We start from the raw sequence: 123483 nt of genomic DNA on the forward strand, positions 1-123483 counted from the left end.
CCAAAACAAACTGCAAATGCATCCAGCAAGTTTGGAGTCACAAGCTTGATGCAAACATTGCATGCTAGGAATATGGGACCAAATATTGAACATTTGACTACTTTAATACACAAGTTGATTTGTTCCCATACTTTTAATTTACTAAACTTGGGGGGCTAGGTACAAAAATAGCGGTGGAGTACAGAGCCAAAACAACAAAATTGTCACTGTCCAAATACTATTGGACCTCACTATGTCAAGTTCATGGCTCATATCCTCATCAACAGACAAAATACAGTAGGATACGGAGCCACTTCGAAACATTTCACTTACATTAAACTGAATCAAAACCAATAGGCTCAAGTAAAAGGAAGCTCAATTGAAATCATTCATGCTCTGATGAATGTCTGACGACCTAAAGCACAGCCTAAAGAAATTGTGTATTGATCCTGAGTGTGCGGAGATGAATTTTCCAGCTTCACAAACAGGTGCTCGTGCTCCTATACTGATCAAATTGATACACTGATACTGGCACCTTACTACCAACTGTGCTTTGTCAAAATCCCTAAGGCTCAAACTGTTGTTTATAAGTGAGATGTGTTGCCAAAACGTTCAAACCTGCAACCCACCTATTGTGTTTTTCCACACCACTGTTATGTTTAACATCCCATACTTGGTTACAGATAAGGCTCATGATATGGGATGGTAAAGAACTCTTGGACTGGAATATCCCCTTCCACCACAGGTTGGGCAGAAAAGTATAGTTCCATTGATTGTTTCAAAGTGAAAAGCAGGAAAAATGACGTATTACCAACAAACTGGCACAACATACAATTTGGCAAGGATTGTTAATATTTAGGCTAAACATTTTTTTTTTTAAACAATTGCCATTTTTCAAGTGAATAATTTTGCACGCCCAATTTTTCAGTTTTTGACTTGTTAAAAAAGTTTGAAATATCCAATAAATGTCGTTCCACTTCATGATTGTGTCCCACTTGTTGTTGATTCTTCACAAAAAAATACAGTTTTATATCTTTATGTTTGAAGCCTGAAATGTGGCAAAAGGTCGCAAAGTTCAAGGGGGCCGAATACTTTCGCAAGGCACTGTATTTGCAGGACATGTTACAGGTCTGTGTAACTGCTTTCGCTTTGAAACACAATCGTACAGTGGAACTATACTTTTCCACCCAACCTGTGGTGGGAGGGAATATTCCAGTTCTTAAGAGTTCTCTACCGCCCCTTATCTGTAAGCAACCAAGTAAAGTGGTGTGGGAAAACACCATAGGTGTTTTTTGAGGCAACGTCTTGGCAACACATATCTCCTCACTTATGAACAACAGTTTGAGCCTTAGGGATGTTACTGACAAAGCAGTTTTTCACCTCTCTGGAATATAGCATTAAAAAAATGAAATGTAACCCAACATGGCTGCATTCATATTATTTAAAATAAAGAAAACATCTGAAAGCAGAGGATCTTTCAAAACTAGTAATTTTATCTTTAAAATATATTTTTCAATGTAGACGTCAGTATACATTCTTTTGTGGTACCATGATGTAACATCTGACATCAAGCAGCTCATATTTCCCTATTTTAGTCTGTTTTCTCCTTGTTTCCTCCCCCTCACACGCTAGTTGAATTCTCTACATCTTCTGCCCCTTCCCTCTGTGGGAGGAGCCGGAGGTTCTCCTCGGCCAATGGCGAGGGAGAATCCTTAGGTATTCTATTCCTTTCCAGGTGCTCGTCCAATAGGGCGGCTACGGGGGTGTCACACTCCACAGTGCTGCACTTAGTGTATACGCCCCCCATGTCGGTTCCCAGGCCACTTCCTATGGAGTTGCGTCTAGCTCTGTTCCTCAGGGTGGAGTGGATGTAGCCCAGGGGAACAGGCAACGTGGCGAATATGATCAAAACAGCCAAGACACCCAGGGCCCAGTCAGGGTAGTCCAGAGTCTCCTCGGAGGCCTGAGGGAGAGACCGAGTTCATTAAATACAATTATAAACTGGGTGGTTCGAGCCTTGAATGCTGATTGGTTGACAGCAGTGGTATATCAGACCGTACACAACAGGTACGACAAAATATTTATTTTAACTTCTCTAATTACGTTTGTAACCAGTTTATAATATCAATAAGGCACCTCAGGGGTTTGTGATTATACGGCCAATATACCATGGCTAAGGCTGTGTCCAGGCACTCCGCGTTGCATCAAGCATAAGGACAGCCTTGTGTTGCCTAACCTTTTCTCTGTTCCAGGCAGTGTAGGTGGGCCGTTTGAAGCACATCTTTAGCAGGCTGGCTCCCAGCAGTCCCAGCATGGCCAGCAGACACACATACTTCCACAGGTACTTATAGACTACAGGAGGACGCCAGTGGAGCATCTTCTCTATGTCATCAAGGAACCTGATCATTCAGATATACAAGGCAATGATCAGTGAGAGACCAGGGGAAACAGACAGACACAGCGAGTCAACCTGAAGGATCAATTTTTGAGCCACTTTCGTTCTACCTTGAATAATTAAAGTCTGATTACATTTCTTCATTAAAGATATTCGCTGGTACTTTTGTACAATTTTTAGCCAGTAGTCCTGAAAGTAGCACCCACGAGGCAAAAGTGGTCCCTGAAAATTTCAAATATGTGCACCACGTCATAGCTCTCTCTCTGGCTCTACTGTGTGTGTCTTGCTAGCTGTCACTCAAATGGCAAGGGGCTGAAGTTCATTGGCTGAAACTCACATTGCTAGGGGGCTGGTCCATGTGGGGGTAAATGTAGGGAAAGTGTCACCGCACATCTTCCAAAAAACAATTGCTTTAAAACTAGGGATTTCGTGGCTAATTTAGGTAATCTGCTCATAGATTATGCATGTATGAACTACACATTGACACATCACTACAAAAGGGGAGGTTTCCAAAAAATACTTACTTGTCGCCAAAGTACCGGAGGATGTCTTTAATTAATATTCCGCTTTCGTGAAATAAATGGTCTCATCTAATTTCTGAAGTGTGCCATGCGGTTCATGCAGTCACTGTAGCTAATAGGTTCTTACCGGTCAGCGCCGTACACCCAGGACACACTGAAACACTCAAACACCACCACGATGATGAGGGGCAGGGTGGCTGAGTAGTCGTCAAACATCATCACAAAGTAGTTCCCACAGCGCTGCGTGAACAGCATTCCAATCAGGAAGCCGATGATGCAGCTACACACTGGGGGATAGAGAGAGAACATTACAGATCCCACACAGATATACTTGGCATATTTACTAAAGAGGGGTCAGGACTAACAGTCAGGCCCCATTATGATGACATCTTATAAAACGTAACCGCATATTCAAATTTGGTTTGCTCCTAGACAAAGCGAACGTCTGTGCCTCGCATACTCTATGAAAAGACCTTTGCTTGAACAAGAAAAAAAAGTGGCAATGTTTGTCCTTCTTGAGACACCATATCAACAACTTAGCCAGGATACACTTCCTCAAAATAGACAAATCAAGAAATCTGTAATTCATTGATGTTTTTACCAAGCAGGCCTTAGTCGGGCAAATTTACATCTAACTAAGATGTTTGGTTCAGTATTTCTCAAGTGAACAAATGTTGCATGAAAACTAGTCCTCATTAAATTACAAACACTTAATTGAAGAATCCCGTCCATAGGTCCCACTCCTACTGGGAGTAGTAAGTAGTTGACCAATCACTGACCAAGGGGCGTAGACTTCGGGCTACTGTTTTTCAAATCCCTTTTGAAATACTGACAGCCTTAAACACTAATTACAAGTTACCAAATCGGATGTGTTTGTTCAGACAGCAGTCATTTCCTGACATGGCTACACTAATTGTCATAGTAACGACAGGCGTGTTGTTACGGATATAGGTAGCCCTATTCACAGGTGCCGCCAATCAAATCAAATGTTATTTGTCACATACACATGGTTAGCAGATGATAATGCAAGTGTAGCGAAATGCTTGTGCTTCTAGTTCCGACAATGCAGTAATAATCCAACAAGTAATCTAACTAACAATTTTAAAAAAAACTACTGTCTTATACACAGTGTAAGGGGATAAAGAATATGTACATAAAGATATATGAATGAGTGATGGTACAGAGCAGCTTAGGCAAGATACAGTAGATGGTATTGAGTACAGTATATACATATGAGATGAGTATGTAAACAAAGTGGCTAGTGATACATGCATTACATAAGGATGCAGTAGATGATATAGAGTACAGTATATACGTATACATATGAGATGAATAATGTAGGGTATGTAAACATTATATTAGGTAGCATTGTTTAAAGTGGCTAGTGATATTTTACATCATTTCCCATCAATTCCCATTATTAAAGTGGCTGGAGTTGAGTCAGTGTGTTGGCAGCAGCCACTCAATGTTAGTGGTGGCTGTTTAACAGTCTGATGGCCTTGAGATAGAAGCTGTTTTTCAGTCGCTCGGTCCCAGCTTTGATGCACCTGTACTGACCTCGCCTTCTGGATGATAGCGGGGTGAACAGGCAGTGGCTCGGGTGGTTGTTGTCCTTGATGATCTTTATGGCCATCCTGTAACATCAGGTGGTGTAGGTGTCCTGGAGGGCAGGTAGTTTTCCCCCGGTGATGCGTTGTGCAGACCTCACTACCCTCTGGAGAGCCTTACGGTTGTGGGCGGAGCAGTTGCCGTACCAGGCGGTGATACAGCCCGCCAGGATGCTCTCGATTGTGCATCTGTAGAAGTTTCAGTGCTTTTGGTGACAAGCCAAATTTCTTCAGCCTCCTGAGGTTGAAGAGGCGCTGCTGCGCCTTCTTCACGATGCTGTCTGTGTGAGTGGACCAATTCAGTTTGTCTGTGATGTGTATGCCGAGGAACTTAAAACTTGCTACCCTCTCCACTACTGTTCCATCGATGTGGATAGGGGGGTGTTCCCTCTGCTGTTTCCTGAAGTCCACAATCATCTCCTTAGTTTTGTTGACGTTGAGTGTGAGGTTATTTTCCTGACACCACACTCCGAGGGCCCTCACCTCCTCCCTGTAGGCCGTCTCGTCGTTGTTGGTTAATCAAGCCTACCACTGTTGTGTCGTCCGCAAACTTGATGATTGAGTTGGAGGCGTGCGTGGCCACGCAGTCGTGGGTGAACAGGGAGTACAGGAGAGGGCTCAGAACGCACCCTTGTGGGGCCCTAGTGTTGAGGATCAGCGGGGTGGAGATGTTGTTGCCTACCCTCACCACCTGGGGGCGGCCCGTCAGGAAGTCCAGTACCCAGTTGCACAGGGCGGGGTCGAGACCCAGGGTCTTGAGCTTGATGACGAGCTTGGAGGGTACTATGGTGTTGAATGCCGAGTTGTAGTCGATGAACAGCATTCTCACATAGGTATTCCTCTTGTCCAGATGGGTTAGGACAGTGTGCAGTGTGGTTGAGATTGCATCGTCTGTGGACCTATTTGGGCGGTAAGCAAATTGGAGTGGGTCTAGGGTGTCATGTAGGGTGGAGGTGATATGGTCCTTGACTAGTCTCTCAAAGCACTTCATGATGACGGAAGTGAGTGCTACGGGGCGGTAGTCGTTTAGCTCAGTTACCTTAGCTTTCTTGGGAACAGGAACAATGGTGGCCCTCTTGAAGCATGTGGGAACAGCAGACTGGTATAGGGATTGATTGAATATGTCCGCAAACACACCAGCCAGCTGGTCTGCGCATGCTCTGAGGGCGCGGCTGGGGATGCCGTCTGGGCCTGCAGCCTTGCGAGGGTTAACACGTTTAAATGTTTTACTCACCTCGGCTGCAGTGAAGGAGAGTCCGCATGTTTTCGTTGCAGGCCGTGTCAGTGGCACTGTATTGTCCTCAAAGCGGGCAAAAAAGTTATTTAGTCTGCCTGGGAGCAAGACATCCTGGTCCGTGACTGGGCTGGTCTTCTTGTAGTCCGTGATTGACTGTAGACCCTGCCACATGCCTCTTGTGTCTGAGCCGTTGAATTGAGATTCTACTTTGTCTCTATACTGACGCTTAGCTTGTTTGATAGACTTGCGGAGGGAATAGCTGCACTGTTTATATTCGGTCATGTTACCAGTCACCTTGCCCTGATTAAAAGCAGTGGTTCACACTTTCAGTTTCATGCGAATGCTGCCATCAATCCACGGTTTCTGGTTAGGGAATGTTTTAATCGTTGCTATGGGAACGACATCTTCAACGCACATTCTAATGAACTCGCACACCGAATCAGCGTATTCGTCAATGTTGTTATCTGACGCAATACGAAACATATCCCAGTCCACGTGATGGAAGCAGTCTTGGAGTGTGGAATCAGCTTGGTCGGACCAGCGTTGGACAGGCCACAGCGTGGGAGCTTCTTGTTTTAGTTTCTGTCTGTAGGCAGGGATCAGCAAAATGGAGTCGTGGTCAGCTTTTCCGAAAGGAGGGCGGGGCAGGGCCTTATATGCGTTGCGGAAGTTAGAGTAACAATGATCCAAGGTTTTTTCAGCCCTGGTTGCGCAATCGATATGCTGATAAAATTTAGGGAGTCTTGTTTTCAGATTAGCCTTGTTAAAATCCCCAGCTACAATGAATGCAGCCTCAGGATGTATGGATTCCAGTTTGCAAAGAGTCAAATAAAGTTTGTTCAGAGCCATCGATGTGTCTGCTTGGGGGGGAATATATACGGCTGTGATTATAATCGAAGAGAATTCTCTTGGTAGATAATGCGGTCGACATTTGATTGTGAGGAATTCTAAAATCAGGTGAACAGAAGGATTTGATTTCCTGTATATTTCTGTGATCACACCACGTCTCGTTAGCCATAAGGCATACGCCCCCGCCCCTCTTCTTACCAGAAAGATGTTTGTTTCTGTCGGCGCGATGCGTGGAGAAACCCGCTGGCTGCACCGCCTCCGATAGCGTCTCTCCAGTGAGCCATGTTTCCGTGAAGCAAAGAACGTTACAGTCTCTGATGTCCGTCTGGAATGCTACCCTTGCTCGGATTTCATCAACCTTGTTGTCAAGAGACTGGACATTGGCGAGAAGAATGCTAGGGAGTGGTGCACGATGTGCCCGTCTCCGGAGTCTGACCAGAAGACCGCCTCGTTTCCCTCTTTTACGGAGTCGTTTTTTTGGGTCGCCGGCTGGGATCCATTCAGTTGTCCTGGTTGAAAGGCAGAACACAGGATCCGCTTCGTGAAAATCATATTCTTGGTCGTACTGATGGTGAGTTGACGCTGATCTTATATTCAGTAGTTCTTCTCGACTGTATGTAATGAAACCTAAGATGACCTGGGGTACTAATGTAAGAAATAACAATCAGTCACCAATCTGAAGACACACCTGCTCCTTTTCCCTTACCCAATCACATCCCCCCTTTAAAAAGCCAGTCAGTTGTTTTCTCAATAACTCAATCTCTGTCACTCAATGTCTCGCTGGATTGAGCTCTCTTTTTTATCTCCTACATGTCACATTTGTTCATTATTATGTGAGTATGTTTTGTTATGGTGTTTGACTTTGTTTGATGGTGGGAAAAGGGGGTACCAAGCCAAGTCGCCCATGGGCATACATTACCCGTAGGAATACTTTGTCTAAGAACACTAGTTAGAACTGGGCGGACCACCCGCTGTATTTTATTGGTTAGTTAGTTAGCTGTATTGAAGCAAGCAAGTCTAGCTTAGGGGTGTTTTGGGATATTTATTGTTTCTTTCCTTGGGTCCAGCTCAGCCCCTTTCCCCCTCACCGTGTGTTTAAACAATAAACTATGAGTGTTTGAAGGTAGATTTAAGTTGTCTGTGGTTATTAGTTCTCACCGTTATAATTTGCATGAGTTATGTTACGGGTCTCGTATCCACCCCCCTAGACTGCAGGGCCAAAGGGATTCGTAACACATGTGCACAGTGGTGTAGGCTGATTGGTGGTTGTTAACTCAATGACAAGTTTCCAATTTAACAACTTTTACTAAACTGTATTAGCACACTACATGGTTGCCATTGCACTCAGGCCAGGTTCATCAACAACAAGATTGCTGCGCAGGCGCACTAATAACAGAGTGATAGCCCCGTCATAATAGAAATATAGGGATACTTAAAACAACTTAACAGTGGTGCTCGTGCTTCCCATCACTCATGTAGCCTGCCATGGATGTTTCCCAGTTTCTTTAAAATGTTCAAAATCATAATGTAAGAACACTTAAAGCCTCAAAGGATAAGATGCACCCTCCTTCAAAACTTGAGACATCTGTGGCATTGGGTTGTGATAAAACTGCACATTTTAGAGTGGCCTTGTGTCCCCGGCACAAGGTGCACCTGTGTAATGATCATGCCATTTAATCAGCTTCTTGATATGCCACACCTGTCCAGTGGATTATCTTGGCAAAGGAGAAATGCTCAGTAACAGGAAGGTAAACAAATTTTGTGCACAACATTTCTTAGAAATTAGCTTTTTGTGAGAATGGAACATTTCTAGGATCTTATTTCAGCTCATGAAACATGGGACGAACACTTTACATGTTGCATTTTATATTTCTGTTTAACTTTATAGCACATTCAATACTTTGTTTGTAAACAATTAACAAGCTAGTTTGATAAATGTTCTTGTAAAAACTGTCAACAGTAGCTAGCAAGCAACAAGATATGCCAAATAAATCCGAGTCGCATGGACAGGAATCCGATTTTATGTATTTTTTATTTGACCTTTATTTAACTAGGCAAGTCAGTTAAGAACAAATTCTTATTTTCAATGACGGCCTAGGAACAGTGGGTTAACTGCCTGTTCAGGGGCAGAACGACAGATGTGTACTTTGTCAGCTCGGGGATATGAATTTGCAACCTTTCGGTTACTAGTCCAACGCTCTAACCACTAGGCTACCCTGCCGCCCCATCTGATTTCAAACCACCCACGAAGGTGGAAAAATATTGGATTTGAGGCACTTACCTGCCAACGTGAATAAGCCTTTATTGTACTTGACCTGTATAGTTTTCTTCCAGTGGTTCCCAAATAGGGTTTAATACCAGTAAACAGTATACCGAGATTTCCCGACCAAGCTCCTTCCTGTTTCCTGAGAGAAATAATGACGGGACCAATAATATACAATTGCTATACCACACTAATGCAAAATGGGCACGTGCGATTAGCTACATGAACTGGACAGAACTCTCTGGCTTCATTCATGCATACATAAGACCAGTCATCACAACGCTAACAGCCTGCAATATTTACTCGACATAAAATCCCCGATTGTCAGAAATTCAAGCCATGAAGTATTCTATCACGAATAGGCTACACGAGACCGACACAGTTACGGTAGACAATCTCCATACTACCTGTGTGGCAGGGCAGAGGCTCAAAATATGTGCGCTACTCGCTCACTGTTATCAAAACGGCTGATACAAATGTCTACGCTATTTCGGACCCAGTGTAACCTTGTTCCATGATTACATTACAAAAGCAAGAGCATGGCGGACTTAGTCAGATTCACTAGGAATTGATCAACCGCAGCGCTATCCATGGTGCTGAATCGCCGCTCCTTGCTTTGTTAAGAGGAGTATCTGATATGTTCCCTGTCAAAGTCTAAGCAGGTTATCATAAAGTAAAAACAGACCATTTTCACTAGGCTGTAATAACCTCAACAATTTACCAGTTGGCCAACAGTGCTTCACAGATTCCTACATAAAAACTAGGCTACATCAACGAAATATGGTGGGGACTTGGATTAAATAGCAACAAATACAGCGCATTCGGACCCCTTCTGTTTGTTCACATTTTGTTACGTTACAGCCTTATTTAAATATTTTTTTCTGCAAACAGAAATACCTTATTTACATAAGTATTCAGACCCTTTGCTATGAGACTCGAAATTGAGCTCAGGGGCATCCTGTTTCCATCGATCATCCTTGATGTTTCTACCTGGCATAAATTAAATTGATTGGACATCATTTGGAAAGGCACACACCTGTCTATATAAGGTCCCACAGTTGACAGTGCAAGTCAAAGCAAAAACCAAGCCATGAAGTAGACGGAATTGTCCATAATCCCTCCGAGACACGGTTATGTCGAGGCACAGATCTGGGGAAGGGTACCAAAACATATCTGCACCCTGCTTGTGCAGCACCAAAGGTGCTTCAACAAAGTACTGAGTATAGGGTCTGAATACATATTTAAATGTGATTTCAATTTCTAAACACCTGTTTTTGCTTTGTCATTGAAATTGATGAGAAAAAACAATCAATTTAATCCACTTTAGATTAAGGCTGTAATTTAACAAAAATGTGGAAAACGTCAAGGGGTCTGAATACTTTCCCAATGCACTGTACATCAAACAATTAGATCATTATGTATATTTCTCGATTTACAGTGGTATAGATAGTCATGTCAGATTTTTTGCGCTGGAATTATTTCTAAATTGCAGTTCTGTTTTGAACGGGAATCTATCAATTTTCTCATCAAGGAAAATTGGTAGATAAAAAATATTCACAAACTTGAGGTCAGAAACTCACGTTAGGCTGCCTGACTGGGTCACGAGACAGTCTTTACCTGTGAGTATGGTCTTGTGGCGCTTCAGCACTTTGAAGTTGTCGGTGAGGGGTGTGAGGATGCCCTCCATGGTGCCGAACATGGTGCTAAGACCCAGGTTGAGCAGCATGAGGAAGAACAAGGCTGACCAGAAGGGACTGCCCGGGAACAGAGTCATGGCCTCTGTGAAGGCTATGAACGCCAGCCCTGTGCCCTCCACACCCTGCGAGAGAGGAATGATAAGGCGAAATGGAAGGGGAGAGAGAAAGAGAGATTTACATTTATCGTGATATAGCATCTCAACAGATCCAAACTTTATCTTTACATTTTAGCAATAAACCTACTAAAATTTTATTTGTTAATTCATACTGAGTGGGAGGAGCAAACAGGCAGGTTAGTTTGGTTTCCAAATAAAGAGGGCAAAGCTGTAACTCCAAGAATATAGAGAGTGAGATGCAGTAAAAGAAGAGGCAGGCTTGAACGCAAGATCAACCGTTTACTTTGTTCATCTCATTCTCCAGGCTGCAGTCGGTGAGGTTGCCAGGGACATTGGCTCCGTGAACCTTGAACCAGCCCCTGTAGGCCTCCAGGGGATCCGAGCTGGGGTCAGAGATGTTGATCACGGGCAGCAGGTCCCGGTCAAGAGGGCCCACTGAGAACTGCTCCGACAGCTTCTCCAAGTTACTGATAGAGGGGAGGGTGAAGAACAAGCAGTCAGTTCATTGTACATTTTAGCAACGGCCCAGAGCCGAGTAGGTATGACATATAACAGATTATTCCAACTGGTGGCCCGTGAGCGATTTTATTAGGCCCCCAAGTTCTGAACAAAAAAACAACACAAAAAAAGCACACTCACTGAGTCACGCAGCGCATTGCGACTACCCTGGCGCGGAAGCCCAGCACGGCGAACACCACCAGCGTGGCGAGGACAGAGGTGAGAAAGTTGATGGTGGAGACAGTGAGGGCGTCGCGGTGGCAGTTGTTGCTGCGTGGGTTGTAGGAGGAATAGGCGATGACCGAGCCAAAGCCCAGGCCCAGGGCAAAGAAAACCTGCGTTGCCGCCTGGCGCCACACCTGCACTTCACCCCAGATCTCCAGCTGGAGGGAGAAAAGAGGGGGGGTGAAGAGAGCGAGGGGAAAAAAAGAGTGAGGGGGAGATAGTCAGTGGAGAAACAAAGTCAGTTAACCCTGCTAGATTTCTGCCCCGGTCAACTGTAAGAGCGGTCATTATGAAGTGGAAAAGTCTAGGAGCAACACCGGCTCAGACGCGAAGTGGTAGGCCACACAAGCTCACAGAACGGGACCGCCGTGCACTGAAGCGTATAAAATACGTCTGTACTCGGTTGCAACACTCGCTACCGAGTTCCAAACGGCCGCTGAAAGCAAGTCACCACAGCAATGTTCCAACGTCTAATGGAAAGTCTCATATTAATGTCCATGATTTTGGAATGAGATGTTCAATGAGCAGGTGTCTACATTCAATACATGACCAAAGTGAATCTAGTTTGTTATTCGCCATGGTTTCAAAAGCTGAGAAATTCTGAACCACATACCCCTTTGGAGCACGTCAGAAGAACAGTTACTAAACACACTAACAGGATTTGTTATAAGTGTGTGCTTAAGAACGCTGTATGGATTAGTATTAGCCAGGTTATCTGGCTTTCCAGACCCTCTATTTTCCCTTATAACTATCGTTCATACAAGCAGTGTGCTGGGTGGATGATGATGGTACCTTAGGGTAGAACATGTACTTGATGCCCTCTGCAGCCCCGTCCAGCATCAGCCCTCTGATGAGGAAACACAGCAGCACCACATACGGGAAGACCGAGGAGAAATACATCACCTTGGATGAGAAGAGAAGGAGGGGTAGATGAGGCTCACAGCAAAGAAAACGTTCATTTATAAACAGGGATGCAAACTGGTCAGGGCCCAAAAATGTGATACTTTCCCCCTCCACTGAAACACGCAGAAATTCCCTGCTACGGGGGGAAAATGCAGGTTTTAACTAATTAAACGACAAAGAATATGATCTACATGATCAGTCTGTGTGTAAAATAAAAAGTGGTTCATGTGAACCTAACTCACACCTAAAAAGAAAGCAATCCAATGTTATTTGTTGCCTAGACTTTACTGCAAATGACACTCAAGTCTTGAGAAAAAAACAATACACTAATATTGCAGTTAGCCATGACAGCCTTTATAATAGAATGCTTGTGACCACACACACATCTAAATACTGCATTTGGGGGGGACATCTTAAGTAGAAATAGAATGAAACAAGCAAGCATTCTATTTTCGCTCTATTATATAGCACAAGGTTACATATGTGCAAAAACACCGTTCACTGAGTAAAACATTAAATAAACCCCCCTCACTCACACACATCACTGTCAAGTTCAACACAACAAAAGCAATATCTTTGGGCTCCACTGCACATCATACACTTTCTTCCTGTGGACATCTGTTCTACAATGTGCCAGCAGATCATGATTCCCTTTGTTGGCATACTTGATCTCTTTCAGGCAGAGAGTACACCTGGCATACTTGATCTCTTTCAGGCAGAGAGTACACCTGGCATAACCCTTTTAATCCACTCCAGCTACACTTGATCCCTGAATCCACTTGTTTAACAAGCAACGCCTCATTTTCACCTAATTCTCTCATTCTGAAAATTAACCACATACTGTAGAGGGAAAACATTAGTTTACAGATAGTAGTTAGTTAGCTATTTAACATTTCATATTTTCCCCAGAGTCCAGTAAGAAACTAACACGTTATAACTTGAAGAACGGCAATGAGTCGTAACGTTATAAGTTAATACTATAGCGAATTGGTTAGGTGACTAACGTTAGCTCATCTGATGTTGTAACATTAGCTAGCTAACGTTAGCTGTCTGACTTGATTAGCCAGCAAATTTTAACACCATAAGCTCAATTTGATCAGTTAAGTAGGCTAATGTTGCTTAACATTTCTCTCGATAGCTATCCAGCTAGCAAGATACTTAACAATGCTAACAGCGCTTGTTCCACCACCTTTCTCCCTCACCTCAAAACTTTCCAAATGCCAGTTGTTTTTCGGTTACAGCTTATGTTATATAAATAATCTAATATAAAGCGTTACGAGCAGACCAAAGCTCTGGTTAAACCGGATGCCCTCAGACAACTCTGGGCCCAGTGTCCTCAGTCAAGTTTAGAGCCTACGTGCAATAACATGATTATCCGAAGGACACACAGCTGCCATCACGCAAATATACACCAATGTAAAACTACAAAGAGCAGCCTGCAACAATAACGAGCTTAGAAGTGCCAAGCTATCTCACTGACATTGACCCTTTCATGCACTCCTGCATAAACAGGAAACACCTGCGCCTAAAGCAGACACTGCTAGTTTCCCCTATCTTTCGTTCCTGGACACACAAACATCTCATGAAGCACTGTACACTCACACTCTACCCCCCCCTACTGGTCGGGTGCCAAGAGCAAAGGACTTTGCTGTGCACCAATGGGGCCCGCTCTGGCTAGAGCAAGGCCCGCCTCCAACTCTTCAGGACCAGTCAGAAGATCAACACGGGAGACTCCACCTACATTATTCTGTGTATACATTCTGTTGTAAACTCTGGCTGAGCAGCCTAATTATTCTGACTCCTCACAGAGTCACATTCCTTAGGTCCGTGCACGATGTAGAACAAGATAACTTTGACCAATAAACTGCCTTTTTGATACACCTGATTCCACTCTGTCCAGCGTCGTTGTTTTGCATTCCCTCTCCAGTATGAAACACCAACACTTATGAAGTCATTTGTTACGCTCCATCACCTTCTCACCCGTCTCCGTGGTCAGGCTTCTCACCTACCTCTTCGTTATCGTTCAGGGGACGCGCTGCTGTAAGTTAACTGGTAAACTGCCTTTCCACTCTTGCCAGAGCGCACGCTGATGCTGTAACTAGCAAATCGGTTGTCTCTTCAGTCGTGTGCTGCATTCTGTTGATATGTGAACGATTCGCTGAGCCCTGGATACAGTCAGTATTGCTCCAAACGTGCATCAGTCGTTCGCATACAGGCAGTAGTCATCCAAAGCCCCCCGCCACCAACTTTTCTCATCGGATCTACACGAATCACGTATGTCACCTATTTCGGATTCAAAGCGGCGAATTTAGCAGAAAGGTGACTAGTTTGCATTCCTGTTGTAAGGATCTCTTGAATCTCCATCGAGTTAGTCAACCATGAGTCTGATTACATATGCTCTGTGATTTTGATTGTAGTTCTCCATCTAGAGAAATTCTTTAGTACCGAAGGAATTTAAAGGCTTCCATGAAGTTCGACGTCAGTGGGATATTTCCAGATTGGGAACATTCCAAACATTTCCACAGACAGGCCTATGGCCATACTAAAATCTACAAATGTTTTTTTACCCAGCAAATAACCCTTATCGGAGTCTGACTCAGCCCACACATAAAAGTTACAGATTCAGTCATTCCATCAGACTGAAGCTGGGGGTATAGAAGTCCTTGCTTGGGTGGGTTGATTCAGATTTCCTGTTCCACCTGGGCCAAATGGACGAGTAAATTGCTAAACTTTACTGAATGAGCGCTTATTATAAACCTCTGAGCGGGACCGTTAGTGGGTTTATGTTTTTCACATTATCCCAAACCACTATTTAGCCTATGTTTATTTATCACAATGTTTTTGTGGATATTCTAATCTGCAATGTAAGGTGACACGATGCCTAATTGTCTCTCAACCCCGTCATATGCTCTACCTTGTTGAGCACCTAGGCCTATATGGCTACATAACATGGTGCAATGGTAACAACACAATAAGAACACCTCGAACGTCAAGAATTGGGCTACATGGCTTCGCACGCGTGCCTTGTCGCTTTCACTTGTCAAAACATGCCTTTGTATTTTGGCACTGCGCCATGGTAATACGGTAGCAACAGCTGTAACTTTTAGAATTCCTTCGGTTTTTCTGTCCCCATCATTTCAGATTGCGTATCTCATTCATATGCATAATTGCTTAAATGCTTGCCACACACACAGCGAGAGTATCGACAATTTCTAATTGCTACTAACCGTCTTCATCTTTGGATATTTTATCGAACAACAGTGACATTTGGGGTAGAGGGCAAACTCCACTGAACTAGACTCAATGTATGGAATCCCTTGGGAGTTAGTGGATTTTGGACGAACTTCCCCTTTAAGCGGAACACCAAGTACCTTGGCAGAGGATTTGATGCCCTTGAACATGCCCAAGCAGACGATGGTCCAGGCGGCCAGCAGGCAGCAGGTGATGACAGGGTTAAACTCGCCCGTCTGTTCGATGGAGTCGGTGATGTTAAGAGCCTTCCGGAACCAGAAGTAGGTGGTAGAACTGCTGGCCGCACATTCCTTTACTGAGATTAAGAAACAAAGCAATGGTCAGGTGAAAATATTAGGCAAAGAATATGGAAGAAGATTGTTGCAGCCGAAATGACAAACTATTCCTTATATAGTACACTTTATGTGCCGCCTTGCTCAAAAGTAGTGCACTATATAGGGCAGGGATGGGCAACTGGTGGCCCCCGGAGGATCAATTTCCACACAAAAAAATTATTATAAGAAATTATAAAATAAAAATTATATTTTTGGGGAAATCGGTCAGGGTCTCAACTTACTGTTTGTCGACAGTTAGAATACAGCAGGTGCAATTTCGAAACGTGGTTGTGCATCAGCAGTTTTTCGATTGTTATGTCAGTCACTGACAGTCACTCAATTAGCTCGTGTCAGCAACAAAAAAATTGACTGGTAAATTATCTAAACTTGCCATCAGCATGGTCGAATTACCGATTTGGGGGGGGGGTGCATTGACCATCAAATATCATTAAAAAAACACAAGACATTTGTCTCCACCCTATAGTAAAAATATGAAATTGCCCAAAAGCTTTTTTTGCCGCTATCAATCTGGGTACCGCAGACCCACGAACCACTGTGGCCCCTCATGATGAGTTCAGATTTTTTTTGTGGGCCCCACCCACATCAAAGATGCCCATCCCTGATAAAGGGAATACGACGGCTTTTCAGACACAGCTGATGGGTTATTGCTATGGGAGTGTTAACTTACCAGTTATGTTATCGTGTTTAGGACACTCATTCCAAGGTAGTGGATATTGAAATGAGTTTCCTAAGTAGAAAAGGCTCCAGCCGATGATCACGTTGTAGTAGAGAGCAACAAAAAAACACACCTGAAAAGGAGAAAAGTTTACATGGGTTAGTAACACATTGTTGTCTCCCTCAGGATATTTATAACATGTTCGGGATACAACTTTCAACTCTATTAGAACGCTCTCCAGTGAAGTGATGTTATGTAAAGTCAAATGCAATGCGCCCGTAGGATTTCAAATCTCGTGCTCAAACTGAAGCATTGATAATCCTTGACCTTGGGCCATGTGTGGTCAGGTCAGGGGTGTATTCATTACAGAATCCGTATAAAAACAAAACGATAGAAACTTGTTTGCTCTGGGACAAATTCAGGTAAACCCTGTTTCGTTTAAGAGTTTTTGAAACAGAATTGGCGCAATGAATCCGCCCCAGGTGACCGCGTTTGTATGACTAGCGGACAGCTACATTGTTAAATCTCTCACCACACAGCTGGAGTAGCCGATCCCCGCCAGCTTGGGAGAGATGTGCTTCCACACGCCGATGCTGCCCTGCCGGATGGACTGACCAGCCGCCAGCTCCAGGAAGAACAAGGGAATGCCCACCAGGATCATGAGCAGCACATACAAGAGGAGAAAGGCCCCTGTGGGAAGGAGAAAAAGATAGAAGTGTTCATGAGGGCTAAAAACAAAACTGGCCTTGTGCCAACTGTTAGTTAATATGACAGTGAGGATAGTAATTGAATCATATTGGCAAATCCATTAGGACATTTGAAGATGCACTAAAAAGGCATACTGAGTTATTGTTTTCCAAGACAAATGCATTCACAGCAAAGATTAGAGGAAAATGTTCAAGTAGTTTGCCACCTCAGACCTTTGCCAGTATTTATAACGTCTCAGAGTAGGAGTGCTGATCTAGGATCACGTCACCCTTATCCATGCAATCTTCTTCATTATGATCTAAAAAAAAAGGCTAAACTGATCCTAGACCAGGTATAGTCATCCAATATGCATTATGAGTATGGGCCCAGGTGAGAAAACAAATATGAAAATGTATGTACTCACTACTGTAAGACACTCTGGATAAGAGTGTCTGCTTAATGACTCAAATGTAAAACCCACTGATATTGACAGCATCCTCACCTCCTCCATTTTGATGGCAGAGGTAGGGGAACCTCCACACGTTACCCAGGCCAACGCTGAACCCCACCTGAGCCAGGAAATACTCCAGTTTACTGTCCCACCCATCCCGGGCGGGGGGCTCCACTATGCCCTCCTGACTATCCTCGCCAGCCAAGCTGTCCAGCTGAGTCTCTGGTGTCACTGACATGTAATCGTCATTGGGCAGGGGAGGCTTCTCCATCTATCAAAAGACGGAAACAATATAATTTAGTAGGGCCGGGACAATACCAGTATCGAGACACTCATTAGTATCATAGCAAGGAAACCAGACACGAAGCAGATTTAACTTATTTAGGGAAACAGCCCTGATGTTGGAAACCAAGATTAAATGTGTATCTGGATGACAATTTATTTTCCAAGCTACAGCACACAATATTTTACATGCAGCAGGTTTTCAAAGGAACAGAGTTGTCTGCTTCAATTTTTGCCATGGAAAAATATATTGCGATACTGGTATCATCCCAGCCATAAAGTTTAGTGTGGTTAGTAATATGCCACATGCATCTAGGCTACTACATGGGGTGAATCGAAAGTGGGCACACCAAGCAAAAAGTGCATTGTATAAATCCATTTGAATCACTTTTTGACAGCTTCCCTTTTGATTGAAAACTTTCCATAAATGTTTGCCCATGAAAGAAGGGGCCAGAAAGTGACTTTTTAGACCCGAATGCCAAAACATTCAAGAGCGAATGGTGCTAAAAGTTGACCTCTTTTGGAAAACCTGTTTCAGTCGGCTTTCCACCAGACACTGGGAGATAATTGTTCCCTTCAGCAGGACAATAACCTAAGGGAGAATCATGAAAATGGGTTTCTATGGCCGAGCAGCCACATACAAGCCTAAGATCACCCTGCACAATGCCAAGGGTTGGCTGGAGTGGTGTAAAGCTCACCGCCATTGGAATCTGGAAGCGCTTTTTCTGGAGTGACGAATCACGCTTCACCATTTGGCAGTCCAACAGACAAATCTGGCTGGGTTTGGCTGATGCCAGGAGAACTCTACCTGCTCCAATACATAGTGCCATCTGCAAATTTTGTTGGAGGATGCATAATGGTTTGGGGTTGTTTTTCATGGTTTGGGTAGGCCCCTTAGTTCCATTGAAGGGTAATCTTAACACTAAAGCATACAATGACATTGTAGACGATTCTGTGCTTCTAACTTTGTGGCAACAGTTTGGGGAAGGCCCTTTCCTGTTTCAGCATGACAATACCCCTGTGCACAAAGCAAAGTCCCTACAAAAATAGTTTGTCGAGATCAGTGTGGAAGAACTTGACTGGCCTGCACAGAGCCCTGACCTCAACCCCATCAAACATCTATAGGATGAATTGGAACGCAGACTGCGAGCCAGGCCTAATCCCCCAACATCTGTGCCCGATTTCACTAATGCTCATGGCTGAATGGAAGCAAGTCCCTGCAGCAATGTTCCAACATCTGGGTAAAAGCCCTCCCAGAAGAGTGGAGGCTGTTATACCCGAAAAGGGGGACAAACTTTATATTAATGCCCATGATCTTGGAATAAGATGTTCAAATGAGCAGGTGTCCACATACTTTTGGTCATGTAGTGTAAATTGGCTTGAAAATCTATTGCAAGACTTGATAAAGGCTGGTTAGCAATGACCAATAACAAACTTGACAGAGCTTGAATATTTTTTATTTTTTTTACAATTCATGTGCAAATATGTGTTAAGTTCATAGACTTACCCAGAAAGACTCACCGCAATTGCCAAAGATGATTCTAACATGTATTGACGCATGGGTGTGAATACTTATGTAAATTAGATATTTTTGTATTTCATTTTCAATACATTTGCAAAAATGTCATTGTGGGGTATTGTGTGTAGATGGGTGAGGGAAAATTATTATTTTTATTCAATTTTGAATTCAGGCTGTAGTGCAACAAAATGTGGAGTAAGTTAAGGTGTATGAATACTTTGAAGTCACTGTGTAGCTTAGACCCTATTTCACTTCTGAGGTTTTTGTGTTGTGCCCACCATCGGTTCAGACAACATGCTCTTGAATACAAGGTGGGTGTCATTTCAATCATAGAAATAGAATTCACAGAAGGACCTATCCTTTCAGACCACTGCAATTTAGCTGGTACGTCACTGAAATTGACATTTTTCCTACCACAAAGACGATTGCTGGTCCACCCACCGTCGACTGTCAACTTAAATGGTAATGTCTATTCTGTAGTCTTTATGATTTCAATAGGTTCCTATGGAGGATTGACAGCAATGTTCTCTCTAAACTGCGGGCACCAACCCAGAGACTGCCACGCAGCTCCCTGGGACTGAGCGCAGAAGAGAAGTACAAGATTGAACTTCACTCAACTTTCTAGTTTTCCCTGTTAGTTAACAGTATCAAAGTTGCCCTTTACTGTGGCAATTGTGATCGAATCAACGTATTAACCACTTTCAATGCAACATGCCGAAAACAAAACGAACTATGCCAGAGATGTTGTAGGCAGAACGCATAGGGATTCTATTTTGCATGACTGCCAGTACTCTACACATACCAGTGTGGCATGGCCAATCAGAGCTGCAGTAGGCCTATACGCAAATAGACCATTGCCATATATGGATCTGTGCCAATTACTTTGATCTGGACTGTGTTTAAAGTTATGGTCATGAGTAGATGCACTTGTTTTGAGATCAAGCAAGAGCTGCATGTAGCCACGTGTGCACATTGTGATCATATCCTTCGCTGGTTAGTGAGTTATTAGCCCAGTTATTGATAATTGTGCAAGCAATGGGGGGTGATTACTTAGCACAAAACGTGTACATTTCTAGACATCTTTGAAAAGCGAGTCAGGTAAAGAGTTGTCTTAAAGGGGCAGTGTTATATTTTGAGACAGGCTTGAATAAGCTAAGTAGCCAATAGGCGGAGGTAGTATAATATGTCTGATTCTCTGTAATAATGATATGGGAATAATAATGCATTTTGTAAAATGTTTTCTTGCATCAAACTAAATTTTCAGTCACCTCCTTGTCAGCCAAAACTCAACCCTGTATTCATGCGTCTCAACCGATGGCATGCACAACACAGAAACCTTAGACCATGTAAAATAGGGTCTAAGCCACATCAGCAAATATTAAATTAAATCAGAGTTTACATGACAATTTAGTGATGAAACACTTTTTTTCTAGAAATGATTAAACAGTTTGACAACCCTGTTTGTAAGCTGATATCAATCACCAACTTTTATCTTTTCCAGTATGAAGACATGGATGTCTCATGTTATGCAAGACGGGTCAACTAAGTACCTTTATCTTTTGGATGATTTGGCATTCAGGCCCAAAAAGTCACTGTCTAAGCACTTATACAATAGGGAAATGTGTGGAAGAATTCGTTCAAATCAAAAAGGGGTGCTGTCAAAATGTGATTGAATTCAAATAGACTTACCCTATTTGTAGTAGTCTCCCCCATCCCCTCATTGTCATGAATTCACCAAGTTCATAAAACTTCTCTGTTCGGTATTTCACTGTGGCAACATTTAGCTACAGGTAGGGTTGCAAAGGGTCGGAAACTTTCTGGTAAATGTCCAGATTTTTTTCTGAAATGTTCCATGGGGGGAGGGGGGGGGTTAAGCCCGGGAATTTTGCTTAAATTCATCAAAAAAGTTAGCTTATAACAGCAAACCTGTTTTGTGGGATACACATAAGACAATTTTAGTTCTTGTGGCATATTGTGGTTAAACTATCCCCAATTCAATGGAATTGCAACCCTCTGCATGCACAGTGTATTCTTCCATCACATGTACAGCTGATTCTCAAGATCTTGCACACTAATGAGAAGCTATTGAGCTCACACTACTACACTGTCTGAGCCAAGGACTACATGCTATCTGGTAAGTTTGGATTACAATACTGGGTGGGGTGAATATTTTATATGACCTACATGATTTTTTTGTTAACTAGTAAATAGTAGCCTACAGCAAAGTGTGTTTAAATCATTGTTAGCAATTTCTGCTAGTTAGTTTTTGCTACCATGTGGGTTTTAGCTTACTTGAGCCTGCCAACTGAGGAGTGTTAATTCACCTGTTTCCATACATGTTTCATTTAAAAACATTTATCTTACAAAGGAGTTGTTTAATCTAACTGCTTATCTGTATATGAAATTGTATTTGGATTGTTTTATTTGTTTTTTGTTTTTTTTACAGGAAAATGCCACAGGCACTATGTGATGTGTGGAGACATTTCACTGCAGCTAATGTAGAAGGAAAAGCTGTGTACATTTGCAAATTCTGTGCCAAATCATGTGAAGGAAGAAACAGAGATGCAGAATCATCTGGGCAAGTGCATAAAGTTCCCTCAGCGCTCACAACAAGCAACTGACAAAAGTTCCTCTACTTCTTTTTGAGGTGAAAATTATAAAAATCAGACACCTTATCGATAGCAACAGCTCACGGTCCTCTACTAAAACCGAAGTTTTGACTCAATGGAGGAACGTAGTCATACACAGCCTTTTCTCAAGCTGTGTATGCCTTGGATGCTCACAGGCAATGTGTGTTGGAAGAGTTTTCTGAATGTTCTTCTCCCAGCATACACTGGTGACAGACAATGCTGTGAACATGAAGGCTGCTTGGTCTAAAGTGGAAGAGTCCTACCCTCACATCAAACCCATTGGCTGTGCTGCTCATGCATTGAATATGCTCCTCAAGGACATTATGGCACTGAAAACATTGGATACACTCTACAAGAGAGCCAAGGAAATTGTTAGGTATGTGAAGAGTCATCAAGTTATAGCAGCAATCTACCTCACCAAGCAAAGTGAGAAGAATAAGAGACCACATTGAAGCTGCCCAGCAACACCCATTGGGGTGGAGTTGTCATCATGTTTGACAGTCTGTCTGAGGGGAAGGAGTCTCACCAAGAAATGGACATATCACAGTCTGCCAATATGGACAGCCCCATCAAGAGATTCCTCCTGGATGATGTATTTTGGGAGAGAGTGGTAATTAGCCTGAAACCTATAGCAGTAGCCATTGCACGGATTGAGGTAGACAATGCCATCCTGTCTGATGTTCAGACTCTGCTTGCAGACGTAAGAGAAGAAATCCATACTGCCCTGCCCACTTCACTGTTGCGCCAAGCAGAGGAAACTGCAGTTCTGAAATACATCAAAAAGCGTGAAGACTTCTGCCTGAAGCCCATACACGCCGGACCTCAAGTATGCTGGCAAGAGCATCCTGTCTGGTACAGAGATCAACAAGGCCTATGGTGTCATCAATACTGTGTCTCGCCACCTTGGCCTGGATTAGGGCAAGGTTCTTGGCAGTCTGGCGAAGTACACTTCCAAGCAAGTGCTTTGGGATGGAGATGCAATATGGCAGTCGTGCCAACATATGACATCAGCCACCTGGTAGAAGGGACTTTGTGGATCTGTTGCCTCAATCATCCTCCAAATCCAACCAACATCAGCTGCCTCAGAGCGCAACTGGTCCTTGTTCGGGAACATACACAGACCAAGGCACACAAAAGGCTGACCATTACAAGGGTTGAAAAAGTGTTTGCCATCTGGGCAAATTTTAGTCTTTTTGAGCCCGACAACAAGCTAACCTCAACAGGGTTGGAAAGCGACAGTGAAGATGAGGCCTAGGAGTCTGATGTTCAAGAGGTGGACATTGAGGAGGTCCAGGGAGAAGACATGGAAGCCTGAGGGGAAGACAACCAAAGCTTTAGTTTCTAGAATATCATTTTACAGATCATTGGGGGCATTCAATATTCCCTTTTGTTGTTCAGTGAAATCATCGCATGTGAAGTCAACTCATTTAATTAATGTTCAATTCGTAACTCAATTGTTTTTTTTTTCTATTGGAAGGATGTAATAATTTGCAATTATGTCTACTTATGATAAGGTAAAAGGTTTATGTTCGTCTCCAAATGATATGGTAAATATATCCAATGCAAAAAAACATCTACATTTAAATGGTATTAATATTCATTTGCATACATTTCCGTTAACTCCCATATATTCCCATGGAAGGTTTCCACCTCTGAATATTCCCCAAAATGTGCAACCCTAGCTACAGGGTTGTTCTATTTGATTTCAATCACTTTGACTGTACCCCTTTGGATTAGACGTATGATACATATTTGCCCATGGTAAAAGTGGTCAGAATATAACTTCTTGTACATGAATGCCACAATGTTTAGGAGATAGAGGGGCTCCAAGTTTTGCATACTCCACCCTACCATGAAACCACCATGTCTTCATCACTGGAAAAGATACATGGTTGAGTTGGTATTATTTAAAAGCTTACAAATAGGATTGTCAAACTATTTGATAATTTACTATTTTTTTATACCTTTAATGTCAATTATCAATGTTTTCTTCATATGCTGTAGCTTAGACCCTATTTTTCATCAGAGGTGTTTGTGTTGTGTCATCAGTTAAGTCAACATGCTCTTGAATACAGTGTGGTGTGTGTCATATTTAGACTGATAAACATACTAAAGTGGGTTTAAAACGTAAACATCAACATTCAAAATGGTGGCAGAAAGATCGTTGAACGTCCACACAGAGAATGTTGACTTAAATGACAATATCAGTTGTTTAAAATTATTGTTAAACTTCCATAGGAAACCGATAGAAATATAGATAATAGAATAGGCATTACCTTTTAGGTTGACATTCAACAGTGGATTGACAGGCAGCCATCTTTGTGATAGCAAATGGAAGCAAAAATGTAAATTCAATTAAAATATCAACGATGTACCAGCTAAATTGCAGTGGTCTGAAGGGATAGGTCATTCTATGAATTATATTTGTATTATTAAAATTACACCCACCCTGTATTCCAGAGTATGCGGTGTCTCAACCGATGGAGACATGGGTGTCTCATGGTAGGGTACTCAAAACAGGTCAACTTTGAGCAAAATGTGTTGGCATACAGGTCCAAAAAGTTATTTTCTGACCACTTCTACCATGGGCCAATACAGTGGGGCTGGAATTCTTGGATCCCTTGACAAAAATTAGCAAAAAAGACTGTATAAAATACAAATACTGAGCTATATTGTATTGAATGTTTTTTATTTTATTTTTTACATTACACTTTTTTCTACTTAATAATTGCTCAAAGAAAGATTGTTTGAGAAGTAATCAAATCTACAAGAGTCAAAATTATTGGAGCCCCTGTTTTCAATACTTCAGCACCCTCCCCTAATAGGCACAATTAAATGAAAGATGGGCATGGTTGTTATATGGGTACTTTGGGCATATGAACTCATGGCCAGAAAAGGTGATACTTGTTCATGAAGCTGTTAACCTTAACAAGGGCCTCAGAACCAGTGGAAGCAAAATAGCCCCATAACATCAAAGATCCACCAGCATATTTTACAGTAGGGACGATTTTTCCCCCCACATATTAATTGTTTTCTCTTAGGGCAAACCCACAAGTGGTGTGGGGGTTAATGCAATTTGTAATCCTTGGGACATCCTTACCCTAAATTCTAACCTTAACCATTTTAAAATGTCAACTTCAATGGGGTGACGTTAGAGTTGGGCCGTCCCAAGGATCCCGTTCATAGGTAGAGACGTTATTTTTGTCTATGTTATCCGGGATCCTTGGGACGGTCCTACCCCACTGAAGTTTACATTTAAAATTATTAAAGTAAGGGTTAGGGTAGGGGTTTTATACCTCAGTGGCCGAGGACCTCCATTTGTGTCACATAACCAATAAAAATGACCCTACAGCTAAATAACACTTATTTTGGGTTAGGGGCTCTATTATTATGTAGCCAGTTCCCACTGTAACACAGCACTGTACAACACCCAGACAATTCGGAGAGGGGCACTCACCACGTGACAACATAAAACATTGTCTCATCCAATTACCACTTGTGTTTTTTTAATCACCAGATAATCGCCAGTCTGTAGAAACTTATTATCACTAAACATTACAGGTGGCCTGCTACAGTAATAGCACATACAAGACATTGACAATGATGGGTGAAATGACCCGCTTGCATCAGCTAAGCGCAACACGCCACTCAGTTCAATTCCCGTTTGTCTAAAATTGCATGTCTTCAAGTTGAAAAAGACTCACCTGACCTCTATGTTAATTCAATATTGCCAGTGTAGGAACCGTGGGCAGCGACCGCCAGCGACGTAAAAAGAACTCCCAAGCTAGCTAACAGTAGTAACGAAACATGTGGCATCCACCAAATCCAACAATGCAGCTACAAGCAGATTCCCTGCGCAGTGATGTAGCTAGAAGTGGGATCAAAATGTGTGAGCGATCGCTTACAAATTCACATGAAAAGTCATTCTGGTTCGAACAATAGATCTAGTATAGATTATTAAACGATATTAATCATATTCATGAGGAACCTCAAAGAAACACGCGGGTTTCCTTTGTGGGCGTGTGTATGTCCACTGCCGCGTATTATGGGGAGGGGCTCCAATTGTTATTCGGCGCAACAAAATACTTCTGTACTGAATGTGAGAATTTTTGTCGGTTTATGTTTGAAACCACTCAATCAGCTTCAACAAATCCCTCCAACATGTTTTCCCCCATTTATTTCTGTCATAATTTCTTTAGAAATATTAACACAAAAATAAAATATTAACCTTATTTTTGCTGTCACTTGGACGATGGCGTTACTAAGCCCACTATTGTTGGGTTAAAATAAATACTCTCATCTGCGTATGTGAATCAACTATATTATGTGATTAATGTAAATGTTGCACAATAATATTACGGAACACGTTCAAATGTTTATAAACCACAAGCCATTGTCATTCGTTTAATATATATATATTAGACAAAACAATGTAAATAGCATATGGCATGATTACCCCATAATGATGCCACTGCTATTTAACAGTGTCATAGACCTTATATAATATTTTGTCCCCAAAGTAATTTGTTATGACTGCTGCTTGTCCACCCACATTTCCTTTTCCCATGGAACGGCAAATACCTACCTATACCACGTTGCAACTTTCTGCGTGTGCTGTTGTCCTCTGTCTTGTTTTTTCTTTAGCATTCTATTACATGGTTTAGAGTTAATACTCGGCCTACTTGAAAAAATATGAATGACGACTTCATCATTCCAGGTGGATATAATAGCACTACTCAAACTAGTCTAGTTTGGGAAGCAGGCTAAACTAAAGAATCTGATGTAACAACTGTTGAGGTTCACTAAGCAGAGGCGTCCAAGCCCAACAATGCAAACCCCCAAAAATGATGTGCTAAAGGCACACAAGTACGAAATAGATTAGGAAAAAAAGAGTAGCGAACATGCTCGCCAATTCTCATGTTATTTCAAAAGAAGGTAAAAACATGCACTTCAAAAAACATATATTTTACGCCATCTCAACAGTCTTGTCTGTTCCACTTAACATATTCCTTGTTTTTATTCTCAAATTAAAGCAACAATGCAACACAATATGATATTATGCTTTAAATGAATGACTATAAATACCTTGGCGTAACAGAATAGTTCTTTCTTTTAACTTTATCGAGTTCGACACAAACGCCACGTTGATACGAGGGCACTACTTCTTCTTTAAAGTTCTACGGCAGACTACACCTATTGCTGTATTGCCGCCACCTACTGTACGGGGTATTGAAACAATATCATACAAAAATAACCACCCCACTCCTTCAGTCACATTCAAATCACATCCCTACACAGGCTCAGGTGCCCGTGATTACGAAGCATTCATCAACACGATTCCTTGTAATGACTCAGCTGCAACGCTGGCGCAATTTTGGTTTTAGAAGTGTGGGTGACATAATATATATTTTTTTAATGGGGTAGATCAGCTTTAATATTGCAGACAGATTGTGGCTTCCATCAGTGTAATTTTCGCATAATTTCCAATCCCCCATAAATACACTGCTCCAAAAAATACAGGGAACACTAAAATAACACATCCTAGATCTGAATGAATGAAATATTCTTATTAAATACTTTTTTCTTTACATAGTTGAATGTGCTGACAACAAAATCACACAAAAATTATCAATGGAAATCAAATGTATCAACCCATGGAGGTCTGGATTTGGAGTCACACTCAAAATTAAAATGGAAAACCACACTACAGGCTGATCCAACTTTGATGTAATGTCCTTAAAACAGGTCAAAATTAGGCTCAGTAGTGTGTGTGGCCTCCACGTGCCTGTATGACCTCCCTACAATGCCTGGGCATGCTCCTGATGAGGTGGCGGATGGTCTCCTGAGGGATCTCCTCCCAGACCTGGACTAAAGCATCCTCCAACTCCTGGACAGTCTGTGGTGCAACGTGACGTTGGTGGATGGAGCAAGACATGATGTCCCAGATGTGCTCAATTGGATTCAGGTCTGGGGAACGGGCGGGCCAGTCCATAGCATCAATACCTTCCTCTTGCCTGACCTGCTGACACACTCCAGCCACATGAGGTCTAGCATTGTCTTGCATTAGGAGGAACCCAGGGCCAACCGCACTAGCATATGGTCTCACAAGGGGTCTGAGGATCTCATCTCGGTACCTAATGGCAGTCAGGCTACCTCTGGCGAGCACATGGAGGGCTGTGCGGCCCCCAAAAGAAATGCCACCCCACACCATGACTGACCCACCGCCAAACCGGTCATGCTGGAGGATGTTGCAGGCAGCAGAACGTTCTCCACGGCGTCTCCAGACTCTGTCACGTCAGTTATATGTGCTCAGTGTGAACCTGCTTTCATCTGTGAAGAGCACAGGGTGCCAGTGGCGAATTTGCCAATCTTGGTGTTCTCTGGCAAATGCCAAACGTCCTACACGGTGTTGGGCTGTAAGCACAACCCCCACCTGTGGACGTCGGGCCCTCACACCACCGTCATGGAGTCTGTTTCTGACCGTTTGAGCAGACACATGCACATTTGTGGCCTGCTGGAGGTCATTTTGCAGTGCTCTGGCAGTGCTCCTCCTGCTCCTCCTTGCACAAAGGCGGAGGTAGCGGTCCTGCTGCTGGGTTGTTGCCCTCCTACGGCCTCCTCCACGTCTCCTGATGTACTGGCCTGTCTCCTGGTAGCGCCTCCATGCTCTGGACACTACGCTGACAGACACAGCAAACCTTCTTGCCACAGCTCGCATTGATGTGCCATCCTGGATGAGCTGCACAACCTGAGCCACTTGTGTGGGTTGTAGACTCCGTCTCATGCTACCACTAGAGTGAAAGCACCGCCAGCATTCAAAAGTGACCAAAACATCAGCCAGGAAGCATAGGAACTGAGAAGTGGTCTGTGGTCACCACCTGCAGAACCACTCCTTTATTGGGGGTGTTTTGCTTAGCAACGGCAAATGCCTATAATTTCCACCTGTTGTCTATTCCATTTGCACAACAGCACGTGAAATTTATTGTCAATCTGTGTTGCTTCCTAAGTGGACAGTTTGATTTCACAGAAGTGTGATTGACTTGGAGTTACATTGTGTTGTTTAAGTGTTCCCTTTATTTTTTTGAGCAGTGTATATATATATATTTTTTTTTTCACCTAACCCTACCATCCCTCTCCTAACTGAAGTAAACTAATGGACAACATCCTTCAGCTCCACTCAACCCCTCCCATCTATCTCTGAAATCAAATCAAATTGTATTTGTCACACGCTCCAAATACAACAGGTGTAGACCGTACAGTGAAATTATTAAATACAAGCCCTTAACCAACAAAGTTTTAAGAAAAAATATAAAAAACAAATCATTAAAGAGCAGCAGTAAAATAACAATCCTCCTCTCTCGGAGGACCTGAGCCGTAGGACCATGCCTCAGGACTACCTGGCATGATGACTCTTTGCTGTCCCCAGTCCACCTGGCCGTGCTGCTGCTCCAGTTTCAACTGTTCTGCCTGCGGCTATGGAATCCTGGCCTGTTCACCGGACGTGCTACCTGTCCCAGACCTATTATTTGACCATGCTGGTCATTTATGAACATTTGAACATCTTGGCCATGTTCTGTTATAATCTCCACCCGACACAGCCAGAAGAGGACTGGCCACCCCTCATAACCTGGTTCTTCTCTAGGTTTCTTCCTAGGTTTTGGCCTTTCTAGGGAGTTTTTCCTAGCCATCGTGCTTCAACACCTGCATTGCTTGCTGTTTGGGGTTTTAGGATGGGTTTCTTTACAGCACTTTAAGATATCAGCTGATGTACGAAGGGCTATATTAATAAATGTGATTTGATTTGAATAGCAAGGCTATATACAGGGGGTACCGGTACAGAGTCAATGTGCGGGGTCACCGGTTAGTCGAGGTAATATGTAGACGTAGGTAGAGTTATCTAAGTGACTATGCATAGATTATAAACAGAGAGTAGCAGCAGAGTAAAATAAGGGGTGGGGGAGGGGGTGAAATGCAAATAGTCTGGTTAGCCATTTGATTAGATGTTGAGGAGTCTTATGGCTTGGGGGGGTAGATAGTGAAATTTAGCATACGCTCTTATTCAGAGTGACTTACAGTGGTGAGTGCATACATTCTCATACTTTTTTATATTCGTCCCCCATGGGAATCAAACCCACACCCATAGCATTGCAAGCACAATGCTCTACCACAGGGGTTCTAAAACTTTTTCAGCCTGGGACCCAAATGAGAAATTCTGTGTTTTCCTGGGACCCAAGCTTAGGAAAATATGCAACTATGCGTAAATATCGGTACATTTCATTTCCCTTATGCCTAAAAAAAAAGCAAAATAGACAAAAACAAATAACAATGAAATACCCATAAATATATTTTCATGTTTATTTTTTCCCCTTAAAAAAACTCTTACACACCTGTTCAGGTTGGAACTGTTGCTGTTAAAATACAATAAATAATTTAATTCTGAACTGTAATAAACAGATTGATCACATCACACAGATGTATTACAGAGCAGACACACACACACACACACAGGCTTTTTGATCATGCAACCCTAAGCAACAGTATAGATGAAAAAAAATATTTGGCCTACATCACTTCTTACTGTATAAATTATTGTTGATAGAAAGTCTAGTTTGGAACTGTTGCTCTTAAAATACACACTTTTTTATTCTGAACTGGAATAAACTGATTGATCACCTAACACAGAACACACAGTCCTTTTTATTACCTTTATTACCTTTTTGTTCACCTTTATTTAACCAGGTAGTCCTAATTAGAGGTGTGTGGCTGGTTGAAGTTTCCAACACGCATGTCTATTCTGGGCTCAGTTTTTAACAGTGCAACACTGAGGTCATGCTCAGCATTGGCATTATTTCTGTACTTGAGAAACCTGAATTGCATAGTTATGTGGTGCCAAACTGGATCAGAAAATCTACTGCTTTCCCAGTCAGGCAGGAGACGCTTCCTGCTGAAGATGAGCAACCAATAACTGTGTACGTGTTTGTCTCAAAAAGTATCTTGTAACAGCAACAGTTCCAACCTAGAATTGTTTTCAACAATAATTTGTACAATAAAATGTACAGTAGGCCTGATCATTTTTCATCTTCATCTGTACTGTTTCTTAGGGTTGCTAGTTAGCTTGCTTTGGCAAACGTTATTTGTTAGATGTGTAACGTTACAAGGCCAGGGATGATTTGAAAGTGAAACTCACATCTAGTACTATGAGAGATAATTAGTTACTACCTTATCTCTGCTTATCATCACCTGTTACAAAATGACAATACCTTGCTAGGTGAGTTAATTTCCCACTTTCGAAGCATGCTGCCCTGTTCTGAAAGAACTCCGTGAGTTTACCGTCATGTTGTGCCTGGCTGTTTGGTCGGGGCGTGTAGTTTTATTAATTTGCTCATTTTGAGACTCATGACTTAAGCACTTCCCCACACAACACACATTGTGAGCGCGCCTCGTTATTCCTCAAAGTTTCTATGAAAGAGACCAAACGTAATCACTATTTGCGTTTCATGACGATTGAGCTCAGTCAGAACTTGTGGCTAGCATGAGCCCATTTCATGACATCGGTGTGAGATGGCGAGCTGTGATAACAAGTCAGGGGCTTGAACGACAGCGCTGCAGCGTGTGGGTCGCGGAGTGATCTTCAACAAAACTGCAGAAAAAAAGGATCCGGTAAACAGCGAAACACATGGGTATCTCCCTCTCGCGCTGCTGCCAAACTGAGCAGAGACCGCTGAGAGCGCAGTTGCACTTGGCCGAAACAATCCCAGTAATTAGTGAAATAATTATACATTAACGTCGCGACCCACCATTAACAGGTCCGCGACCCATACTTTAAGAAACGCTGCTCTACCAACTGAGCCACAGGATCAGCTGGCATATGATACTCCTCCGGTCTACATACACTTGAAAAAATATATATAATTTAGCACACTGCATGGGTTTGGGCTCGAAGGCTCTCACAGGGAATCTCATAACCCAAATATACGTGAGAAGGGAGAGACTATCAAAAAAACAATAGAATGGATTGAGTGGACTTCAGCGCTCCATCCACCATTCGGATCGGTCATTGAGCACCAACCACTTGATCCAATTCTTCACGTACTGTGCACTACTTTTCAGTGCATTCGGAAAGTATTCAGACCCTTGATTTTTTTCACGTTTTGTTACGATTCAACGTTATTCTAAAATGTATTAAATTGTTTATGTCCCTCAACCTACACACAATACCCCATAATGACAAAGCAAAAACAGGTTTTTAGAAATGTTTGCAAATGTAATAATAAAAAATAGAAATATCAAATTCATATGTATTAAGACCATTTACTCAGTACTTTGTTGTAGTATCTTTTGACAGTGATTACAGCCTTGAGTCTGCTGGGTATGACTCTACAAGCTTTGCACACCTGTATTTGGGGAATTTCTTCCTTTCTTCTCTGCAGATCCTCTCAAGCTGTCAGGTTGGATGGGGAGCGTCACTGCACAGCTATTTTCAGGTCTATCCAGAGATGTTTGATTGGGTTCAAGTCCGGGCTCTGGCTGGGCCACTCAAGGATATTCAGAGACTTGTCCCAAAGCCACTGTTGCATTGTCTTGGCTGTGTGCTTATGGTTGTTGTTCTGTTGGAAGGTGAACCTTTGCCCCAGTCTGAGGTCTTGAGCACTCTGGAGCAGATTTTCATCAAGGATCTCTCTGTACTTTGCTCTGTGCATCTTTCTCTCGAACCTGACTAGTCTCCCGGTCCCTGCCGCTGAAAAACATCCCCACATCATGATGCTGCCACCACCATGCTTCACCGTCGGGATGGTGCCCGGTTTCCTCCAGACCTGACGATTGGCATTCAGGCCATAAAAGTTCAATCTTGGTTTCATCAGACCAGAGACTCTTGTTTCTCATGGTCTGAGAGTCTTTAGGTGCCTTTTGGCAAACTCCAAGCGGGCTGTCATGTGCCTTTTACCGAGGAGTGACTTCTGTCTGGCCACTCTACCATAAAGGCCTGATTGGTGGAGTGCTGCAGAGATAGAACTCTCTACCTCTTTCAGAGTGACAATTGGATTTTTGGTCACCTCCTTGACCAAGGCCCTTCTCCCCCGATTGCTCAGTTTGGCCGGGCGGCCAGCTCTCGGAAGAGTCTTGGTGGTGCCAAACTTCCATTCAAGAATGATGGAGGCCACTGTGTTCTTGGGGACCTTCAATGATGCAGACATTTTTTAGTACCCATCCCCAGATCTGTGCCTCAACACAATCCTATCTCAGAGCTTTACAGACAATTCCTTCGACCTTATGGCTTGGTTTTTGCTCTGACATGCACTGTCAACTGTGGGACCTTATTTAGACAGGTCTCTGCCTTTTCAAATCATGTCCAATCAATTGAATTTACCACAGGTGGACTCCAATCAAGTTGTATAAAGGATGAAACAGTATGCACCTGAGCTCAAATTCGAGTCTCATAGCAAAGTTTTTTTGTTTTTTTTTTGCAAAAAAATTAAAAAGCAGTTTTTGCTTTTCAATATGGGGTATAAAATGTGGAAAAAGTAATGTAACAACATTGATGCAAAAGCCTTATTCCAACCAAGAAAGACTTACTAGTTTTTACAGGTTTTCACTACCACTTTACTTCTCTTATTTCCTTTTGCATTCGCTTCCAGTCAGAAAATGTTGTGAATTTAACCATGGGCCATAACTTGGAACTTGGCCAAATCACCAAGCTCATTGACAGACATGGCTGGCAAGCTTTTGGCAATAGTGTCAGTGATGCCTCTGAATTATCATGGCTATAGTATTTAATCCTGTAGACATTTGTAGATCAACACTAGGCTAATCATCAGAGAGTGAGCCACCAGCAAAAAAAGAAAAACAAACGCACAAATGTATCTTATGACATATTCAGCTTCAAATAGTATTTGATATCTGTAGGACTCAAGGGGAATATGTGAAATCATGTGAAAACGTGTTTTTGGAGCACTTCACGTGACAACAAAAATGAGTAGTTACAATACACACACACAGTGCTTTTAACACAAAGTTATTTCAACATACATATTCATGAGACTTTGACATACATTACATATGTTTAGACAGTCCTTCTTATTCAACTTGTCCTCTCCCAGGATTTGAACTCACAACCCCCTGGTTCACAACATTCTTTCTGCTACGCTATCACCTCTATGTCAATGGCTGATTTCACGTGTATTTCTACACTTTGGACTTCAAGAGTAAATCTCAGCTTTGTTAAAAATACATGAATGAAAAACAATTGTATCTATCAAAATGATTCAGGAGTAACATTGAAACAAAATCACATGCCCTACCAACATTAGGAAACTATACCTGAAAACCCTCAAATTGCTGAAATAAGTAAATGAAATCAATGATGTGAGAAAAGTCAGATTAACTGATAGCTGAAATAGCAGTGCAGATGACAAATGACCCACTAAGTGTAGAGCTGCATTATATGTAATGAGTGTGGTACAGTGGGAAGCTCAGCACACTTCAAATCCAGAGGTTTTGAGTTCAAATCCCAGGTGAGGATGTGGGGTATTTTTTTTTTTTAGCTGAGCCGCATACTACTTACTTAAAAATCACCATGCCATTACTTTACCTATAATGGTTTGGTATGGTTTGGGACCTTTGGAGGCTGCTGAGTGGAGGACGGCTTATAATAATGTCAGAAACGGAGCTAAAAGAATGGTATAAACATATGGAAACATCATCCCCAATTAAGGTGTCACCAACCTCCTGTGTTTGGGACCATCTGGGACGATCACCTGACGTCCTGACAACTGGTAAAACAAATGTCTTGAGAACATCTTACAAAAAACCTAACATGGTCCTCACCATTACGGAAATAACACAGGAATTTAACCTGATCTCATGTGAAGTTAATGTGATAACGTGTGAAGTTAATGTGATAACGTGTGAAGTTAATGTGATAACGTGTGAAGTTAATGTGATAACGTGTGAAGTTAATGTGATAACGTGTGAAGTTAATGTGATAACGTGTGAAGTTCATGTGATAACGTGTGAAGTTCATGTGATAACACGTGACAACATATAAAGCAACATATGACAACATGAAACTAAGCGTGACGACATGTGAGAACGTGTGAAAACATAGAGGGAGTTCTAATAACCTGAGCCGAGGTTTACCCGCCTATGCCCTGTGACGTGAATGAGCAAAAGCGCTGAGGGAGGAGTACCCTTTGTTAAATGAACAGTAATCTGTTTCTTAGGTCATGTAAACAAAGCAGCATAGGGTTTTGTTTGGAGCCGAGCCTTGCCGTGGGCTTTGAACGGGGCACCGGGCTCACGCCCAGTAGGCAGCCTGGTCCCAAAACAAATGCAATCACTATTCACCCAGTTCAAACTCCTCCCACTGGAGCATCCCTGACCTGATAATCAAATTCCCACAAAATCTCATGTGAAGCGTTCCAAAGACATGTTTGCACATGTTTTCACATGTGAATTTTCACTTGCACATGATTTCACATGAAATTTAACAAATGTGAAGTGTTCCAAAAAATTCCCATAAAATAACAATATGTGTGTTATCACGCCACTAAAATAACAACAGTTGCGTTACTACGCAAAAAGTGCCCACTGAAATACCCTTATGGAAAAATCACATGAATTTCACGTGAACACATCTCATGTGATCACATTTCATGTCCCCCAAAACCCCTCACATAAAATCACATGATCACGTGACATTTTTTTCTGTAAGGGTCCTCAATATTCTGTTACCTGAAACTCCAGTAAAGAGGCGCTCCCTCACTTTGTTGACTATCCAAAAAGGCCCACCTTAAATGTACCTAGACATAAATAGCATTCCGTGTGTGTGTGTGTAAATGTTTAAGGCGGAGTGGCCTGGGCTGGGCTTGCCTGGGTTAGGTGACGCACCACTGGAAATCCTCGCCTTACAGAGAGTGACAGAGAGAGCAGGAACAGGATTAAGAAAGCTGCTGCCACACTGAACGAGACACATTTCTCAACTTTGGTATAAATATTTTGGACTTTTTGATTTACTAAAATAACACATATATCTAATAGAAGGCTAAATCAGAGGCCACTAACTTTTTCCTGATTTTGTTTGTTTACCTTTTGTTTGGGAACCAGTGGATTTCGGGTCAAGGGTCGGAGGTAAGGGATTAGAACGCACATAACATGCATTCACAGATTCAATACAACAATCATTATGCTGTAAAACAAATGTATTTATTCTCTCTTCGGAAGCATTGTCATGCACTCTCACAACGAGATTAACCCCAACATTGACGAGGTGGAAATAAGATGCTCTGGTAGATACGTAAAGATTGTATGAAATTTCACTGCGGTGGTATTGATTTCAGAAATGCTCTTGACAATATGTGAGATCTGTACATCATGGCACCTGCTGTACATTTCAACATCAGGTCTTAGGCCATATATTTACTATTACTATGATATATGCTAATGACATTTTGGTATGAAAACATGTGCAGAGAAACGGAATGCTCGTAGTCGTTATGTAGACTTACATGTGAAATAAGACCACATTATTATTATTATTATTATATTCCTGACTGCTGATGGGAACAGACTTGGGATGTTAAAAGATTTTTACGGAACATAAAACAAGTCATCAAGTATGAATGGATTTTATGCATGTGAGTTACTCAGACTTTTCCCGGAATGTGATTGGGGGAGTCGCTTGGGTTATCAGGCAGATCAATGACTGAGATATAACATGTGGCACTACAGTACTGTGGTCAAACTGGTTGGGTGGGTAAGTCACAGGTCAGTGGGTGAGGGACAGCACGACACTGACACAGGGAGGAACTCCAGGTGAGGACTTTCAGTTTCCTCTTGGGTCATCCAGGTGACATCATCTATGGTGAGAGGACAGTATATTCAGGACAGTTAATTGCTCAAATCAAAGCAGTTGGATTCTAAGACTCATTGATAACTGACAATACCAAATGAACTACACCCATCATAGACCAAAGTTCTTTTGGCTCCACCCTCTGTTACACAGTTCTAAATCCTTTATGAATGAGAGGCTCTGTAGTGTCATCATTCTTACAATGATCTTCATCATTACCAAGTAAGAATTTTCCTCAGACCGGTTTACTCTGCCTCCAGGAAAACCCAGATATCCGTCAAGTAACAGTCACATGATGACAGACGTCTCACGATATCTTATCAATGTAAGTGTTCTGAACATTATTTAAGTTGTATTATATCAGAACTTTTCAAGTGTTATACCCATGTAATTAAGATACAGACCTAGGAAGATCTTTTTTCTTTATTTCACTTCCCTGTGCAGCACCTGGTGACGTTCTCCCTGCAGGATGGGGAGGTGAATAGTGTGGATGAGGCCCAGTCTCGTCTGTCCCGACTGGCCCGAGCGGAGAAGCTGTGGAGCCAGCAGATAGTTCTGGAGATTAGCCCTGAGGCCCTCCGACTCAGAGACACACAGAGCCAGGTGGGTTGTGTAGCATGATCTACTACAGTACCCATAATGCTTTGCACATCTCCCTACCAATACATGTGGCATGATATATATGTAGGGGATGTGGACAGAGGAACAGAGAACTCCAACATGGGGGAGGGGGGTCACAATTAAACATTTGCTTTATATGAGATGCGTGAACAGTAGGACAATGCCTTATTAATTAACAAAGGCAAGTTACATTTCGGTTAAGGCTTGTACATATGACCTTCATGATGCTACTGATTTAAAAGCTCTCTAGTCTTCAGACCTTGTTTTCTAATTGACATTAGCCATGGTTATATGTGAGGCGTTGCAGTTCCAGTCATTTGAAATGTTGATTGTATTGTATTCATGCAGGATGAGTTGGAGAAGTATCCAGTTTCATCTATCCATCGCTGTGACGCCATCTTCACTGAGAAACGATTTCCATCCCTCCTGTTACTCGTTTGCCAAAGCGCACCTCTGATAAAGCCTGACGTTCTCTTCTTCAACTGTGAGACCGTAAGGGTGAGTGCAGCAGTATGGGTGTTTTATGGATGCTTCCGAAAACTCTGGGTCCTGGGAGATCAGGCCAGGCAAAACTCCTGACCCTAGTTACAGATGTAGGATGTTAATTTGAGTCAGTTTTCTACAGCAGGAAAATAATCCTGCAGCAACAGAAAATGTGAATTAGTATGTTTATTATAATTAATGGACACTTTTGTGGGGATTGAAAAAAAAATCATAAGGGAAAAACAAGTCTGAAATTTTAAAGTGGAAATTACATACTTAAATACATACTTAATTACATACTTCAGAAGCCTTTTTAAATCTCAATGCAGGATGGTCAAAATAAAATTCTACATCTGAATAATATGCTTTCTTAAACTATATGAGCCTGTCCTGTGATTACCTGATATGGTACGCATTCTAAATGGAAATGAACTGTCACTGTAGTTCAGGTTCAACCGGACAACAGTGATGTCTCTTATTGATGGTTGTGTTCGCAGGCAGAGCAAATTCGTGACGACATCACAAGGGCAGTGTCAGGTTACTCATCGAGGTCCAAGAAGCGCCCAGAGGCCCTCAGGTACTGTGATTGTTATTGTCCTTCATGGCGGAGAGAGCGAGAGCGAGAGGGGCACAGAGAGAGATTTAAAAGATGTAGGAAGGTCCCACGGCCACGACTGACTTATGTTGTTTACACAAAAAAAGCTGCTATCTAAAACTTCGGCTGTCCCCATAGGAGAACCCTTTGAAGAAGCATTTTTGGTGGCAGGTAGAACACTTTCTACAGAGGGTTCTACATGGAACCCAAAGGAGTTCACCCTGGAACCTAAAAGGGTTCTCCTATAGGGACAGCCAAAGAACCCTTTTGGAACCCTTTTTTCTAAGAGTGTACCGTCCACTGAGTTTCTATGTGAGTGAGTGAGTGAGTGAGTGAGTGAGAGTGAGAGAGAGAGTGAGAGAGAGAGTGAGAGAGAGTGAGAGAGAGAGAGAGAGAGAGAGAGAGAGAGAGAGAGAGAGAGAGAGAGAGGCTGAGAACGAGGGAGGACAGACTTGTTTGACTGGTTTCTACATAACTTAAGAAGGTGTGACAGAGAGAACAAGGCCATTGTGGTATGGAGGAGAGGAGAGAGCGAATGGTGCTGGTTCACTGATGCAGGCCTAAACTCAGAAATGCTTTGAAACACACAGTTAAATGACATTTAGAGGACACACAGAAAAGGTAGGCTATAACTAAGATGCTACCTGGGGTATATTTCTGAATTGCTGAATCGCATTGAAATGCATACTGTTGAGTAGGTGTTACTTTGTGGACAGTATGTTTGTCTTCGAGGGTTAGCAAACAGACCAATGTCAAACAATGCCTCGACCTACAAATGTGACAAATGTGACAGAACTCTATGTCTGTCTAAATCTTTTGTGCCAATTCTGACTAAACTTTGTCATTTTAGCTATAGAAAGTTGTATATGTGAGTTGACGTATGTTCGTCACAGCGGGCCTACGTTGATATTGATATGAGAACTAATCTGAGGACCTCTGCCTGTTAAATCTGACATTTTATGTTTAAAAAAGTTTATTTTCGCTAGATTAGCACAGATAGAGATTGTTTGTGCTTTCTTTTCAGTTTATCAGATGATCAGAAAATGACCTATTGATACTGGATTGTGCACATTTGACTCCATATGTCAATAATTCTTTACCAGGGAGATTCAATATGTTTCATATGCCTTTAGTGAAGGGCGTTTCTTATGGGGTTGAATGAATGGTTGTTATCAGCAACAGTCAGGATGACCTAAGAACAGCATTGACATTTTTGCATGAATCATATTCATGATAATGACAGGCCTTTGTTGCAAGTCAGGATATTGACCTTACTGACTACAGCTTAATTTGTGTTCTATCAGGTGAATTCCAACCATGAAGTCAAATGACAAAGTTGCTTTACAAAAACTATACTGGAAGGTAGAAAGGTGCATGATTTCTGAAAAATCTCTCTCCTTTTCCTACAGACTTCATCCGATAGACCCCGTTCTTCCTCAAAATACCAAAGCAGCGATGATGGACCCCTACGGAATTCCGAGTCCCCCCATTCCACATGCTCCCAATGCCCCGCCTGCCAACCCTCCACCCTACCCAGGAATCAGAGGCAAGAAGACAGGAACCATCTTGTTTGTGCATGCTCTGGCAATTTACGTATTTGCCAAGTCAATGAAATGCTTTGAAACAAATTGTCTAGGAGGGGAAGAGTGGGGAAAAGAGAGGATGAGCGAGAGTGAGGGAGATAGGGGGGAAATGAAGCACCGGTAGGGGTATTTCAACCGGCAATCAACAGTTGAAAAAATAACAAAGAGAACTCCCTGCCTTTCAGTAAAAGGGGATGGGGCTGGAGAAATGTAACCTCTCTCAAATTCATAGACAGAGCTATGGATGCAAGGACTGATCCTCCATGACATCAAATCAATGAGTACATAAATACTCATTGATATGAATACATATCAATGAGTATTTATCATTCCAAAAAAGAATGTAGCACTGCAGATTGCCCCTTTAAGGTGAAAGGTTCTCATGAGTATAGAGGTTGCATTGTGTGTGTTGGGGGAAGGTGTGTCCGGAGTTAGAGGGGGGCAGGAATTCTAAATGCAGGAAATTCCAACCAAGGTAATGAATGGAAATGGACGCTCTGACTCTTCTTCTATGTCCTCAACAGCGAATGGCGTCAACAGCGGGCAACAACCTGATAGCTCTTTTCTACGAGCTGAGAAAGAAGTGGTACGTAATAATACCATTAAATACTTTAAAATGTTTTAATCACAATTCTACTGTCGAGTTAACTCTTTTCTCATGCGTCTAAATTCCAGGGGATCCTTAATCACTGTTTCGATGACATTGAGGTCTTCATGGCAAAGCTCCAACAGACTGCAGAAGCTGCCTCGGTTTTAAGCCAGAGGAAGAAGAAGAAGAAAAGTCGCAAGCAAACAGCAGAGGGTAAGAGGGATAAGCAACTCACATACCCTATAGGGCTCGACGTTAAGGAAGTTCACTTCAGCAACAATAGGTTTGCTGGCCAAGTGACCTCCTAAACTGGCTCAACTCAAGATGCCGTTCAAAGCTGAAATCGCTGATCTTTTTGGGGTGTATTTTTTGTTGTTGTCTCTGTGTCTTTTCTCTCAAATACAGAGGACTTGCTTACTGCAAAAGCTCGCCCTCCACCTGAAGAAGAATTCATGGACATCTTCCAAAAATTGAAATACTGCTTCAGCCTACTGGTGAGTAAATGGATTATTGCCATGACTACTCCACACTTCTTTCAAGCTTTTGTTATGTCAACAAAACAGTTGAGATATTGTGTACCCACTCGTCATCTCTCATCCTCTTCCCAGGCTCGTCTCAAGTCTTCCATCTCCAACCCATCCTCAGAGGAGCTGCTCCACCATGTGTTCAAACCTCTGGATATGGTGAGTCAACATTGATAACCTTTATAACCATTGCTTACGCGCTGGTTATGAGCGGCCTGGAGGGAGAGAACTACGGGGACGACACACGTTGCTATTGCTGTCAACACAGGATTAGATATTTATAACTGGAAGGGGCAGAATAAAAGTAGCTAGTATCTTTTGACATAATAATAAGCATCCTTGTTATGTCTACTCAATTATGGAATTAGATTGTTGAAGAACAATCTGTCCTGAATGGCTGTGTACTCTTATAATGATGTCATGTTGATTTGTGACTTCCTTTTGTCGTATACTTACTAGACTATTGTATGTAGACTATATGCAGGCTCTGTCTATTTGTACATACAGTGTGTTTGCCCGTTTATAGTGTGTATTGCTACCCAAGTATGTACTGTGTTGAAACAATTGAATGGTTTTCAACACAGAGGGGAGGTAGTGTTACTGGAAGAAAAAAAAAACGTATATATTTTGAGTGCTGTTCAATATTTGCACAAGGTAGTGCCCAGTGTGTTATCACATTTTTTGACTTTGGTCACATAAATAATGTCGTATTTGTTAGCAAAAACATTATAAACAGACTCATTAAGACACAATTTAACCCAATAGTGTCATATGTCTGTGACGTAAAAATGTTTAAGTTGAAGTGTAATGGAAGATGGTAAAGATAAGCACAGGAAATATGTTCAGGTGTGCCAGGTACTCAGAGAGGGTTGGCACAGTGTAAGAACAGCCTGCCTATAAAACTATTGTATCACTACATGAAAGAATAGAGGGTGGAATTGGAAAAAAACAGGCAGCTTAGGTGTGTGTATCCTGGCACACCTTCATGGAAACAGGGAGAAACCAAGAGAGGTGTAACGGCTTGTTGATCTGTAGATTTCTGTCTGCTGAGAGGGATGAGAGGGTGAAACCGCACATGATCCACATTGAACAATCTTTTCACTATGGTGATATCTAATGACATGTAATAACATTCACATATTGGGTAATACCAGTCAGTGATTGGCAATATATTATAAGGCCTGTTTCCCCGGACACAGATTAAGCCTAGTCCTGGATTGAAAAGAGCTTTTCAATCTCAATTGAATATTATTTTTAGTCCAGTACTTTAATCTGTGTCTGGGAAAACCGACCTTTAGAGTTCATTAGGCCTAGATTGCCCTTCAAAATGAATCTACTGTTGCCAATTGTTCAGTCAACCCATTATTTCCAATGATCCTGATCTAAACTGTGGTCTGTTTACTCTGTGGCCTCAGCTGGTGAGGACTACCGGGGGCCCTGCCCTAGGGGCCTCAGTGACCAGTCCTGCCCTGACCAACTCAGCCGTAACCCTGCTTCAAGACAACCTGTCTGAGGAGGAGAGGCTGCTATGGACGGCTCTGGGGCCCCACTGGACACTCCCACGGTCAGTATTGACAACTACAGAACAGTTGATGCCCCCATAGACCCGTTTGATTGGGGCATTGAGTGTGGCAGTCGGTTGTCTCAGGTCATGTGCCAGTGTGCCAGACTCATAAAGGCTCTTCTTTGACTCTGTGGCTTATGGTCTGTGACGTTGGAGCAACATGACATGATGACACAGCATGACATGTCAATGTCAATGTTTATTCAGGCAGCCACGGAAATAGTACAGTATTTCAACTATGGAGAGAGATGGTTAAATTCCTTTCTAGGCTATGTCTACACTGGCTATACTATTCGTTAGAATATTTGTTTGTTAAGGTCAGCAATTTCTCTCTCTCCTCTCAGTTCCCAGCTCAAAGGGCCAGTGGCCCCATACACACCGGTATTTCTGGACGGGTGGAAGCCAGAGGCCTCCAGGGCAGACAGGCAGGTTTATGAGGATCCAGTTGAGTCACAACACAAACATGAAGCCCTGAGAGAAAAACAAGAGGTTTGTGATAAGAGAGATGTACATTCATGTACATCATGTACATTGAGGAGTTGACAAAGAGTGTAACATCATATGAATGTGCCCTTTACTGTCCTGACCTCTTCCTCAACCCCCTCCCTTTTTCTCTCCCTCTCTCTCTAATTCAGTTGCAGCCTACTCAGCCAGTTGGACCTCCAGTCACCCCTAAGAGCAATGAAATGTACGTTTTCAAGTCAAACATATTTTTTTTGTATTTTTGTATTGTTGACTTTTATTTTGCAGTTATATCAATAATACACTAATTTCCTCTCAGGGATAGCAGTGTCCTACCCCCCGAGGGAGAGAGGATGTACAGTTGCAGCTATGACTTTGTGGCCCGCAACAACAGTGAGCTGTCAGTACAACAGGGAGATACACTGGAGGTAAACATCTGAAAAGTCATTAAGTGACATTAGGTAATATTACACAACAGACAAATTCAGGAGCGTTCTTGAACAACACACGCCTGGTAGCTAGTCTTCAAGGGCTTGGCTCTCTTTTAATGGTAAGACACATGGTTGGTACAGATGTAGGAGGTTAATTTGAGCCAGTTTGCTTGAGCAGGAAAATAATCCTGCAACAACAGGAAATGTGAATTATTATGTTGATTATAATCAGAAGCCTTTTTAAACCTCAAATACTCTACACGTTTTACATTTCCTGCATTGCAGGAAAGTTCTCCTGCAACAGGGTGATCGAATTAAGATCCTACATCTGTAAATGAGAAAAATCCAGTACACAATCCGGCTATATTGGTGATACTGTACAAAATCCAGTTCTAAAATAAATGTATCCTCAATCAAGCATTAGTATGCCAGAGTTAAAAAACCTAGGAAATAAATATTGATGCATAGCACAGGTACACTTTGCCAGATTCTAGGCATACTGTACATACAGCTGAAGTCGGAGGTTTACATACACTTTGGCCAAATACATTTAAACTCAGTTTTTCACAATTCCTGACATTTAATCCAAGTAAAAATTCCCTGTCTTAGGTCAGTAAAGGATCACCACTTTATTTTAAGAATGTGAAATGTGAGAATAATAGTAGAGAGAGTGATTTATTTAATATTTTATTTCTTTCATCACATTCCCAGTGGGTCAGTAGTTTACATGCACTCAATTATTTGGTAGCATTGGCTTTAAATTGTTTCATTTGGGTCAAACATTTCAGGTAGCCTTCCACAAGCTTCCCACAACAAGCTTGGTGAATTTTGGCCCATTCCTCCTGACAGAGCTGGTGTAACTGAGTCAGGTTTGTGGGCCTCCTTCCTCACATAATGCTTTTTCAGTTCTGCCCACACATTTTCTATAGGATTGATGTCTGGGCTTTGTGATGTCCACTCCAATGCCTTGACTTTGTTGTCCTTAAGCCATTTTGCCACAACTTTGGAAGTATGCTTGGGGTCATTATCCATTTGGAAGACCCATTTGCGACCAAGCTTTAACTTCCTGACTGATGTCTTGAGATGTTGCTTCAATATATCCACATAATTTTCCATCCTCATGAAGCCATCTATTTTGTGAAGTGCTCCAGTCCCTCCTGCAGCAAAGCACCCCCACAACATGATGCTGCCACCCCCGTGCTTCACGGTTGGGATGGTGTTCTTCACTTGCAAGCCTCCCCCTTTTTCCTCCATACATAGCGATCATTATGGCCAAACAGTTCAAACAGTTATATTTTTGTTTCATCAGACCAGAGGACATTTCTCCAAAAAGTACAATCTGTGTCCCCATGTCCAGTTGCAAACCATAGTCTGGCTTTTTTATGGTGGTTTTGGAGCAGTGGCTTCTTCCTTGCTGAGCGGCCTTTCAGGTTATGTCACTATAGGACTCGTTTTACTGTGGATGTAGATACTTTTGTACCTGTTTCCTCCAGCATCTTCACAAGGTCCTTTGCTGTTGTTCTGGGATTGATTTGCACTTTTCGCACCAAAGTACATTCATCTCTAGGAGACAGAACGCATCTCCTTCCTGAGCGGTATGACGGCTGTGTGGTCCCATAGTGTTTATACTTGCGTACTATTGTTTGTACAGATGAACGTGGTACCTTCAGATGTTTGGAAATTGCTCCCAAGGATGAACCAGACTTGTGGAGGTCTACAATTTTCTTTCTGAGGTCTTGGCTGATTTCTCTTGATCTTCCCATGATGTCAAGCAAAGAGGCACTGAGTTTGAATGTAGGCCTTGAAATACATCCACAGGTACACCTCCAATTGACCCAAATGATGTCAATTAGCCTATCAGAAGCTTCTAAAGCCATGACATAATTTTCTGGAATTTTCCAAGCTGTTTAGAAGCACAGTCAACTTAGTGTATGTAAACTTCTGACCTACTGGAATTGTGACACAGTGAATTATAAGTGAAATAATCTGTCATTAAACAATTGTTGAAAAAATTACTTCTGTCATGCACAAAGTAGACATCCTAACCGACTTGCCAAAACTATAGTTTGTTAACAAGAAATTTGTGGAGTGGTTGAAAAACTAGTTTTAATGACTCCAACCTAAGTGTATGTAAACTTCCGACTTCAACTGTACATACTGGTTGTTACCGTGGCAACAGCTATCACTTCTAGAGATGGGAAATTGTGAGTTGTGTAATACTACACGATTAAATATATCACTTGTTTTATTCCTCCTTAATTATTCTCTGTAAAAACATTGGCTCCTCTCCTTTACTGTGTCAGGTCGTGGAGTCTTCCAAACGCTGGTGGAAGTGTCGTAATCGCTTCAACGAGGTTGGCTTTGTCCCATTCAACATCCTAGAGCCAATGGCTCACATAGACAGCCCTGTCACCATGAGAGAACCTAAGGTAACAGCCCAATGTAATATAAAGACACACAAACAACACCTGTTCCTTTACCCACACCCAGATACTGGTACAGGTATTAATTTCAGTGATTCGATATTCCATATCAGTGTTTTCAATGTTGTTCCCTCTCTCTTTCCTTTCCCCTCTGCTCTGGTCCAGCCTCCGGTCTCACCTGCCCTGGCCAAGACTCACATTCCTCCCAGCCCTCCAGCCTTTAACCCTAGCTCCTTGACTCCTAGCCCCTCAGCGCACCACCGCCCTCGCCCACTATCATACAACCAATACAGCCAACACATTCCAGCCGGAGATGACGCAGACAAAGGTATCACACTATACTGAGAGGATTAACAGTATATTTCTGCACTGTGTGTGTTTGTCTGTGTCTGTGTATGTCAGAGGAGAGACTCAGGCACTGCACTACACAGAGACGCTCTTGGTCTTTGCTCTGCTATGTGAATGTGTGTTTGTGTCTGTGTCCACGCGCAATTGTGTGTGAGGGAGGCTCCAGAGAGGGGGGAAAGTGTTTGTTTGTTTGCACTGTGTAAATGGCATAAAAGCATTTTAGTCATTTAGAAGACACTCTTATCCAGAACAACTAGGGTTAAAGGGCTTGCTTAAGGGCACATCGACAGATTCTTCACCAAGTCAGCTCTGGAATTTGAACCTGCAACCTTTTGGTTACATTCTTATGACAGGAAAGTCTTCTGACTGCTCTGTTTTAGCAAGATAAGCCAAACAAAGACCTAGAAAACACTTTAACGCATTGTAAAAACTCTCCTCAGTCATGATGGTGAATGACGAACTGCTCCAGAGACTGACCAATGGGAAGGCCAACCTGAACAAGCCACTGGTCATCCCTCGCTCGTCGGACACCTTGGTCCCCCTGGACTACAACTCACCCCCCGAGGAGGTGGAGCAGTGGCTCAGGGGGAAGGGCTTCAGTGAGACGTGAGTTTGACGTGACCCCCAACAACCTCAAACTCAAAACTGATCACATTCCAATCAGGGACCTATTTTGGTCATGGGTACTTCTCGTGTATAGTGGACTTATAGTAACTCCAAGATTTAGGTACTGCTTATGTATTGCTTACTGATCTGTTCAAAGGAATTTGTCACAATATACAGATATTCAATACATTTCTACCAAATCAATTGTAATTGGTTGAACCTGAAATAGTCCTTAAGATCTGGACTCAGTAACCTTGCGACCAAGTCAATCTGTCTAGTTCCTGTACAGAGATGACTGAATTGTTCATGGATGATTGAATGTGACAGGTAAATGAAGGGTAATGTCTGAGTAAGGTTACTGACTAGCTGTGTGCCTCCCCTGCTTAGGACGGTGACATTACTGGGAAAGCTGACAGGAGCCTTGCTCTTCTCTCTGAACAAAGAGGACCTACGACAAGTCCTACCAGACGAGGGCGCCAGAGTGTACAGCCAGCTCACTGTGCAGAAAGCACTGTTGGAGGTACTGCTTCACCTTTTGTTGGTTAATAGACGTTGGAATTCTTTAGTAGGCAGCCTATGATTATTGCAGTGTTCCTCAGTATTGACTTACGCATAAGACTAATACATGTCCCAACAGTTTTACTCCAGTCGTACGCAGTTTTAAATCCATAATGTCCCTGTTGTGTCGTCTTTCCATGGTTTGAACTCATTTGAAGTTCTGTTCTCCCAGGACGCCCGGAAGGCCACTGAGCTGGAGGCAGTGATGGAAAAACAGAAGATGAAGATGGATCTGAAGCTGGAGAGTAGCACACTATAAGACCCACGTTTCAGACATCATGTGTCACTCCCCCCATAAGGAAGACTCCAACTAAAAGAGAAAAAAATCCCGCACCACTGGCTTGATTCTATCTAACAAACATTCAAAAACTGTCAGATGTAACATTATGCAAATATTCATTTTATGGTTGCTCTTCAAGCCAGGCTGTGCAGTCTTGAATCAAGGCTTTGTTTTTTGTTGCAAATGCTTGCTTCGGTTAAAACTTTTTAGGACAAATTGTCCTCTGTTAAGCCAATGTACATTTACACTTAGGCCCTGAGCAATGATCTCAGGTAAATAGATAAATACAATTCTGGGATTTTTATTCAGGCTTCAGAGAAAATCATCTAGCAAAATAATACAAACAGACCAAACCAATACTAGAGCTGGCACCCATTAGGAAAAGTTATGCATTCATTTATATGTGTTTGCATCCAACTTCAAGTGACTGACATACATGAACCAACATATTCAGAAGATGTACAAGCTGCGGATTCAGCATCAAAATACTGGAAAGTAAAATGAACATAAGCAGGTACTTAGGATATTGTTCCCAGCACCAAGTGTCATCGTCCAAAACCAGGGTAACGTAACTGACTACCTGGGTAACGTAGCTGACTACCTATAGTAACGTATCTGACTTGCTGGGTAACATAGCTGACTTCTAGACATACAGTCATTCTCAATCCAAAACAGCATTTCCTACTCAATCCATTGGAGACATGCAAAGTCCATCGTGTCTACTACACACAAATACAGACTTCACATGACATGAAAACTTGGAACAAACTTGTAAAATTCTCTCTAAAAAAAAATAAGACTCCATTTGTGAACACAAAGGACAATAAAATCTAAAGCGTGAGAAAATCCTGTCCATATTATGACATTCATTCGAACTGCTGCAATCTCTCCAAATATAAATGTCCCGTCAGTCAGTCTAGACCATAACTATAGAAGCAAAGGGTATTTCACAAGCTGACAGAAATGAGCTCACTAATGTTCACAACTGACCAAATTCCTTTTGTATTTCCAAATGTCCTGATCCAGTCAAACAACAACAATATGTCTTCGTTGATCAATCTTATAATCTGTTCTGCACATATCTGACCTATTATTACTGGTATGTTAAATATTTTTTGGAACTTTAAATGGCAAATGACTGCAACCAGCATAGTGAAATAGCCTATAGGAAGAGTGAAGCCAATCTAAGGCAGTATGCCGAGTTGTTCATTAGGATACAAATTGAAAACCTTTCGCTATGTTTTTACGGGAGAGCAAAAATGTGCTTGTCTTATTGGACAAATCCAGATGACGCCTCCCTGTTTCAGTCCGGTTTCTTCCGTTTGGTGCCTAATGAACATGACCCAGGACAGTATGCAGGAAGTATGATTAAGCAGTGTCTCAATCGCACAGCAATCCTGACGGTTTAAAAGTAACAGTATCAAAACAAAGAAACATTTAAATCCTCTATTCTTTAAGTTTATGGTTCATTCAATGGTCATTAATTTATCCTTTCTATAGCTACCACTTAAATTGTATATTTAGGATTGCTTCATAGAATATGTATATAAAATCAAATGAATTGCAATCAACAGCCATCACTTAAAACATATGCTGGCAGGACTTTGTGCACCCCCACAACATTCAACAACTACCGATATATTTGAATGTTTGAAATATATACAGTACCAGTCAAAAAGCCACAACACAACTAATTGGATCAAACGTATTAAGGAAAGAAATACAACTAATTAACTTAAAGGCATACCTGTTAATTGAAATGCATTCCAGGTGACTACCTCATAAAGCTGGTTGAGAGAATGCCAAGAGTGTGCAAAACTGTTGTCTAGGCAAAGGGTGGCTACTTTTAAAATATATTTTGATTTGTTTAACACTTTTCTTGGTTACTACATGATTCCATACGTGCCATTTCATAGTTTTGATGTCTTCACTAATGTTCTACAATGTAGAAAATAGTAAAAATAAAGAATAACCCTTGAATGAGTAGGTGTGTCTAAACTTGACTGGTACTGTATATATTTGCGCAATATACGATACATACACACACACACCTGTGGTCATATAAGCTCTATTTATTTGGGACACAGTGGGTTGGCTGGAATATCTGTCAAATCAAAACGTCTCTGGACATTGCTGTTAAGAGAGTCCTTATAGATATGTGGACAGGTATGAAAGAGAGAAAAGGAGGTTGTGTTTTGAGGATGGATAGATAGCAAGAGTCCTCAGAGGTCCCCGGTGTCTCTGTCCCTGTCCTGCGCCCGGCGGGAGTCCGTCCTCCCGTTCTGATCCCTGCTGTCTTGCCGCCGCTCAGAGGATCCCCTCTTCCTGCTTCGCTCCCGTGAATGGTCTCTGGATGAGTGCTCTCGATCCCTGGACGACCTGGAACCGTTCCACACGGTCTTGTTACACACACATCTAACGTACATTTATTATGAGAAGAACTTTTATTATTGTGTACATGTCTGAGTAATGAGATGACGTATGTGTGTGTGTGTGTTCTCTCCTACTTGTGTCTGGTGCTGGGCTCGTGGCGGTGGCCCTTGCTGCAGGATCGGGAGTGGCTGCGGTGGCGTCTCCTCCTCTCCCGGTCCCTGGAGCGCGAGCGGGAGGAACGCCGCCTCTCCCGAGACGAGGAACGCCGCCTCCTACGTTCGCGAGAGCGGGACCTGCAGCACAGACACAGAAAAGTTCTATACACAGTAATAAACAATGATATTGTGTATCTAATAGAGTTCATATGGCAGCGGGCCCATACTAACCTATGTTCCCTGCTCCGTTCCCTGCTCCGTGATTTGGTCCTATAAAAACAACAGACAATAATTAAGATGCCTCTGTAAAAATCTCAATTTGCCTCCACATACTGTACACAAATCAATATTTTTCCCCCCCAAAGAAGTTCTGCCATCACCACCAACATGTTTATAAACCATGTGCCCATGTCAATTTAATTATTTCTGAAAAGTTAAAGTCCTGTACCCACCTCGTCTTCATCCGCTCTTCCTTCTCTCGCTCTTCTCGCCTCTTGAGACGGTCCTGGTTCCTCTTCTCCTGCTTGTCAATGACTGTTTTCTGATTTTAAAAAATGATGAGCAATGGCATTAGCCGAAGTCTTAACATAGAATTTAATAACACAAGAAAAAATGTAACGTCAAAAAGTCCTTACTGCAAAATTCAAAGGTATCAAAAAGACAGACGTTGGCAGTGCTTTTAATCCCAAACAATATCCTTGTATAATCTTCGAAACGGGAAATCAGTTTAAAAATTAAAAATAAAACTCGGCAGGTGTATTTAGCAACCTGTGGTCTGAGGTGGTTCAGAGATTACCTTCAGGGCTTCCAGTTTCTCCCTGATCTGGATGAATCCCAGGTGCAGCTTCCCACCAAAGTGGTCGGCCAGGCGACGGTCGTTGTCGTGGAGACCCAGGTAGGCCGAGCATACCTCGCAGACACGGAGCTTCTGCTGCTGGAAACTGGAGGCAGGCATGGAGTTTCTGTACTCCTCCTGAGAAGCAGAGAACAGAAAATATGAAAGAAAATGAGTCCGCAACGGAAAGAATGGGGTCGAGTTCATTATGGTGAAAATTAAGTGAAGCCGGATGGTTCCCCCTAAACTTGTCCAATAAGAAGGCTATTTGAATTTCCCATTGCAAAATGTTTTTGCCAAGGTGTGCCCTGATGAACACAGCCCAGGTTTATAGTCAGGAGGAGTTCAATGGAAACTAGATTTGTTGTGAGGAAAACAACCCCTCACCTCGGCATCCCGCTTCCTGCTGCGGACCTTCTCCACTTCCTGTAGGATCAGCTGGGCTTCATCTACGTTCCCCTCGGCTCCAAGCTGCTCCGCCTTGGCCAGGAGCTTCCCGATCTCTTCGTTCAGCTCGTGGACAGTCTCTGCCTGGAGAGTCACACACACAATCAGTCTGGATCAGAATGTTTCCAACAACATGTCCTTACATTCCACAATAAGGTTCATCTTGCTTTCTTACCTTTGCAGCCACCTCCGCACTGATCTCATCCTGAGTCTCCACCAGTCGTTTCTTGGCCAACTCTGTTCTACGGTCGCAATCAGCGATGAAAGACTCCAGGTGATCCACAGCCTACAGTAAACCACAGAAAAGTCAATGCCATACAAGTCAATGGAACACGGACTGGTGCACAGGTAAAATGAACAACACTGACTCAAAATATAAAAACGCAACATGCAAAGTATTGGTCCCATGTTTTATGATCTGAAATAGAAGGTCCCAGAAATGTTCCCATACGCACAAAAAGCATATCCCTCTCATTTTGTGCATGAATTTGTTTGCGTCCCTGTACGTGAGCATTTCTCCTTTGCTAATATAATTAATCCACCTGACAGATGTGGCATATCAAGAAGCTAATTAAACAGCATGATCATTACACAGGTGCACTTTGTGCTGGGGTTAAAGGGCCACTAAAATGTGAAGTTTTGTCACAAAACACAATGCCACATATCTCTCAAGTTTTGAAGGAGCGTGCAATTGGCATGCTGACTGCAAGAATGTCCACCAGAGCTGTTGCCAGAGAATTTAATGTTCATTTCTCGACCATAAGCCGAGTACGTCCAAACGGCCTCACAACCGCATACCACATGTAAGGCGTTGTGTGGGCGAGCTGTTTGCTGATGCCAACGTTGCGAACAGAGTGCCCCATGGTGGTGGTGGGGTTGTGGTATGGACAAGCATAAGCTACGGACAACAATGGCAATTTGAATGCACAGAGATACCGTAACGAGATCTTGAGGCCCATTGTCGTGCAATTCATCAGTCACCATCACGTCATGTTTCAGCATGACAACACGCAGCCCCATGTCGCAAGAATCTGTACACAATTCCGGGAAGCTGAAAATGTCCCAGTTCTGCCATGGCCCGCCAATATCCAGCAACTTTGCACAGCCATTGAAGAGGAGTGGGACTACACTCAACAGGCCACAATCAACAGCCTGAACAACTCCATGCGAAGGAGATGTGTCGCGCTGCATGAGGAAAATGATACCGACTGGTTTCTGAACTACGCCCCTACCTTTAAGTTATCTGTGACCAACAGATGCATATCTGTATTCCCAGTCATATGAAATCCATAGATTAGGGCCTAACAAATGTATTACAATTGACTGGTTTCCTTATATGAATTAACTCAGTAAAATCGTTGAAATTGTTGCAATGTTGCGTTTACATCTTTGTTCAGTACAGAACAAGTACAAATTACTTGGCACGGAAGGGACGAATGAAGTTGTATTTCATTGAACTGACTGTGGACATCACTTACGTCAAGCTCAAAGAAGAGTTCCCTCGCCTTGGAGGCGATTTCATAGTCGGCCCGGAGCGCTAGGTCGTGGGTCTTCGCACATTCTCCCAGATCCATACGCTGTCGATTAAGTCAGTCAGCTAGTCAAGACACAGCCATAGTTCCTGCATAATCTGCGGCAAACTACTTTAGAAAGTAGTTTACGGTCACTGCATTAAAATATTCAGAATCGATCAACCAATATTACTGACTAGACTTGAACGGCAATAAATCATATGGGAGGACGCGGTGCTTAGTCTGCTTACAGTTCCAGAGAGGATGTCGTGGGGACAGCAGTTCAGGAGATGGCTTTTGCAGACCCGCTCGTCAGTGAACTTGACCCTCTGCCGCGTCTCGTCCCCTGAAACATGCAAAAAGCAACAGTCAGAAATAGCTCACATAGCTATTGGTCCACTAGAGCGAGGTATCCAAAGCTTTATACCCATATTAGGGTAAAGGGGCAAAGATTTGACCTTTTTTTTTTATTTTTACAATTGCATCTTGGTATTCTCTTTATTGGGGTGAAATGAACATAGATATATTCAGCTAGAATGCATCAAGTGACAGAATGTGTGCCTTTGGACAGTACTCAACGACATCCACTTTGTCTTAAGATATCCCAAAATGTGGCTTTGTAAAAACACTTGTGTTTAAAGCGGACCCAGGTTTACCAGTCAGTAAACAATGGGGCCTGCATTGGGACCAGAGTGGTGTGTCCCTTAAGGCTTGCTGTATTTTCTGCTGTAACCTAGAGGCTTACCTTACCAGAGCCTCGATACTACATTAAGAATATGGTTGTGCTAAGACTGTGACTTGACACTCTCGTCATGGCATTCTGAAAGCACCTGTTCAACTGAAGAATATAGGCCTATAGAAAAATCAACAGCCAAATGGTTGTAAGCCTACTGTATGGGTGTTTTTAATGATTGACAGGGACAGGCTCATGACGATCCCTTGGTCTCATGACATTGTCACCCAGCTTAACAGTGCTGTGTCACTGCAACAGCTGTTACGGCATCAGCTAGATCTCTGAACTTCAACAAAATGAGACCATTTAAAATAGATTCAGGCCTAGGCTATAGTTGGCGCCAACGAAGTCACTGACACAAATGGAACATTGAAAGAAAACCCAAGAAAAATGTTAGCTTTATACACACTGCGAGCTGCAACATACTGTACCCATCTGCATTCTCCAACACCTCAGCTGCAGAGTTTTAAACCCGCTGTAGGAAAGTATAAATGGGAACAGTTCTTGCTCAAACCTGTAGTAAGGAAGTGTGGAATGATACACAAGTAAGATTGTAAAGATCTGTGCAGAGCTTTTCGATGGCTAATATGGTCTCTGCTTGACAATAAACGTGGCTTTCAACGCAACCAGGCAACGTCTTAATTCAAGCTGCAACTACTTCCAAGATTTGAATATCCATTGTTGTGATGCTAAAAAAAAGATACAACTTCCCGGAAAGAAAACAATTGTTTGGATTATTATTATTCATAACAGCTTTAAAAATCATGTGTGACTCACGGCTCGATGAACATGAGGCTTTTCTGCAACTCCTTTGCAGATTGATGTAGGCTGGCAAAGATACACTGAACCTTTATGAATAAAATAAAGGGGCCACAATTGTTCAGTTTGTATGCAACATATGTACGGGAAGAATTTGTATTCATCTCAACACACACACACACACACAAACTCACTCGACACAAACTCACATTGTTAGGCTGATTAAGCCCAAAAAAGAATCATGGACTGAGGTCAGTTTATCCGACTTTACATGTCACCATTGTAGACGTGACATCCTTACTAAATGGCAGCTGTTATGTTTTCAATGTTTGTATCCTTGTAGCCTAATTTGACACCTTTATTAATCTTTTCATTTATTAATAAGCCGTGACTAAATGGCATTCTGTAGCGACAGCTTGAGGGATATTGCTGTACCTGTTTTGGACCTTATCCGTAAAAGTTGTAGACAGTAGAGGGGTGACCAAGAAAGTATTACATCCAAGAGCGTGAATCCATCTTTGAATTAGATTGGGGGTGAAAGTAGCATCAAACAATTGGATGTAGTACTTTCTTGGGCACTGCCAAAAACGTTTTTATCAGAACCATCTACGGATACCGTCCAACGTGGGACACATGCGGCTAAATACAGGTAGAGCAATGGGCCGGGTGCATATCTCACAAGCTGTTACTATAGAATGCACTAAGACAGAAGGCTACTGTTAAAATAACTGTACTTACTGTTATTTACCGTATATGTGACAGCAAGCTTCGTAGGTCTAGTATCCTTGTAGCCAGATACGTAATTTACTATGGAAGTGGTGCTTGTGCAAATGCTACACAATACTAGATACTGTGCACAGTATGACTAACTGTTTTAACCTCCTGTCAAGGACTTGCAGACTCTCTAGATATCCTTCCTGACTATTTAGTATTTACAGGGCCGGCTATCTTTGTTATCCTATACTGCATGTAGGCCTTGCTAAATATAATTAGCTTCAGGGTTGGGGTCAATTCAGTTTCAATTACAGTCAATTCAGAAAGTAAACCAAATTGTAATTCAATTTTTTTCTAATTGAAAAGTATTTAAGAGAATTGGAATGGAATGTGTACTTCCTGAATTTACTGGAATTGAAATGGAATTGACCCCAACCCTGGCTAGCTATGTATCTAACTGAACAACATAAGAACGTGGATCTGTGTTGTAAAAATACATTATCCCCGCTTTTTCAGGGACCACTTAAACTCAGGGTCCCCCAGGGGGGCGTACAGATGATCATTACTTATCTAGCCAGCTGGTCTATCAACAATGAATGCCAGAAAGGACGTAATTAGCTATGGATACAAACATTAAATCGCGAAACAACAACTAGCCCGGCGACAGATCATGATTGAGCTGCTTTTATGTCACACAGCCGTCCTCTTGTAAGCCATTCATTCAAGGTATGTCCAACTGAAACACGCCACAAGAACTAGTTAGCTAGATGGTAAACTAGCTAGCTAGAAGGCTAAGTGCAAGCCACTGGCTCACATATGCGTTGCGTTCAGACAGGCAGACAAATTCAGATTTCCCCCTAATGAATTAATTCGTATTTTGACCAATCATATCAGCCCTGAAAACAATCTTATGTGAAAAGATCTCTTGTGATTGGTAAAAAGACAAATTAGTGGAAAACGTCAGAATTAGCCTGCCTGTGTAAACGCAGCCGTAGAAAAGTATCTCTGAATGGCTCCATCTTTTAGCTAGCAAGCTAACGTAGCTAACAAGCTAGTCACCGCCGTTTTGCTACTCACCATCCCTCGCTGTCCCCATTAGTTGATCGAGCAAAGCTCTCATTTGAGCTTGGGCCGACATTGCTGTGGGTTAATTCTTGAAAGCTTCACACAAACCAGAAGGTTCCACGATCTATGGTATCCTATTTTATTAATGCAATATGTTTATTATTCGGACAAGCTTCTTCAACGATCTCGTCAGCCCCTTCTTTCTTTGCTAAGGAAATGACGACAGTTCCTCTACGCTAGAATTGGCCAATTGGAGTGGCTTGGTAACGAACCAATCACAGCCACTTGAGCTCAAGATAGCTCGTTTCACGATGGTGCACGCAATCGGGGATCCTTGGGATGTCCCTATCCCCATTGAAGCTGAAACGTAAAACTGGTAAGGTTGGGTCGTTCAAAGGATCCCCGATTGCAATGACTATTTCACGATAGCTAGTAGATGCTTTAAGGTGTGAATTGTTTACGCAGGTGAAGTTGGATTGACAGTTATCGATCAAACAAAGACACGGACAGAAGTAGCTTCTAAAGTAAGATACAAAAATAAATCAACTACTTGAGATAAATGAGACATTTAAGGGCTCGAAATTGAATGGCGAAACTATCTAGATAGTTAGCTAACTAGTCTAGTCTGAGAGAATGCCAACGAATACGTTTTGAGCCTGTAACGCGTTATGTAACGGTAGCTACTATGGCTAGCTATGCTAACGTTAACTAGCTAGTTAACTAAGCCAGAAGTTGTGTTATCTTGACCAGGCTTTCAATGAAATGAACTCGCTAAATTGACACGTTATGCATTATTACCGCAGCCAAATAACGCTAGCTAATTCTTAATCTCGGTTACCCAGAAGTACAATTCTCTCGCGAAAGTTTATTTTACTGTTTCATCTGTCCACGACACTTGTTTACGGAAGTGGTGAATCCAGGACCCAAACGGAGTCCGGGTGTATAGCTAGAATTAAACACTGACATTGTACCTCAGGATATAATCAATGCATGCTGTTACATGGTAGCTTGCTAGCTAAGGTCATGGGTTATGAATGTTATTGTTTTGTTCAGAAATTTCTGGAGGCAAACTTGAAAATGTTTGGAGTGAGATGGTGCGAGTGTGGAAATGGCTGCAGTCCCACAGGCAGACAGGAATACATTTGGTACTGTGTCAGTGCTGAGGGGGCGTTATAGGTTTGTGTCCTTTGCACCACATTTTCTCTGTGTTTAGGTCCGTTCGGGCTATGACACATTGCTGAAGAGATAATGGAGCCAACAGACCATGCCACAGAAGCCGACCCCCTGAAGAGGGAGGAGGATGGGGTTGAGGGTGGTGGAACGGCACCACCAGCGCAGACCAAGAAGAAGAGTTTGGGTCTGGCCAAGTTGTCCCACTGGAGGACGGCTGCCTTCTTCCTCTCCCTCTTCCTCTGCCTCATCATCGTCTTCGCCTTCTCTTTCATCATCCCCTGTCCCGTCCGTCCGCAATACCTCACCTTCTGGAACCGCACCTTCCCCCAAGCAGGTGAGGAAGATGTACAGTGACACAATAGGCCAGTTAAGAAGTTATTTAAACCCTGTGTTGTTTTGCACTATGGACTGGATGAAAAAGTCTCAATCTCCATGAAAATAGCATTTAGTACAGGACCAGGCTTGAACTGTCTGGGAAAACAGCCCTATATGTACTGTTTGTTTCTTTACCCAAAAGGTTCAACTTACTTCCTTTCCTTTATCTCACAGCCACCTATGATTTCCTGGCCATTGAGGATGCAAGCAAAGACAAAGTGATGGACGTGTTGTTTGTCCTGAAGGCCCAGGAGGGCAGTCAGAACATTAGTTGTTTTGCTGAAGGTACTAGTAATACAGATCTTACAGCAAATGCTTCATGCTTTGTCTTGCTAAAGGCTCATTGCAGTCAAAGTTATGTTTTCCCTGTGTTTCAGTATTATATTGTAGATAGCTGATGAATCTAACACTGTAAAAGGTTGAACAAATATTATTGTTATTTCCTGATAGCTTCTGGTTTAAAATACAATCTACACAGGACCTTCTAATCAGCAGGTTTGCATGGGTGGGAGTTTCAGCTTTCCATGGTGACATCCCCATTCTAGTTAAATAAAACATTCTGTTCACTCCCAGAAAATCCTATCAGAATTCTTGCCTGAGAACGTTTTTTGTTAAAAAAAACTATTTTTGCACATTTGAATGGAACTCTATAACAGTTTGGTACTTAATTGTTACTTAGAAATAACTTGATATTAATATAAAAATGGCTGCATTGGGCATTTAAGCATAATAATGAGGAGTATGTAGCTGCTTTTGTAGAATGGTTTCATTGAGATTCTAGTAAAAGTAGAGGCTACCAGCCAAAGATTCCCAGAAGACAAGCTAAAGTCCCCTCAATACAGAGATACTGTTTAATAATTCCTACTGTATTTGTTCTAACAATATATTGTCTGCTGTGTCGTTGTAAAATCTGTAGCTTGGCAGTGTCTGTGAGATTCACGTGTGCTGTATGACTTCCAGGTCTGGACACACCTTGTGTGTTTGTGTCGGCGGTAGCAGGGACCAACGGGGAGACTCTGTGGGAGCGGCCCTTGGCCCCTGAGTTCCACTGGGCCCAGTGTGGTCTGGACGGCCTTGGAGAAACCGAGAGGGGCTGCCTGCTGTCTCACTCCAACCAGCTCACTGCCATCAACAAATACACTGGTGAGTGACTCCGATTCATGACTCTCTTGTTTACTCACCTCTCTACTATCTCACAAACAACACCTGATCAGGAACTTATAGTCATGTTTTCATACCTTTTTCCACCACAATGGTGGTTGAACGTCACACTTCAAGTAGTCATGCTTTCTCTCCTCACGCCTTTCATAAATCGCAGGTATGTGCCTGCTTATCCCTCTAATGTATGATAGTTTGGTCTGTGTCTCGCCACTATTTTGTAACATGACTCACTTCGAAGAAAACTTTCATGATTTCTGATGGAGGGGGGTTGAAGCTGTGAGTGCATTCTGAATACTTGGTATTTCTGTACAGGAGTGGTGACGTGGGCGCGGCTCCAGCCTCCCAACCTGAGGAGTACCTTACCGGTCCTCAGTGTCTCAGACCTGGATGGGGACGGGGTAAGCGACGTGGCTCTGGTGGCGCCCAGCCCAACGCAGGTAAACCTCAGAGGCGTCCTCGATGTCTCAGTTTAGTCGCACTCACCAGCTGTGTTCCGCATGACGACCGCTCAGACTAGAGGATGCGATATTGTAGGATTTTCACTGTTTCCGTTTTATACCTCTGCTTTAAAACACAGGACAATAATGCATAAGAAAATGTGTGCTTCACACATGAAATGGCAACCTCTGTGCCAGTACCTTTCAACAGAAGACCTCAAGACAGTTTGTTCTATTGTTATTCGCTGCGCTCTAGACACAGCTGGCGATCCTCTCAGGGAAGACCGGTGTCCAGATTGGCTCAGAGGTGGTTCTTGACACTGCTGAGTGTGCCATGCATCTCCTCCACTCCACAGGGAAAGGCTCCAACTATGTACTGCTCCAGAAAGGTGAGCAAGCCATTTGCCAAAGCCTGCTAGTGAGCTCATTTATAGATCTGTTGTCAATAATTCACTGACCAAACTATTGATCTCATAACATTCTATGTGATAGAACACATTGATTTCAGTCCTACTGTATGTGACCTTGTCCAATGGTCAGTGAGCTATCCCAGTACATTGACTTAAGGGTCCTATATGGCCAGTTGGCTACAGCCCACAGCATATTGATGTCAGTGTAATGTTATATGACTGTTGTCACTGCCCTTTGTCCCCTCTCCCCAGACTCGGGATTGTATGGCCTGGCCCTGTGGAGGATTGCAGCCCAGGCTAAGGCAGGCATGGAAAAAGGCCTCAAGAAGGACAAGCACTGGGAGCGCAAAGCCAATGACTCCTCTGGCCTTGTATCAATCTATGAGTAAGATGGAGCAGCAGCTAGACGCTAATACACAATTCTCACAATGCCTCAAAATGTCACAGCTTGGGGGCAAAACACAACACCAATATACCAAATGTCTAGTGGTTAAATGATGATTTCTCATGTCTTATGTTCAGTAACCTGGACGATAGACTGAAATGAATTGCTAATGCTAACATGAAGTCTTTCCTTTTGACGGCCGTTCCTCCCCTGCAGGTCTGGGACATTGAGATACGTGTTAAGGACAGGGAAGGCAGAGGGTCCCTCCAACCTGCTATTGGTCACTGGGGGCAGTGTGGTGCTGATAGATGGTGACAGTCTGAACTTACTGTGGAGAGTCAACACCAGCACAGTCCTCAGGTTAAAAAAAACGTCATCACCCTAAGCACTGATTAGTTAGTTAACATTGTCATGTAGCTTACTCAATACACAGTTTTGAATGGTCCTATCAGGACTAACAACCTCGTATTCCTTAACATTTGTAATAAATTGCCACGCTATGAATTCTGTGCGTATGTGTGTGTGCGTGTGTGTGTGTCGACAACTATGATAACCAGGTATTTGGGCCAATGTCGTGTACTGACTGGGAGGGTTTTAAGTACAGTACCAGTCAAAAGTTTGGACACACCTACTCATTCAAGGGTTTTTCTTTATTTTTACTATTTTCTACATTGTAGAATAATAGTGAAGACATCAAAGCTATGAAATAGCACATTTGGAATCATGTAGTAACCAAAAAAGTGTTAAATAAATCAATGTATTTGATATTCTTCAAAGATGCCACCCTTAGCCTTGATGACAGCTTTGCACATTCTTGGCATTCTCTCAACCAGCTTCATGAAGTAGTTACCTGGAATGCATTTCAATTAACAGTCACGTGCATTCCAGGTGACTACCTCAAGAAGCTGGTTGAGAGAATGCCAAGAGTGTTCAAAGCTGTCATCAAGGCAAAGGGTGGCTACTTTGAAGAATATAAAATATATTTTGATTTGTTTAACACTTTTTTGGTTACTACATGATTCCATATGTGTTATTTCATCGTTTTCACTATTCTACAATGTAGAAAATCAAGAAAGTGAAAACCCTTGAATGAGTAGGTGTGTCCAAACTTTTGACTGGTACTGTAAGTTTTTCCTCTCCCCTCAGCGAGCCTTCTTTTGGCCACTTCAACAAAGATGGCACACTCGACATAGTGATCGAGGAGGACATTGGCAACCGCATTAAAAGGGTATGTGGGGACCAGCTTGGAAGCAATAGAAGAGACTCAACTTACCTGCTTGGTATTTCATCCCATTTTGTTTTTCCACTCCTAGCTGCATTTGCATTGAATGCGACATCTGTCCCTGCTCTGTGTGCATTGTAGGTAGTGATCCTGGACGGAAACACTGGAGGCACAGTGTGGGAGGTCAACCTACTGGCCAGCCCCAACTCACCCAAGCCAGCCTCAGTCAACACCATCAACTCCTTCTCTGTGTTCATGTTCTGGGGGCTGATGCCCTCCGAGGCCAACGCTACTGTGAGTACAGTGACTCTATGAGAACGGATCATTCACTGATCTTCATCTCCCTCTGTGTTCACGGAATCTTAGCCTGAGAATCTGAAGGCTTGCGTTAGCTTCCCGAGTTAATGCCTAGGATTCAGCTCAGTGGGCTAGCACAGGCTTGTGGCATGCAGAATAGCTGGGTTCGAACCCGGGTCGATCAATTCACATCTGTCATAGTGGTGCCCTTTAGACACGCTGACCTGTTTCTAAAGGAATGCTTTCCTACCAGAGGGATTTGAGTGAGGAGCGGCGCTCCTACATGCTGTATCCCCACTACTCCTCAGTTCTCCTGGAGAAGAGCAACGTCATGGACCACATCATCGCGTTTAAAGGTGAGCTACACGATTGAGCGAAACAATGTCATTATGCGCGACCGGTGAACCGTCTCAATAGCTCAGCTGTCTAAAAACGTTATTACCGCACCGCCCTCTCAGGGTGGAGGAGGGACCTTGGATCTTTCCTCCAATGCGCTTTGAGAGGAAGGTGAGGAATTGAGGGGGAAAAGAAATTGGGATGCAAGGATTTGACGTCTAGTAACGTTTTCAGACAGCCCTAGTCTACTGTACTTGAGGATAATGACTATTTTCTAAGCCTAAATGACTTGTTGTCCATGTGTTTTCTGCCTGTCCTAGCCACTCTGTTGGAGCGGGGGCGCCACGCCTGCTACATCATGTTGACGGGGCCCGAGGGGGAGGGGGCCGAGGGGACGGTGGACCTTAGCAAGCGCAAACTGAAACAGGACGTCACCGACAGCCGGGTCCTCCGCCTGGGCTCCATAAGCAGCAAAGACACTAACGAGGACATCAAAGAGGCCTTCCAGAGACTGCGTTTCAGCGATGAGTGACAGGCCACTGTTACCATGACAACATTGTTGCTGATATCGAAACTGTGTTACAATAGATATGACAACTGTTACTGCTGACAATCAACCAACTGTGTAGCTATGGTTACCTTAAAGCTGACTACTAAAACTTCTTCTGCTGACCTTGTATTTCAACTGTCCCATCATGACAATCAGATTCATTTAGCTCAGTTTTCTTAGCGTGGAAATAGGCACGGTAGAGGCAGACTTGGCTTTGGGTCGATGCAACCAATAACTGCACTAAGACTGCCAGGGCATACCAACCAGGCATTATGGTATTATCAGGTACTGTATCTGAATTCATTTATGCACAACTAGTAGGCTACTGTGTGGGATAGGTTTTTAGATACCTTTGCTGTAGCAACTTCAGCCTCTGTAAAGGTGGCTAAAGTGACTAAGCGTTTATGTTATGCAACAAAAAGAGGCACTAAAAGCCCCAAAGAGCTGCATGGGCAACCCTGTGGTTAGTGGAAATATCTTAAGGGTACTGCTTCCATATAAAATTACAAGTCATAGCCTTATATTGTAGCCAGAGGTACTGTGGTAGATGACAATCAGATGAAACTAGTAGCAGGTACTGTACTATTCCAAGTTGCTGTAAATTAGGGTATAATGTAAATGCACATTGACATAGCTGTAGGCCCTGTATGAGATGAGGGACTCAAGCCTTGAAAGTTGAACGTTTCTGGTGATCTGTGTGTTGATGTTCAAATCAGGCAAAAGATAAAGGGAAACCTTGAGAAAATTCTTATGCCCCCCCCCCCCATCTCTTAAACAAATGCTTTAAATGTGATCTTGAATGGGAATGAGGGTTTTATAGTTTGCCTTACATTAATATATTTAACCTTCTTTTTTTCCTTATCTATTGATCTCTAAAAACATTTTTCCGATCTGAGCGAGCCGACACCCGCATAGCTGTTGTTTTTGCAGTGTTGGAGGAGGAACTTGGGGCTCTATTCAACCCGTATCACCGAAGTTCAGCTTTGTATTGTTCGCGCTTTAGCGTCAACAGCATTCACGGTAAACGCTACATGTCGGCCCAATTGGAAATGAGCTTTTACATTTCTATCGCTGAATCTGCAACCAGAAATAGCTATTGGTTTTCTGGTTCGTTAAAAGAGCTAAACTTGGATATGTTTTTGTTGGTTTGATAAATTAGACCATGCCCATTTCAAGCTTATCTTTCAAAAAAAAAGTTACATCAGAATATTTAGCCAAGTTAGCTGGCTAACTCATTGATCCTGTTTTGTAGTATACCCCCCCCCCAGCTTTCGAAGTCCCTGATTTAAGACACAATTTGCTGTGTAGTTGCGTATCAACCAGACTAGGTAGAATTGCATGAGCTGTCAAATCCGAAAGCTGCTCCAAGCATAACTGGTGCCACGTTCAAAACAACTGTGAACTTGGAAATGTCCAACTTCAGTGCATTCAAAACAACTGAACTCGTAAAAAAAAGAAAACAAGCTCCGACTGGGGGAAAATTGATTTGAATGGTCATTCAGCTCTGAATTCCAACTCGGGTACTCTGGCCTCATTCTAGAGCTCTGACTTTCCGACCTAAAGATCACTAAAGTCATGATTTGACCTATTATTTTTCCAAGTTCCCAGTTGTTTTGAACGCAGCATGGGAACTCTGGAAAAATACGAGGTCAAATCATGATGTCTGCAGTGGTGGAAAAGGTGCTCAATTGTCATACTTGTGTAAAAGTGAAGATATCTTAATAGAAAATGACTCAAGTAAAAGTGAGTCACCCAGTAAAATACTACTTCAGTAAAAGTATCTGGTTTTAAATGTACAGTAGTCGACAAAGTACTCAATTGTCATAAGTAATAGTTGTACATAAGCAAACCCGATATCACAATTTCTTGTTTTTTAAATTATGTACAATCAGGGGAACACTCCAACACTCATAATTTACAAATGCAGTATTTGTGTTTAGTGAGTTCGCCAGATCAGAGGCAGTAGGGATGACAATGCGTTGTATTGATAGTTGCTTGAATTGGACCATAATGCTGTACAGCATGAGCATTCTCAATGTAAAGAGTAGGCTACTTTTGGGTGTCTGGGAAAATGTATGAGAAAAAGTACATATTTTCTTTAGGAATGTAGTGGAGTAAAAGTAAAAGAGAGCCCCAAAAAATGACTAATGTAGTACTTCAAAGTATTTTTTATTTAGTTACTTTACACCACTGGATGTCGGTGATCTTCATGTCGTAAAGTCAGACCTCTAGAAAGGGGCCCGAGTTCCCGACTTGAAATTCCGAGTTGGATGACTGTTCAAAACTATTTTTCCCAGTCAGAGCAACAAAAAAATGTGAGTTCCCAGTTGTCTTGGACGCTCGGAGGACGGAGAGTTCCAAGTTGTTCTGAACGCAACATATACCTATAGCGGACATTGGCTAAATCATAGTCCACAGACGCAAGGACGCGATAGTCCTGCTTCCCATTGTAACATAGCTACATGTCTCTGACACCACCAACCGCGGGGGACGTACAGCTCGAACGAGCACCTCCCCACAATGCCCAACCAACGCGTCTCCCGGTATGTGTCTTCTAGTCATTATAATGTGTTGATCACTAGGTTTTATGGGTATTGTGACTCATACTGTGGTACTCCATTGGCTGCATGGAAAGGGAGTCGCATTAAAACAAATCCCATGCAGCATTGTTTGCCAGTTCGAACACTGGAGTGTGATTTATAACTTACACCTTGATTAGGCTGATGAATCCTCATTATGCTGTTGAATGATTTTCCATTTTTAGCATCATTTCTATAAATAGACTCTTTGTTGTTCGTAACTTTTAAAGCTGCAATATGTAGCTTTTTGGGCGACACAACTCACCTTTCTTTTAATTTGGTCATCTGTCATCCTCAATGAAAGCAAGTCTAAGAAGCAGTAGATTCATTCTATATGCGATATTTCTATGCTTCCTGTTCTTAAATTTCGTTTTTGCGTGTTGTACACCAGCTTCAAACAGTTGAAAATATATTTCACCGCGGTTTAGATGATGCAATGATTCTACACACTGTACCTGCTTATTTTGTTACATTAACTCAAATTAGGCTTTAGGTGAATTAAGAATTTTAGCAACTAGGAAATGGCGGAGTGATTTCTGCATATTGTACCTTTGACACGAGTGGGATGGTTTTGGCTTCATGACAAATCACAAGAACCTGCAGACGGATTTGAAATCTCAGCTCCGTTACACCGTCAAAACATAATATGTCGGGGTGTCTGCTATTGCCGGTTAATGCTTGATCTGATTTGAATCTGGGCCTAAATTATGTTGTAATTTCAAATATTATACATTGAATTAGAAAAAAATACTGAATGAATGAAGCTGTGTTATGCTGGCAAGCTTAACGAGTTTGAAAATAGGATAAATATTGGTAGTATATTGGTATACACAATGACAGTGTATAGTTTGATCTATAGCATAATCATTTACTCCCAATATAAAAATGCATGTTAAAGAAAGGGAAGTACGGAATTGTTACAGCAAATCCACTAATCTATATGGGTTGACTAGGGTTCGGTTACATCTCACTAGGACCAGCTTTATTACTTAATCAATGGGCGCATTCGAGGTGGATCACTTTTGTCAAGGCTTTCAAAGTGTGCTGCATCATGGGTATAAAAATGGTCAGATTTGCGACGACAACAACCATGTAATCAAACGTCATGCATTTTCGACTGCAGTCGACTGTAAATATCTGCAGTGTCTGCAGAACCAAAGCTTTGTGAGAGACAACCTTTTTCTGTTTTCTTGGAAGCATAAGGCATTACATGCTCATAAATGGTTGATGTGGCCACCTATCATTGGTTATTATCAATGCATGTTTACTTTTCTGGGTGGATGACTATTTAGCATTTCAATTACAAAGGCATATACATGTGATCCAAATTTCTAGCATAAATAATTAAATCTACCTAATGTATTTATCTAGATGTTACTGTAATGTTGCCCAATGTTATAGCCTACAATTTGTCTTGTCCGCAATATTGCTTTCACCAAACAAATTCAAATGTCTTGATCGTCTATTAAGTGTGTTAGTAAAATGGAATACACTGAACAAAAATATAAACACAACATGTAAAGTGTTGGTCCCATGTTACATGAGCTGAAATAAAAAAACTCCATACAATTTTCCATACACACAGAAAGTGTATTTCTCTCATGTTGTGCACACATTTGTTTACATCCCTGTTAGTGAGCATTTCTCCTTTGCCAAGATAATCCACATGACAGGTGTGGCATATCAAGAAGCTGATTAAACATGATCATTACACAGGTGCACCTTGTGCTGGGGACAATAAAATGCCACTCTAAAATGTGAAATTGAGCCACACAACACAATGCCACAGATGATTCAAGTTTTGAAGAACCATGCAATTGGCATGCTGACTGCAGGAATGTCCACCAGAGCTGTTGCCAGAGAATTTTATGTTCATTTCTCTACCATAAAGCTGTCTCCAACATTGTTTTAGAGAATTTGTCAGTACGTCCAACTGGCCTCACAACCGCAGACCACATGTAACCACGCCAACCCAGGACCTCCACCTCCAGGTTCTTCACCTGCGGGATCACCCGAGGGGGGTGGGGTGCTGAGGAGTATTTCCATCTGTAATCATGCCATATTGTGGGAAACAACTCATTCTGATTGGCTGGGCCTGGCTACCCAGTGGGTGAGCCTAGCTGCCAAGTGTGGTGGGCCTATTCCCTCCAAGGCCCACCCATCGCTGCACACCTGCCCAGTCATGGGAAATCCATAGATTAGGGCCTAATGAATTTATTTAAATTGATTGATTTCCATATATGAACTGTAACTCAGTAAAATCTTTGAAATTGTTGCATGTTGTGTTTATATTTTTGTTCAGTAAACATATTGTAGACTAGACATGGATTATTGTAGGGGATTTCTACACTAGCAATTTTAGAGGCTTACATCTGTGTGAGGGAAACTGGTCCTTAATGAGCCCCTTAAGTACCTCAGACACCACTCGTGGGTCAATACCAAGTGCATTTGTCTGCTTGGCATATTGTTTACCCAGTCATTTATGTGAACTGATATACATATAGTCTAATCCTTGTCATATTGTTTAGCCAGTATGAGAGCTGATGTACATGTATAGTCTAATCTGTTTCTGTACAGTGAGTGTTTTGTCCATGTGATTGAATGAAAGTATGTTACATGCTTACTGACAAATGCAACATAAACGTTGAGAATTAAAGAACTACACTCCAGCCTGTAGTAATGCTGACATGCAATCAAATAGCCCACATCTTTCCTCGCGGAGTTTCAGACCGAGTCCTAAAGGGGTGGCAAAGAGCGAAGCTGTTCGACATTATGTTGCATTCTATTTATCATTTTTACCTTTAATTAACCAGGCAAGTCAGTTAAGAACAAATTCTTATTTACAATAACGGCCTACCCCGGACGACGCTGGGCCAATTGTGCGCCGCCCTATGGGACTCCCAATCACGGCCGGATGTGATGCAGCCTGGATTCGAACCAGGGCCTGCAGTGACTCCTCTTGCATTGAGAGGCAGGTTCGTATAGAAAAGGGAAAGTTCAATGTCCGAAGAGGTGGAGACTGTTGCGCAGTGACGGTTGTCTCGGCGTTTGTTTGAGGTCATTTGAAAATTATCTTTATAGTGTAGGGAAGGGTTATTGTTTTACAAACCGACAGAGCGATTAAACCAGCTCAGACATATGATAGCGTGCATGTGTTGACGGATGTCTGTCCATCTATATCCATCAATTAATCAATAGGCGTATCTGGATAGCATGAATTGTGACTTTAACTTGGCAATGGATCTGCATCAATTCCATGTCCCAAAATGGTACCCAAATACAGCTGGCTATAGTTCTTACAAAATAAAATAAAAATTCAACCTAGCCTATCTTTATTAAATTAATTCCCTAAAAGTTATCAGTGTAGCATACGGTACAGATTACAGTTATTATTTACAAATACAAACTTTTTTCTGTCTTATCTAACCCATTTTGGCATTAGGCCAAATCTATATCAATTATCTACTAGTTACAGGCGGACAGAATTCCTGTTAAAATGCCACTTCCTCAACTGCAAAATGTAGGCTATCATGTTTTGCCATACACCTATAATATCACACAAATTATGGAAATTACCATATTTTTGGTAAAATGAAAGGTTTCCAGTGATTTATCATTAGTTGAATGTGATCGATCTTGCACATGATTAAACTATCTCAGTCATTCCAATGTGACCTGCGTCCGCCATACCGTTTTGATAGGACTGCACGGCTACAACAGCCACAAGACCAGCGCGCGCGCAAGGGCGCACTCCAGTCATCAGCCAAGGGAGCCTACGCGTGGTGTTCGGGTATCATCATCTTTAGTACAATAGTCACTTTGAACAACGCAGCACTTGCCACAAAGGTAAATATTTGTTACATTTGTAGTATAAGCCTAAATAAAAATCGGCCTATATTAGACCTACACCATATTTTATGCAACACTAATATAGTGTTTTAATTAAGGTGGGAAGCTTCTGAAAATGAAACCATGAGCAAACAAGTCGATCATTAGCCTAGTTATTTTATTTCCTCATTTGCTTGCGAGTGACTTATTTATCGTTTACAACACTCTCCATTAACAGACAAAAAAAACGTAATTAGGACTAATTCATATTGATTAAGAAGTCTACTTCTTAGATATTGGTGATTATGTTTAAGAACATTGTATTGGCGTTCCTATTAGTCTATTGTATTTCTGTATTATTGTACTTAAATACAAATTCGTCTAAGTTCTGCAATGTAGAAAAGTGGTCATTGTATTAGACTTGTGGCGCCCCACTTCTATCCTCAGTGTCAACATTTGGTCTGTAACCACAGAAATGTTTATTGGTACTTTTCCTTAAAAATCGACACTTAGGTCGTAGACAATTGAAATGAGAGTAATTTGTCTGTGGTGTAGCCTAAACATAGCCTCATCTCATCATACCTGCTAAGGAGATTTTTAGTCACCTTCACTCAGGGCCGGCCCTAACCTTTTGGGGGCCCTAAACGAAATTTGGTTAGGGGGCACCTCGTGAAAAAACATGTTAGTGGCCCACCCTCTTGACGATGAAGTGAAACATTTAAGTTTTAAAGTACATTTCCTGCAATTCTCCTAATTTTGCCATGGGGCAGAGAGAAACATTTAGCAGTTTTACAGCAAATTTCCTTTAATTTCCTAAATTAAAATGGACCCCCTGGAGGTTAGGGCCCATGGACACGTGCCCTGCGTATCCAGTCGGTTTTCGGCCATGATTACATCAAGTTAAGACAGCTGGCTAAACTAACTACCAATCAAAAAATGGTCAGCTGACAAGGCTAATTGAGTGACTGTTAGTGACTGACATAGCAAGAGAGAAACTGCTGATGCACAACCACTTTTTGAAATTGCACGTGCTATATTCTATTATTCTTACTCTCAGTAAGGTGAGAACATGACTGAGTTGCCAAAAATGTACAACACACACACACATAATATATAGTGTGTGTGTACGTACATACATTTTTTGGTCGGGCCCTCTAGCTGGCAGGAGCCCTGAGCAACTGCTTATGTCGCTTATGCCTGGGGTCGGCCCTGCCTTCAATTGATAGCGTCATTGTAGGCTTTGGACAGAGGTTATTCCATTTTCTTGCATCCTCCTCATTCAAGCATGTTTTCCCGACAGAACTAAAAATGGCAGAGGATATTGCGACTAAGCTCCAGAACTACCGCACTGCTCCCTTCGATGCCAGATTCCCCAATCAAAATCAGACAAGGAACTGCTTCTACAACTATCTGGGTAAGTCTAGACTCCAAGGTCAAAGTCTAGGACTCTGGTTCTGTAGTCATACCAGTCACGTACGCAAGTACAGATCAATCTTTAATTTATCCAGTGCCTTTCTTAATTGTGAATGTGTTTCGTGTGTGCCAGTTAATTATGTGGGACAGAACCATGTCCTTGTGGAAAATGTCTATTTTAGAATGTGTGTCAAAAAGGTGATTAACTTACCTGGTAAAATAAGGGTTCAAATTAAAGACCCTGACCTTAACCTTTTTAGGACTGTAATCCAATTTTGTATATTTACACAAGACCACAACCCTTGCCCCGAACTCATTGACGTGCGCATTTTTTCCCCAACATCCCCATTGTTGTTGCTATATTTATAGATTTTCATCGCTGCCAAAAATCCCTGGACGCCAAAGGAGTCGACACTGCCCCGTGTGACTGGTATAAGAGGGTCTACAAATCACTGTGCCCCATTTCCTGGGTAATGCTTTTAAGATATTATTTTTCATTAGCTAAAAGTCCTTAAGTGAATTAGAAAGGATTTCTGAAGTAGACCTACAGTATTGACAACACATACTGTGGGTTGACTGACTGGTCTATAAGTACATTGAGGTCATTTGAGGTAATGTGTCCATTGTTCATCCTGTTTCACAGTTAAAAAGCAAAACAACAGGCTATTATGGTACATAGTGTGATTTGCTACACTTAACTGAATTAAGAAAGTCTTTTTTATTTTTATTAAAGAGGTTACTGGGTTCAAAGGGTTATAGACATCATTTGAAGGGGGGTCTGTCTTCAACTATTGCTGGTACAACAGACAGTAAGCATTATTGGAGGAAAAAGCTCTGGCCTTATTCAATTAGCCCTATTCTGAGCTATACATGACTCCGGCCTTATCAAGTCAAGCAAATAGTGGCCATAAAAAGGAAAACTCTTTAGTCAGCAGAGTTAATATTCAAACATGTGATTCCTCTCAGAGTTCATTCACCTTTTGCAAAATGAGATACTGTATTACTATACCCAATCCAAATCGAATAAAAATCATGCAGGATAATTGGTCTGTTACAACTACGTCAACATGTAGGGGTTTTAACTGGTCTGGTCTGTCAAGTAAATGTTTATTTTACCCGATTGTCCCCCAGATCCAGAAATGGGATGACCAGAGGGAGGCGGGGACCTTCCCAGGGAAAATTTGAATGGCATCTCCAATAGAAGTGTACTTCATGGCAATATGTTTGTATGAGTAGGACTCCTGGTCAGTCGTCCACTACTCCTCTGGAATGTGAGCAGAGTATAACTGAATACCGTAGTCATTCCTTATCAAAGAGAATAATTGTGTTGCAGATTCTGCATTAAAGTGTCTTGGGCGATGTTTATCAAACTGAAGAGTCCATATTTTTTTTGGGGGGGGGGGCATTGAAGAGAAGCAGCATTACATGACATCATGACACCAAGACTCTGTCACTTGTTTTAAAAGGATTATTTTATTTATTCAAATAAAACACTTATTTGAACAAGATTTTTAGAAAATAATAAAAATATTTCAACGCGGAATGTCCCACTTAACAGTAATAACACCGTCACTCAAAGCATGACGGAGGTGCAGTGTGAAGCCTAAACCCAGACTGACATTTTAAATCAAATACATAAAACTGCATTAAAAAAAAAAACATGTAACTCCTCTATCATATACAAGAGTATTTAGTAAGAAATAGGCTATATTGTGGCTCAATGAAGCAGCAAATTATTTAAAAAATACAAGGGTCTACCTTTTTACATTTGTAACCGAAGCCACAACTGTGGTAACTTGTCCATGCAACAAAATACTACTGGGTATAAGGTATACCACGCCAACTATAGATTATACTCAACCATTCAAGATAAAACAAGATTTCTGCAAAGATCCATCCCTTTGTAAAGATCACATTTGACCTATTTGAGGTATGTTTTACAGTGTTTGCATATTAAATATTTCTGGTTACATATGGTTACATATTCTTAGGTGTGTTTCAACTAAAGGCCAAAATGTATATCTTGATAATATATCTAAACTTATGGAAATAACAATATTTTAGCCTACAACTATCGCTACAAGTGGGTGTCTCATAACTGTTTTCATATCAAACAACTTCAATAAAAGGTCACTTAGTTTGCAAACATGTCTTAGTAATACATAGTGTTGAACGTCTATAGTTTTCACCGATATATTACTTAATCAAAAATATGAATATATTCGAGATTGCAAAATGCATATCTAAGCAAGTGTACTGTTTTTGTGTTAAGCAAATGCAGCGGCCTAGGATGTCTTAACTGTATCCGACCTATTGCTTCAATGTGACCCAATAATCAGTACCGACGCCTGATTCTACTTCATGAAACAGACAGTCAGTCAAATTATCCACCCTGCGTTGTAAATCTTTCAAAGGTTAAACCTCCATCCGACACCACAGACACCTAGAAAAAATCATTTGACTGTGAGATATTAGACGAGAGAAAATATGAACTGGTTTACTGCATAGCATTCAGACGGGGTTGGTGCACATTGCAGTTGCATTACTCAATTGTCATGTGTTATGCCGCTAGGCGAGGGGCTATTAAAACTAGGCTTTTCATCAACACAACTCATTCATAAAATGTAGGATCCGGATCCCATCTATTAAGAGCGTACTTGTTGCCACGGAGTTCATCTTTGAGTAGCTCTGCACCACAAGCGACAGGAGAACGCAGCACAACATCAAGAGGGGCAGCGACAGACAGTAACATCACCAGGCACAAAGATGGCCGACATAGCAGCCTAATATAGGTTCACTCTGACACTGTGAAAAGGACAATCACAACTGGAGTTACTACAAAAAGGTCCTGCAGTACTGACGTAGTACTACACACGTACCATACATATGGTGTGGTACTACACAGTTATTATGCGATGTAGTACTACTACACAGGGACTACTAATCGGATGTAACGTTAGCACTACACAAGTACTATGCATCTGATGTAGTATTACACAGGTACTATGCATCTGTAGGAGTCTAGAGAGATCGGAGTGACAAGAGAACCAATCCAACCAGAAAGTGGAAGGCCAATCCTGTGGGCGGATGGATACAAACCCAATGTGTTCTGTACAAGCCTCTTCAAAAGTAGACCCACCCCACACACAAGAGCTGTCACTAGGCAACACTATAGTTCAATGACTGATGGAAGACAATGGGAGTTGTTTTCTTTTCGGCTGGTCAAGGATTGTGTTAAAAGTCCCCAGAGGGGGATAGTGCAGATAGTCAGTAAACCCTCATCCCTTCATTACTGTTCCCTACAATTAACCAGTGAGACACCAACCACCATCTCTCTTTCTGATCGTCTGCCTGTCAGTCCGTCTGTCAGTACCTCCTTTTCGCCTGCTTTCCAGTGTCTGTCATGCAGGTTTTAGGCCGAAGTGCTGCAAGATGGGAAACCAAATATGGTTTTGGTTAATTATAGTGTCCAAAAAAGTCAAGGGTTGTTCACACACAAAAATAGATAAAACATCAGAAATTCCAAGTTTGTTTAAAAAAAAAAGAAGTATTTTCTCCCCTTGCATTTCAGCAGGCAGGGGGGCCATTCACACAGATGTTTTGTTGCATTTGGTATGTTTAAAAGACACCGAAACATCTGGGTCAATAATAGTGTAGAAATATCACCTCTAACAACACTGATAATATAACAAGGTAGTTATAGCTTTTTGTTTAATTTGCTTCTCACTGTTTATTGTATTACACGTGGTATTTTAAAATGTATATTTACTGAACAAAGAAATTCTGACTGAATTGCATTGGCTACCTGGATCAGCGGTTTGTTTCTTCTTGTTGTGATGGACTATCTGATTCTCATTGGTCATCTTCACATCTTGGTCCTCCACATAGTTGCTGCAAAACAAAACAAGGAGGGGAAAACAAAACAGTTGAATTTCTGCCCGTGCATTATCTGGCCAGGTATATGAAAGGCTGGAGCACAGGAGCCGCGGAGGACACAAAATGGAGGACGGACAGACAAGCAAGCTTGAAGCTCCAAGTCTTATGTCCTACAAAGAAGCTACAGAGAGGTGGAGGGACAAGGGACCAGGAGGTCTGTTGGAACTTGAAGGACTTGGCATCACAAGCTAAGCTGTGGGTTGGAGGTTGGGATGACTGGGAAGACTTGGGGGTATGAACGCAACCCGAGGGAGGGCTGACTGACACAAGGCCAATCTGGGACTCTGTTACTCACTGTTTCAGATCGTGATGTCTGCTACTACTGCGGGGGCTGGAGTAGAGAGAGCACATCTCCGTTTAACACAGAAAAAGACTTCAGTGCCAATCATTCACTGATAGAGCTAATAGGAATGTCCGTCCTTGTAAAGACATGACAGCTCCTCCACTATCCTACACAGTCTCCTTCTATTTGAAACAACTCATTTAAAATGGAATTTTATTTATCACATGCTTCGTAAACAACATATGAATATGGTAAATTACTTCACATACTCTGCCACTATGAACACGTTGACAGCAGCTGGACAGAAGAACCAATAAGTATGTGTGCAAATTGTTGGCCAAAGCAGCCAAACCAATCTGCACCTGTGTGAATTGTGATGGACAGGCAGCAGAGCAAATCATTTGCTTATATCAGGCTACAGCAGCCAATCCCATGCTGGGTTACCTGATTACAGTGTTCCTTTCACGGTGGGCGATGCGGGCGTTGTCGGTGAAGAGGATAGTGTGGTAGGGCAACACCAGGTCACAGGTGGGCAGGATGCCCCGCGCCGCCTGGCTCACGCTGTCCAAGACGCCGTTATAAACCAAGAGGTCATCGACTAACAGCTACACAAAGGAAGACACAAGGAAGGCTAACAGGCGTCCATTACGCTACCCACAGGAGACTGTGGGAAGCATAGTGGAGGAACTCTCATGTCTTTTCAAGGACAGACGTTCCTATTGGTTCTAACAGTAAGTCATTCATTTATTCGCTTTGATTTTCACCCAGAAAGTTAAACAGAGAACATATGATTGTTTACATAAAATATCTAGGGAAGAGTTTAGAGTAATAATAATAATCGTACTTTATTAGTCCATTGTTGTCAGAAATGATTCTTATTCTGCTCTGTTCCCAAGTTCTAAATCCTGGGTCTCACTGATGAACATGGTCAGTGTTACCGTACTAAGTAGGAGAGAGAACAGAAGACTGACTTACCCCAAACTCCTTTACCCCCCTCTGTGGGGTCTTGGAGTAGTTCCACAGTTTGATCATGGACACGGTCACTGGCTGGTCAAATATGAGATACACGCGATTCACCAGTCCGGGGAGCACCGGTGCTAGCCACATGTGTCTGCCATCATGAGTGCCATCTACCAGCTTATCTGGAGTCCTCACATCACCGTTCACACTGTCCAGGACATTCACACTGTCTGGGAACGCAGCAATGTCTAGGAGAAGCACTGTTAAAGAATGGACTCAGCCAATTTGTGTTGACTACTATGGCTTTACTCCTGCCATTTCTATTTCCTCCACTAGAGGACCCCCTTTAATGATTTCAGGGTATATTTTATGTTTGGGATTTTACCAAACTTGGTCCCGGTTTGGGTTCCTACTTTATGGCCAAGTTGCAAAATCAAAATTGGCTATATTGTAGACATTTATGAAAAAAAAAAAAAAAACTATTTTTGGTGTTCATTTAAGGTTAGGGTTAAGCGTGAGGTTATCAGTGTGGTTATAAGGTTAGGCCTAAAATCAGAATTTAAGAAGATAAATTGTAGAACTAGGCAGGGTTTTTGACTTTGCAAGTTGGCCAGATAGTGATGACAGTACAGGGAGAGCAGGCTTTCGTTTCACCCTAGCACGAAACAAACCAGATTCAACTAATCAGGTGTTTTAATGCTGGGCTATAACAAAAGCCTGTGGCTTTTATATACACCCTGTGGATTTCCAGGACCAGGGTTGGTGACCAGTCTCAGGCCAGACTCGAGGTATCACGCTAGCTACCCTACATGACCAAAAGTATGTGGACACCTGTTCGTTGAACATCTCATTCAAAAATAATGGGCATTAATATGGAGTTGGTCCCCCCTTTGCCACTATAACAGCCTCCATCCACTCTTCTGGGAAGGCTTTCCACTAGATGTTGGAACGTTTCTGCAAGGACTTGCTTCCATTCAGCCATAAGAGTGTTAGTGAGGTCGGACACTGATGTTGGGCGATTAGGCCTGGCTTGCAGTCGGCGTTCCAATTCATCCCAAAGGTGTTCGTTGGAGTTGAGGTCAGGGCTCTGTACAGGCAAGTCAAGTTCTTCCACACCGATCTCAACAAATAATTTCTGTATGGACCTCGCGCTGTCCACGGGGGCATTGTAACACTGAAACAGGAAAGGGCCTTCCCCAAATTGTTGCCACAAAGTTGGAAGCACAGAATCATCTAGAATGTCATTGTATGCTGTATCATTAAGATTTCCCTTCACTGGAACTAAGGGGCCTAGCCCGAATCATGAATAACAACACCAGACCATTATTCCTTATCGACCAAACTTTACAGTTGGCACTATCCATTGGGGCAGGTAGCGTTACCCTGGCATCCTCCAAACCCAGACAGATGTCTGTCAAGATGGTGAAGCGTGATTTATCACTCCAGAGAACGCGTTTCCACTGCTCCATAGTCCAATGGCGGCGATCTTTACACCACTGCAGCGGACGCTTGGCATTGCGCATGGCGATCTTAGGATTATGTGCGGCTGCTCGGCCATGGAAACCCATTTCATGAAGCTCCCGACGAACAGTTATTGTGCTGACGTTGCTTCCAGAGGCAGTTTGGAACTCGGTAGTGAGTGTTGCAACCGAGGACACACGGTTTTTAAGTGCTTCTGCACACGTTGGTCCCGTTCTGTGTGCTTGTGTGGCCTACCACTTCGTGGCTGAGACGTTGTTACTCTTAGACGTTTCCACTTCACAGCACCAAGGCAGAAATTTAACGAACTGACTTGTTGGAAAGGTGGCATCCTATGACAGTGCCCCGTTGAAAGTCACGGAGGTCTTCAGTAAGGCCATTCTACTGCCAATGTTTGTCTGTGGAGATTGCATGGCTGTGTGCTCGATTTTATACACCTGTCAGAAACGGGTGTGGCTGAAATAGCCAATTCCACTCATTTGAAGGGGTGTCCACATACTTTTGTATATAGTGAAGCTCAGCCAGTCAGGTCTAGTGAGACTAGCGACCACCAAGTGCAGATTGCAGCAGTGATGGTTCTCAGTATTTGTGTGTGTGTGTGTGTGTGTGTGTGTGTGTGGTGTTTACATTGTAGGTAGGATACTGTTGTCACTGAGGGGGATCTTCTCGTCGTTCTGGTCATAGAACTCCAGGCCGTTCATACCAATGTAGTAGGGGTCACCCCAGGTGGTCAGCAGCTGCAGCTGGAAGATGACTGGTGGGTCAAGGGTTAAGGAAGAGAGACGTGGAGCCATGTACACACTCAGGACTTTGGCAGTCAACAAGTAATTTAGTGATTGTCCAGATCACAGTATCCCAGCAGGCAAAACTGGTTGTAATGACATTTACGAAAAGCAAAACAATAATATATATTTGTCAATTTTATCCACTATAAGGTGATTTATTCATTGTTGGGGTCAATTCTATCCACTGGTCGCATTACTTCTGCATCTCCATGTAAGGGGACTATGTAAGGTGACATGTTATGTTAGTAAAGGCATACTGTATTCTGTGGGGCTATTTCTTGTGAGCAGCAGGAGAAAGGATACATCCACAAGGCATGATGGGGGCCTCGTAGTCCATGCTGGCATGCTCCTGTCTTTTGGAACCAGCTCTGAAAACCACACAAGACACAAACCTTAAGATTATATCTCATATTTTATAGCAGTACTGTAGTTGAGAATATGAAATAGGCCATGGCTACGGAAACAGAGTTTTCGTCCACGCCCCACCCTCCCCTCCAGGAAACATATTTTTTAAAGGTAAGGATCCGGATCACGTTCTGCCCATGTGTTATTTTATGCACACATTGGTTTTTCTAACGTAGCTGCTGCTCCCCCCTCCCTTCACGTTTCGTGATGATGATGAAGCCAATATCTCTGCCTCGTATTTCTGAACAGCTGAAGTAAAAACCCGGAGGAGATTTGAACGAACATATATATTATGAAAGTTACAATCTTCTCTGTCAGTCTTTTGTAACAGATATCGCAGTTGCACAAGCAGGACTCAGTCCCTACACTTTGGACACATTTTGTGTGCACATTTTCATTTTGTGTCATCCCTTGCCATAGTTACGCCATATGTTGATATCGTGGCGAGAGTAAATAGATGCATGTAACTCCGTGCCTAAGAAGAACATGAAATCACTAGACTGCCTGTCTGTGTTGTGCTTATGTATGCAATACTGACGACAAAGTTTGTACGAACATGTCCATAATGTATTGTGTATAAAACATGAAAATAGCCGGGTCAAGAGCTTCAAGTTCCTTGGTGTCCACATCACCAACGAACTATCAGGGTCCAAACATACCAAGACAGTCGTGAAGAGGGCACGACAAAACCTTTCCCCCCTCAGGAGACTGAAAAGATTTGGCATGGGTCACCAGATCCTCAAAAGGTTCGACAGCTGCACCATCGAGAGCATCCTGAACGGTTGCATAACCTCCTGGTATGGCAAATGGAATTTATTTTTGCTGTTGTCTGTTTTTCATGTTATTTTCAATACGTGTCACATATCAGTTTGCAAACAATGTAAAATAATAATAATCATTGAGTTAATAATGCTGCATACAAACATGGTGTATTTTTTGCTTTCTTGAGTAAGGCAACTCCAAAATGCAGGTGTTTCAGCCTAGCTCAGTGCTTTCTGTGATGGAGGGGCAGCCAGCGGAACATACAGAGCATAGGGGTTGGTAATGTTCTCTAGTTGCGCTGTGATTGGCTCAGTGTTCTGTCACTCAAGGGAACACTATGTAACCGCAAAATCAACGCAGAGAGCTCGAGAATTCAAGCCCCTTGGGTGCTGCCATAGATTTACATTAGAAGTGCCCACCCAAGAAGGCTCAAGGTCATTGGCCACAGATAAAATGTCGTCAAATCACGTTATATCTACAGTAGCTTTGAATGGACTGATCATGTCAACATTATACTTTCAAAATCTTAGCTAGCACGCTAGACAAGCAGTCATCATCATGAATCAAGTCGACAATCTACTGGCAAATCCTTTTCAATCCTTGTCATATGAAGAAAAACTATAGATAAAACGTATTGGTGCTCACCGGCCATTGGACATACAGTGCCTTGCGAAAGTATTCGGCCCCCTTGAACTTTGCGACCTTTTGCCACATTTCAGGCTTCAAACATAAAGATATAAAACTGTATTTTTTTCTGAAGAATCAACAACAAGTGGGACACAATCATGAAGTGGAACGACATTTATTGGATATTTCAAACTTTTTTAACAAATCAAAAACTGAAAAATTGGGCGTGCAAAATTATTCAGCCCCTTTACTTTCAGTGCAGCAAACTCTCTCCAGAAGTTCAGTGAGGATCTCTGAATGATCCAATGTTGACCTAAATGACTAATGATGATAAATACAATCCACTTGTGTGTAATCAAGTCTCCGTATAAATGCACCTGCACTGTGATACTCTCAGAGGTCCGTTAAAAGCGCAGAGAGCATCATGAAGAACAAGGAACACACCAGGCAGGTCCGAGATACTGTTGTGAAGAAGTTTAAAGCCGGATTTGGATACAAAAAGATTTCCCAAGCTTTAAACATCCCAAGGAGCACTGTGCAAGCGATAATATTGAAATGGAAGGAGTATCAGACCACTGCAAATCTACCAAGACCTGGCCGTCCCTCTAAACTTTCAGCTCATACAAGGAGAAGACTGATCAAAGATGCAGCCAAGAGGCCCATGATCACTCTGGATGAACTGCAGAGATCTACAGCTGAGGTGGGAGACTCTGTCCATAGGACAACAATCAGTCGTATATTGCACAAATCTGGCCTTTATGGAAGTGGCAAGAAGAAAGCCATTTCTTAAAGATATCCATAAAAAGTGTTGTTTAAAGTTTGCCACAAGCCACCTGGGAGACACACCAAACATGTGGAAGAAGGTGCTCTGGTCAGATGAAACCAAAATTGAACTTTTGGCAACAATGCAAAATGTTATGTTTGGTGTAAAAGCAACACAGCTCATCACCCTGAACACAACATCCCCACTGTCAAACATGGTGGTGGCAGCATCATGGTTTGGGCCTGCTTTTCTTCAGCAGGGACAGGGAAGATGGTTAAAATTGATGGGAAGATGGATGGAGCCAAATACAGGACCATTCCGGAAGAAAACCTGATGGAGTCTGCAAAAGACCTGAGACTGGGACGGAGATTTGTCTTCCAACAAGACAATGATCCAAAACATAAAGCAAAATCTACAATGGAATGGTTCAAAAATAAACATATCCAGGTGTTAGAATGGCCAAGTCAAAGTCCAGACCTGAATCCAATCGAGAATCTGTGGAAAAAACTGAAAACTGCTGTTCACAAATGCTCTCCATCCAACCTCACTGAGCTCGAGCTGTTTTGCAAGGAGGAATGGGAAAAAATGTCAGTCTCTCGATGTGCAAAACTGATAGAGACATACCCCAAGCGACTTACAGCTGTAATCGCAGCAAAAGGTGGTGCTACAAAGTATTAACTTAAGGGGGCTGAATAATTTTGCACGCCCAATTTTTCAGTTTTTGATTTGTTAAAAAAGTTTTAAATATCCAATAAATGTCGTTCCACTTCATGATTGTGTCCCACTTATTGTTGATTCTTCACAAAAAAATACAGTTTTATATCTTTATGTTTGAAGCCTGAAATGTGGCAAAAGGTCGCAAAGTTCAAGGGGGCAGAATACTTTCGCAAGGCACTGTAAATATTACACAACAAGTTGGAAATGCAAATTCAATAATGAGTGGTTTGAAAGGAATCAGTGGCTAACTGCAAGCTTTGCAAAGCAATCACTAGCCTGCAATTCAGTGGAAAGGGTGTGTGGTCCAAGTCTGGGTTTAAGGGTCAATTTTGCAAGCTTAAAAGGATAAACATTCACATGAAACACCATGGGCCAGAAAAGGTTGAATACATTGACCAGGCTGTCAATCCAGCATGACTTCTTCTGTGTTCAAAAGAACTGGAAACTCTTCAGTGAGTTCAAGACAACTGGGAACTCTGAAAAAAACGACCTCCGACTGGGAAAATACGTTATGAACGGGAATTCCAAATCTGGAACTAGGGCCTCTTTCTAGAGGTCTGACCTGAAGATCACTGACGTCACGATTCAACCTTGGTTTTCCCCTCAGAGTTCCCACTTGTCTTGAATGCCCCATAAATCCAGAGAATGCCAGACTTGATGAAAAGGTTTGATGACAAAATTTGCCGACAAGAAGGACCGCTGCGACATCTTCCTGTTCAAGTGAGCACAGCACAACAAGGTGAGTCCAAAAATGTATTGTATGCTGCTGCATAAATTATGTAATATGCCAGGGAGATATGTATACTGTAGCTAAGAAAGTAATACTATGTGTATGTTGTGTAGTAAGATGTTAGAAGCCTATGTGTCTCACCCTAATAATTTTCTGCCTTTCCCCCTCATAACTTAGCCTACTGTTCTGACTTGGTGGTGCACATGTAGGTTGTTTTTGAGAAATGTCATCATTGAATATTGTAGGAGCTTTCATTGTCTGCTTATATGCCTGCCTCCTTTATCTATCCTACAGTTCTGACTTGGTGTACAAGGAGAATACTGTAAGAACAACCCGTGTTCTGAATTCTGTCTCTGTACATTTCAAAAGTGCTGAACAAATAGTTATACTGACTACGCCCGTCTTAGCTCGCTCATTAATGTCGCAATCGAAATTACGAGTTGCCTCAACCACTCATTGTTTCCTTTATGCCATAGTTTGTACAGCTCAGTTATCAGTAGAAACCACATTTGTTTAAGCAAGTGTGCCATATCAGCTATGTTTTTTAAAAAGGAACTACATGAGGCTGAATTAACTGTTTCGCTGCCAGACAAGGCTCTACTGATATCCAGGTCTAGCAGTGGTAACGATTCACTCCATGGTGCTGAAAAGAAAGCTCTGTTGGGACAGATTAATGTAGGCAGTTTGTGGGCACCGTTTGTCACCGTTATAGTGCAATTAATGTATTGCTTAGTGTTGTGTAGTTGCTTTGCTGGCATGCAAAAAGAAAAAAATGTATTTTTTTTTGTCCCACCAAGATTTACATGCTAAAATTGCCACTGCACCAGTGACCAGACAAAAACGATCGAGGAGGGGGGAGTGGCAGCGAAGGACTCACCACAGCAGCTACGTAGGCAGCAGAGTGGGCACTCAGCTCCGTAAAAAAAACATCTGTATTTTTAGCCTGGGCAAATTGGGATACAGAAACCCTGTATCTGTAGCCACTCTATATGAATTATCATATGAATTCGTCATACTTTGGATGCATGACTAAGTGTTTGGCACAGTGAGGATAATGGGCAGAATGCTATTTTACGAGACGCTAAAGGCATCAGGACGCTTCAGTCCGGCTGGGCCGAACAGAACGAGTGTGCTTGAATACTCCCTTGAAAGACCTTCGCTTCAAAAACTTGTAAAAAAAAGCATCAATAGTACTGTTTGTCCATTTTGAGGCGCCCTAGCCAGTATACACTTCCTCAAAATAGTCTGAAATCATCTAAGATAAATATCTGACAGATTTCTTGAGTTTTCAATAAAAATGTTTAAATGAGTCGTCTCTCGTTGAATGACTACAAAGACTTTATTTTAAAATCTCCACTGTTAACCAATCACAGACGAAGGGGCGTAGACTTCGGCTCCAAACTTCAGCTCGCCTCCAGAGAATTGTTTGTGTGCCCGAACAGCCGAAATAACCCTTACCGGACTCCAAAACGAACAAAACCGTCACAAAATGTCATCATAGTATATGCACCAACTCTACCAGACTGTTTTGGCTGGGAAGCAGGCAGATGTCTTACAACAACAGAGCCATTACTTTAAACACCTTCCTATTGGGAGGTGGCCTACAACTAGCCTGGTCCTAGGTCTGTTTATGCTGTTTTGTCAACTCTTTTGGTCATTGGCAAGACAGAAACAAACAGATCTGGGATCAGACTAGCCTACAAGTACTCACTTCAGTGTGTAGGCCAAGTCCTCTGCTGTAGTTTTGCTGTTGACCAGGCCAGTGGTGGGGTTCTGGAGGAAGTCGATGAAGAGGATCTCCTGAGCAAAGTCAAAGTGACAGTTCCCTGGTCCCTTCCTGATGAGGAAGCCCTCTGCTGGAGAGATGAGCCTATTGTCCAGAGACACATGGATCACCTTCACCTGGAGAACACAGGAACAATACATGGGTATCTTAACAAAATGTGGATCATGGTTAGAATTGTATTTTTTGTGGGGAATAGGGATTCACCCCCTAAAACAACATTCTCAGTCAATTCAGAGCTATTTAAAAAACCTATGGCAGTTATTGCATATGTTGTATATGCACTCTTATGGGGCATCGCATAGATTTGTACAACTACAACGCACCGCACATTTAACGACAACTCCGAAATACAATGGCAACCTACAGGGCCCAGATATTTCTATTATTTCATTTGACACTTCCACCAGAATACTAAAAAGGCAGGAAGTTCTCCATCGCAGTGACTAAACAAGTGACTCTCTCTCACCCCTCTGTAGGAGTCCTCTGGGGTCTTGTTGTAGTTCCAGATGCGGAGGCCAGCCACCGTCTGGGCCTGGTCAAAGTTGACTGTCAGGGTGTGGTGCTGTCCACAGAAGAACGGGATCAGCCACATGTGCTGGTCTTCAGTGGTGATGTTGTGGCCGTCAATGAGTCTGGACAGAGGAGAGAGAGAGACACCTCACTGGTTATGTACAAGTCATTCTGCAGCATAACGGACATGAAAACCTAGTATTTATGAGACACTTTGTTATACTTGGGACACTTTAGACTGCTTCCTATCCTTGCAGTAGGGGTACGTGTTCACTTCTGTGTAAACTGAACCTTTTTTGTTTTTACAGTGTGTATTTTAGAAGAAGAAAAAAACGTTCAAATACACAATTGTTCCATGCAAGGCTATAGCATGATATTTGAAATGCATTAAAAAAAAGTTTACATTTAGTTTTTATGATGGTGCATTGAGCTGCTGCTGCTTCAAACGCCATGTGACATTGTTTATGTTTTTCAGTGGCAGTTTTGTTGTGCACTGTTGTTGCACCTACAGAGGGGTATACTACAAAGCAGAATCAACTTTGGTAAGCAACCAGAATTTTGTAATTTTTTTTTATGGCTACTAAAAAAAGCTACACTTAAGGCACTGGCCGGCAGGGATCTCCTTGCGCAGTGCACACTGACCAGGTCGCCAGGTGTACGGTGTTTCCTCCGACACATTGGTGTGGCTGGCTTCCGGGTTGGATGTGCATTGTGTCAAGAAACAGTGCGGCTTGGTTGGGTTGTGTTTCGGAGGACACATGGCTCTCGACCTTCGCCTCTCCCAAGTCCGTACGGGAGTTGCAGCGATGAGACAAGACTGTAACTACCAATTGGATACCACAAAATTGGGGAGAAGAAAAAAAGGGCTAAAATAATAAGAATAATAATTTTTTCAAAAGCTACACTTAAGATAGTGTCTTTTGGTTTGTGAAACAAACTAAACCATTTCCATTTCAAGCTCATCTTTCTACAAAATAAAAAGTTGTACCAGAATATTTAGGCAAGTTGGCTGGCTAAAGCCTTGATAGCGGTTTTGTAGTATACCCCTCGGTGCTGAGGATGCACAAAGTTTTAATTTCCCATCATGTTGCATTTGACATGAAAAGGCTATTTATTTTAGTAGCGCATTTACAGAGCATGCGCGATGCTAACGGAGGTTCCACTGACCCAGATCAATGCAATAACTTGTCAGAAAACATTTTAACCGTCCATTGACGCATTGTATTGCAACACTATAAGTTTGCTAGCACTAGCAGCCACCGACAAGCTAAGTTATTTAGTTTAAAACGTTAGCCACTATGGCGAACATCACACTTCATCCTTCACAGCATCGCTTCTATGACATGCCCCTTTACTGCGACGCGGACACTCCATCTCAGAACCTTGAACGGCAGCCGATGTACACAACCATAACCGCCTTGAAATCAAAGCCTACGGCTAAACAAAGTGTCTTTACATTTCAAATCAACAAAGAAACAATTTTAAATTCTTTGGATTTTCGACTTGATAAACCTAATGTTGACCGATGCACAATGCTGTTGACTGAGTGGGAAAATGTAGCCTGGCTTTGCCATGCATTTCAAATAGCTAAAAAGTTTCCATTTAATTTTCCACAGTCACTACTGATCCTGACATAATCTGCTCAGACTGCCTCTTGATCCAACTCATGAGAAATGTGCAGTCTTTCTCGCCCAGCTATCAAAAGGCAGACGGAGATGGGCCGGTCACGGTGGGCCATGACACGGCCGTTCAGAACTACAACAACGCCAAAGACAAGAACCTGAAGCGACACTCGCTTATCAACAAGAAACGGAAGGAGAACAGCGTGACCCACCTCAACAACGAGAACCCGGAGAAGCCTCAGTCATGCACCAACCTGTCCACCCTTACCCAGTACCAGTGTCCCCCAGACCTCATCGAGAGCTCAGACAACGCCGCCTCGCCGGTTGAGAAGGCCCCCCTGACCATCTCCAACATGGCCGCCCGACATTTTATTTTACCTTTATTTAACCAGGCAAGTCAGTTAAGAACAAATTCTTATTTTCAATGACGGCCTAGGAACGGTGGGTTAACTGCCTTGTTCAGAGGCAGAACGACAGATTTTTACCTTGTCAGCTCAGGGATTCAATCTTGCAACCTTCCGGTTACTAGTCCAACGCTCTAACCACCTGCCTCACGAGGAGCCTGCCTGTTACGCGAATGCAGTAAGAAGCCAAAGTAAGTTGCTAGCTAGCATTAAACTTAATCACTAGTTACAACTACACATGGTTGATGATATTACTAGTTTATCTAGCGTGTCCTGCGTTGCATATAATCAATGCAACGCTGCGGGATGATTTAACAAAAGCGCATTTGCGAAAAAGGACTGTCGTTGCTCCAACATGTACCTAACCACAAACACCAATGCCTTTCTTAAAATCAATACCCAGAAGTTTATATGATTAAACCTGCATATTTAGCTAAAAGAAATCCAGGTTAGCAAGCGATATTAACCAGGTAAAATGGTGTCACTTCTCTTGCGTTCATTGCATGCAGAGTCAGGGTATATGCAACAGTTTGGGCAGCCTGGCTCATTGCGAACTAATTTGCCAGAATTTTACGTAATTATGACATACATTGAAGGTTGTGCAATGTAACAGGAATATTTAGATTTATGGATGCCACCCGTTAGATGAAATACACAACGGTTCCGTATTTCACTGAAAGAATAAACATCTTGTTTTCGAGAGGATAGTTTCCGGATTCGACCATATTAATGACCTAAGGCTCGTATTTCTGTGTGTTATTATGTTATAATTAAGTCTATGATTTGATAGAGCAGTCTGACTGAGCGATGGTAGGCACTAGCAGGCTCATAAGCATTCATTCAAACAGCACTTTCGTGCGTTTTGCCAGCAGCTCTGCTGTTTACTTCAAGCCTATCAACTCCCGAGATTAGGCTGGTGTAACGATGTGATGTGAAATGGCTAGCTAGTTAGCGGGGTGCGCGCTAATAGCATTTCCAACATCACTCGCTCCGAGACTTGGAGTAGTTGTTCCCCTTGCTCTGCATGGGTAACGCTGCTTCGAGGGTGGCTGCGAGGAGAGGTACGGAAGCTGTACTGTTACACTGGCAATACTAAAGTGCCTATAAGAACATCCAACAGTCAAAGATATATGAAATACAAATGGTATAAAGAGAAATAGTCCTATAATTCCTATAATAACTACAACCTAAAACTTCTTACCTGGGAATATTGAAGACTCATGTTAAAAGGAACCACCAACTTTCATATGTTCTCATGTTCTGTTGTTGTAACTCATTATTACAAATACATTTTAAAAATTGTCTGATTAATCAGTACTGGCTTTTTTTGTCCTCCAATAATCGGTATCGGTATTGAAAAATCATAATTGGTTGCCCTCTAGTCTCCTCTGAGGTGGGTACGGAGCACCAGCTGCAGGACGTGGTGATCACCTGCCTCTACCTGACCTGCTCCTACATGGGCAACGAGATCTCCTACCCAGTGAGACCCTTCTTGGTGGAGAGCTCCAGGGACATCTTCTGGGACCACTGCCTGTCCATCATCAACCTAATGTGTGCCAACATGCTCCAGATGAACACGGACCAGCACTATTTCTTCCGACCTGAAAAGCGAGAGCCAGGAGGAGGAGAGGAGCCGCTTGCTCATCTGTCTGAACTGGTGAGAGGCCCCGGGAAGAGGGGCCAGAAGAGGGTAGGGGCCTACTCCAGCCTGGCATTTCAAAATGGAGGGAGGGGGACTGGTTGAGGGAGTAGGAAAGGGTAGAGGTGAAGTTTCGATGGGATTCATAGATTATGAGAGTTTATATGAGGGCCTACCAGCCACCCATGACTGTTTTACTGACTGTCTAAGGTGTGCCTGCTTACCACGGAAGGGAGGACGACCACTGCTATATATCGAAACAAAGCTGTAATAAACATTGACATGATAGACACATAAGAGTTGGAGTCAGATGAATAAAATCCCTTGCAACGCTGTTGTCATTGACAAGTTAACTGGATCACTTTGGCGTTTCATGTCTTAAAATACATCCTCAGAGGGTACGCAGTTAGATCCATCTATATTGTCAGCGTTGCGAAGTCACACACACACGCACACACAGTACTGACTTGTCGAGGGTGCGTGTGTCCTGGCCGTACTCAGGCAGGTCGTTGAGGTCCCGTGGCGAGGCGTCCAACATGGTCAGGTCCAGAGGCAGGCTGTCCCCCTCCTTCCCCACCACCTCTAACCCTGTCAGGCCCACGTAGTGGGAGTCCCCCCATGTCATACTCAACTCTATCCTAAGGCCTGGAAAGAGGGACGGTGGAGAGAGAGAAGGAGAGAGAGAGAGGAGAGTCAGCGTGGAACAAGCTGAGCTAGCTATATTTTACAGACATAAAAAGACAGTCCTGTGTGTAAAATGTGTGAAATGATCATGAATAACACTAAATTTAGACGAGAGCACTCACACTTTCCATTGTACATTCCAGGGATCTGCTCCAGGGTCTCAGACTGACCAACAGTAGGGTTCAGATGGAGGTTTAACTGAAAAATAGCAGTGAATAGAAATCAGAAATGTTAGTGTTGGGCTGGAACAAAACCTGCATGCCCTGGATCAATCAAGGCGTTCCACGTTTACACTGTATAGTCCAGGTCAGTCCGGTCAAACTCACAGTGAGGTCGTCCTCGGGTCTGAAGCCAGCCTGGGTGAAAGGTCTCTCCTCCCCCTCTCCGTCGGCCGTGCGGGGCCTCTGCAGCTCCTCCTCGTATCCAACCAGACCCTCGGAGCCCTTTGCCTCCCCGCAGAACGTCTCGTCGTAGCGAGACATGGCCTCCAGGATCTCATCGTCCGTGGTGAACAAGATGGTGTCCCCGAACTGGTCAAGACCTAAGATGAGAGCCGTGGAGGTTAAGGATAGGCATGAATAATCCCTAGTGGAGGTTAAGGATAGGCATGAATAATCCCTAGTGGAGGTAGAATTCAGTATGTTAGAGGCAAACAAATGACAACTTATTTTGTCACAAAAACAAATGCTCTAGTTCTATAATCTAACATAATAGTTCTAATGTTCTTGTCATTCCCAGATTGCAGTTTGGTGATTTAAATTAATTGTGTGGTCATCCTCACAAATCAAGCCAGTCCTCCATGAAAGCAATTCAGTTCACCAGGAATGGTCTAATACAGACCTTTTTTGAAGGGAATGAACTACACACAGAGGGGTCCTTTCCTGGACACAGATTATGACTAATGGAAAGACAAATTGAATTGCTTTCATGGAGGACTGGCCTGAATTGTGCGGATCACCACACCACTTATTTTCTTCATGAGCAAAGGATATTTTCTACCCAAAATTGCGAAGACAATGTTGTGATACACTTTATAAATACAAGAGACCAGCAACATTGATAAAAGGGTGTGGCAATAGAAGAAACAGTGGCATCTAGTGGGCAAAACCTGGTATTTTAACATGCATTTATGGGGGGAAATGCAAGCGACTTCAACATATAGTTTCTCTAAACGGGGGAAAAAAATACCATCAAATTTACTGAGAATACATTACACAGTATGAATAAACAATACTCCAAGCCACAGCTTCATACTACTTGTCAAACATAGGGAATTTATGCTGTATACTGGATGTTGAATTTCTCTGAGTTCAGATGTAATGTTGCAAGAGTGCTTATCTTATCCGAAACCATTTCAGAACAATTTGAGATGGTGGGTGTCATAGCTTGCTGAAATGAAATAGAACTACCCATTTGGGTGTCATAGGAAAGAACCTGTCCCTCACTAATGCTCCCCTACCTCCAGACAGAGTCCCTGATGCTTTGGCGATCTCTCCCCTGAAGATGCACCTCCCGTCCAGCAGCATTTCAGCTTCCTTCACCCCCCTGAACGAGTGGATCCTGGACTTGTTGTAGTTCCACACTCTTATCATGGCGACCTGACACGGCCCGGCGAACTCCAAGTAGATCACGTGACTCCTCCCCTGGGTGAAAGGTGCCAACCACAGGTGCATGTCGTCCTGTGTGAGGTTGACGCCATCGATCAGGTTGGTGACCACACGCGGGTCCTTTCCGTAGGCAGGCAGCACGTTAATATCAGGCGGGTCGGCGCGGATGCGGGTGGGAAGGAGGGGAAGACCGCTGGAGCTGAAGACTTCGAGACCGTTGAGGCCCACATAGTGGCGATCGCCCCACGTGGACAAGATGTTAATGACCAGACGTTGACCACGTGGGAGGACCGGAATTTCAAACTCCTCCTCGCGCTCCGGCTCTGCGGAAAGGTCATCCTCTGGGTCATCGCAGAGGCCCCCTTGAGGGGCGGGGGAGGAGAGGTGGGAGGAGTGGGGGACGGGGCTGCAGGAGGAGGCTCCTGGGCCGGAGGAGGGGATTATAGCAATAGTGGCGGCTCTGGAGGAACGCTGGAGGAACTCGTCAAAGATGTCGCCCTCGAAGCTCATGTTGGAGATGCGACCACGCTGGCACTGGTTGAACTTGGTGAGGGAGTCCCAGGACTCCATGAGGGTGTCGTCATGGTCCTGCTGGCTGCGGAGATGGGCCCGGGGGGTACGCTGCTGCCTCCGGTTGCTGCTGCCCGATACTGAACCTGGCTCCTCTGTGGAATCAACACACACACTCTCATGTTACCTCAAAGGCAGTGCAGAGTACATAATAAAAGTGTAGTTAAGAGCAATAGGGAAGAAGTAGTACTACTCTATATAATTTTGAGAGTAGGATTTATACTACTAAAGTTATGGCTCGCAATAAAAATATATATAATTTAATAATGGTTAACATATTCCAGGAGTGTAGAAGATAAAAGTCATGGTAATGTTGATGTGATTTTCACACTGAATAGCCCAGCTCCGACAGCTGGTGTGATGCTAGTCAAAGAGTCTTTGACCCACTTCAGGGTGATATGTCCACAATAGATATTGTCAGAGCCAGCTGGCATGTGCCTTGTGTGTTTCCAGATCGGGGGGGTGACCCATAACTAGAGGGTCTGGCTGGGAGTCTGTTGTCAGGGAGATAAAGAGAGATTATTATAGGATGTAGATTTGATGTGATGCAGCAATCTGTCTGCTCTATAATCTTATTTAGGGACAAACAAAGATATGTCTGGTCTGCCGTTGACAAGAACATTGGGAAACTAATGTCAGATCCCGAAGGTGGGGGGGGGTCATTAGTGAGTTGCAAAACTAAGGCAAGTAGACAGACAGTCTCCCACAAGAGATCATTCTGTCTCTGACCTTAAGACGGTTACATGAAATCAAATGGTTACATGAAATCGTCTGGCCTCTTTCCTGCACAGCCCGGTATGCAGAGTCGATAAAAGAGCTGCAAAAGTATGGAAAGGTATGGAATGGCTCACAACAGGTACGAGCACATAGCACACACACTGGGTTAGCTACCTATGGACAGTCCAATGGCTCCATGCTGGTGCTCCACTGCTGGTTTGCTGCTGGTACAACTAGTGTTATTGTGCCTGGCTGCGCTCCTACGTCCACTAACAGGCTGGTCCTGGCGCTGCTGGTCACTCAGCTCCTCCAGCAGGTCACCTCCCAGGTCCAGAGAGTCTGCACTCCCCTGGCCCCCGTTCACCGTCCTCTCTAACCCCTGACACACCCTCCCCGGGTTACAGCCCAGCTCCGGGAGCACCGAGGTGGAGGAGGATTGGGGGAGGGGAGGTTTGGACTCCACAGATTGCTGGGGAACTAGCCAGAGGGGCCTCTCCCTCCCAGCCTCGCAGCCCTCGGGGGCGCTCCGGGTCAGGGGCTGTAGCCACTGGGGAGTCCTGGAGGAGGAAGGCTGGGTGGTGACTGTGCGCTCTGTGGGTTGACCCGACTGCTCCAGCTGCTGTTTCAGAGGGGGGTGGGGGAGGTCCAGTTCCAGTGGGTCCACGTCAAAGGAGTTCTTCTGTAGGGGACGGTGTGTAGGCGTGGGGGTGACGGGGTTGTGTGTTTTATCCTGCAAGTCTATTCTGACCTGGGCTAGCCCCTCAGCGAGAGAGAGTCCGTGGTTGGGGTCACGATGGTGCCCTCCGTTGTTCCCCTCCATGCTCCTGTCACAATGGCGCTGTGGGCCGGCGCCACAGAGACCGTGTCCGGATGCCATGGGGCTGGGAGAGAAAGATTCTGGAACTTGGAGTGCCTGGAGGGCAATGCTGGTGCTGTAGTCGAAAACCTGGTTGCCACAGCCCTTGTCCAGCTCGCCTTCGAACACCAGCGTGCTGTTGAGGTAAAGATTCACATGCCGGGCGCCAATGTCCAGGTCCTGAAAAAGAACAGTACGGCTATTTCAGGCTCTACGCAGGGCAATATTAAGTTAATGCATTGATATTGGTAGACCATGTCAGAAAATAAACAAAACGAACTCAAAGTCAAATATATTTACTTTTTTTTTTAAATGCAGAGGTGAAAAGGGAAATGTCAAAGAGATAGAATATTCAAGTTACCATGACATAGCTAGATCAACATTGAAACTGAATGTGATACCGTACTTTTAACCAAGGAGCTTCCTAGTTGTAGGCCCCAATGTTCATACATACCTGGGAGAAATGAAGCTAACCTTGCAGACATAGTCAACTGTAAAGCTAACCGTAAGTAGCCTCCGTACCAACACACAGACAGACATAGTGGATGGCTAAAACCAGACTCCAATCTCCTCAATCCCTGCTCATTAAATCAGTGCATCTCCACCCACTGGATCACATTGCATCACACTGCTCCTTACCTCGCAGCTTAAAACACACCACCAGTACCCTAACAACGGACTCAATGAACAGAGTCGCTGTTAATATCAACCCATAACATCCATCGTTCCAGACAGAGCCCTGGTTGCCTGGGCTTTGTGCCCCGTCAGTCCTGTTTGTGACAGCAGCAGGGCGGAAGGCAGAAGCAGTAACCCGGGAGTCCCTTCACTAATCCTCCAGGGTTAATCTCTCACTGTTCCACATATGGACTGACTGGCAGCTCACGCAGCCACCGGTTAAACACAACTTCCCTCCCTCCTAAAGCCTGCTGCCAATATGGTGGTCACCCTCTAGAATCACTGGGGCTGGCTGAAGCAAGCTGGATTTATGAGCAACTGTTAACAATTGATGGAGTGCATTTTGGTAACCCCTGAACTAGGACTGGCGTGATGAACCAATCAGAGGCTGCATATGTAAGGGTTGCAGACACAGTACATGCTAACAACTTAAGTACCATTTCTATCAGATTCCATTCGAATCTTCACTTAACGCAACTCTTTTAACTAGAACTGGCAACCTACCGGCAACCTCTATCGCAAAGGTCCGGGCCAAAAGTAGTGCACGACATAAGGAGAAATAGGGTGTAGTTTCATACTCAACCTGTCAGTCTGGTCTCTTACATTGATGCTCTTGTTGTAGTTCCAGATCTTGATCCGGGATATCTGAAAGTCCGGAGAGCGCTCCGTGTTCCTGATGATGAAGTAGAGCTGGACCGGAGGATGGAAAGGACAGGTCCACATATGACGCTCCTTCGTGGTCTGGCGGTCAAAACAACATGGAGAGAAAAGCAGTCCGTTTAAGTCAGAAAATAGATGAATACATTCCCTTTAAATGACCAGAGACCCAATACAACACTTTGAAGACCCTCTTCCCAAAGTATAATTCAGAGTCCCAAGCCACGATAGTCCGGCGGCCCATTGTGACATAGCTATTTCTTTTTTATTTTATTTAACCTTGTTTGTAGCTACTGAGACACCGTCCGCGGGGGACGACCGCGCTCCTCCCCAAGATTCCCAACCAACGTGGCTCCTCGTATGCGCCTTCTATTCATTTGAACGGGTTCACGGTTGGAGAAATAGCTTGAGCCGCACTGAGAGTTCGGAAAGCATGAAAGGCAATGGTCCAATATTCTAGAACATCTCAGTGTGGACATATACATTTTGAACTATGATCAGCGCTTAAATGGGTATAAAGCGTATTTATAGCACCAATGCAAAATGCTTTGTCATGCACGACATAGGCTAATAACAGCTCATAAGCTGTCTCATGATTCCTTATGTGTTCTAATGCCTTTATAGTGGATTACGAAGAGGGTATCTACTTATAGGAAGTGTCACCAAAAATCCCTCTAAAATGATGCATGAATAGTAAATGCAATGCACCAAAACCTTTCCAAATAGTTCAATTAGTGTTATCAGAAAGGCTTTGGTGGCAGAGCTCAACTCACCTTAGGTTTCCCGTTGACCAGTGCTCCAAGGTTCCCAGGGTAGTCGGCGTTCCGGATGTCCAGGTCGTGTGGCGACACGTACAGCTTCCTGTTCCCTGGGCCGAAGAACTGCATCTCCGTCAGCCCCACCTGGCCCCTGTTCCCCCAGTTACTCAGGATCTCCATGGTGACGTACACGGTGGGCGGTGCCTCGGCCGAGACGCGCCTCTTCTGCCACCATGACAACAACAGAACTTCACGAGTCGAGTCAAGCCGTCACTTCATACAGTGTATTCTTAGCATCATAAAAAATATAATTAGAATGCTGGTAGATCTCTCTTTGCGTGTGTGTCTCTTTCGCTCTATGTTTAGCCTGTTTGTCTCACCTAAGCTGTTTTACGCTTAGTCATTCCTAGCCCTGGTATTTGATGGAGTGACTCACCGGTGGTTTGCTATTGTCTGTCTTCACTGTCTGAGGGCTGTCAAAGTTTGTGCCTGCCTCCAGTTTCTCCAACGCCTTCAGTAGTCTCTGCTGTTGCCTGGAAGAAAATGATTAGTCATCAATTGTATTGTGTCTTTCACCACATCAGTAGTCTTTGACCTTGCTCTTGGTGATCATCTACGGAAATGTACGCACGGTCACTGACAGTTATTGAAGACTCCCTACGGCTTGTTTGACTAAACCCGCTTCAAGGTCAGAGAGGTTAGGTTACCACCGACACGTTTTGGATTGTTAGAGAGCCTCGGTCAGGAAGGTATACAGTTACTGGTGCTCCTGCGCCGGCCGTCCAGGACGTACTGCATTACCACACGTTTTCTGTTACTGTACTGCAGAGTCTGTACATGGCGTTCTCATCCCAGCAAGGGAAAGGACATAGTACACAGGCAAGAGGGAGTTAGCGATGCCAGTGTCATTCTAAACGGTCACCGGACAAGACTACATTTGGCCACATCCCGATACCCATACCTCATAGATGGTTTCTTTCTCTGTAGTATGATAGTGTGGACACTATTGGAACATAGCCATTCAATGTTTTTTTCCCTTTGTGATAGTCAAGGGATTAGTATCGACCCAGATATGGACCGCGAGCCCATTCAATGCGGCCTGCAGGTGGTTTGAGTTTAAAAAAAAGAAATGATATTGGACATTTATAAAATCTCTACCCTCTTTCCAGGTTGCTAAGAATCACCAAAACAAAAGCTGAATAGTCAGGGAGCGTTGAAAATGTAAAATAAAATGTAAAAAACGATCGATAAATATTTTTTGCACATTTTGAGAAAATATAACATTTCCAGGGCGGCTCTCCAGACCTCGGTGAAGACCAAATGTGGCCCACAGGGCAAAATGAGTTTGCCGCCCCTGGTATAGACTTCGATAGTAACTTCCCTTTTCCTCTCCATATAGTGGTTAAGGATCAACACCTAACGCTTGGTGTGCAATGACACTGGCGTGTAACGTTGCAATACACTACCTGGGACCCATGAGGGTAATTCTCTGCATGGCTCTGGTCACCCCACTTTCATCTTTGTCGTCATCGTCGTCACGCAGCGAGCCGTTCGTCATCTGGTGTCCTCTCACCTGTGGATTTAGAATGGAGGAGCACAACGGAGTTCGACTTAAGACAGGGTGGTAGCCCAACCAGGTTCAACTAAAGGTCGAAAAGATGAGAAAATAAGAGAGATGGGGATAGGCTAGGATGTAAAACATGAATCATTACAGCAGACAGATTAGAAGAATACAACACAACCAACTAGAGAACCCAGAACAGCACACCCCTGATTGTGCCTATAGATATAGAATTACATTCTATGGTTGTTATCTATCCTACCGGGGTGCGGCTGAAGGCCCTGGGCTCGGGGCTCTGCAGTGGGCTGTTCTCGATCTGCAGGGCCTGGAGCACCCTGCACGCCGTCTCCTCCGAGTCGCGCTCCTCTTGGGAGGCCTTCCTCGCTGCAGACAGGGGGCGCTCTACGCGACTCCTTGGCCCTGAGAGAGAGAGGGTGGGGGAAGAGAGAGAGAGGGGGGGGCGAGTCACACTCTTGAGGCCTCTTAGTTTTATGAATGACACACATACAGGGAAGAACAGAACATACGTTGAGGATCTCTGCCATCCCTGCACTCCTTTGAGGAGGGCCTGTCCAGAGTTCTGCTCTTCACCGGCAGAGGCTTGGTGGGGACGTAGGCTTCCATGTTGTCTTTCCTCTTGGCCGACAGCGAACGCTCAATCTTACGGCCTGTAACATAATGGAAGAAACGGTCTACGAAAGGTAAAGGAATAGAGACAACCTGAGGCAAATTCCGGGCTGCAACTCAATAAAATCTCTTAACAGGCATCTTCTACATGTCTCCTTCCCTTCAACTGCAATGACATCAAACATCTGGATGGGTAAGTGGGCATCCAACATATTGCTTTCACCTATCCTATCATTTAAGATCAGTGCAAATGAAGGGTGGGGACCAGGAAAGGAAGCCACTATAGTTGAATGTTAAGATGCATCCCTGGCTGAATAACATGAATATACTGTCATCCGTATTGCTGGGAGTACCTTTAGGAGAGGGCCCAAAGTCCAACACCATGAACTCTGCAGGGTCGCGAAGGCAGCCTTTGGGCCCAGTTACTCGCGGATGACTCGTGTCAGCAGATGTTTTGTTGGAGGAGGAGGGAGGCAGGCCTAGCTCCTCCAGGCTCTCCGTGCTCTCCTCCCTCTCGATCTGCTCCTCCACCCACTCCTCGTCCGACTCCTCCCCCGCCGACCCCCTGCTGCTCCTCAGCACGCTCACCTCCAGACTCCGTCGAAGCACCTGATCACCAAAAAAACACCAATGTTGTATGTTCAATTGAGTTGAAATGGAAATGAAACTGGTCTTCTTATATGAAGAAACAGGGCAGTTCTACATTTTATGTTCCTATATTGATCTGAAGGGAATGTCTGCTTGACGTAAAAGGACATTTTAAAAAGTTGTAAATTAAGTCAGCACTCTGGATAGAATTCAATGATTTACTGTGACATGTACTCTGGTGAGATAGAAATGGTGAAGATGGCTGTATTTCTTGCACTTTAGTAGCTTGGATCAGTGTCTTGAATACGCTTCAGTATCTTAGGGAGTGAGAAGAGGAGAAAAAGGAAAGCGAGAAGAGGGAGAGAGAGGAGGGCCACGGAGGAGGGAGAGAAAAACAGTTGACCTCTCACCTTGACCTCGTCGATGTTGAGTAGGACCCTTTCGCTTTGATATTCAGGCTCCGCCTGGCTACCTCCTCGGCCATCAGCCCTGGAGCCAAACGAACGTGACACCATACAGGAGTCTCGCGGGGGGCTACGAGGAGAACGGGGACTCGACCGCTGGAGAGGCACAGGGTGAAGACAGAGCAGAGTGAGATGCAAATCATGCAAACTCAGACTGACTGCTGTATTTGACATATACAGATGCTGACACACACCATCGAAAAATGCTGAAGAACAGTGCACACAACCCGCACACACACGGGAATTTTATATAATATATAACATTTACTAGACGCTTTTATCCAAAGCCACTTACAGTCATGGGGGTCATACATTTGACATATGTTGGTCCCGGGAATTGAATGTTACAAGCGCTATGCAGCTGAGCTACAAAGGACCGTTGTTCTCTTCCTACTGTACCTCCATCTCTATACTGTCGTAGGGTTCAAAGTCTTCAGAGTACCGTCTCTCTGGAGAGATCCGCAAACAGGGTCCTTGTTCTGTTCGAATATTGACCGACTTCTGCACAGACAAAAATAGAACACTATTCAAAACACATACACTTCTATTCCATTTGTGACAACCCATGTCTGTGATCGTCGATTCGTTCACTAAATCTATTCAACCACAACAGGGTTGTTGGCGTCATCCATTAGACGTGGAATGACCAGATACTATAGAAATAGAATGACTAGACATTCTCTTTCAAAAGGTGTAGACTAACTAGAATGGCGGTACCTGAACCCATTCTCTCCTCTGCACTTCTCCCGGGGCGGTGTGGCTCCTCTTGCTGCTGTTCACCTCCAGATTGTAGGTCTCCTCCTCTGCAAGCTGCAAACCCCTTCTGGAGGCATCTGGTGATGAGTCAGAGAAAGCGAGAACACAGACACTGCACATGAGCAGTCAAGTCCGCCCTCAGAGGAAGAGGAGAACCAGACACAGATGGTTCCATAACAAACAGAAGAGGGGAAAATGGCCGCTGGTTTTACGACTGTCACTTATTATCATTTGTTCAACGGCCGTGGGCATAGGATTATACTATGCTAAATGAGGGACGGGGTTGGTGTTCAGGGATGCTACAAACATTAGCTTAGTCATAAAGTAGTAACAAACAGGGACATAATCTACAATAGCCTAACAAGGACCTAGTACTGTAGCAGAGATGGATTGTAGTCTATACTCAGTTGCTGATGGGACACTCTAATAATGTATTTTCGTGCTAAGTTGTTGGCGGATCTATTTTAGTCCTGCATGCTGCGTACCAGCCGTGTGTGTAGCTCTCAGAGCCGGCGGTGGCGAGGTGACGGACTTCTGGCAGGGTCTCTTGGTCTGCTTGCTAGCATTAGCGCCGTTCAGATAGATGGAGAAGCCCTGCTCCAGACGCTCTAGCTCGATCTCCTTGGGCTCTTTAGTTTTCAGTCTCTTTAAGATCCTATGGGTCAAAGGTCAACTCATCACTAGAAAATACACACATTTTCATATAAAAGTGTTTTATGAATCTACACTTGAAAATGAGATGAAAAAACATGTTTTAATGTTTTAAGTCTGTTTTTTATGGTTTTTGTATGCATGTGAGAGAGCATTATATTATATATGCAAGCAGGTCAAACGAGCGAAGCCTACTCCATGGAAACAATTGTCCTCACACAGTTTGCATGTCGGTATCACGCATACAATGAGGGAAAAAAGTATTTGATCCCCTGCTGATTTTGTACCTTTGTCCACTGACAAAGAAATGATCCGTCTATAATTTTAAATGGTAGGTTTATTTGAACAGTGAGAGACAGAATAACAACAACAAAATCCAGAAAAATGCACGTCAAAAATGTTATAAATTGATTTGCATTTTAATGTTTGAAATAAGTATTTGACCCCTCTGCAAAACATGACTTAGTACTTGGTGGCAAAACCCTTGTTGGCAATCAGAGGTCAGACGTTTCTTGTAGTTGGCCACCAGGTTTGCACACATCTCAGGAGGGATTTTGTCCCACTCCTCTTTGCAGATCTTCTCCAAGTCATTAAGGTTTAGAGGCCGACGTTTGGCAACTCGAACCTTCAGCTCCCTCCACAGATTTTCTATGGGATTAAGGTCTGGAGACTGGCTAGGCCACTCCAGGACCTTAATGTGCTTCTTCTTGAGCCACTCCTTTGTTGCCTTGGTCGTGTGTTTTGTGTCATTGTCATGCTGGAATACCCATCCACGACCCATTTTCAATGCCCTGGCTGAGGGAAGGAGGTTCTCACCCAATATTTGACGGTACATTGCCCAGTCCATCGTTCCTTTGATGTGGTGAAGTTGTCCGGTCCCCTAAGCAGAAAAACACCCCCAAAGCATAATGTTTCCACCTCCATGTTTGACGGTGGGGATGGTGTTCTTGGGGTCATAGGCAGCATTCCTCCTCCTCCAAACAAAGCGAGTTGAGTTGATGCCAAAGAGCTCCATTTTGGTCTCATCTGACCACAACACTTTCACCCAGTTGTCATCTGAATCATTCAGATGTTCATTGGCAAACTTCAGACAGGCATGTATATGTGCTTTCTTGAGCAGGGGGACCTTGCGGGCGCTGCAGGATTTCAGTCCTTCACGGCATAGTGTGTTACCAATTGTTTTCTTGGTGACTATTGTCCCAGCTGCCTTGAGATCATTGACAGGATCCTCCAGTGTAGTTCTGAGCTGATTCCTCACCGTTCTCATGATCATTGCAACTCCACAAGGTGAGATCTTGCATGGAGCCCCAGGCCGAGGGAGATTGACAGTTCTTTTGTTTCTTCCATTTGCAAATAATTGCACCAACTGTTGTTACCTTCTCACCAAACTGCTTGGCGATGGTTTTGTAGCTCATTCCAGCCTTGTGTAGGTCTACAATCTTGTCCCTGACATCCTTGAAGAGCTCTTTGGTCTTGGCCATGGTGGAGAGTTTGGAATCTGATTGATTGATTCTGTGGACAGGTGTCTTTTATACAGGTAACAAGCTCATATTAGGAGCACTCCCTTTAAGAGTGTGCTCCTAATCTCAGCTTGTTACCTGTATAAAAGACACCTGGGAGCCAGAAATCTTTCTGATTGAGAGGGGGTCAAATACACATTTCCCTCATTAAAATGCAAATCAATTTATAACATTTTTGACATGCGTTTTTCCGGATCTTTTTGTTGTTGTTATTCTGTCTCTCACCGTTCAAATAAACCTACCATTAAAATTATAGACAGATCATTTCCTTGTCAGTGGGCAAACATACAAAATCAGCAGGGGATGAAATACTGTCACCCCCCCTCACTGTACATCATTGGTGTCATTCAATCTCTCAGCACGAGGAAGCAACCAAAGTCAACCCTATGTGTGTGAGTATAAGCCTATTGACAGTCAGCTACTGTGTCCTCTCAGCGTAACCGGAGCTGCCTCTCCCAAAGGCCCGTGTCTGCCTCACAGTTCACCTGTTTTTGTGCTGAAGGGCGATTAAATATTCATCCAGTATCTCTTCAGCAGCCAAGCCTCCCTGACACCTCTGGTTCTCCTTCACAGATAGGTAGACAACAACAGGAAGCAGTGTCAGACAGAGAAGCCATGCGAACACGTACAGTATCACAATACACTAGGGTCATGCTGCAGTGATTAATTTTGAGAAGAGGTGCAGAGTCTTGAAACCAGCTGAATCATTAACCCTGTTTATTGTCATAGCCTAGGTGACCGGCCTTCAAATTGAGTAAATACGACCCCGGGTTGAGATGACACGTTGAAATCTTGACAAATAGTGTGGGCGTAATCTTTTGTTATCGATATGGAAACCCACAAATTCTTATTTTGGTTAAAAGTCCATACAAATGACTTTATACTCATCATTTGCATGGAGTTAATTCATAAGAGACAGGCCCTAAATTCAATTGGTTTATTGTAAGACTCATGCGTTACACAAGAAACACTAAAATACTGCAATCCGTTTACCTACCATAGACAAAACAATGAAAGACAGAAAGGATGTTCTTGGTAGCAAATGTAGTGTGAACTCTATAGTCATGCGCTCAGTCTACTGAAGTTGAAACGTGATGAGAAAAACAAAAACAGTGTCAAAGGATAAGATAACCTCAACCATTTTGAATGGGAGTATGTTTAGCATCAGACTGCATCTTTGAAATGAAGATAATGGATAGGCTATGAGGATTGTATTCTGGTTTGAGTATTGACAATAGCAAGACATAGCAAATTCACAGGCTCGTGCAGGTAGTGAAAGGGCGATTCCACACCAGCGTAGGCAGAAAACATTTTGGGCTATTTTAGATTGTTCTGTCAATTCTCACATAGAAACTTCATTGCGGGGGGGTGTTTGAAATGCTTTTTATGTTTGTCTCACAAACCATTTTGTGCCCATTTTAGACCTATACATGCCTCTTTGTAAGACCTTATGATCCCTGAACTGTACATGATACAGACAACCTCGTGGTCTCATTATACCCCTTATAGTGTGTTCTCAAATATGGAGAATGTCTAGATTCTGAAATACACATTTTCACATTAATTTATTCAACATTATAAACATTAATAAAAATATTACCCTCAAAAGTACCGTTTTGGATTTTGAGAATTTAAAGACATTTTTTGGAACAATATACCCTAAGAGAACATCACATTTCCAGAGTGGGCTCTCTGCTCATTCTGAAGTTTTGATCAATTTTATGAGCACCATCAACACACTGAATGGGAAAATTGATTAAAAAGAACTCTGCTGGTGATTTGCAATCCTAAAGGAAGGCTGTGACTGGTTAATTTTTGGGGGGATTTATTTTACTAGGCAAATCAGTTAAGAACAAATTCTAATTTTCAATGCCTGGGAACAGTGTCGTTGTTCAGGGGCAGAACGACAGATTTTTACCTTGTCAGTTCGAGGATTCGATCTTGCAACCTTCCGGTTACTAGTCCAACACTCTAACCACAGGCTACCTGCTGCCTTAGGTGAATGACCTATTAAAATGACCAGAGAGCCCACTCTGGAAATTTGACATGTTTGAAGAGTAGCCTATATTGTTCTTAACAATATGTCTAAAAATATGAAAAATCTAAAGGGGCACTTCTAAGATACAGTATTCCTATTTTTTATGTTGAATAAATTATGTAATTTTTTCCCTTTCAGAATCTAGAAATACTCCATATTTGAGAGCATACTCTAAGGAGTATAACAACACCAATATGTTGTCTGTATCGTGTATGGTTCACAGATTTGTGATACAAAATGTAAAAAGCATGTCGAACACACTTCCTTCCAATGAAGTGTTGATGTAAGAATTGCCAGAACAATCAGAGATACCAAACATATTTTCGGCCTATGCTGGCATGGAATCACCCGAAAAGGGGATGAAATCACTAGCTCTCTTACATAAGTCTAGCAGCCAACTAGGCTTCACCATCTGCAGGAGCGCTGGAGGAAGAGGGGGAAAGGTGAAGGAGGAAAAGAGAACAGCAGAATAGATGCACTATATGACGAGAACCAGAATCTAGTCTTGCAGGAGATGTTGATGTGGTGAATCTCCTTTAAACCCAGGAAGCAGCAGCCATTCACCAGCTTTTCAAGCTTAACAATGTCAAAATAAGTTTGTTACTGACCAAATATGGTGTTTCGATTAGCAACTATCCTAATTTACTGCCGTCACGGATGGTACGTACTTCCATAAAAGGTCAAAGTAAAAAGTTACATGCAACCGAAATAGAAAGCTTCTTCGACACCTCCAATGTATTGGTTAAGATGTTGTAGCAATCCGAGATCCTTGGGTTGTGAGTGATTGGAGGTGCTGAAAAAGGTATTCTTTCGGTTGCTTGTTCATTTTTATTTAAACCTTTTTTGGAACTACATGCCCGCTGTGGTGGCAACACATGACTATAGTTGGTAATCAAAACTCCACATTTGGTCAGTAATGAATGCATTTGAACATTAATAAGCTTGAAAAGCTAGTGAATGGCATATTGAATAGCTGCTTCCTGGGCTTAAAAGGAGATTCACCAGATTCTGGTTCATATATGACTATGTTATAACAGGTGCAATACTGACTTTGGCAAGTGACCATGTAGGCAATCTATTGAAAAGAGGGTTATTCGCACACCTTATGTAATTCCAGATCCATATAATATTTTTTTTCAAAGAAATTCCAGCAGACTGGCATCCTTGTATGCACCAAACATCGAATCAATTAAAATCCATAAACCACATTATGGAACGAGCATAGGCTACAAGAATGTACCCCGCCCAAGTAATGGGGATCATAATAAAATACCCAAAATACTAAATGTGCTCGAGTTTCTTGTCACAACGTAGGTAATCAAATCATTAAAAAAAGAATGTGGTAAAGAGGCACAGACATGACATTAACAAACCTAAAAACGTTTTATTCATTATTTTAATATTTGTCAGGATGTGCATCTCCTTTACAAGGCTCCCTCTGCCCCTGACCAATATCCCCCACCTTAGAGGTGGGGAGTAGGCACATAAATCAGGCTTCATGGCAGTGAGACGCAAAGCCATCCCTTTTTGTAGTGAACGTCTATCCACATGACCTCAGCTACTGTGTTCTCCAATTGTTTGAATATAAAATAAAACGGAACTCACCACTTTATCCATTGTGGGATCACAGACACTGGTTTTCACATAGCCCTAATTCCACATTTTGAGAGGATGTCAACCCACGATGATTTTCTAAATTCAACTCTGTAGCAAGGAAATAGAAATTAACCGAGATTATGACCTTTTTATGAGGACCGTCCGACAGCAATGTTGCCGCACCCGAAATATATTTTTTTCTCTCCCGCATAAGCAAAAACTGCACGCCGCTGCTAAAATTCTGGCCCTAGCTACATTCTTGGTCATTGTTACAACGGCAGTTTTTTTGCATTTCACATACATTTCAACAATGCACTCCACATGTTGAAGTTAGCTCACTCGGTGAATTAAGAAACATAGCTAGCTAGATAATCAGCTTTATTTGTGCAGGCTATGCAGCTAGCAAGTCGGCGCTAGCTAACGTTAGCTGATGTTGCTGGCTGCAGGAATAAACTGTGGCTAAACTAGCCAGCTAAGCTAACGAATGACTAGGCTAAGGAAGTTTACCACTCATCAGTTTTATCAACTTCCTGTTTTTAGACAATATACACTTTGGTTAAATGTTTTAAATACTCACAATCCAGAAATATTTACACGGGTATTTTAATGCCGTTTCTCGATATCAGATGAAGTTTCCGATTCTCATGTGTCCAGTGTTGTTGATAACAGTGGATGCTGGTTACCAGGAGAAACATCCACCAATAGCGAAAGCCCCTGTGTTGGACACACCCCCTGAGGAGGAGGACCATGTTTTGTGTACACTGCCTGCCTACAGCAAATACACTACAGCAGAGCGAGAAATACTGTACTTTGCCCAGCAACCCCTACTAACCACAATAGATTATACTCTATTATGGCCATATCAGAGCTACAATTTTTGCAATTTTCTCAAACTTCACCAAGGTATCAATAAAAAGTTATATTTCTAAAGAAAAACATTGTTTGAAAAGTAGAAACCAGGGCAAGGAGCATCCTGGGACATTAGAAAACAGCAGGTTTGTCCGATAAGATGCCCGAGTCGTGTTCAAATGTCCTCAAAAGCCAAACTGCAAACCCTCCATCAGAACAGGACAATGACACCACCAAAACAAAATGAAACTCCCCATATGTATTTCGTGGTCCACTGTCAAAAGTTGGAACATGGTTTTATTCATTATAAATCAATGCATTTTATATAAAACGGGCAAAGGAAAACATAAACCTCACAAGGGCACCCCCTGACCACACTGGACTCAGTTGCAGACACTCAATGAGCCATGCACCTGGTTAACAATGATCCACTGTCACCAAAAGGCCTGGGCTCTGTTTCATTATAATTCAACAGTTGTGAATGGTCTAGAAGCTGCAGGCATGAATGAGAGCATTACAAGCATGGTGACTAGGAGGGCCATTGTGTTTTGTGCACTTAACACAACAGTCACTAGCAGCCGACACACATTCTTGACATGCCCACAAGATTAGAGTGAATAGCTGTCCAATGTTGTAAGATTGTTGCAAACTTGGTAAGGTCTTAGCTTATTCTAACTAACTACAGAGTCCCTAAAGCAAGGGTGTCAAACTCATTCCATGGAGGGCCTAGTGTATGTGGGTTTTTAGGTCTTAATTGAAAGGAAAAACCAGACAACCAGGTGAGGGTTGTTCTTTACTAATTTGGGACCTTGATTCAATCAAGTACAAGAGAGTAGCGAAAACCCGTAGATACTCGGCCCTCCATGGAAGGACAAAAGCTTTGTAATGACCTAACACAACAGCCCTGAATGTAGCCCAGGTACAGTCACCTTCTGTCCTGTTCACAGATCTGAATGAACTACATATGTGCAAGCTATAACTTCAGGTAGAAGTCCACAGTCCATTGAATGGCTTGGTGGCCAATACCATATTGCTTACATGTGTTCAGTCCTTTGGAATCTGTGAACACAAAAGGGACAGGGGCTATGGACCAAAATGGAACCAAGCCCTGGTAGTTAGAATAAGCTAAAGACACTACCACGGTCTAAAGCACTCAACAACCTTTTCATAAATTACACTGCAGAAGAGAGAGAAAAAAAGGGTGTGATTATTTTCAAAGAAATCAACTTGAAATTTAGAAGGACTTATAGGAATATAGCTTCAACAAATGTTTTATTTAGATAAATAGAATAAAAATAGTAACAAGGTATTTTCACCGTCGCTTCACTTCAATTTTACTTTAGGACATTATGCACACTCGAGTACGACCACGTCTTGTACAAATCTTGGTTGGCCATCACAACTACAGGCAATAGATAAGCCAATAATATAACCCTTTATATAGTCCACATGTCAAAAATGAAAGCCAATTCATCCACACTCAAATGTTGTTCCAAAATAAAACAATTTCAATCAAGTTGATTTCACTGACCCCATAAAGATAAAGCTCAGTCTCTGGTAATAAGGAGTTATTTGAGGACAAATAGATTGTCCCAATTTCCCTTCTTCTTAATGCAATATGAGGATTTAATAAGCCTACGTCTTTGGGTGAGAGGTCCAGTCACCAGTGTTTCCAGGTCAATGAGACTTGGGAACTGGTATGGCTTTCTGGCACCTGGTTTTTAAAGCAACCCTATATACTGAGCTTTCTTTGTGAGTTGGGAAAGATTAAAATGGACCACATGTCCAAATTATTTTAAAAACAAACACATTAAAGACAAATAAAACAAATAACTTAAATAGAAGTGCTTAAAAACAATACAGTTCTTAGAGCCCTTTCAATAACCAGAAATAAAGCAGGGTGCAAGGAAACCCTGTCCCACCGCAACAGAAAAGGAGCGAGAGGAATAATGGTAATGTTATTAATACTAATTTGTCATCCAATGATTCACAGATGTACAGTTCACTTATAGGTCAGAACCCACCAACCCCGACCTTCCTCCCTTCCCAGAATTCCATAGTCAGTGGCCCACCCAGGTCTGTGAGCCCCATCCGCTCTCTGTTTCAAGTCCGTCTGTGCTGGAGGGAGAGCCCTCGGTCTCAGTGCATTCCCTCTCCTCCTCCTCTGCCCTCTTCAACTGCTCCTCCTGTGCCTCCTTTTTCCTGCGCTCCATCTCCCACTCCACGAAGGTGTCGAAGAGGCTGGGCCAGGCCTCGTCCTCGCTGTAGTTGCTCAGGTCCGGCCCGATGGCCTGTGTGAAGTTGAGGAACATGTTCCAGGTGTCCCGCGAGATGCCCCGCACGCCCGACGGGTTCTCGCCGAGGAAGTCCAGCCAGTGCTCAAGGATAGCCGGCGTGTCCTGCGTGAAGACCAGGCGCCACAGAGCAATGGCGATGTCGCGCTGAAGAGAGCGCTGGCCCTCCTCGGCATCAAGGCCGAACTGGAAGGTGAAGCGGTACAGGTCCTTGAAGCTCTCCTCGCCCTGTGCCTCCAGCAGCATGCAGGAGAACCGGGAGCAGATGCCCTCCAGACTGTCCGCCTGGATCGCCCTGCATCCATCCACAAACTCCTTCCTACAGACAGGAGGGGAGAAACAAGGCTGCATTATAGAACGCAACATAATATCAACCTTTGACTCAGGGCAATGAGCAATAGGGGGCAAAACCTGTCAGTGTCTTACATTTTTGGCAACAAAGACAACTTGGGCAATTTTAAGTAGTTAACCTTTTTGGGATAGGGGGCAGCATTTTCACTTTTGGATGAATAGCGTGCCCAGAGTGAACTGCCTCCTACTCTGTCCCAGATGCTAATATATGCATATTATTATTAGTATTGGATAGAAAACACTCTGAAGTTTCTAAAACTGTTTGAATGATGTCTGTGAGTATAACAGAACTCATATGGCAGGCGAAAACCTGAGAAAAATCAAACCAGGAAGTGAGACATCTGAGGTTTGTAGTTTTTCAAAGCTTGGCCTACCGAATACACAGTGGGATATGGATAAAGTTGCACTTCCTACGGCTTCCACTAGATGTCAACTGTCTTTAGAAACTGGTTTGAGGATTCTACAATAAAGGAGGGGCTCATGAGACCTGTTTGAGTCAGTGGTCTGGCAGAGTGTCTCAGGCTCGTGATGCGCGCTCCAGACAGAGTTACCTCTCGTTCCAGTGCTTTTCTTCAGACAGGAATTCTCTGGTTGGAACATTATTGATGTTTTATGTTAAAAACATCCTAACGATTGATTCCATACATCGTTTGACTTGTTTCTACGACCTGTAACGGAACTTTTCGAGTTTTTGTCTGGACGAAGTGCTTGCGCCTCATGAAGATGAATTAGTGAGCTGAACACGCTAACATCAAGTGGCTATTTGGACATAAATGATGGACTTTATGGAACAAATCAGTCATTTATTGTCGAACTAGGATTCCTGGGAGTGCCTTCTGATGAAGATCAAGGGTAAGTGAATATTTATGGTGTTATTTCTAACTTCTGTTGACTCCAATATGGTGGATATTTCTCTTCAAATATTTTTTCATTTCGAGCACTGCCTTTTCAGCGGAATGTTGTCGAGGGGTTCCGCTAGCGCCTGCGCTAGAAAGGTTAATAGGTAAAAAATTCCTAACTAAGCTAACTCTGATAAACATCACATGGGCCTCAACATAAAGAAGTCAGGTAAAGTAAAAACAGAAATAACTATGCCTTTTAAAGGCTCTGATAAAGAGGAGCACGCTTTACAGCACAGGGAGATAAAGGGCAAGAAGCCCCCTTGATGAGAATGGCGCTGGAATGTATAGCGGCCGTTATACGGGCCCCTGCTCAGCCCGGGCCAGGCCTGAATGCCCGACATGCGGAAGAGAAAGAGGGGGGGCAATTTAGAGGCCGACGTGCGGGCACCCTGATGAAATTACGGCGGCGAGTGAATAAGCTGCCTCTACCCTCTGTTCTACTGGCGAATGTACAATCACAGGAGGACAAACTGGACGAGCTACGATCGAGACTATCCTATCAACAGGGCCGGAAGAATTGTAATATCCTATGCTTCAAGGAAACTTGGCTGAACAAGGGCATGGATAATATTCTTGCTGTTTTTTTATGCATCGGCAGGACAGAACAGCAGCTTTGGGTAAGCTCAAGGGGGGGGGGGTTCTCTTAACTACAGCTGGTGCACAATCTCTAATACTAAGGAAGTCAAGGTTCTGCTCACCTGAGTTAGAATACATCATTAGCTGTAGACCATACTATTTATGAAGTGAGTTTTCATCTATCTTTCGTAGCTGCCTATTTACCACCGCAAACTGATGCTAGCACTAAGACAGCACTCAACGAGCTGTACAGGGCTTTAAGCAAACAAGAAAATACTCACCCAGGTGGCGCTCCTAGTGCACAGTAATTTTAATGCCGGAAAACTGAAATCGTTCTTACCTCATTTCTACCAGCATGTCACCTGTGTAACCAGAGACTAAAAAAAACCTCTAGATCACCTTTACTCCACACACAGAGATGCATACAAAGCTCTCTTACCGTTTTTTAGGCAAATCTGGCCATAACTCTATCCTCCTGACTCCTGCTTACAAGCAAAAACTCAAACAGGAAGTACCAGTGACACGCTCAATACGGAAGTGGTCTAATGAAGCGAATGCTAAACTACAGGACTCTTTCGCTATTGGGTCATTCTCATGAAATCCTTAAAATACCATGGCAGTAATGATTTTAAATATAAAACATGTAATTTAGTAATATAACAAAATATCATAAAGATAAGTGTTTTCTACCTTGCACGAAGAGTAATTTCAACATAGGAATGAATTATTTTTGTATTTTATTGCATTTTCTGCTCAAATTCTCATTATCACAACATGTCCAGCTCTGTCGGAATGTATGTTATGTTGTAATTTAAACAGAGTAAAATGAAAATATTCTGAAAAAAACAAATGGATGTTCTACTAGATGTTTTCAAATGACAGAAAAATTATTAACTGAATATTCATGTATAATAATAATGAAAAAATATTGGAAAAATGAAGTGTCCATGACTGATGTTCTCATCCTCCACAACATTTTTGAAGGATTGTTTACACACACAGAGAATTTAAAATAAGTTTGATTTTGAACCAAGCAACACATCTGCCAGTACCTTCAAGATGGCTACCAGGTAAGCAGATCTCTGTATATTTCTCCAGTTACAAGTTAAACATTCTCTTGGCAGACTGTGTACACGACAGTAGTTTGACATTTAGAAAAACGTTATTAAAATGTTCAATTAAAATATACTTCATTAATGTCTAATTATGTACATTGAGTAAAAATTTGCTTAGTCATCAAGTCTCTCTATTGTTAGCAAAACATGCTAAGGTTCCTCATCCTTCACAACACCATTCTCACTTAATGCTGCAATTTAAAGCCAGTTGCGGTAGAGAGAACTTCTGTTTCAGTAATGAGAATTTAATCATACAGACTATATTTTTAAATATAATTAACTATTAATTTAAATATTACTTGCTAACTGTTGATATTTTGCTTTATGTCCTGTTTAATTGCAGACAGTCAGCAAGTGACAAAAATACATCTTTAGCATTCAGTCCCTACTATAGGATGTGTACACACACACACCAAGTCTGGAACCAACAGGACCCTTAACATCTTTTACCCCCAAGCCATAAGACTGCTAAATAGTTAGCCTGGTTATCTGCATTGACCCTTTTTGCACTAACTCTTGACTCATCACATACACCGCTGCTACTTTACCATCTGTCACTTTATTCCTAGTTATACGTACATATCTATCTCAATTACTTTGTAACCCTTGGTACTGGTATCCCTTGTATATAGCCATGTTATCATTGTGTTTCTATTATTTCTCTATCTTCCTTCTCTCTGCATTGTTGGGAAGGGCCTGTAAATTAGCATTTCACTGTAAGTCCACACCTGTTGTTTACGAAGCATGTGACGAATAACACTGGATTTGACTCACTTAACCACATCCTGTCACATTGTTCTGCTGTCACTTCAGCATGAGTCCCTGGCCAGATATGTCCCCTGATATACATTGCTTTTCCACCCCCTTTTATACAGCAGACATGAAATTAGACTTGGTGTGAACAGCAAAGCAACAGTAAACCTTTCAAGTTTCTGGCTCTAGGTAGCTCAGATGAGAATATTTGTTAATAGGTCAAATGATGGTAATAGGTACAATCTTCAGACTAGGTACAAGATTACATGAAAATGAAGAGGACAAAATCATCTGAGCAATAGACAATCAGAGAAAGACCCTGTCTAATCCCTGCTCATTACAGAGTGCAGTGTCAGAGCCTGTTTCGATTTCCTGTGTGCCCCCTACCTGTCAGAATAGCAAGTGAGCTGCCGTGCTGCTGAAAGCTGAGAGAAGTGGGGGTGGGGTGGCCAGCCAGACCAATGTTAAATGAAACACTGCACAGTGAGAGGGGAAGCTAGCCTAAAACATACAGTGCAGGGCAGCAGTAGCCATTTTAGAAATTTGGTCAGATGTCTAACATCAGTCATTGAATCAGCCATGCTAATCAATAGTACAGGCTAATATGGTCTCTTTTGGACCAATAAATTACTTGAGGAATCTTCTCTTAACATGTTTTCTGAATATCAGGCTAAAACACATTGATGAAGCATCGTCTGTCTCACCCTTACTCCTTCCGATCTCATCCCCAACCCGTCTCTCACCTTGTAAACTTGCACATGGTGGCCGCCTGGAACTTCCAGGCGAGGACCAGCACGCGGAACTCGGCGGGGTCAACGCACAGGTCGTTGCAGAACCCCTCCATGCCCTCCTCCAAGATGGCATCCTCATGCGGGTCCTTGTAGCAGCAGAAGAGCTCCTCGATGCGCAGCAAGGACGGCCCCTCCCTATCCGCCACCAAGCGGTCCTCCTTCCTCAGGTCCCCCAGCATGGCTGACGCAGGGATCACCGTGGTCTCCATGGTAACCTCCATGGCGGTCTTGGTGCCGTTGAACATGTGCTCACTGGAGGTCTTTCTGCACACAGTGCCAGGCTCCTCTTTGTGCCCTCCTCCCCCGCCGCCTTTCTTGTGGTGGGACTTGGACCCCTGCTCCTTGTCGCCACTCTTGCTGCCGAGCGAGGACGATGGGTTCTTACACTTGGTGACGCACTGGCCCATGTCTCTCTCTCTGGTCCTCTCGGTCTGTCCTCCCCTCCTTCAGGCCCCGTCTGCCCCACCAAGACGCCTCTGCTCTGGCCTGGTGAGACGTCTCAACATGCCCTTGGGCCCTGGAACAGAGGAGGAGTCCAACACAGTCACATGGGGTCAACAACTACAGTGACAATGAGTCACTGAATCAACAAACCCATTAGTCACAAAGGGTCAAAAGCCACAACACTGAGGTAATAATTACTAGAGAAGACAACTGCTAAATGCTAAAATAAGAAAATCATATGAAGACCATACAAGTAGGATACATCACCAACGCAAAAGGGTGAAGTGTCTGGCAGTTTTAAGCCTGGCCCAGTTACCATAGAAGCTGGTACTGTACCATGTATAGGAGGGTTCATATCAAACTAGAGGGCTGAATAACTACTTATAGAGAAGAGCCTAATACAGCATGGATTACCATATTACTGACTAAAATCACAAGATACCACAAAATAAAACACTAAAATTGAAATGTAAGTTGTCTGGATCATACATACTACTAGCCTGCACAATACGCTACCAGAATTGCTCAGCGATAGGGAAGAAATGGGTTGGTTCTGATAATAAGTACTTACAGACACTTCCTCAGAATGCCTTTATCACTCTAGATGAAGGTGTCATCTTTTTCTGCTCCATCGTGGTGACCTTAACATCGGTAATGCTGAAAGGCACACATAAATGTGATACAGGGGTATCGTTCGCCCACATGTAGATTCAGTGTATGAACTTGCTGTGAATTTGTCATTTCAGATTGAGAAAGCAGTCATTTACAACATGCATTTCCACAGCCTTGAGTCAAGGATGAACTACTTTTAATTGAAAGCAGACAGTGGTGTAAAGCACTTAAGTAAAAAATACTTGAAAGTACTACTTTAGTTTTCTGGGGTATCTGGCCTCTGACCTGGTGGACTCACTAAACACATGCTTCATTTGTAAATGATGTTTGAGTGTTGGAGCATGTCCCTGGCTATTGGTAAATAAAAACATTCTAAGTAAATGGTGCCAGCTGGTTTGCTTAATATGAGGAATTTGAAAAGGTATACTTTTACTTTTGAAACATAAGTATATTTTAGCAATTACATTTACTTATGATACTAAGTATGTTTAAAACCAAATACTTTTACTCAAGTAGTATTTTACTGGCCGACTCACTTTTGAGTCATTTTCTATTAAGTTATGCCAATTAGGTACTTTTTCAACCACAAAGCAGGAAACTATAGAGATAAATATGCCTAGCCCTTTCCTTTGTTTGAGACCTTTTAATTACATAGGCCTACATTTTAAATATTCTGTTTCCCAATGAGGAATTCATGATGGCTTCCAGCTGTTGCAAGATTCATAAGTCAAATACTGTACTACCATTCTTGTTCAACTAGTTGGTGTTTTATTTTGTTCCTGTCTTTCATGATTTAATGAAACACTTAGCAACAAGCGAAAAGCCCCTGATCACATTTATTGAAACTATTCATGAGGAATGAAACTTCCGTGGACATGTACAGGCATAACACCTCCTGGAAAGACTGCAGTGCTTTCAACCACGTTCACCTCATTCTAATGATATACTTTATTGTTGTAGGTAGCTGACTAGGAACACATCGGCATGTATATACTGTGGAGAATATATAGCTATTTAACTATTTAGTTAGCAACCCATTTATGAAAATAACACTGCCAACAATTATATTTAAACTTGGTAACGTTAGCTAGCTCAGCTGTGCAGTTCTAGTTTGCATTTGAACGTTGGCTAACATACCTGTTTCTTTGTTTGACCAGCTAACATGGTAACCTAATAAACTCGACTGTCTAACAACTACAGCAGCTAGGTTCCCTGGTAATAATATAGCCTCGTTTGTGGCTGGTTACACTTCGCCCATCATCATACTTAGCTACCGACTGGCTAGCTAGCACGTCATCATGTAGCTAACCGTTAGCTAGTTATCTGTAAAGTTAGCAATCTAGTATGCCATAAATATATAAACTATTTTAGACCACAAACAGGATAAGTAACGTTACCTCTTAAAAATAGTTGATTGTCGAGAAAATCACGTACATCACTCCAATAACATCAGTAAAACAAATAGCGAACTTAGGACACAACGACACAATCAGCCCCACTTAGCTAAATGCTAGCCAGCTAAGCTAATGCTAGTAGGAAGCTAGTCAGCACCATAAACAAAAAAGAGCGTTTAAGTTGGCTTTTGCCTGATAAGAACGCACCTGGTTTGCAAACAACCGCCCTAGACGACTGTCTTTACTTTAAATTGACTACTAAAAAAAAGTCGGATGAACCAGTACGAAAGGCTTATAGTTTCTTTGTGTTTCCCCTTTAGTCATTGAGTGGATTTTCCCTGCATCACTTCCTCCCAACAGAGCACCAGTTAGACAGCTAGCAACTATACCATCCACTGATCTGTGTGGATGGGGTCCCCTGTTCAGATTTAGTTCAAAATTGTAGTAGCTGGCAACCTGACTAATACAGCTAAAACCCAACGAACATGAATTAACATAATATTTGGTGAAATCGTTTAACTTGAAGGGCTTTGAAAAGTGAATGAAAAAAATGACTATTTAATTGTTTCGAAGCGACTTTAACAACACTAATTGCTGCGAACACACCTCTCAAAATACGTCAATTTAATCGTCATTTCAATGCGACATGTTGTCAAAAAGCTAACAGCACAGCAGGTAGGTCAAGTAATAATTGGCAGATAATACTACTATTCGATAAGTCAGCATGGTGTTATTGCAATGTAAACATACAGCGTTAGATATTCCTACCCTAGACTTTCGTATTAAATTAACGATAAGCGTGCCATAAACCAGGTACTTTGCCTTGTTACCCTGCTAGCTCACGTTAGCCCATATTCATAGGTGTGACGCACAGACCCCATTATGCCGCGTTCAAATCAACTGGGAACTCGGAAAAATACGAGGTAGATCATCACGTCATTGAACTTCAAGTTGGAATGTCGGAGTTCTAGAAAGATGGATGACTGTTCAAATCGATTTTTTTCAGTCGGAGCTCGTATTTTCCAGATGTTTTGAACGCACTGAAGTTGGACATTTCGGAGTTCCGAGCTCCCAGTTGTTTTGAACATGGCATTGGATAACTAACTAGCTATATATGCCGCGTTCAAAACAACTAGGAATTCGAAAATCTCTGACTTAGGTGCGTTCAAGACAATTAGGTATTTGGGAAAATAAAAGCGCCTACGGTCAAACTTTGGCGTCTTTCTAGAGCTCCGGCCTGAAGATCACTATCACTAAGTTAATATTTGACCTCATTTTATTCCCCTAGAAAATTACAATTTTCAACATTAATCAGCTCATTATAAATCTAATTTTATTGGTCACTTACACATGGTTAGCAGATGTTATTGCGAGTGTAGCGAAATGCTTGTGCTTCTAATTCCGACAGTGCAGCAATATCTAACAAGTAATCTGACAATTCCACAACAACTACCTAATACACACAAATCTAAGTAAAGGAATGGAATAGGAATATATAACTATATGGATGAGCAATGACCTAGCGGCATAGGCAAGATGCAATAGATGGGATAAAATACAGTATCAGAGATGAGTATAGAGATGAGTATATGAGATGAGTAATGCAATATATGTTAACATTATTAAAGTGACTAGTGATCCATTTATTAAAGAGGCCAATGATTTCAAGTCTGTATGTAGGCAGCAGACTCTCTGTGTTAGTGATGGCTGTTTAACAGTCTGATGGCCTTGAGATAGAAGCTATTTTTCAGGTCCCAGCTTTGATGCACCTGTACTGACCTCGCCTTCTGGATGGTAGCGGGGTGAACAGGCAGTGGCTCGGGTGGTTGTTGTCCTTGATGATCTTTTTGTCCTTCCTGGAGGGCAGGTAGTTTTCCCCCGGTGATGCACTGTGCAGACCGCACCACCCTCTGGAAAGCCCTGCGGTTGTGGACGATGCAGTTGCCGTACCAGGCGGTGATGCAGCCCGACAGGATGCTCTCAATTGTGCATCTGTAAAAGTTTGTGGGGGTTTTCGGTGACAAGCCACATTTCTTCAGCCTCCTGAGGTTGAATGGTGCTTTCAAGACAACTGGGAACTCTGAAAAATACTAGGTCAAATCATGACGTCAGTGATCTTCAGGTCGGAAAGTCGGAGCTCTAGAAAGAGGCCAGAGTTCCCGAGTTGGAATTAATACTTGGATGTTCAAACCAATTCAAACCAATTTTTCATCGTCAGAGCTTGTTTTTTTCTGAGTTCCCAGTTGTCTAGAACACACTGAAGTCGGAGATTCCGAGTTCCCGGTTGTTTTGAACGCAGCATAATTCTAGGCTACATAAGACAGCTTCTACATGTATTGCTTGCTATTTGGGGTTTTAGTTTGGGATTCTGTATACGCACTTTGACATCTGTTGATGTTAAAAGCTCTTTATAAATAAACTTGATTTGATTTTTAACCAGTCACCGGGGAAGGGTCGTCACTAGTTACCACAGCCACAAAAATCATAAACCCTACAATTCATCTTCTTAAAATGTGATTTTAAACCTAGCCATAACCTTGACCACACTGCTAACATTAAGCCTAACGCTAACCTTAAATTAAGACCGAAAAGCACATTTTTGTTTTCATACATTTTTACGTTGTAGCCTGTTTAAGACTTGGATGTCGATTATGGCAGCCCCCGCACCTCTCTGATTCAGAAGGTTGGGTTAAATGCGGAAGACACATTTAAACTGAATGCATTCAGTTGTACAACTGACTAGGTATCCCCCTTTCCCTTTCCTTTCTCTTACTTTGTATTTGTGGAAACCAGTGAATGGCTGTAGTTGTAGAAGAAGCAAGTAGCTATTTAGTCCACTGAGGTATAATTAAGCAGGAAGGCCAGAGGACATGTGGTATATGGCCAATATACCATGGCTAAGGGCTGTTCTTATGCGCAACACGGAGTGCCTGGATACAGCCCTTAGCCGTGGTATATTGGCCATACATCACAAACCCCCGAGGTGCCTTATTGCTATTATGAACTGGTTACCAACGGAATTAGAGTAGTAAAAATAAACATTTTGTCATACCCGTGGCATACGGTCTGATATACCACGGCTGTCAATTTTTATAATAAGAACTATCTAGTCTCTGCTACTATTACTTAATTTCAGATGTTATATTGCCACCTAGTGGTTTATTGAAACATGTATGTACATGTGTTATTTACCCACATGTCCAGCACTAAAAGTACCTCTGTTTAAGTAATCATTCAAAGCAATGTAATGGAATATTTACTTTCACCAACCGCCATATATATTCTAAATGTATATATTTTCACCTGTTCAATGATGTTTGAGCACAGATTATATCAATTCAAACGGAGCCCCCAGTCTTTTGCAGTACTCTGGATCCTTTGGTTGGGTCTGGTGTTAATTACACTGCTCAAAAAAATAAAGGGAACACTTAAACAACACAATGTAACTCCAAGTCAATCACACAACATGCTGTTGTGCAAATGGGATAGACAACAGGTGGAAATTATAGGCAATTAGCAAGACACCCTCAATAAAGGAGTGGTTCTGCAGGTGGTGACCACAGACCACTTCTCAGTTCCTATGCTTCCTGGCTGATGTTTTGGTCACGTTTGAATGCTGGCGGTGCTTTCACTCTAGTGGTAGCATGAGACGGAGTCTACAACCCACACAAGTGGCTCAGGAAGTGCAGCTCATCCAGGATGGCACATCAATGCGAGCTGTGGCAAGAAGGTTTGCTGTGTCTGTCAGCGTAGTGTCCAGAGCATGGAGGCGCTACCAGGAGACAGGCCAGTACATCAGGAGACGTGGAGGAGGCCGTAGGAGGGCAACAACCCAGCAGCAGGACCGCTACCTCCGCCTTTGTGCAAGGAGCACTGCCAGAGCCCTGCAAAAGGACCTCCAGCAGGCCACAAATGTGCATGTGTCTGCTCAAACGGTCAGAAGCAGACTCCATGAGGGTGGTATGAGGGCCCGACGTCCACAGGTGGGGGTTGTGCTTACAGCCCAACACCGTGCAGGACATTTTTCATTTGCCAGAAAACACCAAGATTGGCAAATTCGCCACTGGCGCCCTGTGCTCTTCACAGATGAAAGCAGGTTCACACTGAGCACATGTGACAGACGTGACTGTCTGGAGATGCCGTGGAGAACGTTCTGCTGCCTGCAACATCCTCCAGCATGACCGGTTTGGCGGTGGGTCAATCATGGTTTGCTTTGCTTTATCTTAGCCAGGTCGCAATTGTAAATGACAACTTGTTCTTAACTTGCCTACCTGGTTAAATAAAGGTGAAATAAATAAATAAAAAATGGTGTGGGGTGGCATTTCTTTGGGGGGGCCGCACAGCCCTCCATGTGCTCGCCAGAGGTAGCCTGACTGCCATTAGGTACCGAGATGAGATCCTCAGACCCCTTGTGAGACCATATGCTGGTGCGGTTGGGCCTGGGTTCCTCCTAATGCAAGACAATGCTAGACCTCATGTGGCTGGAGTGTGTCAGCAGTTCCTGCAAGAGGAAGGCATTGATGCTATGGACTGGCCCGCCCGTTCCCCAGACCTGAATCCAATTGAGCACATCTGAGACATCATGTCTCGCTCCATCCACCAACGCCACGTTGCACCACAGACTGTCCAGGAGTTGGCGGATGCTTTAGTCCAGGTCTGGATACCTCAGGAGACCATCTGCCACCTCATCAGGAGCCATGCCCAGGCATTGTAGGGGGGTCATACAGGCACGTGGAGGCCACACACAGTACTGAGCCTCCTTTTGACTTGTTTTAAGGACATTACATCAAAGTTGGATCAGCCTGTAGTGTGGTTTTCCACTTTAATTTTGAGTGTGACTCCAAATCCAGACCTCCATGGGTTGATAAATTTGATTTCCATTGATAACTTTTGTGTGATTTTGTTGTCAGCACATTCAACTATGTAAAGAAAAAAGTATTTAATAAGAATATTTCATTCATTCAGATCTAGGATGTGTTATTTTAGTGTTCCCTTTATTTTTTTGAGCAGTGTATATCGGGCAAGTTACTCCTTGCATATCTTTTTTCTATTCCCTGCTTTGTATTGTTTTTAGACCAAATGACGACAGCCACACGTAATCAGGTCCTGTCACTGTATATTAGGGTATTTCGGATCGCCTGGGGCGCAGGCCACACTCCCACAAGACACTGTGAGTGACAGAAGGTACATTGTCCAGGAGGCCCAGACCCTCTTCAGACAGAACCAACAGGCAAAAAGACAGACCCTATGTTTGTCTGTGTAGCTCGGTATCATCTGTATCTGTTTGATGAATCTGTTGCTCTGTGTATCCCTTTCAGTTGACAGATCAGGAATCAATAAAGAAGTGCTTAGCAGAATGTGAGACAAGGATAGAAATTGGTGAGTGTCAAGAAAAGCCTGGTTGACATTTTCAAATTCTTTCATTTAGTAATAATCTCTGGACAAGTCAGACATGTTTTAGAGTTCACACTTAAATGCTTTTCGTGTGAGAATCTGAGTGATGTTTTTCCCCACTAAGTTTTGCAGGTCTTTATTACAGGAATCCCTATCCAAGACTTGTAAGTGACAGACATCTAAACCAGAAGAAATGTTTATATATCTCGGGCGATATTGTGTGATTTCACTATTATCTAATGTCATGGTTTTATTTCGGTTCCATACCCTTCATTGCAGATCTACCTGCTTATAATGGGACTGGCAACCCAGAAAGGCAGGAAGCTGAAAGCACAGCAACGCATGAGGAAGCAGGCCAGCCAGTTTACTTACAGTTACATGAGGACAGCTGATACTACAGCTGATACTAGATGAACTCTATATTCTTGTGAAAGGGTTGATGTTACCAAGGACAGGAGGAAAGTTACTGGCTAATCTCAGGAGTTGAGTTGAAAATCCATCTTATATATTGGAGAAAAAAGTCATTAATTTCCAAGTCTATTTATGCATGTGATTCCTGACGAGCTGCTATGTTGATGTCAGCATTGTCTGTCCTTTAAGATAAGTAGCCATAAAGATTTTGATACTATTTTGAATATATTTATCTTTTCAATAAATTGAGTTTTGAAAAGAACCACTCCTCTGCATTCATTCTTTCAAGGAATTACTAAAAAGTCAGATGAACTCTGTTGGGTTGAAAAATAAATTTATTGAGTAAAGTGCATTAGAGTGCATACACACAACAAAGGTTTTATTCATTTACCACCACCTTCAGTTTATCAACTGTTAAATTTGACTGATAGGAACAATGTCTTACTATAACCAGTTAAAGATTAGTAGGCTACTCTCTTTTAGTGGCTTTCCAGTTTTAAAGGTAATGTGCAACCACAAAAAATATTTTCTGTCCTTGGTTGCAACACTCACTACTGAGTTCCAAACTGCCTCTGGAAGCAATGTCAACACAAGAACTGTTAGTTGGGAGCTTTATGAAATGGGTTTCCATGACCGAGCAGCCGCACACAAGCCTAAGCTCACCTTGCGCAATGCTAAGCATCGGCTGGTGTGGTGTAAAGCTCACCGCCATTGGACTCTGGAGCAGTGGAAACGCGTTCTCTGGAATTATGAATCACGCTTCACCATCTGGCAGTCCGATGGACTAATCTGGGTTTGGTGGATGCCAGGAGAATTCTACCTGCCCCCATGCATAGTGCCAACTGTGAAGTTTAGTGGAGGAGAAATAATGGTCTGGGGCTGTTTTTTATGGTTCGGGCTAGGCCACTTAGTTCCAGTGAATGGAAATCTTAATGCTACAGCATTAATACAATTACATTCTAGATGATTCGGTGCTTCCAACTTTGTGGCAACAATTTGGGGAAGGCCCTTTCCTGTTTCCGCATAACAATGCCCCAGTGCACAAAGCGAGGTCCATACAGAAATGGTTTGTTGATCGGTGTGGAATAACATGACTGGCCTGCACAGAGCCAGTCAACCCCATCAAAACACCTTTGGGATGAATTGGAACGGCGACTGAGAGCCAGGCCGAATTGCCCAACATCAGTGTCTGACCTCACTAATGCTCTTGTGGCTGAATGGAAGAAAGTCCCCGCAGCAATGTTCCAAGATCTAGTGGAAAGCCTTCCCAGAAGAGTGGAAGGAGGCTGTTATAGCGGCAAAGGGAGGACCAACTCCATATTAATGCCCATCATTTTGGAATGAGATGTTCAAGGAGCATGTGTTAGCATACTTTTGGTCATGTAGTGTATGTAAACACACCACCAGCCCTTTATGGTTTTTGAAACTGAGTAAACAGGTTAACTAGTTGGTTAATCGTTGCCCATGAAAGGAAGTTAGGCTAGCGAGCAAGCATTTTAGCCAGGTTGCCGAGGTCAACAAAAACTAAAAGCGTGTACTGTATGATAGAGTGACAGACCGTTTCGTCAACATGACAGAGAGGAGGATGGCATTGGTGTTTCTCTACGTCGGGTGAGTCAACATGACAGAGAGGAGGATGGCATTGGTGTTTCTCTACGTCGGGTGAGTCAACATGACAGAGAGGAGGATGGCATTGGTGTTTCTCTACGTCGGGTGAGTCAACATGACAGAGAGGAGGATGGCATTGGTGTTTCTCTACGTCGGGTGAGTCAACATGACAGAGAGGAGGATGGCATTGGTGTTTCTCTACGTCGGGTGAGTCAACATGACAGAGAGGAGGATGGCATTGGTGTTTCTCTACGTCGGGTGAGTCAACATGACAGAGAGGAGGATGGCATTGGTGTTTCTCTACGTCGGGTGAGTCAACATGACAGAGAGGAGGATGGCATTGGTGTTTCTCTACGTCGGGTGAGTCAACATGACAGAGAGGAGGATGGCATTGGTGTTTCTCTACGTCGGGTGAGTCAACATGACAGAGAGGAGGATGGCATTGGTGTTTCTCTACGTCGGGTGAGTCAACATGACAGAGAGGAGGATGGCATTGGTGTTTCTCTACGTCGGGTGAGTCAACATGTTTTTTTCTACTTGCACACACACAAGCGTCATTTCTGTGGTTCTAAATCAAAGGTTGTTTTAGTACTCTGAAAATGTTGGACATTTTAACTTGCTTGACCATGCTTTGGGTCATGTAACTGTTTGTTACAGGCAATATGCTTTGTGGACTTCACCAGACAGAGGTTGTTCTCTGACTTCGTGATGAAACAAAGGTGTGGTTGAATTTATTCTGCCACTGTCTTCTTATTGTCTCAGCCTTAGGCCTATATTTCACGGTGACATGGCATATGAACTTACAGGTTATAGCGCAAACAACGCAATTATCACAACACAGGTTGTAAATTGGCATTTTTGTTTCTGGCTTGGCTTCCCCAGGGACTTTACCCACGCACCGCTACGGAAGGGGATCCATCTCTATGACCGCTAGCCTGGTACCAGTGTCTTTATCTAACATTCCACTCCTTGTCATTACCAAAGAGACCGGCCTTTCGGCAATATTCAAATATGAACGTTCCATCATTAATGAGCTCCAGGAGATCAGAGGATTCGATAACCTTCACAGCTATCATCCAATCACAATGTTTATGCAAATTAGACGGATAGGAAAACGTTCTAATTTAATTCATAAATTTGATTGGAAACATTCTAACGTTGGGCATTCTGATGTAATACATTTAATTGTGAACATAAACATTGGGCACAGGGAGCACAAAGGATTCCCAAAGGATTCCCGTTTATTGCATTTTTACCACCAGCCCTAATGTGATGACATTATACCTGAGAAGCTCTCACCCTTATCTTCCCCGCCAGTTCATTATGAATGCTGTAGTCTATTTTATATCCAGCAAGCAAGAACAAGGTGCTTCTTTCGTCTAATATAAACTCAGCAAAAAAAGAAACGTCCCCTTTTCAGGACCCTGCCTTTAAAAGATCATTCGAAATAATCCAAATAACTTCACAGATCTTAATTGTAAA

The 123483-nt window shown here is 42.9% G+C and overlaps 8 protein-coding genes and 1 long non-coding RNA gene across 23 annotated transcripts; 5 read left to right on the top strand and 4 right to left on the bottom strand.

Annotated features, from left to right (window-relative positions):
• Positions 1–1450: 1450 nt before the first annotated feature.
• Positions 1451–27317, bottom strand: LOC112223666 (sodium-dependent neutral amino acid transporter B(0)AT2). 5 transcript variants are annotated; one of them, XM_024386780.2, is made up of 13 exons: positions 27187–27292; positions 26687–26749; positions 17722–17941; positions 17065–17222; positions 16545–16665; positions 15662–15837; positions 12180–12290; positions 11304–11545; positions 10948–11131; positions 10469–10670; positions 3023–3182; positions 2216–2378; positions 1451–1942 (listed from the first exon to the last, which is right to left on the bottom strand). In XM_024386780.2, exons 3-13 carry the CDS (start codon positions 17939–17941, stop codon positions 1601–1603), a joined length of 2079 nt encoding a protein of 692 aa, XP_024242548.2. In that variant the 5' UTR covers positions 26687–26749; positions 27187–27292; the 3' UTR covers positions 1451–1600. The 5 variants fall into 5 exon arrangements, with proteins under 5 accessions (XP_024242548.2, XP_024242549.2, XP_024242546.2 ...); XM_024386781.2 differs by lacking the exon at positions 26687–26749 and adding an exon at positions 23317–23412 and having other exon boundaries at positions 27187–27290; XM_024386778.2 differs by lacking the exon at positions 26687–26749 and having other exon boundaries at positions 27187–27317.
• An 8655-nt stretch (positions 27318–35972) lies between these two features.
• Positions 35973–49733, top strand: LOC112223665 (epidermal growth factor receptor kinase substrate 8-like protein 1). Of its 3 annotated transcripts, XM_024386776.2 has the most exons (20): positions 35973–36085; positions 36205–36228; positions 37210–37274; positions 37394–37552; positions 37919–38068; positions 38551–38630; positions 40058–40194; positions 40756–40817; positions 40907–41033; positions 41226–41314; positions 41429–41503; positions 42760–42908; positions 43253–43397; positions 43544–43596; positions 43690–43798; positions 46105–46230; positions 46390–46552; positions 47013–47178; positions 47566–47698; positions 47909–49733. In XM_024386776.2, the coding sequence occupies exons 3-20, from the start codon at positions 37242–37244 to the stop codon at positions 47993–47995; spliced, it is 2043 nt and encodes a 680-aa protein (XP_024242544.1). In that variant the 5' UTR covers positions 35973–36085; positions 36205–36228; positions 37210–37241; the 3' UTR covers positions 47996–49733. The 3 variants fall into 3 exon arrangements, with proteins under 3 accessions (XP_024242544.1, XP_024242543.1, XP_024242545.1); XM_024386775.2 differs by having other exon boundaries at positions 36019–36228; XM_024386777.2 differs by lacking the exon at positions 36205–36228 and having other exon boundaries at positions 36062–36085.
• Positions 49734–50073: 340 nt separating this feature from the next.
• LOC112223660 (LUC7-like (S. cerevisiae)) lies at positions 50074–56832 on the bottom strand. 4 transcript variants are annotated; one of them, XM_024386768.2, is made up of 11 exons: positions 56621–56638; positions 54848–54918; positions 53589–53683; positions 53305–53403; positions 52002–52112; positions 51767–51910; positions 51341–51517; positions 50997–51085; positions 50776–50814; positions 50524–50682; positions 50074–50395 (listed from the first exon to the last, which is right to left on the bottom strand). In XM_024386768.2, exons 4-11 carry the CDS (start codon positions 53398–53400, stop codon positions 50239–50241), a joined length of 972 nt encoding a protein of 323 aa, XP_024242536.1. In that variant the 5' UTR covers positions 53401–53403; positions 53589–53683; positions 54848–54918; positions 56621–56638; the 3' UTR covers positions 50074–50238. The 4 variants fall into 4 exon arrangements, with proteins under 4 accessions (XP_024242536.1, XP_024242534.1, XP_042161280.1 ...); XM_024386766.2 differs by lacking the exon at positions 54848–54918 and having other exon boundaries at positions 56621–56832; XM_042305346.1 differs by having other exon boundaries at positions 53589–54918; positions 56621–56832.
• An 80-nt stretch (positions 56833–56912) lies between these two features.
• fam234a (family with sequence similarity 234 member A) lies at positions 56913–63725 on the top strand. Of its 2 annotated transcripts, none has more exons than XM_024386765.2 (12): positions 56913–56984; positions 57822–58115; positions 58331–58441; positions 59117–59299; positions 59630–59754; positions 60011–60143; positions 60417–60549; positions 60766–60909; positions 61696–61777; positions 61913–62065; positions 62322–62424; positions 62725–63725. In XM_024386765.2, exons 2-12 carry the CDS (start codon positions 57857–57859, stop codon positions 62934–62936), a joined length of 1638 nt encoding a protein of 545 aa, XP_024242533.1. In that variant the 5' UTR covers positions 56913–56984; positions 57822–57856; the 3' UTR covers positions 62937–63725. The 2 variants fall into 2 exon arrangements, with proteins under 2 accessions (XP_024242533.1, XP_024242532.1); XM_024386764.2 differs by lacking the exon at positions 56913–56984 and adding an exon at positions 56992–57132.
• Positions 63726–64713: 988 nt separating this feature from the next.
• On the top strand, positions 64714–72144 carry LOC112223663 (cytochrome c oxidase subunit 6B1). Of its 2 annotated transcripts, none has more exons than XM_024386774.2 (4): positions 64714–65497; positions 70662–70775; positions 71144–71244; positions 71906–72144. In XM_024386774.2, the coding sequence occupies exons 2-4, from the start codon at positions 70670–70672 to the stop codon at positions 71957–71959; spliced, it is 261 nt and encodes an 86-aa protein (XP_024242542.1). In that variant the 5' UTR covers positions 64714–65497; positions 70662–70669; the 3' UTR covers positions 71960–72144. The 2 variants fall into 2 exon arrangements, with proteins under 2 accessions (XP_024242542.1, XP_024242541.1); XM_024386773.2 differs by lacking the exon at positions 64714–65497 and adding an exon at positions 69226–69379.
• An 87-nt stretch (positions 72145–72231) lies between these two features.
• On the bottom strand, positions 72232–105226 carry LOC112223658 (katanin-interacting protein). Of its 3 annotated transcripts, none has more exons than XM_024386762.2 (28): positions 105085–105226; positions 104517–104615; positions 101359–101438; positions 99188–99357; positions 98664–98779; positions 98346–98447; positions 97893–98042; positions 97248–97503; positions 96795–96935; positions 96530–96687; positions 96173–96279; positions 95143–95239; positions 94722–94928; positions 93895–94032; positions 91935–92796; positions 90326–91138; positions 89193–89407; positions 88989–89064; positions 88650–88827; positions 84474–84639; positions 83933–84123; positions 78521–78585; positions 78076–78186; positions 75969–76201; positions 75438–75598; positions 75006–75041; positions 74580–74665; positions 72232–74199 (listed from the first exon to the last, which is right to left on the bottom strand). In XM_024386762.2, exons 2-28 carry the CDS (start codon positions 104526–104528, stop codon positions 74141–74143), a joined length of 4986 nt encoding a protein of 1661 aa, XP_024242530.1. In that variant the 5' UTR covers positions 104529–104615; positions 105085–105226; the 3' UTR covers positions 72232–74140. The 3 variants fall into 3 exon arrangements, with proteins under 3 accessions (XP_024242530.1, XP_024242529.1, XP_024242531.1); XM_024386761.2 differs by having other exon boundaries at positions 94722–94931; XM_024386763.2 differs by lacking the exon at positions 75006–75041 and having other exon boundaries at positions 94722–94931.
• LOC112223662 (cyclin-dependent kinase 5 activator 1-like) lies at positions 86036–86629 on the top strand. Its single transcript, XM_024386772.2, has one exon. The coding sequence runs from the start codon at positions 86184–86186 to the stop codon at positions 86565–86567; it is 384 nt and encodes a 127-aa protein (XP_024242540.1). The 5' UTR covers positions 86036–86183; the 3' UTR covers positions 86568–86629.
• A 388-nt stretch (positions 105227–105614) lies between the features above and the next one.
• On the bottom strand, positions 105615–115165 carry dcun1d3 (defective in cullin neddylation 1 domain containing 3). Of its 2 annotated transcripts, none has more exons than XM_024386771.2 (4): positions 114796–115165; positions 113154–113239; positions 112091–112655; positions 105615–107969 (listed from the first exon to the last, which is right to left on the bottom strand). In XM_024386771.2, the coding sequence occupies exons 3-4, from the start codon at positions 112543–112545 to the stop codon at positions 107417–107419; spliced, it is 1008 nt and encodes a 335-aa protein (XP_024242539.1). In that variant the 5' UTR covers positions 112546–112655; positions 113154–113239; positions 114796–115165; the 3' UTR covers positions 105615–107416. The 2 variants fall into 2 exon arrangements, with proteins under 2 accessions (XP_024242539.1, XP_024242538.1); XM_024386770.2 differs by having other exon boundaries at positions 114592–115165.
• Positions 115166–115180: 15 nt separating this feature from the next.
• On the top strand, positions 115181–120634 carry LOC112223664. The gene is made up of 4 exons (XR_002949358.2): positions 115181–115263; positions 119907–119967; positions 120128–120146; positions 120262–120634. It is a non-coding gene; the product is annotated as an uncharacterized LOC112223664 (long non-coding RNA).
• Positions 120635–123483: the final 2849 nt, after the last annotated feature.

The sequence above is a fragment of the Oncorhynchus tshawytscha genome, linkage group LG24 (assembly GCF_018296145.1).
Source record: "Oncorhynchus tshawytscha isolate Ot180627B linkage group LG24, Otsh_v2.0, whole genome shotgun sequence".
Classification (NCBI taxonomy): domain Eukaryota; kingdom Metazoa; phylum Chordata; class Actinopteri; order Salmoniformes; family Salmonidae; genus Oncorhynchus; species Oncorhynchus tshawytscha.

Bases quoted from the DNA above. Each gene is read 5' to 3' on its own strand.
- LOC112223666 (XM_024386778.2), bottom strand. From the start codon at position 17,941: ATGGAGAAGCCTCCCCTGCCCAATGACGATTACATGTCAGTGACACCA. The intron at 12,291-15,661 runs GTACTTGGTGTT...TTCTCATCCAAG, and splicing joins GCATCAAATCCTCTGCCAAG to GTGATGTATTTCTCCTCGGT. The intron at 2,379-3,022 runs GTAAGAACCTAT...CTGAATGATCAG, and splicing joins TGGGTGTACGGCGCTGACCG to GTTCCTTGATGACATAGAGA.
- LOC112223665 (XM_024386776.2), top strand. From the start codon at position 37,242: ATGATGACAGACGTCTCACGATATCTTATCAAT. The intron at 41,504-42,759 runs GTGAGTCAACAT...CTGTGGCCTCAG, and splicing joins TGTTCAAACCTCTGGATATG to CTGGTGAGGACTACCGGGGG. The intron at 46,231-46,389 runs GTAACAGCCCAA...GCTCTGGTCCAG, and splicing joins TCACCATGAGAGAACCTAAG to CCTCCGGTCTCACCTGCCCT.
- LOC112223660 (XM_024386766.2), bottom strand. From the start codon at position 56,681: ATGTCGGCCCAAGCTCAAATGAGAGCTTTGCTCGATCAACTAATGGGG. The intron at 53,404-53,588 runs GTAAGCAGACTA...CTTAATCGACAG, and splicing joins ACGACATCCTCTCTGGAACT to CGTATGGATCTGGGAGAATG. The intron at 50,815-50,996 runs GTGGGTACAGGA...TTGTTTTTATAG, and splicing joins GAAGAGCGGATGAAGACGAG to GACCAAATCACGGAGCAGGG.
- LOC112223658 (XM_024386761.2), bottom strand. The intron at 97,504-97,892 runs GTGAGAGGTCAA...TTTGGTGATCAG, and splicing joins TCAACATCGACGAGGTCAAG to GTGCTTCGACGGAGTCTGGA. The intron at 74,200-74,579 runs GTAGCCAATGCA...CCCATCTTGCAG, and splicing joins GAAACAAACCGCTGATCCAG to CACTTCGGCCTAAAACCTGC.
- LOC112223662 (XM_024386772.2), top strand. From the start codon at position 86,184: ATGAGAAATGTGCAGTCTTTCTCGCCCAGCTATCAAAAGGCAGACGGA.
- LOC112223663 (XM_024386774.2), top strand. From the start codon at position 70,670: ATGGCAGAGGATATTGCGACTAAGCTCCAGAACTACCGCACTGCTCCC. The intron at 70,776-71,143 runs GTAAGTCTAGAC...CTATATTTATAG, and splicing joins CTGCTTCTACAACTATCTGG to ATTTTCATCGCTGCCAAAAA. The intron at 71,245-71,905 runs GTAATGCTTTTA...ATTGTCCCCCAG, and splicing joins CACTGTGCCCCATTTCCTGG to ATCCAGAAATGGGATGACCA.
- fam234a (XM_024386765.2), top strand. From the start codon at position 57,857: ATGGAGCCAACAGACCATGCCACAGAAGCCGACCCCCTGAAGAGGGAG. The intron at 59,755-60,010 runs GTAAACCTCAGA...GCTGCGCTCTAG, and splicing joins TGGCGCCCAGCCCAACGCAG to ACACAGCTGGCGATCCTCTC. The intron at 60,550-60,765 runs GTAAGATGGAGC...CCTCCCCTGCAG, and splicing joins GGCCTTGTATCAATCTATGA to GTCTGGGACATTGAGATACG.
- dcun1d3 (XM_024386771.2), bottom strand. From the start codon at position 112,545: ATGGGCCAGTGCGTCACCAAGTGTAAGAACCCATCGTCCTCGCTCGGC. The intron at 107,970-112,090 runs GTGAGAGACGGG...TCCTGTCTGTAG, and splicing joins ACCATGTGCAAGTTTACAAG to GAAGGAGTTTGTGGATGGAT.